The sequence below is a fragment of the Anopheles merus genome, chromosome X (assembly GCF_017562075.2).
Source record: "Anopheles merus strain MAF chromosome X, AmerM5.1, whole genome shotgun sequence".
NCBI classification, from domain to species: domain Eukaryota; kingdom Metazoa; phylum Arthropoda; class Insecta; order Diptera; family Culicidae; genus Anopheles; species Anopheles merus.
The window spans coordinates 12,129,624-12,241,983 of NC_054081.1; the positions used below are offsets into that span (position 1 = coordinate 12,129,624).

General features: G+C 43.3%; 2 protein-coding genes across 3 annotated transcripts; both read left to right on the forward strand.

Moving 5' to 3' along the window:
- The first annotated feature begins 23,824 nt into the window (after positions 1 to 23,824).
- Positions 23,825 to 106,992, forward strand: LOC121591644 (carbonic anhydrase-related protein 10). 2 transcript variants are annotated; one of them, XM_041912385.1, is made up of 8 exons: positions 23,825 to 24,399; positions 57,343 to 57,821; positions 88,211 to 88,261; positions 98,922 to 99,058; positions 99,142 to 99,354; positions 99,422 to 99,739; positions 99,841 to 100,024; positions 102,185 to 106,992. In XM_041912385.1, the coding sequence occupies exons 2-8, from the start codon at positions 57,764 to 57,766 to the stop codon at positions 102,205 to 102,207; spliced, it is 984 nt and encodes a 327-aa protein (XP_041768319.1). In that variant the 5' UTR covers positions 23,825 to 24,399; positions 57,343 to 57,763; the 3' UTR covers positions 102,208 to 106,992. The 2 variants fall into 2 exon arrangements, with proteins under 2 accessions (XP_041768319.1, XP_041768327.1); XM_041912393.1 differs by lacking the exon at positions 23,825 to 24,399 and adding an exon at positions 24,431 to 24,537.
- Positions 30,976 to 32,472, forward strand: LOC121589920. Its single transcript, XM_041909182.1, has 2 exons — positions 30,976 to 31,417; positions 31,494 to 32,472. Exons 1-2 carry the CDS (start codon positions 31,377 to 31,379, stop codon positions 32,470 to 32,472), a joined length of 1,020 nt encoding a protein of 339 aa, XP_041765116.1. The 5' UTR covers positions 30,976 to 31,376.
- Positions 106,993 to 112,360: the final 5,368 nt, after the last annotated feature.

Consider the following 112,360-nt stretch of genomic DNA (forward strand, 5'->3'; position numbering starts at 1 on the left):
GATGAAGTCCGGAAGCCTGACACTGTGCAAAACGTAACAGTGCAAATCCCAAGAAACATTTTAAATCTTATCATAGTTTTAACGATGTTGCTACGGTTATTTCATTAAGCCTTCCTTTTTCGTTTGAATGTCGTGTACAGTCTCTCCCCGAATTACACGACACTCGAGCTACGCAAATTTTTTATTTTTGACGGTGCATATGTTGAATCCGTACAATTTTCTCCAACAATTGTCAAATGGAAAATAAATTGCAATTTGTCGAAAAATTTTAAAAAGAACTAAAAAGACAGAAATAACCGAATTTTCTTCCCAAATTGAATGAAATAAGTATTTAAGTCTATAAAAGCGCTAATTTAAATAAAAAATCATCATTAAACAAGAGTATTTTGGCTGCAAAACGTGATATTCGGTTAAAATTCGGTTCGATATTATAGAAGAACAATTTGATGGAAATAAATTAAAATAACTGCCTAAAGGTATGCAATCCGGGTTACAGAATGTCGAGGGTTACAGAATAAGCGAATGTCTCTAGGACGCAGTATTCGGGTAACTCGAGGAAAGACTGTATGACCTAATAAGATTAAAATAAAACTCACTTAAACTTGAAAGGGCCCATTTACCGAACTTTGTTAAGACTAGTAGTTCAAACCATTTCTAGATCTTTAAGACGTGAGGAGCAAAAAACTATCAAAATTACATCATATTGCTATGGATATGTTCTTGAGAGGGAAATGAAGCATTAAATATTTATTTATTTATTTCTTGATAAAGTATCTGGCCGCCGTGGCCTACATACATTACTTAAATACTAAGGGACCTACTACTAAGCGTTCCTAAGATCTTGTGCTCTATGTTCTTTTAAGCGTTGCAAACATTTGGTAACATCAAAGGACAAGTCAATTACACTTGAGTAGTCATTAAACGTTTTGAACATCAAAAGTAATGGTTCCCTTTACAAGCGAGAACGATGGTCAATGTGAAAAAATTGTCTATTTCTTAAATTTCTACTTGGGACGTACAATGTGACAAGAGACAATAATTGAGGTGCATCTATGTGAGCAGTCAGTACTTTAAAAACAAACATGCACTGAACCACTAGTCTTCGGTTCTCAAATGTTTCCAAACCTAAAAGCTGACAGCGAATATGGAGTCATAATAATGGTTGAGATTTTTTTGAGAATTTGTATGTTGAATTGATATTTTTTCTGATGATCTCGCTCGCATATGAGCAGAAATCCATGCCAAGAAAATTTCACTGTCGCAATAAATTACAATAATTAATTGTTGTTGAGACACAGGTACGGAAGCCCTGTCATCTAATCGTGTTTAACGAAACACGAAGATCGTTTCGTTGAGCATTGAGCTTTCGGCTCGGGCGATTAGTTTATAAGTATAAGTGTAGTTCTAGAAATAAACCACTCTTCTAATTTTGCAACTGAACAAGCCACAACCGCCGGTAAATATCGAACGATAGAAAGTTACACCGAAACACGAAAGAAAAGATTATCCGAAATCGTAAAATTGAACAATTGTAAATATAAAACTATTATTATAAATATAATAATATAAAAAAAATCAATTCCATGAATCTTTTAAGCTAAAAAGTATTTTTTTTTAAATATAGATTCGTTTTAAACACCCTCAATTTGCACTAAAAGCTGTGTCATATAAAAAATTAGGTGAGGTGCGTTTTGGAAATTGCTGTTTTTCTATTTGTCTTGTAAACTATCATGTTTATCAAAATATTAACATTACTGACACATATAGCACACACAAATGCCCAATCATATTGATAATAATGGATTCCATTGGCTTAAGATTAGAAGGACTTTACCGATCACAAGTTCAGTTGATTTGAAGTGCAATATGTGTGGCTAGGATCTTGTTAAACAGCGCATAGCTTCAGGAGGCGCTTGTGTAAACTAATAAGTTTTACGACTCGCTGCGAATAGGCAGTGTCAGAGAGACGCAGAACCTGGTATACGCATATTTACATAATCGCGGTTTTCTCAGATTTATGCCGTGCATAGAATATTAGAATTAGACAGACAGCTAATTTTTTTGCAGGGGATAAAATCACCCACTGCAAGCAAAAGGAAAAATAAATTAAATATATTTTGGCTAAAAACAGCAAAATACAACTTATGCAGAAGTAAGAAATACTCAGCTTATCCAGGTTTTGCGTTAATTGCGTATTTTAGGTCTATTCCAAGTTTCTTTCGTCCAAGACTTAATATGCATTTCATAAGACCAATTGATATTGATGCCTTAGTCTCAAATAACAAGTCTTCAAAAGACATGTTAAAACTATGTGGCTCAGTACACTCATAGTAAAAAATGCCTTGAGACATGTTCAAGTGTAAAAGGTATGGGAAATGTTTCTTGAGAATGCAAGAGCAAGAGTATTTTCTGGAAGATTTTTGAATTTTTAAATTAAAAGTTTTTTATTCAATCGTAATATCATAGCCAAGACGTCTAATAATTATTTTTCTAATTGGTATATTCCTCGTATAAATACAATGTCCCTTTGAAAAAGCTATTCTGTAACGGGAATTGCATACCTTTAGGCGGTTATTTTAATTTATTTCCATCAAATTGTACTTCTACCATACCGCACCGGGCGATTGGGATCGTCGCCTCGATGCGAACCACAGCGACAACACGGGCTTGCGTGCACTATCGCACCACTACTACCTACACGTTCGATACCATTTCCCGAGCAGAAGAGGAAAATAAGAAGAAGAAGAAAAAAACACCCCAGCTAGGCGGCAATGACGTTTGCGCGCGCGACGTACGTGTACCAACATTCCCCCACCCGCTCTTAAGTATGCGTAGTAGTAGGGATCATAATATTGTACGTGCGGCTGGCTGGGCCGTACCTGGGCCGAATTTTGGGGCCGACTATGTACGCGTTTGTGCGTCTGTTTTGTCATATGTAGCAGCTCGTGTAGCACGCCGGCAGCAACGCACGGACACTGTTCGGGCTTTGCCCCGGTGGGGACCTGGGGCCCACGCTTGCAGAAGTGCAAATTGAAAGCGTAAAAACGTGCAGAGCCGGCGCGAATAGAAGTGCACATTATTTGCATTCCAGACATTGCTCATGCAATATATAATCCGGGGGCGAGCCTGCGTGTCCCTCCCTTTGCCATCCGGGCCACAGCCAACCGGCCGAACGCGTCCATCCTGGTAGGCTGAGGGGTTCTTTTTTTTGTTGGCGGTCCGACCCGAGGTGGTCCGGTGGCAAGGATAAAGCAGTTAAAAGTACAGACCGGGGCCAAACCTTTTGCCAAGTTCAACGATCGAACTAAATTCATCGCAATACGCACTTAATACGCCGTGGCCCGTACGCCGGCATCCACGCAACACATGCAAAAGTCATCAGTCCCAGTGCTTCGCACCGCAGAAACCCCCGTCTGCCCGGGCTCCCATTGCCGAAACCCTAGTTGCCGCGTCGCATTAGGGCGCTGGTGTCGGTGATGTTTCTGCTGCTGCTGCTGCACTGCCAATCGATCCTTGCCAATCGAATTCGAAGTACGCACAAGAAAATTATTGTTTGCGTTGAGTACGGCCGGACATCACCCGAACAGTAGCAGCACCAGCGAGACAGAGTGGGGTAGAGAGAGAGAGAGAGCAGGGCACGCGGGGGTGCCTACCGAACAGGGTGGAGAACGTGTCTGAGCACTGTGTTAGACTCCTCCACTGCATCCGGCCTCCCCGCTCGGATGAGCTTCGTTTGAGGGGCAGGCATTTGCTGGTGCTGGTAAAACAGCATGCGTTTCATTGACCATTTGTCAATTTCGCTCCTGATAAACTCTAATTTGCTACATTAAATGAAAATTGACGCGTCATTTTGATTAGTCCCTCGGGCGTTAATAATTTATTTACCGTTAGACGGAAATGCTATACCCCAGCCGGCCGACAAGCCGACCGTTTTTTTTTTCGTTTGTTTTCGTTGTTGTTGTTGTTGCTGCTGTTTCGCAGTGAAGGCTGGAGTGTACACAAATAGCAAATAAGCATACATAGGATGAATTGATCGGTTTTTGGGATGGGGGGGGGGAGGAATGGGGGGATGGATGTTGTTTTGGATTTTAATCTGTACTGACCGGGGCACTGACACCGTAACCGACCGGACCTTTGTTTATTTGGGAGAGAAGCAGAAACATTTGAAACGAGGCAATTTTGTTTGGGCGTGGAGATTGCATAATTTTGGGCGTTTACGGGGGGAAGAAGAGAATTGCGGTTCAGCTTCGTCCGATGTGCGCCGTAAAGTAGGCAAACTGTTGTGCGAATTAACTTTTAGTGGCAAAAGTAAATCTTAATACTTGCCGGCGTGGCAGAACGCCTGAAAGTATGCAACATGTCAATTGAGTGCAAATTCCTTATTTTGAGTGTGTTTTAAATAAAAAGTTTGAAAGTTTTACGAATCAAGGTAGTAGAAAAAAAATAAACAAAAAACACAACCGGCAAGGGTTTTAACTTTATTTTCCCAACATATTTCCTCTTTTTAAGATGAGCTTTTCAAGCTTGTTTTATTCCCTGAACAAGAGCACTGTTAAGGTGGGCAATGTGTGGTGAATATGATCGTGTTCCTGCTGCTTGCCCTGTCGCCCCCGACCGCGTTACGCTTGTACACTTGTATCGAATAATTGAGCTGTTTGTCGCATTGCCTACATTTAGGCGCACGGAAACAACACTACCGATGCAGTTTGTTTTAGATCTAGGGGAAAGCGGGGCAAAATGAGGCATGCTAAGCAGTTGAATGATAATTCCCATTGGATTTTTTCACAGAACCCAATTATCCTTTCATTGCTCTATCCCTCCGCCATTTATCTATTGATTAAAATTGCAACATAACTGAAACATAACATAACATGCCTGAACATAACGTAAACAAATGAAAAAAAGTGTAAAATAAATGTTTCACTTGGTGCTATTTTGATACGTGGGGCAAAATGGGGTTATGTAAACAAAACGTGTAACGTCAAAACACTGGAACATTATGGGTCACAACAACAGCAATAAGTTATTGGCTAAAGATGCTGCTCATGTTTGGTAAAATGTATTCTCTGCCTAGTTTTGGTTTTGTTGTTCAGGGAAGCTATAAAATTTTTCCGAAAATAAATTATTAAAATTAAAACACTTTTTACACGTTTTAATTGATGAGGTCGAATCTTTTGAAGCAGTGCCTATTAGCATCATTGTGTAGACAAATAAAACGCCATAGCCTCCCGATTCCGGAGCCGATTCTGGAGTTGGAGCCTATTCCGAAGTCGATTCCGAATCCGGACTCGAATCTGGAATCGGAATCGGTTCCGAAATCGGAATCGACCTGGGAATCACAATTTGCTCTGGTAACGAAATCATAATTGATTACAGAATTGGAATTATCTTCGGAATGGGATGATTCCATGATTCCGTTCTTGAATTGAAACAATCTTCTAAAACAAGAAGTAAGAAGCAAAATCGATCTGACAATCTTCATGAGAATCGATCGTTTACAAGGAAATTTAGTGTCTTTGCGAGTATCAATTCGTATTATCATTGGACACATTAGATTCTTATAGCGATGCCAAAACTGGTTCAGATTTTGAAGCTGATTCTGATTTCGGAGCCAATTCCGATTCCAGAGCCGATCTCAATTCCGGACCCGATTCCGAAACTGACTTTAATTCACGAGTCAATACCGAAGTCAATTCTGTACTCGATTGCGGAATAAATTCAGGAAACTGATTCCGGACCTGTTCCGTGGAATTGATTTCAGAAAACTTTGGACCTTGCCGGAATCGATATCGATGAAAACTTCATTTTTCCCATCACAAATAGAAGTACCATATCTTATAATATATACCATGGAAAACATTCATGGATCTCTGTGACATTGCTTGAACCTTATTTTCGAGGTGTGTAATATTGCATAAATATGCTACAAAATGATATATTGTATTTTTCTTAGTTATTTTATTATTGCAGGTAATAAAACTAAACTGGTGCTCATAGAACAATCCAACGAACACTTTTTGAGTCTTGGAATTTATACTTGCTGATAAATAATTCTAAAATTAAGGATGCTCATTTTGCCCCGTTTACCCCTACATGTACAACTATACAACTCTACACGTGTAGTAAACGGAACTTAGATATTTTGCACAGGGTTAAAAAACACACACGCCCACACGCTACGCATGGCTATTCATGTGAAAGAGGAATCGCTAAGAACGGATGACATCTATTGGGCTCCAAATTAGCAAGCAGCTAGCCTAATCGAAGCAGCGGTAATCGGTCCCGGTCGGCAAATGGTGGTGCGGCAAAAATGTTGAAGCGTGTCTAAAAATAGTTGCGGAAAAGGTTAGGGTGCAGGCAAAGTCACCCCCAGCGGACAGGGATCGGGCAGACTCGGCAGAGACAGAGGCGCGCAGCGCGGGGTATGTTATTCGAAATTGGGTTCGGGAACGGTACGGCAATCGGAACCCGGAACCCCGAGCGCCTCATAATCGGCGGCAACCGATTGGCACCTTTTGCATGGCCGTCTGTGCGCTGTGTGGCAAAAGTACGCACGACAGCCGTAGATAAGGTCGTTTGATGTGCGACGTGTGCTGCTACGCACATTTGCCGATCATGGTTCGGCGTACCGCCACCGGCGCTGGAGGTGTTTGACATGCCGGCCGGGAAGGGGTAAGCGTGGCAGCGTGGTTTTTGGGAACAAGAAAACAACCACTATCCATCTTATCCCGGGGAGGTGGGCCGGTTAGCGTGCTGCTTGACATATTCCCCGCTCGTGCACACTAATTCACTCCAGCAAAGCGGGCTGCCAAAGGGCTCGGGCGTGTCCTTGCCCTTAAGCGAGCATGGGGCTGCTTCCAGCTGTCGCTCGTACACCTCGGCCAACCCCCTTTTTGCGAAACTTCAACCACACACACACACACAAACACGGCCTCAACATCGGGGGAAGAGCAAAGCCCACACTCAATCAAGGCTAATTCGGGAAGGCGGATAACTGGTAGCGCGTGCTGCCAGTACAGCATGTTTGTGTGTGTGTGTCTGTCTGTGTGTGTGCTTCTCGGAGAGCATGGGGATTGTAGGGATTGCAGGGAGTTTATAATTACATTACAAGCAACATACTGGCAAATGGCAAGCGATTAAATGCCATCATGTCGACAGTGCAAGATTGTGAGAGGATCGCACTCCGACTACGGGTACCCACAGTCACACGCAGATATACACCCACAAACATGACAGCTTGAAGTGGGTGTCCTTGGTGGTGGGAGGAACGGTGCCGAAGCCAAAAGGGACGCCAATTATTATCAGCATCCCTGGTGTGCCGGCGTGAGTGTGTGACAAAAGTCACTGATAGTATCAAATTAGAATTATACACACCACACAGCAGACCGCACGGTCTGGACAGGGTAAGGATGTCAAGTAGGTCGACTTTGTAGCGACTCTGTCGACTATGTCGACTAAATGGAGAGCAAGCCTGCTCGATAATATTGCGCATATTGGCACGGTTACACCTGAAACACGTTCCTTAAGCGTTGTTGTGTTTGCCCAGAGCACGCTGTCTCTATCGAGGAAGGTGAAAGATAAGTGTCTGAGCTGTAAACCCATCTCAGCGTGGACCCCTTCCACCAGGAAACCCATTACGAACAGGTGACGATATTGTAAACATGCCTGCCGAAGAAACTGCCCGATCCTTCCCTTAGCCGACCTAGCACGCATTTACATAGTAATAGACACAGATCTTCCACGCGGCGGTTCGGCGACCGGACGCTCGGAAGACCAGAGGGAAAGAGTGGATTGAAGCGGACTTTAATGAGGGTTAGCGTGGAATTACAGACTAATTAGCGGCCCCGAACTGTGTAGCCACATAATCTGAGCGAGCTGTGTGTGTGGGTGTGTGTGTGTGCTGAGGTGGAATCGGAAGTCAAGCAGCGATGGCACTCAGGCGAATTTAAGGTGAGCTGAACAGGCACAGGAACAAACTACTTTGAAGGAAGATTTGGGAGAAGAGTTGGTTAGCGTACTTGTGGGTTCACATTTTGTGCACAAAATAAACCGTCTCCCGGATTATTTTTCTACACAAAATTGTTGTTTCGTAGTGAATTTAAACATGTACTAAACTGTTGGGGCTTCATCGAAATGATGTTTCTAATTCCCGATGGTTTCGTGAGCGTGTAGTAGCGTGCGGCGAGCCTTTACCAGCTGACCGGTTGCGGAATCGCAAAGGTCAAAATCCAACAAGTACATCCAGTACGCCCTCATTCGCCACCCACCTTCCGAGTCCGGGGTCCAGTGTCGATTATCTGGAATGTTTAACGCACCTTAAATTGTGCCACTCCTTACGCGCAAACAGAAGAAAGGGAAAAAACCCTGAAGAAGGCAACATTAGAGTTAGCACAAAGTTAAAGCGCACGTTCTTTAAGCTGCCACGGTCGGTTCAGTGCCGTCGGACGGGTTTGGGTCGACCAGGGTTCAGTCGGGAATGAATTCCGTGTTCGCACGGCTTCTAGCCCCGGTTCGGAAGGCGGCTTTGGAACGCAAACATTCTCTCCGTTTGCTGCCGGCGGATCCAATCGAGCTGCCGCTTCCCCCTTTTCGCTTGTGCGCCGGGCCAGCCTGAAGTGGCCATTTTCTGGCCAGCTCCCGGTCCATCGCGAAGGACCATCGACGGGCTTGCACAAACGTTGAATTTGCTCGTTTTCTCGAGCTTTCTCGTTTAGTTTTGCCACGCCATTATTTCTCGCTTCCCTCCCCCCGAACGGACCGCCCTTCCGTCCTTCTGCCTTCAGGCGGAGCGACTATCGACACAGCGTTGAGTCAGCGGCGCGGCCGAGGAATGCTACTTGTCGGTATTTGTTTTTCAACAGGATACACGCTTCACGAAATTCGCTGCATCGCCGGTTCGTTACAGCTCGCTCGCTGGCGCTCGCTCCCGGCTGAGGCGTGGATGGTGGTGTGGCGGTATGTGTGCGCTAGTGTGCGCTAGCATTAAATGCGATTCGGACATTCTTCCTCACCACTTCGGGGGCACGATTCGAACGAGCGGTTCGAGCAACTGCTTTTTGAGGTTGATGAAACTGTGGATCTTATCACGTTTGTGACTGTGTTCTTTTTGTTGTTTTTTTCGGAGATGGTTCGTTAGGAGTGCCACACGACCCACTTTCTAGGACCCATCTTTCCGCATACGATCGTGGGAAGCACAAAGGGTGAGGCGAATTTATGAGATCAAAATAAACGGTTGGTGGTGATGCTTTATATTGCATTTAGTACTTGAAGAGTTTTTTTTTCTCACGCTGAATTTGAGCCTCTACGCCTAAATGTATGCAAGGATCGTTGTGGGCAAGTCTTTTAGTATATCTATGTTTACATCAGCGATGTCAAACTCATGCAGCTATGCGGGCCAAAACACTACTTCAAATAGTAATAGTGCTTTCATTTCATATTGGAATATCATTGGAATAATAATAACTTTAATGTACAATAAATCACTGTAAATATCCTGCTAAAATTCATACACTATTTCCTACGCAAATTCTTACGTTGTACAAGTACTTCACGGTATGGTTTGTCGACGAGCAGAATCAGTTATTCTCATCGGGATTGGAATTGTATCGGTTCTAGTCCTTGACCGGAACTGGTCCAGATACAGATACAGGTAAAGAGTAAAATTGGGAACTATTTCAAGACTAGCAGGAACTCAGCATCAGTTCTAGGACAGACATGAGGTCATGATCAGTTTCTGTACCAGTGTGGGTAATGAAGCGGTTTCAGGACCAGTATAGATTTGGTTGTGGTTGTAGTGTCTTAAAAGGTCGTCATTAATTCCATATTTAAAATGGGTCTCGATACTCATCGGCGGTGTACACTTCAGCATAGAGGGGATCCTTGAAATATCGTTGCAGACCCCGGTAACATTGCCAAATTAACTAGTTTGATCAAATCCAAAGTATTACTAAAGGACAATTGTAGCAGATGACCTTCAATCGGTAATAGGGTTTTAATATTTTCAAAATTTGCATAGTTTTGTTCAAACTAGTTTATGTTGATATCGGCATCGACTTTTTTATGTTGATATCGGCGACTTTTTGATTATCAAAACGTTTGTGCTGGTGTTGATTGTCAACAGCATTAGCGTTCATTAGAAACAGTGAGTCATTCTTTTCTGACGCTGTCAAAGGTCCATGGATTATTACAGGGAGGTTCGTCCAGTATACTTAGGCAAATCTTCATGTGGAAGTCGTAGAGTGCAGGGTGTCATACAAAGCCTTAGTAACCGATACTCCCTTTTAGCCTATCTCTGTGGAAATCTCCATTCATTGTGGCGACTAGAATCAGGGCCATAAGCCCATCTGTAGGCGATCTAGTAATGCTGGTACGCCTCATAGAAATATTGAAATCTTGTTTGTAACACCCTTAATAGTAGCACGTGTTTGTGTTGACATCTGGTTTTAGCTGATTTCTAAACGATTATGCAGAAGTACGATGTTCTACGCAGCAACACATACCTCAAGAGGAGTTTGACCTGATACTTTTCCAAAACAGTATGCCAAAAAAAGTGTCAGAGAGAAGATAGAGCGAAACTCCAATTAGATTTTGTGACGGTGGCTAGTCTGACAATTAATTGTAAAACCTCAACACATTTCAGATATACGGAATTTTGGCTCCAGAGGACGCAGGGCACACTGAAAGGCCGCTAGTTTGACATCTATGGTTTACATCATTGGTAAGTAAAACGTTTCACAGCTTCAACTATTAAACCCCATATGCACGGCATCTCCAAGATCTGCCTGAATCACATTTAAAGGACACGATGAGTGATGCCCAATCCTCTTTAATTTGTGCACCCTGTTAAAGCTTAAGCATCTCTTTCGCAATCAACGACATTATTGAAGCTGGTAAACACTACAGTGCTTTACACTGCATTCACCTGCCTGGCCAGGTGTAGACAATGTGACGCCGTAAATAATACTGCAGCGCAAAAAAAAAAACTGAAACGATTCCTATCTCCACTAACAGACACGTGCAGGAGAAGGTTTTCCTCGCTTTAAATGCTCCTCCAGATAGGTAGCTTTTAGCGGCGACAAAACGAGGCAAATAAAGCCGTGTAACGAAGCGATTTATTTCGGCGAAAGTATATGTCTCCCATCGGAATACGCGAGCGCGATCAGCGCCAGTGTCGCCCCTTCTTTCTTGCAAGCCAAAACGTGGTTCTTCGGGCTGCGGGCTCTATCTGACGGGCGGTTGGGGCGACAGCAAGCTCGTGTTAGCGAGGAAGCGTTCTAGCGTGTGCCTGGGTAAGACGATTTGTTTCTGCGACGGTGTCTCGGAAACGGCAAAGGTACGAAACAAGCTGTAGCACAACAAAAGTCGGCTTTTCGGAGCGCCATCTCCCCCCTGAAGCAGTATGCAATGCAATGGGTTGCTCACGTGTACACGACGGTATAGTGTAGCTTACTGTGCACCTTTTTTTGTGCTGCCTTTTTATCTTCCTTGGCGTGCACACATCACAGGGCACACATTTTAATGTCTCGGCACATATCATCGCACACTGGCAGCGGCAGCGTCAGGGTTGGATTTAAGCCTGAAGTAAAGCTTTGCATTAAAGACAGCTGTTCAGCTGACTTGCATACGGCGTGTGTTTGTGTGTGCTCGCACTTAATTATGAATGGACATGGCTGACGCCAGCCAGAAAGACGGCAGCAGCGAAGGTGTTAACTAAGTGAAAAGCAGCGCATAATCTTATTTCGACTTCTAATTACAACCATTCACTGGAACGCGAGAGTTAAAGATGCGATACACGATCGAATCGTCTGTATATGTGTGTGTGCGCCATGCTGTGTCTTAGTGTGTCTTTGGCACAACACTCAAACCGACCGAGAAACCGCTCAGATCTGGTAGCGCGTGCGAGCGGTGCTGCGGCATGGCAAAAAGGGGGAAGAGTGTAATATTTCACGCAGCCCATACACATCAGTCTCCTGTTTCCAGCGGTCGAGGGGGTGTGGGGGTGGTTCGAAGCGTCACAAACGGGGCGCTGCACACACCGGCGCATATAAACCAAATAAGAGCGCCGAGCGGTGAGGAAAACAAATTTCCACCCATAAAGATTGGCCGGATTTTATTCAATTCCGGGCCGGGTGCCGGAACTCCTTGGCAAGCCCTGCACCGGGAGCTCTTAATCTTCGTCTGCCGTCACCTCCCTTGCGCTAGCGGGGGGAGAACGGGCTAAAGCCCTCCCCAAACGGGGCGGATGGGCAGCAAGGGGACAGGGAAAAGTTTGCTCCCAACCCGCCCAGCACGGTGCGGCCCCTCGTTGCGCTCCGTTCCGGCTCGGTGGTTTTCGGGGACGCGCGTACGAGACCATATGAGAGGGAGAATCTTCGTGTCTTCGGGGCCGGGGAAAGTCTCCTCGCGGGGGAATAACACACAGGCAGGCAGTGAATAACTTTGCCTCGAGCTTAGGGCGAGAAGGATCGCTTTGTTGCGGTTGGACGGCGAAAAGGAATCAAACTATCATCCGACCCGGGCGCAGCGGCATTGAGGGCTGGGCGGGGGAAAAGACAAAAACAAATCATCGAGAGCTCGAGTGAGTGGCTCCCCAAACCAGCACGTGCCTGTGCCGGTTTCGTGCTTGAAGATGAGTAAATAAATATATAAAAATAAGGCACGTTAAAAGGAAGTGCTGCTAGGAGGACAGCCGGGACAGAGCTGGACAGGATGTTTCCTCAATTCCTTACGGCCGGCAATGGTCAACATCAGCTTAATTGTGTGACAGTTCCAGCGAGCAGAGGATACGACGATCGTGCAACGGTAAAGATGGTAATATCGAATTAGGATAAAGTGATAGCGGTAAGCGTACTTACCGGGGTGGTAGTCCAATAGTGATTCTAGTGCAGTGAAGTGCGTTCCATACATGCAATGGATGAATATTTTAGAAGTAGCTGACTCATTTATGCTTGTATGAAATGATCTCTGGTATTTTACAAAGAAATTAAAAGTTGAAAAGTGCAATTTAGTATCGTTGCGGCCGAAATATATCTGCCATTGCAGCTAAATTTGTGGAACGTATAAATCTGATTGTAATAAGAAAATTCTAACTGGATACACCGTATTGCTTTGAACTACTGACACTTAAGGCATCTTTGGCATTCAATGTGTTGTAATTAATTCCATTTTAATCAGTCATACCTCTTTATGACTCCCTTTATTAAAGCGAACCTTCTACATGTGCGGAAAAAAAGATTTTTAATAATTTGTCTAGAAATATTGCAAAAAAAGACAAAATTACAACAACATATCCTGGCATTTATATCCCGCCAGGTATGATTGCAAATAACTTATTGATAAATAGCCTTAGCGATAGTATTGATGCGGTTCAACAGCGCCTAAAAAGAAATGATTCAATGTTTTTGTTAGGTGATTTCAATATGCCTTCTGTTGTTTGGACGCCCATTGAAAACTATTATGTTTCAAGTAATGCACACTCATCAAGCAACGCTCAACATAATGTATTTTGCGACATAATAACAGAGTGTAGTCTCCGCCAAATCTCAGGAATCAAAAATAGTCTGGGCCGTCAATTAGATCTAATTTTTGTTAATGAGAGCGCAGTTGATATAAACTCTCAGGTGCTATCGGCTGTAGCACCTTTACTTAGAGCAGATGATTATCATCCAGCTTTAGAATTCTCTCTCTCTGAAAATATTCAAAAGGCTCCGCGCTCAGTATCGTCAAATACACGTAGATATAACTTCAAAAAAATGGATTACTCTAAACTATCAGCTTTGCTTTCTAATATTAACTGGTCGTTCTTAGATACAGATATTTCAATTAACGATGCGGTTACTACTTTTAATGCTAATATTGTCTCGGCTTTCCCCTCCTGCTGTCCCACCTATAAACCTAACAACTCCCCTCCCTGGTCTGACTCTACTCTCCGCTCCCTCAAAAGAGATCGCAATCGCACACTACGTAATTATCAAGACATGCGAGATCCTCATCATAAGCGCATATTCAAATACGCCTCTAATGCATATCGCATATATAACAGGGCCTGCTTTAGATCTTACGTCCACCGAGTGCAAGCACAATTTAAAACACACCCTAAAGCCTTTTGGGGATATGCTGATAAACGTCGTAAATCTAATGATATCCCTTCTCATCTAACTCTTGGCAATCTCTCTGCATCCGGTACTGACGGCTGCTGCAACCTTCTAGCTGAACATTTTTCAAGTGTGTATGCCGAATCAAGCAAAATCAAAGCATCAATCTCCAATAGCACTCATAACACGCCCACCGATATAATCAACGACAGTAATCTAAACTTACACCTTAGCACAGTTTTACAAGCAATAAAAAATCTTAAACAGTCATATAATCCCGGTCCAGATGGCATTCCAGCAGCAGTATACAAGAAATGCAATAATGTACTTGGTTCTCTCCTATTAAAACTGTACCGTATATCCATTAACTCATGTTCATTTCCGGACACATGGAAATTAGCTCATATTACTCCTATCCCTAAGAAAGGTAATCGTGAAAATGCTACCAATTATCGTGGAATCAGCATCCTCTGTGCAAGCTCCAAAATATTTGAATCTATAGTTCACTCACATATCCTCTTTATTGCAAGAAACTGCATTATACCTCAGCAACACGGTTTCTTTCCTAAACGTTCTACCTTGACAAACCTTATTTCCTTGACTTCCGTTATCACTTCTAGTTTAGACAGCGGTTCTCAGGTTGATATCGTTTATACTGACTTTAAAGCAGCCTTTGACCGTATTCCTCACCCTATCCTTCTTGCGAAACTATCCAAAATGGGTTTCATTGACTCACACATTCGTTGGCTTGATTCGTTTCTCAGCAATCGCTCTTTTCGTGTTAAACTAAAGTCCTGCTTTTCCAAATCCTTTTCATCCAAATCGGGAGTGCCTCAAGGTAGCGTGTTGAGTCCTTTATTGTTCGTTTTATTTATAAATGATGTTATCTCTGCCATTCCACACGATTGTTTTCTTTGTTATGCAGATGACTTAAAGATTTTTAAATCTATATCGTCTGTTGATGACTGCGCATCGCTCCAAAACACCCTCAACCGATTTGCATCATGGTGCTCATCGAACCAGCTAGTTCTATGCCCCGAAAAATGTCATGTCATGTCCTTCAGTCGTTCACGTTGTCCCGTTACGTTTGCTTATAACTTCGAGGGTATAGCAATAAATCGTGTACTCTCGATAAAAGATCTTGGTGTAACTTTCGATAGCAGGTTATCATTCCTCGATCACATTGATGTTACCGTTAAAAAGGCTCGTAAAACAATCGGTATGATAAAACGTTTTTCAATCCGCATAACCGACCCTCTGTGTTTAAAAGCGTTATATTGTTCATTAGTAAGACCGATTTTGGAATACTGTGTTGTTGTTTGGTGCCCCAGCTCATTTACATCGATTGACCGCATAGAAAGAGTGCAGAGATCATTTACTCGGTATATGGTGAGCAAAATGCCCGGCTACACGTCAGACACCCTACCGGACTATGAGCAAAGATGCCATCTGTTGGGTCTGGACTCATTAGCAAAACGCCGTCACATTTCCCAAATAATGTTTGTTGTTTCGCTCATATCTAATGCTGTGGATTCACAAATCATTCTTTCATCCCTGCATTTCTATGTTCCAACTCGTTTCTTACGCCCTCGTGCTCCTTTATTTATTCCAAATCGACGCACTTCAGTTGGTTTAAATGATCCTTTATTACGTGCTGTGAGATTGTTTAATTCCTGCGCACACCTGTTTGACCATCACCTCTCCTTACCATCCTTCCGATCCATCCTCCGAGCAAATATTTAATAAGTTTAGTTAATAGGTTTGTTGTTAAGAATTAATTTCAGACAGCAGTTATGTAAATAAATAAATAAATAAATAAACATTTTGATTCATATTCCGGACAGTTTCGAGCTCATGTTTCAAATTACGGACATTTTAGCTCAAATTCCGGACAGCCTCAAATTTCATCTACAGTCAGTCCAAAAAGTATTTGTCTAATTGAATATTCTATTAAAAAAAAGGCGAATTATTGCCGCAATAGGCATGGAGCGGTAAAATTAATGATGAGGTTTGATAAAGGGACTATCAATGCGCATGTAATGCTAACAACTAAGCATTACTATAGTGCAATAACAACTAAATTAATTTAAAAACTAAAAAAGTCATTTGATTGGCGCGCAAAAAGAAGCCGTCTTTAAGGTTTTTGGCGTAATATGTGTTAGACAACAAAGGTTATGGAATCAAAAAATGTCTTTATATTGTTTTTTACTACATTTATGACTATTAGTGACTACTTGACCATTGCCATAACTCATTTTAACCTCAAAAAGAGCGCATTTTTGACCCATTCATCTTACAAGACTTGTTTCAAATAATTTCTGGGAGAAATATTGCATTTCCGGAATCACGTGACCTAGTTTCATTGAAAAATTGGCTATTGATATCATATTGAGAGTCTACCAAATCGGTTTCATCAATTTTGTTTCAGCAGGTTTGGGGTTTTGGCCACTCGACTGACCTTGAAACATGAGGTACTTTTTAAGTAAAATTTCTCAGAGCTGGGACTCAAAGCACTTCAACACTGCAAGAATATGTTTCCAAATGTCTTTTCCCATAAATTTAAATATTTTTTTAGCTCACCTTTGCTCACTGAGCCCTAGTATCATGACACCATGGTGCTACCGTTGCACGAGATTTTGATGCTGCATCTTAGTAGACATATTCGTTTTACTATAAGGCGGTCGTATGCCTTTTTTTGTCTGTTAGTAGACCCTATTTTGAAATGATTTTTTGAATTACTTGATGCTGCTAACCAAAATTGTGCCACTTTCTGCGAGCGGGATTATTCAAACAAAACAAAAAATTGTTACAATTGACTCATTAAAATGAGTGATATGACCAACTACAATGAAACGAAGCATGGCCCATCAACCAAATTTGATCCATATCTTTTCCTGATCTTATTGGCCATCAGAAAATGCACTGACTCCTAGGTTGTATTTGATTTATTCGAATTTTCCGCTCGAAGTGCCATTGAAACAACAGAAATGCATTAATTTAGATAAAAATTATTAACAGATTGATAGTTATTACATTAATTCATGTCTGCGTAGTGTTTGGCCAACGTAAATGAATAAAAAGCTAAAACGACGAATACTTTTTGCACACCCTTCAAACGATTTTTTAAAAGTTATGGTTGGTTGCTGTTGCACTATTTTAATGCTCATTTTTTTAGCAATACGTGTGTATTGATGGTCTCTTTATCAACTCTCATCATTACTTTTACCGCCCCATGCCTATTGCGGCCATAATTCGCCTTTTCCTACAAAATATTCAGCAGGACGAATACTTTTTGGATAGACTGCATGATCTTCAAATTCACTCTCACACTACACGTTTTAGTTTTTAACTTGTTTAAAGTTCTAAAGATGCAATGCTGAGTGAAAGAGTCTTTCTATACCAACAGAAAGACGGTCCTAAAAACAACGAGGTTTGGGCGCTGTTTTGCTCTTACACTCGTAGATGCATATAACTGAAGAACTGCTACGCGAATTGACGAGCATTCTCGTCACATACATTCTAATATCGATGTTTTCTTGTTATTATACAATTGACCACAAATTAATTTGGCTGTCCGGAATTTAAAATAAAATAAAAAAATCTTGATTTAAGAGCTCCCGGTGCAGGGTTTGCCAAGGAGTTCCGGCACCCGGCCCGGAATTGATTCCGGACAGAATTAAATACGTTATTCAATGAAATTCAGAGCACAATAGCATAAAACACTATTTTCACGTTGATAACTACTTTCACAATGGATCCTGATGCATTTCAATGCACTTCGATGCGATTAATAGGAATTATCGAAGAAATAAAGCTGACGTTGGTTTAAAACGTAGAAAATTTTAAAATGGTATGGCCTTGTTATAAAAACGAGATTTAAAGTTCATTCATCAGATAAAGGTAACGTCAAATGGCCCTCAACACAGTTATTTTCGAAGCAATGTGGCCTGTGAGCTGAAAAGTTCGTAGATCTCTGCTATAAAGCATCAACTGTGTATGAATCTTTACCTTTGACGCACAAACAATCTGCAAGGCTACACGTTTTTACGCTAGTAGAACACAAAATTTGAATTTGAATTTGAAATCAATAGCTAATATTTGTTTTTGTGTGCAATATAACTGATTAAATTTAAAACATATTTAAAGAATTTCTTATATCTGTAACTTCATACTTGATTTTTTTTGCTTTAGTATTGCTTTCAACATTGGTATAGCAATCGTAATGTGTTTAATTCTATCGATTGAATTATTATGTTAACTAATTATATAACACACAGATTCAGTTTGCGCGCACAGTTCTTATTAAGTTTGTAAAAAGAGTTTGATTTACAGTTCCAGTTACAGTACATGATGGATTAGAGCCAATATTTGGACGGTAATAATTGGAAGCTTTTTGCGAGCCCTTTTTATGCCAATTTAGCGACAACGACTGTATTCTAAATTTCTTACAATTCCTTAAGTAAATCTAAGTTAACTAGATAACTGAGATCAGAAAAGATAACTGAAGAACTAAGAGGAATTTACGTTTTATTCAAAACAATTATGAAATGGTAATTGGTCTACTCAAATTCATTGCAATTTCCTATTTTATATCCTCACAATTTTAGGTAATTTTTGCCATAATACGATTATAAATAAAAAAAAAGTCATGATCAAATTAGTAAAAAAAACTTCCAAATAAAAGAAACCAACGAAAATAGATTTTATTGGAAATAGTTTGCAAATTTAAATCTAGAATATGCATATGATGACAAATCGATTATAAATCAAGCACATCCTTTCAAGTCTGCGTCCACTACAGTTGTTATAAAAGGATACATTCAAGACATTAATACATTAATAATGGAGAATTAATAAAGAATTACGTAAAGTTGCGGTAATAAAACAGCATTTTACTATATTTTAAATCAGACAAGCGTCCTAGCTTAGTTCCATTCCAATTCAATACAGTTCGCAGCAAATGTATAATGTGGAACATCTGAAAACAGTATTGTAATGTAAATAAAATAGTTTTTGGAAAACCTTCCGAGAGGGAACCTCGAAAAGTCTTGTGAATACATTAATCTGTACCTCTACACATAGCACTAATATAGATACATTTACTCTACTGCAGCTGCCGAGGTATCGTTTCGCGTGAAAAGCTGGGAAGATGATATCAATTTTAAGCTATTCCACATTTCCTCTCGCAAGTTGTGTATCACTTCAATGGCAATCAATGAAAAGGACACGTACCTACAAAAAAGTTCTTAGTAAGATCCCTGCAAACCGTGTCGCCATTGATAGTCACTTAGTACTTTACATCGGTAAAGACACATGTCAAAGCTGTCTCTGGTTGACGGTTACACCGAACCAACTGTTGTATTCGTATTCATTACGTATGGCTTGTAATCATCGTTTGATTGAAGATGCCATCCCGCGAACCCGAAACAGAAGAGAGAAGCAACAACAACAACGAAAAAAAAAACTTGTACACCGCAAAGCTACTGACTTTCGGCGCCTTCCGAAATTGGGCAACATCTTGCCCGTATCCTCCCGCAGAACAACGACCAACCGCGGCCACTCTGCTGAGCAGCACTCCGGCTGTACGGGCTACGTATCGAACCATCCGTGCTGTGGGCCCTCGGTACTTGTGTGGCTTGGTGCCTCCGAAAAAAACAGGGAGAAAAAAGATGGAACGGAAGAAAAGCACGAAAACACACGAAAAACCCCCTCCGCCCCTTCTGGCAGCACCACCACGGTGCCGGTGGTGCCGAATAAGCATTTAAATTTTATGTCACGTCTTGTTTGGAGTGTCGGATTTGAGCGAACGGGCGCTTCCGATTTTATTTTGATTCTTTCAACTCTCCCCCGTTGCCCCTTCCACACCCACACACGTACAGCGCACATGGTGGAAACAGCTTGTACGTCACCGTACGGCACACGGGCGGTTTGGTTTCTTTTTTTTTGGTTGTTGCGGAGCCAGGGCGCTCTAGTTGGAATTTTAAAATCGGTACAAACAATCGAGTTCTCGGTCGCTGTGTCAGCGGTTCCGTGCAGGAGATGTTGGAAAAATTTTGCCCGCACACTCACACACACACACAGTGATACACCCACAAACAAAGAGCGAAGAGGCTGGAGGATCCGATTGAACCGATGCTCTTGATCCTCGTCCTCAAGCTGGGTGTAGCACGCGCCAGTGGACAATGCAGAGCAGAGACGAGGGAGCAACTCATCTCGAAAGCCGTACGCCACTTGACAGGTTAGGCAAGCAGGAAGTACTGCGGCGCAAGATAGCCAACTTGAGGAGATTGTATCGCTTGGTCCCGCGGGCGGCTGTGGGCCGACATGGGAATGGGCCGTGGGGCAGGGTATTGTTCGAGTGGTCTGACAGGGCCTACCGCACCGGCCCCGTTCTAGCGCGTGTACGTGACGCGCGTCGGAAAAAACGCTTGTGTTTTTATCGCCAGGTCGATGGACGATGGCGGCGTCGGAGTTCCCCAGGGAAGATGACACCGTTTCGAAAGCAAAAAAAAAGACACCAACAACCGCACCACCCAGCCAAAGCACGCCTCGCGGTCTGACCTTCGCGCACCGAAGACTGGCCCGAGGCGTGATGCTCCGACGCGCACCGTAAGGTGGCATGTAAATGAACTTGGTACTGTTTATCGGTTCGCCAAGTCGAACGGCACCCATTCCCGGGCGAAGATGCCTGCGGATATGATTGACAGATTTGTTTATGGAAGCCGGTGCTGGATGCTATACGGCAGCCGACTGCTGGCTTTCTGCTAAATGTAAAACGAATTCCAATTCCCGATAAAGACGACTCGAAGATACGGCAATAGTGCAGCGCATCTCAACCACAATAGTGCGAGCGTCAATTACCTTTCTTTAAGGCAAGTGCTAACCGCGGGACCTGCGTTCGAAGCGACGAAGACAACGAGAGGCAACAAAAAAGAAGAAGATAGAAAGAACGGCAGCATCACAACCGTTTGCCAAGCAGCTCGAATTACCATATTGATGGAAAAAATATCAACTTGATGACGAGTTTTTGTTGTTGTGTTGCTTTGCTGGAGGATTTTTTTTGAAGTACGCTTCTTATGCGATTGCAGTTCTTGCAGGTCCATCTTACCGCACTTAGAACCTCGTATGGAACCTTCAGCAAAGCTGAAAAAGGATTCCAAACAAGAAGCGGGTTTGCGGGTCTACGATCAAATGTCTTCGCATGCGGTTTAGCTGTGCGAGAAGTTAAGAGCAATCAGCAAACCAAACCAATCATTGAGATTGGTTGCAGAAGCCACCACGATTGTCCTGCACTATTCGTCCGTCAAGAAGCAGACAAGGGCAAGCTGGTGACAATCAATCTTGGCTTGGTAAGCTCACAAAAGAACCAACAAAACCGACCCAATTATAGTGCGGGTGAGAAGGCTAATTCTACCTAGGGCCTCACAAAGCTCGCAAGTTTCCAAATGTTCAATCAGCCGTTCTGGTCGAGATCGATATAACTTTAGCGCTTACTTAAGCACAGATGAGTTTTGCCGTGTCCCTCCGGCGACGACTGTTATTTCTCCCTGGAATTGGTCCCCGTGTTTTGCGCCGCTGTAAGGTAAGTATCTCCAATGCCCATGGCGAGCCATTTATCTTCTCCTTGTGCGGGGGGGAGGGCGCGGGTGGCCAACAATAATTGGAACAATGCTACCTGTGCAGTTACTACCTGTACAAACAAACTCCAATGTTTTGGGACATGTTTGGGAGCTCCTGGTGGGCTCGCTAGGCAATTTGTGATGACCTCTGGCCCCAAACTTTCCCAACTGGGAGATCTTACAGCAACAAAAGCAGCAAAAGACATAGCAAATGGACGGAGCTTTGTCTTCCATGGTTGGCATTTGCTTCCCGTGCGTACCCCGAATAGGGTGGAACCGTTTTGTACCGCAGTTGCCTCAAATCGAACCCGCCTGCCCGTCCTCGCACCGTGGACACTCGCTCACTGATGCATGTGTCACTTGCCGGGAAATGAACGCAACGAAGTTAGCGAACAATGTTTGTCCCCTCGGTGAGACCTTTAGTGTTTTTTTCCTCCCGGCACGTTTGCTAAAAACCGTGAAATAACACAATGAAACTAAACAAATAGAGCAGTCACATTCGCTCTTTCTCTCTCTCTCTCTCTCTCTCTCTCTCTCTCTCTCTCTCTCTCTCTCTCTTTCACACAAACACATACATGCCAATCGCACAGGGAAGCGGAAAAAAGTAGTAAAAGTTTTCCCTTTTCTCAAACAAGCACACTCACACACACACACACACACACACACACACTCGTAGCCATACAAAACCGTATAGTTTGATGACCGACAATTATCCTTACGCCGGAACACCAGCGCACACGTTCGTTTGGGGCGAAAACCGCGAATTCCGGATCCTAGGGGCTTGGCTTCCGGCACTGCTTGTACCGGACATGGGAGGGAGGGAGGGAGGGGGGAAGGGAGGAGTGAGATTTGCTGGTGGACGCGCGTAGATGCGATTTAATCTACGCGAAATGGGTTCACTTCGAAAATAGAGAAAGTTTTTTCCACGATGGCCACGACCATTAAGGACACCCCACTATTCCTTCGGGCTTCGGGGAAAGCGGCTGGGGCGGGGCGCGGTGGGTACAGAGGGCGGGAAGTGAATGAGGTAGCGTGAGTTTTGGGCTGAGCGGTGGGTCAGAGATCCCGGTCCGGTCATCATCGGTCCGCAGCGGTGGCACAGCAATCCAATCAAAATTTGCTGCACGGTGACCAAACGCCAAGAGTTCCATATTGCCATGAGACATAATGGTGGTGAGGGGAAGAAAAAGAAGACAACGGTAAAAAAATGATGTTTTCCCCCTCAAGATCTGGATTCGTTGTATGAGTGTCGTGTGGAGTGTTGCTTAATGTTTCGGTCTGGTAGCGGCTACAAACTTTAGCTGTTTAGAGTTTAATGGCAAAAGATCATTTTGGTCCTTCGAACACGATCACGATCACTTGCATACAAACTTGCGTTGAGTTTCAGATGTGTGGGGCATTCGCTTACGCGTGTACAAATTCATCCAGAAATAAGCGAATTTAAGCAATTACTCCAGTTTTGAATTAAATCTACTGAGCCAAGCTTTAAACGTTTACGCAACAAATAATACTCATTTCACACAACACAATCGGCCCCGAAAGCGTTACCACCCCGTTATTTGCGCTCCCTCCCAAGATCCATCGTAAGAACGCCCTCCATTTTTCGGTTGTGCAACACCGCCGCTCGAAAGGAGTGCGAAAAAATGGAGACTGATTTGGGACCTTAGGGAGCGAACCTGCTTTCGAGCTGCGTCTTGTATGGCCACGGCAATCGGCAAAGGCAGTGTGTGTGTCGGCTGTCATTTTCGCGCTGGGCGGAGGATCTTGGATCTTTGAAGTTTCTCGTTTCCCCTCCCCGGTCCTATCGCCCGACGCACGACCGACACTGCAGCCGAACACTGGCTGCCAGCGACCGTGGCCGAAGCGGCGGACGGCGTGCCGGATAGGCTCTCGGGCTTCGGCATTTCGCCCGAATCGGCGGTCGCGCACGGCGCCGACTCGTGCCCGCCTGCCGATGCTGGGGTAAGGACGCGTGTCGGGCGCGTGCCGTTTGGCTGGAACAGCTGGAACGGCCGAGCCGGACACGAGCACGAGCCCGAGCGGCCGTGCTGCAGCCGTGCTGTTAGAATGCTCTGCCGGCCTGTACCTGTATGCACACTTGCTGGCGGTAAACACACGGTCCGGTTTGAGGAGTCAGTTGTCGTTTGACTCCTGCTGTGGCTTCATGCAAGGCCCACCTGGTAGTGAGGGAGTGCGTTTGTTCCGACCGAGCCGTTAGCGTAGCTGCGATGCAGTGCTGAAAGCTAGCGGGATCTAGCATGTTGCTGCAACCGATGCTGAGCCGCACCGAAGGACAGATCACGGTAACGAGCGCATAGCCGGCTGTGAAACGCGATTGTGACACCGCGATCAAAGCCTGATCGAGAACGCTCAACGGTGCCACCCAAGCAGTGCTGAATTGGTCGATCGCTAGTGAACGGTGCGTGAGTGTGGAACCGAAAATGAGGAACGCTATCAGTCAACCCAGCAAGCCTTCGCTCTCGCTCGTGCTAATGATATGAGCGTGATCTTGCTGTCAAGTCCTTTCTAAAAACCAACAGAAAAAGGTGATTTTTTAGTGAATACCGCACAAAGTGCTCGCTACCAAGACATATCCGAAACTCGAACGATAACAGCAATCAAACATACCAAGAAAGAGGTGATGTGGTGGTGATCTTTCTACGCCGTTTGTCCTAGCATCACAGCAGGTAGGCAACTGAGGCAGAGATGTGTGAAGAGTGCTGACCGGTACGATCGTAGACGGTTCTGTGTATTTAAAGTGACAAGTGGCAAGTTTGATTTAAAAGAGTTAAGCATTTTGGCATCGCGTAATACCTGTATGACCCGTACGTATGCCAGCGGTTGTAGGTCAATCTATTCAAAGCTTTTTTGTTAAGTCTTTGCGCTCCGGTTGCACAATTTTAGCCGAGTCATCCCGCACGTGAGCTGCCGCCTGTCGTTTTGCACGCTGCTGGCAGCATGATTAATGTTTATGTTTCAATTAAAGTAAGCAAGATGCTGCCGTTTGCCGGTGGTCCGCATGCAGCCAACGGCAAACGTCGTTAGCAGGTTGATCTCACGGGCAGGTGTCAGCTATCTGTCATTACCCTAAGCAATTAGGGTTGATTTTGCCAAACATGATGGGTTTTTTTTTGTGGTACAATATGCTGAGATTAAAAACGTTGGAAGTATGTTACATATCCATGGAAGGTTTTTTGGGAATGCAGTTTGTTAAAAAAATTAATGATTTTAATTTCTTCTTATTTCGAAGTTAATTGAAGCGTGTCGTGGATTATAATTTGATTTCTTTTTTAATTTTTAATAGATCTTCACTTGACGAGCGCTAGGCAGCTTATTCATATTGTGGAGTGCCCAAAGTTACTCAACATTTTTTTTACATAATTGTTACTATGGTGATGCAACCGAACGGTTTCTATTGATTTGGGAAAGTTAAATATGTTATTGTTTGATAATTGTTCAAAAAGTTTTTTTTTTAAACATGAAGATAGTATTTCAAATATCTTGTCTGAGCTTCTGAGGTGGTGCTTTGTGTATTTTAGTGTATTATTCAATTAAGTGAAAGTACTAAAACTAGCGATCAGCACAAGTTCACTGCGATTGTGAAAAATGTAAAAAATGAGTAGTACGTTTCTTAAGAGTTATTGCCTCTTAAGTTCTTAAGAGTTATTATAACTCATTCGAAATAATTTGTTGAGTTGGTTTCAGTTTGTTTTATTTCCTTAAATACAGGGTTTTCCACGATTTATTGGTTGGTTTCCATCAATTTTTGGCTGGTTCCCATATTTTTTTGGTGCGTTCCCACGATTTTTTGGACGTTTCCCAGATTTTTTGGTTTATTTGTATTGATATCCAATTGGACGATACCAATAATTTATGGGAACGGACCAAAAATGTATGGGGTACGATCAAAAAATCGTGCGAACGCACCAAAACATCAAAGGAACTGACCAATAAATCGTGGGAAACCCTGTAAAAGCTGTTTTAATAATCCACTTTATTTGTATTGCTGTACAGGAGATAATTGCTGCTCAGTTTTGTTCCTGTTGCATTTTTCAAATTTTGTTACAATTCCTATAGCTTGGCGTTAAAAATATAATAGGAATTTTGAATTCAAAAGGATTCCAGCGGGCATTGAAGACATTGTTGTACCGGATTGTTTGTTTTCTTTTCTACAATTTGAAAAACTTTTACAATTTTTTGATGTTTTTTTTTTTTTTGGATGCAAACAATTATTCCTAGTACATTGGAATTATTTTTTTGAAAGGGACCTCTATTATATTTACAATGATAAACCAAACTCCAGCAGTGCTACAGGAACAAAATAAGGCAACAAATATCTCCTGTACAGCAATAAAATTAAAGTGCTTTATTTATATCTGCTTGTATTCATGTTGTTCATGCTTAAATTAATGTAATCGCAAGATCCACAATCAGTTAAAGCCAAACCTACTTCTACTACTTAACTGTTTGTGCAAAACATGCATAGATGTATTAGTTTTCAACAGTGAAGATTAAAAATGAAGAGATTAATTGGAGTTTTAAGGTACTATAACCTATTAGAACCAGCTAATTTAAATTCTGTTTATGAAGTTTATCAACAGAAGGGCAAAAGATGAAAACATATTCGAAAAGTTGTTTTTCTAGCATCAATTCCACTAGTAAGGGGTAGATTGAAACACCCAACAATCTTGATTCGCTATACATTACTCTTTATAAACTGTCAACTGCCAAAAACTTTTAACAAAACAATAATGATACAAAATATGCCTTATAAAGCATCATTGTCTCATTAAATCTCTCCCCAATCGCCGGGTAAAACAGTAAAAAAAAGCATATCCTGTGCAACAATTGCAAGCGGGGAAGAAATTTCACAGATCACCGAATGCTGTTGCCCAACGCTGCCTGCATTGCCTCAGTTATGTAATTATGTGGAGCAACTGTATGCAACCGTATGTCTTATTTTGGTCACTACTCACCAGGGATTGGACTCTGTTAGAGGAGGATGAATCGGAAATACAAAGCAAAAAAAAAACAACGAAAACAAAGCAAAACTACGAAACGTACAAGTAAAACAAAAAAAAGCGACAACAAAATACAAAATGAAAACACACACTAAAAGCCCGTTTTGCTAACCGAAAACACGGGAATACGAGAGAGAGAGAGAGAGGGAGAAAAAACAAAAAAAGAGGAATGTGCATGCATCGGTTGCCAAGGTATACATGTATGAAAGCATAAATTCCTCGTCCATGTGCAGCTCGTGGCAAATGGTGCACGCGGGTGCATCATTTCAAGCGATACCAGGCTCGAGGTTTGCCTTATTTTTCTGCCCCTTTTCGCTGTCCCCCCCAACGCTCTCTTGTTCACCCCGTTCCTACCAATGCTTCAGATCGCTTCAGATAAAGGCACCGCAGGAGAATGAGCGGAGCGCAACAAGGAATGTACTAGGAATCCCACATAATCGATCCCAATCTCCCGTCCCCAGTCCCCATAAAGCACCCCTCAATTCACCACCCCAAGCAACAACAAAAAAAAGGAAAAAAAGAAAATTTCGTACATCCAAAATCGGAATTCGCTAGCGTGAGGCGACCTCCCGTTCCCGGTGCAAGTGTGCAGCCAAGGGTTTAAAAGTGTTTTTCCGCAGACCATTGGTTTCCAATTCCCAAACCTCGGGAGCTGGGATGGGGAATGGGGCCGTTCACCGAAACGAATTAAACCGCAGGGCTAAGGTGTGGGTGTGTGTGTGTGTGTGTGTGTGAATGTGTGTTTCCGTGTGTATGTGTGTGGGGGTGGTTTGAGTTGAGGGTGAAGCTGGTGAGAACCCCTCCGCCGTACGGTGGTGCAGTGAGGTGGGCACCATCCAGAAGTTGTGCTAAAGTTCGTGATTGTGCAAATATGAAGGAATGGAGCGAAGCCGAGTGAAAGGGCCAGAGCAGGGCAAATTTTCTCTCCCGTGGGGGACTGCCAAACTGCATCGATAGGGTTCAGGGAGGGGTGGGGGTTTCAAGGGAGAGGGAATCGGATATTCGGTAGAAACGGTGGCCCTGTACCGTAGTGACCGGGACGGAAATTAAAGGATATTTTTCGTAGCAGTTGGTTCCATCGCTTTTATGGTTAACCGTAATCCCTGCAAGCGCATTATGTTGATCTCTTCCCGACGATCGTCTTGTGCTGCTTTGGGCAAGCAGTCGAGCTCGTTCGCAACGTTTGATTGGCCGCCGCCGTCTGGGTTTCTGTTTTCCAACAAACCTAGCTACGGGATAACGCTAATAACTCAGTGAGCAACGTTCCAAAGCATAAATATTGCTTAACTTAAGCAGTTTAGCTTTTTCAAGACCAACAATTTGCATGTCAGCTAGTGATGCTAGCTGGCACAAAACCTTGATTTAGAATTAAGCAAAAATTAGAAAAATTGAAATACTTTGTCCCCTATTTCCTCTACAAAGTAAGCAAGTTGCTCACAACTACTGAAAAAAAGATCTACTTCAGACATTGTCATACATGCGAAGCCTTTCAATCCGGCTCGCGAAGAACTCTGTAGCATGTGTTGTAGTAGTTGATTAGTGACGGCACTCTGAAATCAAACTCCTCATATTTGCACCCATTTTGCTGACTTTGAGACATTCTGCAGAGTTCAGAAACCACGTGTCAAAATACCACTTTCTTCAATTTATCAATCAGGATACTCTTTAGCTTCTGCAACAAATTAGACAGATACATTTAAAAATCTTGAAAATCCTAGTACAGTGGAACCTCGCATAACTTGTCATGCCTTCTTCCATAAAGAGCCTTCTTTTCCATAAAATCGGTGTAAAAAGTGAAATAATTGGTTGCAGGACCGCCATTGTGCTGGAAAAAATTACACATATGCCCCTGAATATCTGAATCAAGTTTTCGTGAAACTAATAATTGGGATGTATTTTTATTTCACTATTTCTTCATCATTATTCTTGCTCCATTATTGATTGTTTCTTCTTCTTATTCTTTTTGAAAACACGTTTTTGAACGATGATTTATTGGTTTGTGTCGGTACCAGCATGACTTTGTTTTCCAAAAATACGAAAATTTCGTCTCAATTGAAAAAAAGAGTATTTAGGTAAAATTCTGCAGTGCGAATAAGGATATGAAAGATTTTCATACATGTGTTGGCATCAAATCTGCAACACCACCAAAAGGCGTGCAAGAAACACTCGTCAACGTATTCATATGACACACTCTGTATGTTAAATGAAGCTTAAGTCTCGAATCTCTAACTTCCCCGAGTGAAACTACAAAACTAAAGCAAATCCTCAATGCTAACCGATCGTGATCTTTCGCATTGGCACCGTAAAAATGTACCCGGAACGCAAATGATACTGCTCGTTATGCCAGATTTTACTCGAAAAGTATTGGTTGAGCATTTATTAGATTTGCTCATTGTGGGTTCCACTGCGCTTAACAGTCGTTTCCGCTAAATTTTGACTCTAACTCACCTTTTTTATCTCAAAGCTACCAATTTTTTACAGTGAGTCACAATTTTTTGCCTCAAAGACATCAATTTTTGACAGTGCGGATCAATTTTTGACTGTGAGTCACTCGCTATCTTCACAAAAATAACGTAATTTATGACACTGTGTGTTCTGGAATTATCAAAATTATGTTAAGTAGTGAATAATTTCATTGATATCATTTGAAATGTCTAAGTTGTTATGTCAGTTTTCAATTATGTAATGGAGTGAAACGAAATTGGCCTGTATTTTTAGAGTAAAAGTTGATGCGTTCTTTGAAATTATGATCTCTTAGAGCCTAAATTAGGTAAATAAAGGTGCAATTTATATGAGGTCGAGTCTGAACAGAAAGTTGGACAGTCTCTTTTGCTTTAATAAATGGCCACAAATTGGCTGAAATAGTGTGAAAATCATGCGTTATCGTTATTAGTCATTAGCGTCGTTGAAAGGCTGTACTTGTTCCTCGCGTGTTTATTGAAGCACCTAAGCTTAGAGTACAAGTTCCGAAAATTGATAGATTTGATATGCTTGGTTTTCCATGAGTGTGTTTAGATACTGCCCTGATGTTCTTTACTCGCATAGCCTAAGAGAATCCTCATCTATGTGTGAAGACGACATACATACGATGAGTTTACAGAATTGTTCAGAAATTCTCAAATTTTGCGCATATCTGGAGTAATCCATTCCGAGTTAGGTCTGATTTAGGTCGACCGCAGCTGAATGTGCGAGTTAATATCATTTAACTGCTTTGCTTAGTGTAATTTTATTTCCATGTATTTCCAACGACTGTATGTGGAAATAAGAACTATTGCCACCTAACTTTGGCTCTAAGGCATCAATTTTTGCCTCTAAGGCATCAATTTTTCACAATGCGCATCATTTTTTTGACTCTAACGCGCCTATTGTTGTCTGTAAGTCATCAATATTTGACTCTTGTAGGAATCATGACAATTTTACAAGTTATTTAAGCAGATTTTAAAAGTTTTTTTTCAACAGCTCATTAAAAATATAAAAACTGTGCAAATTGATTGTTTCTTGAGAAAAAATGATGAAATTTGGGAAATTCTAGAGCTTTTGTTTACAGCTGAAAATAAATGCCAATTTTTTTCACTCCATTAAAAATGCCAAAATAGGCAAAACAATTGTTTTATTTTAAATTCTATCAATAAAATTATTCATTACTTAACTTAATGTCAATCCTTTCAGAACACACAGTTTCAGAAATTACGTAAAATGTTGTCTTTGAGGCAAAAATTGATGCGCACTGTCAAACATTTATGCCTTCGAAACAAAAATCGTGACATGCTGTCAAAAATCCCTGCCTTCGAGACAAAAATAGGCGAGTTAGAGTCAGAATCTAGCGGCAACAACTGTAATCAAAGATACATAGTGAATCATTTAACATGAAAAGATTTGTTGGAAGCGACGAAAAAATTTACATTTGATAAAATTGACCTAAAAGGTCCAAGAATATGTCTTTAATATTTTTAGCCAATCGATTTAACCATGCAGTGGAGTAAATTAGTGCAAAAATTGACCAAAATGCACGCGACCCCAAAACAAGTGCTACATCACTGATCTACACTATCCTTAGAGGAAAACCACAAACACAGCAGCGTGTGTCAGGAGATTGGCTTGGAAAATGCTCCGATAGTTTGCTTGCTCATCCTTCCTTGTTGGTGTCATTATGAGCATCGCTGCTGCTGCCCATGCCGGCCCTTGACAGATTTAGGTTACACCGGAGGGAAAAGCAGAGATTGACTTAGAGAGAGATTGACTGTCAAACTGAGTGGATGTGCCTTCCTCGTGCTCCTGATTTTTTATGCTGTTTTGCCGTGCTATTTTCTGGAATTTCAACATTTGCAACAGTGGTGCTGCTGAGTTGTTCGTGCTGGCTAGTGTGTGCCTTCGATTAATATAAAGTTGCACTGGAGTTCTTCTGTTAATTCAACATTTTTGCCGAGAAAGTGTTTGGCTTCGTTTCTGCTCCTGTCACTCATCAGTTTGTGCTGAGTCATCGTTATGCAGTGCTCAACCTGCAATGCACCCACCGATAGTGCTAATTCGGTGTCCTGTGCCGGTGTTTGTGGTTCCAAGCATCACACCCATTGCACGGGGTTGTCTCGTGATTCTACTCGTGAGCTTGGGCGTAATAATCAGTTATTGTGGTTGTGCAAAACATGTCACGAGTTTCGCAATGGCACAAATTCACTTCTCACAAGTGAGATAGCAGCCCTACTCGAATTGGTGAAAGCAGATATTCTCACCACAATTGACTCATCTCTCTCTTCTCTTAGATCGGCTATCAAGAGCGATTTGCTTCCTGAGATCCTCGCTCTCGTTGATAAGCGAGCGCTAGCACCCATATTAGCTAAGCCGTCTGTTAGCAACGCATCGCTTACGCACACATCCACTAATGTATCGTCGCTCAATGCCACAAATACATCCAGAACGACTAAAACAGCTTCCGCTCGCCGTACATTTACTAACTCAACGGAGCTCACTGCTGATATCCAAGCTGCGAACGATACCAACACTGTAGAAGATTCTGACAACTGTAACCACTACAATCATCGTACTAAGCCGACTAGTGATGTTAGTGCTGGAAACTACCGAACAAATACACAAGCATCTTCTGATCCTGTTTTGAACCAAAACACCACCAACAGGGGCATAGCCGAGAAAGTATGGTTATACTTCACGAACATCAAATCGCATGTCTCCGCTGATGATATGCGTGTGTGGCTTAAAGCTGTGCTACCAACGGACGATATTAATGTTTACCGTCTCACGAAAAAGGGTGTGAACCTGGACTCGATGTCCTTCATATCGTTCAAAGTGAGTGTTCCTAAATCTCTTAAGGAGCTTGCGCTGCAGTCTACTATTTGGCCAGTTTCACTTACTGTTCGGGAGTTTGTTGCTCGTGGCCTACCAAAGCAACGTGTACATGAAAGGGCTCGATTTGACCCTTCTGAGCTTATTTCGCATCGTACAAATAGTGAAAATTGCTCTTCAGCTGTGCCAAAAACTACCGCTCATCCGGATCATTTTTTGGAACATCGATCGCCACCCCCACAGCGCGGGATTCTATCACCATCCCAGTTGACCGAGATCCTAGAGGCTATTCAACTGGAGTTTCCTCCCACACCGCCTCAGTTATCACCGGGGTGGGGCTTCAATCACAATTCAATCTCAGCAACAGAACAGCTCACAATTAATAGACCCATTCGTGATATATTACCAAAATGTTCGAGGCCTTCGCACCAAATACAATGAATTGCGCCTTTCTGCGAATGAATCAGGGTTTGAAATGCTTGCCCTTACTGAAACCTGGTTAAATGAATCGATTCCATCCAACATGGTCCTTGATAGTGATGCCTACAACATATACCGCTGCGATCGAAGCAGGTTAAACAATGAACGTTTGCGTGGGGGTGGTGTGCTACTTGCATGTTCCGTTCGATATCCTTCTGTGGCACTTAACATTAATCAACCCACGCTTGAAGCTTTATGTATACGTGTTTCTTTTTCTAAGTTTCGTCTTTATGTGGGGATTGTTTATGTGCCACCGTATTTGAGCAGCGACCGCAACTATTTGGAATCCCTTTCTGCTTTCATCAGTGATGCATACATGCAAATGAAACCGAATGATCATCTTATCCTTCTGGGCGACTTCAACCAACCTGCGTTAGAGTGGTCGCTTTCTACCGTAGTAAGGCCAGATTCATCTTCAGCTATAAGACATTATGTGCCACATATTTCTTCGAATACATCCAGTTCCTGCTTTTTGGATATGTTAAACTTGCATGAACTCTATCAGCTGAACGGGGTGCATAACCATTTAAATCATTATTTGGACCTGGTGCTCTCCAACTCTGCTGCAGCTGCTTGTTGTTCTGTGTATCCTGCTTCGTCACTGCTCCTGCCCCAGGATGCCCATCATCCTGCCCTAGAAATTGCGTTACCGTCTTCTTTATTTAGGGCTAGTAGGGTTAGGAATGTATTACCTTCTGCTCCTAATTCATTGAGTGTTCGTTATAATTTTCGGCTCACAGACTATCGTAAACTTAATTCAATTCTATCTCGTTCCGACTGGTCTTTTTTTTATCAATGTACATCGGTCGACGAGGCTGTCCAATCGTTTAATGCTTTGTTAACCTCTGCACTCCTTTCATGTACACCTATTTTTCGTTCCCCTCCTAATCCTCCCTGGTCCAATCGTACTCTTCGCAACCTGAAAAAGGATAGAATGAAATATCTTAGCAGGTATCGTCTGAACCGATCTGCATTCAACTTTCGTTTATTTAAGTACGCTGCCTCTGCGCATCGACTATACAACAGGGCTCGTTTTGAGGCCTATTCGAGTAGACTGCAATCGCGTTTCCGTTCTGATCCAGCATCCTTCTGGCAATTTGTTAGAATACGAAGAGGGTGCAATACGTTACCTAATGAAATGGTACTTGATTCTCGAACTGCCTCTACGCCTGTTGAGATCTGTGAGCTATTCTCTGCACATTTTTCCCAAATGTTTGAGCCACCGGTTAGTGACCCTAACCTTATTGAGGCTGGGCTTCTCTACACGCCAGAGAACTTAATTAATCTCTCCGATATTTCGGTTAGTTCTGAAACAGTTGTACAGGTGTTATTTGGGTTGAAACGTTCTTTTACTCCTGGTCCAGATGGCATTCCTGCCTCTGTTTTAATAAACTGTAAGGACGTGCTTGCTCCACACCTTGCTAAAATTTTCAACCTTTCACTTTCTCTTGGGGTTTTTCCTGCTCTTTGGAAATCCTGTTGGCTTTTTCCGGTATACAAAAAGGGCTGCCGTAGCATTGTTTCTAATTATCGTGGGATAACCCAAACATGCGCCACAGCCAAAACTTTTGAGCTATGTATCCTTCCAACCATACTTCATAGTTGTAGTTCAGCTATTAGCGCTAAACAGCATGGGTTTATGCCTGGTAGGTCTACTTCAACTAATCTCATGTCTTTTGTTTCCAATATTTTTAGATCTTTTGAGGCCGGTACCCAACTTGATGCAATATACACCGACTTTCATGCTGCTTTTGATAGTTTACCTCACTCTTTATTATTAGCTAAATTGTCTAAACTTGGTTTTGGTGATGGCATTATTAGCTGGCTGTCCTCATATTTAAATAATCGATCATGCAGGGTTAAAACCGGGTCGTACTTATCTGAGGAGTTTTTTTGTACGTCAGGTGTCCCTCAGGGTTGTGTGCTTAGTCCACTTCTGTTTTCTTTGTTCATCAATGATGTTTGTAATGTTTTACCTCCTGATGGTCATCTTCTTTATGCGGATGATATCAAAATCTTTTTACCTGTGTCTTCTTCTTCTGATTGTCTGAGACTTCAGCATTACCTCAATGCATTTGTTCATTGGTGTTCATCCAATTTACTTCGCCTGTGTCCCGAAAAATGTTCTGTTATTTCTTTCTCTCACTCTCTTTCTCCTGTTTTATTTAACTATACTCTCTCTAGCGCTTCCCTCTCTCGTGTTATGTCCATCCGTGACCTTGGTATTATACTTGACTGTCGTCTTAACTTTAAACTGCAGCTTGATGAGGTGCTACTAAAAGCAAACCGAACCCTTGGGTTTATCTTACGTTTTACCTCTATTTTTAGAGATCAAAGCATCCTAAGAATCCTTTATTGTGCTTTGGTAAGGCCTATTCTTGAATACGCTAGTATCATCTGGAATCCTCCCACTATTGATGGCTGTTCGAGAATTGAAAGCATTCAGCGCCTCTTTACCAGGATTGCTTTTCGTCGTTTGTTCGGTGCTGCCTCACTACCTCCCTATGAAACGCGATTGCAGTTATTCAATCTTCACTCTTTAAGCTTCCGCCGCCAAGTGTTTCAGGCTTGTTTTATTGGTGGCTTATTACTTTCTGCTACTGATGCTCCTGATTTACTCTCGTCCATCTCGCTGTATGTTCCCTCTCGTTCTCTTCGTCCACGTGATCCTCTGTCAATTGAAACACGTCATACTCTTTATACTTTCAATGACCCTCTTCTGTCCTGTTTCAGATTGTTTAACCACTTTTACTATCTCTTTGATTTCGACTCCTCTCTTAACTCTTTCCGTAACCGTATTTTTTCTTCTAATTCCCTTTAATTATTCTCCTTAGTTTTCTTTTACTCTCTTTTTTTTTGTTAAGTTTATTAAGTTAAGTTTAAGTGTTAGTCTCTACGCTCTACCCTTGTTTTTTCTTTTCTTTTTTGCTAGGTCAAGACTAGGTTAGTTAGGCTTAGTTTTTCATGAATCATTTTGTTTTTTTGTTAGTATTTAATTAGTTTTAAGTCCATTATATTTAGCCTTGATGGCAGATATTGTATTAAATAAATGAAATGAAATGAAATGAAATGAAATGAAAAGCAGCCTCTGCAAAACTGTCACTTTCAAAAGACAGCTCCACCGTGCTGAAATTTGAATGAACTCCACCGCCAGGCCAGGCAAACGACGAACCCACCCAGCATGCCCCCATAATCGATATATCGATACGGAATGTTTTGTTGTTTGATTAAAAAACTAGAAAGAAAGAAAAAAAATATCTTCTCTGCTCATTTCCATCGATCAGATTGCACGAAGGATGTCATCCCGTCTCGCTGCAGGTCGTTTTCTTTCATCTGCACGGTCGGTTCTTCGTCGCTCTGCGCTCGCCTTCGCACTAGCATTTGATTTCGAACCACGAACGGCGCCGACACAGCAGTGCCGCGCGGGTACAGCTCGAACGCGAGAATGTATAACGACGAATAATCATAAATACATTCGTTATTTGCATTGCATTAGAGATTCAGCCATTTCACAGTCGTTATCACAGATGCCCCTGTGCAGCTGTGTTGCAATTTTTGTGCCGGAGCATCCAGGAGTGCCTGTTTCCCACTGCCTGCGAACCGGGTAAGACGATTGTTGCAGCGATTCGATTTTTCGATTAAACTATCGTTTGCTTTGCGAGCGACCGGCGGGTCCGGGGGCCGCCGGTTTGATGGATGCCTTTGACGGATCGATAGTGACGCTTGCCCGGTCACGTTTACACTCATCGTACATTGGGGAAGAGAGGCGCCCAGGAAAGGCGAAGATTAGGGTAACGTTTCTTGAAAACATTTCGTTTTCTCGTTGCTCACCCCGCGAAACGAAACGGCGCCTCAAACAAGCTCCCGGGTGAAAGCTAATGAAGCAACAATGATAACTCAACCAACATCGGGAACTGTTTTATCTTCCAATGGAGGAGGGAGAAAAAAAAACAACTCCCGCACTACTCTGAAACAGATGCACCGGTAAAGATTTTCCATCCACCAGCAAAACTGTGCTCCACTGCCCAGCATTCGGTACCGGGACGGGCGAACTGTAATTGAGCGAAAAGAGGAGAAGAAAAGTGAAAAATAAAAAAAAGGCAACAAACACTGCTCCTCCTGCTAGCACATCGGGAAGCTGCAGGAACAGGTGTGCATCTGCTTGTCCCTATTTATGTTACTACCGCCACATCCCGTCGCGGGTTTCCGGGCGGAGATGGTCGGATCCTTTCAACGCTCACCTCGGCCGGGACGGGCAAGATTTTTCTCATTTTCATATTATTATAGAACAAATAATAAATTTCATTCCATTTCTCTTTCGCTCGTGCCCGACTCTTTCACCGTTTGTGGGTGGGTAGGCGAAGGCGGGCGGCCCTACTTCTTGTCCGTGGTGTCACTTTTCTCTTATTTTCTCTATCCTTCTACTACATGGTAAAGCCCAGCTGAAGAGATAGGGCGAGAGGGGGGAAATTAAAACGATTTTTTGTGTGTGTGCGCTCGCTCTCACTCTCTGTTTCGTGATGATGGTTTTGGATTTTTCCGAACAAGTTTTCCCCTAACCACCGCCATGCCACGAGGTATTTGCGTCAAACTCGTGATCCACCAGAGAAGGACAGACATAAAAAAAACCAACAAACAAACACCGGAAGCTTAGCACCGAACGTCCGGTTCGTTTCGTTTGTTTATGTTTGAGCCGGACCCATTTAACACAGCTGAAATAAAAAACAAAACAAATATATCTACAAAAAAAAGAAGCCAACTCTGTCTGTCTGGCTTTTGCACGTCTGGCCTACCGGGGCGTACCATTGGGTGTCCCTGTATCCATTCGGTGGCGACCAATTGCCTTGCCGGACGCCCGACGCCGCATGCACCGAAACAGTTGACATTTGTATGAACGCCGGTGTTTCGATTGCATACATCCCGGGCTGCGTCGTCCTGATGCTGATGGGCTTGCAACATTATGCGAATTGTTTTCGGGCCGAGCTCGAACTCATTTAAGTTGGTCGTTTTGAATAGATAGAGCTTTTAGGATAGAGCCGTTCGACGTACGAGCGATTTTGATTATAGCGCCTGCAGGGCTGGCAATTCGTTACGACAGGTACGTTGATGAGGTTTGCTACGCGTACAGCTCATATGCTTAGTGACTCATATTGCTGCAAGATCTGGCAGCAATCGTTTAGGTGCACTAAAACTCAAACTTTCTTACAAATTTCGGTTTTGTTTTGTGAAACACTCAAACTACGTGCATAAATAATTACGGCATAAGTGACGCCTGAAAATTAGGCAATACTCGTAACATGCCGTTCCTATCACTAGCCAATTACATGCTTGTTGCCACTTTTAGATTGTATTACCGAGCTGCGAAAAGGTACTTCTGTACTCGCATCATCCTGCAAGACCAAAAAAGCTGTTTGCATCTTTTTTCTTCTGTTTTTTTACCTCAAGCACAATGTAAACGAGATGAAAACTAAATATTTATCTTTCACACTCTCCCGTTTTTTTTTTGGTGCGGTACGGTAACAACACTATCAACACACAATGAGCCGGTGCAGTTGAGGCACACTCGTATCGGCGGGGGCCAGCTGTCGGTTGGGAAGACAAATAGATCAACATTAAAATTCTACCTTAGCTAGCACGATTTCCACGATTGTGATGAAAAGCAGAATAATCTAAATGTTCAAGAGCTGGAGAGAAAGAAATAGAGAGAGAGATAGAATGAGCGAGAGAGAGAAAGAGGGAGATAATCAAAGCAAAAAAAGCGTACCTAGAAGTCCATCGTTCTACGATTTATTTTTCTATTTTTTGTCGTAGTTGGTCTGCATCCGGTAACCAACAGGCACAGCACAGTTCGGTAGCTCTTAAGCAAACTGCTATCATTTTCGTGCCCCTTCCCACGGCTAGTTAAGTCAAAACCCTGGTGTATGTGTGTATGTGTGTGTGTGCAGTTAGGACGTTCCCGGTTCCCGGGGTCGGGATGCTGTTTTCAACATTGGCAACAACCCGCAAGGTATGTTTGCTCACCCGGAATAAACGGGTCATACGAGGGAAAAACATACAACTTTCCTTCCTGGCGAAACGCGAAGGCAGGAAAGGGCGTGTGACAGAGAAACAACATCAGCTCGATGAGCGGTAGTGTATGAACTTTCATCCCTGCTCCCAACAAAAACAAAAAAAGGAAAATAAAAAAAAGCGTAAGCGCCATCTGTCGGGGAGTCATAGGGTGAGGGGGTAAGAAAATAAACTAGAGCGAAAACTTTCAATTCATTAGCTGGGTGCATTTTAACCTTCGCTCGCCCTGCGAAGGTGTGGAAACATACCGCTCTGCCGGGATGGGAAGGGACGCATCGGAGCTGGTTCGCTTTCGGTGCTTCAGTTTGTTGCCAAAACTGGGGGGCTGGCGGGGTTCACTGAACCTGCATTCAACAAATTATTTCCTCCTGCTGCACCGCACGCTGATGGTACGGAGTTTGTATTTGTGTTTGCGATCACTGACAGATTGTTTCTGGGGGGGGGGGGGGGGGGGCGATTTTCGGTACCGGGGGGGGGGGGGGGAGAGCTAAATGTCACGATGAAACGAACGCTTGGGCCTTGCCTTGCACACTGTCGCGCCGGGACCTAACGCCGTGGCCACGGATAGTGGGAAGCGTCCGCTCTAATCCGGGAATGAGCCTAAACTTATTTGTGCAACATTTTCTGCAAATGAACCGTATCATCAATATTGGTCGTTCCACACCTCCCCTCTTGTGTGGGTGTTTTTGTCTTCTCTTCCTCTCCTTGCTAACGCTAAACTCCGGGCAAGTAGGAAATTCAAAATTGTCACAAAAGTATTTCTCAAGCAAAACTACTGCTGCTGAAGGGGCTGTTCGTAAAACAGGCCCGACAGCCTTAGCCACGGTGGCCCGGTGCTAATCCGCTTAACTTTTGCTTCCACCCAGCTTCACAATGCCTACCCTTATACCTGGACCGCAGCATCCCGCGACTGGAGCTCCGGTAGCGTTTAGAGTTTCGATGCGACGGCCAGAGCCAAAAAAATCTCCGAAATAAAAAAATGGAAAACAGGAAGGCAAAAAATTCGGCACCATTTTAAAACTATTGCGTTCCGTATGAAGCAGGCAGCAGCGGGAGTGTGCCTGAGCCACACCAAACAACTGCGCACAACTGGGACACGGCTGCGATACGTTAATTTCCAAGGCGCTGGCATACCTTGGCTCGATCCGGTGGCTCTGGGAGTGGTGAGCGGAGGTTGCCATATTGTTTTTTGTTTGCAAGGGGGGGGGGGGGGGAAGAAAACATTTGCGCGGGTCAACCGGAAAAGCAATCACTAGCACGTGAAGCTGGCACCATGAGCGGAACTAAAACAAAAAAACACGCACACTAGCATGAGCGCTCCTGGACGGAGCAATGGGGCGAAAACACAGCGCTTGTGACATTTTTCACAATTTTTGTTTTACTTTTTCCATCCCGGTCGCTCTGCCAAATTTCGTTGATTAGGCGTAAGTTGCAATGTGTGCCCTGTTCCGACCGAATATACCTTTTCGTGCGACTCGGAACTACTTGCGAGTGTTTCGTGTGCCAAGGAGCAAAACAAAGCAGGGACAGGAAAAAAAGGTTGAGGCTATAGTTTAATTCAATCATCTGTATGTATACGACGAGCAGGTTTCCGCAAGAAACAGGCTCGCGCTTCAGAATGTCGCCTGAGCGTTTCAGCGCCTGGCCGCCGTGAGTGGCTCAGATTTTTATGTAATTCGATTACACCCGGCAACGATGTAGCGGGACATCTTACCATCAGCTGGCAAAGCAACTGCTTGGATCGATAGTTTACTTCCAGCCGTGTCACAGCCGTAGTTCTCGGGAAATAATATTCAAACTTTTGCGCGACATTGCCAGGCAACGCTCCAAAATACTCCCCTGGTAATAGGACGGGATGGATAAAGACAAACGGGAAAGATGAACATTTTTCAGAATTTAAGTATAGCTGAAATTTTGAAAAAATTTTATAATCAAGCATCCTATCCTAATGTTTTCGCATGATATACGTCACATTGGACAAATTTGAGAGCAGTGCATATTTTGAATGAAGGGTCACGCTTGTGGGTCTTCTTCAACTGTTACGGATATTGGGCTCTACAATTGCATTATTTCTATTTTCAGCTGCATTTCTATGTGAATGAGTTGTCACCAGGTCAGGTCTTGTATTCTGGTAGTTTCTGCATCCTAAAAGTGAGAAAGACGAACACTCTAACATCTATTAAATAAATAAGAGCAACTTATGACAGTCAGAGATCACTCTTTAACAGTAGAAAGCATTGAAATTTGTGAGGAACTGACGCCACCGTGCCTTGCACGACGCAAATGAGTCACCTCACGACTCACGAGATATCTTTCCACAACTTGGACTACTTCATTTTGTGTTCAATCAGGAAGAGGAACAGATAAGACACTTGTCAGAAATAGATCAGAGATTCTAAGGGATTTCAGATGTCGATTCTTGAAAGTAGGAATTTAGTTTGGATAAAAAAATTGCAAGAACTTTGGAATTGGACAGTTGAGCAATATCCTAAAGTGAAACTGCAAAATGTCCTTGGGTAAGCTTGGATCAGCCTCTCCGCTGCTGAGGCATGAAATGTGAATAACGGTTTTGGTTCTGGGGAAGATGAATCAGGTTGTCAAATAAGGCCTGCACAAGTTTCATGTTCACTGTATTTATGTATCTCTATTTTCTACAAACATTCTCCAAAGTTAGTCTTGAGGACTTGACCTGCCTTCCCTTACAAGTGTGAAGTATGAAGTTTGAATCGTAGTAAGAAGTGCAAGCATTCATACACTGCTGCTATTGGTTTCTCGACTGAAACCTTTCAATCCATTAAACAACCTTTCAGAAGTGACTTCACTGAAACAAAATCTTTGAATAAAACTGTATGTAGATTCGATGGAACGTAAAACACTTAACCTTCCATAAATAGACCAAATTCCACCGGCTAGACGTGAGATCTTCAAACAATCCGCTCTAACCCGCTCTCCCCTACGTGCATTCCTCGCCGGCGCATGCGATTAAGCATTTGTGTCCTTCCTTCACTCTATCATACCTTACATGCTACATATGCACTGGCCCAACTCTACATCCTCTGCTGCGATGGGTCGTCTGCCGCTTAAATCCCACGTCCGTTCCCCCCCCCCCTCTCGGAGGTCCCAGCGTCCGATGCACCTCCCCGGAACATTGGATAATGCGGATGTTGAAGTTGTCTTCGGTGGATCGACCCCAGCAGCACTTCGATTGCGATTTGCCAGTGCAAGTCCGAAATATTATTGCACCCCGCCTCTCCTCTAACCTCGCTCTCTTGCGAGCGGAAAGGGGAAGAAAAAATCGATTGCGATTTCCATCATCACCTTGCGCCCGTTCCGGATCCCAACACCTGCTCACTCAGGGGAAAACGCAGCACGCAGCTCGATGGTGCAGTGTTAGATGGTAAGCGGATTAGGCGAACTAGAAATGCGTCTCATCGATTGCATCGAACACACAAACACGAACATACTCGGGACATGGGAAGAGTTTTGCACATCCGGCCAGCAGGGGGAAAAAAACGCAAACGGACAGTCCACGAGCGCATTGGGTGTGTTCTTCCAGCAATTCTTGTTTTTCTGATTCACTCAGGAAGAACTTCCGGCAGAATCCCAAAATGCTTACCCGCGCAGCTCCAAACAGTTGAGTTGATGGATTGGTTGTTTGTATGTTTTTTTTTTGTTCACTTCACTCCCTACTGCTGTGGAAATGGCCACCGCACCGGGTGCATCAGCATGTAGTAGGCAGCTTAGCATCACGGGGCGAACCCTGGTGAGGCATCGCAAAAACTAAGCGCCATTCAGTGCTGGGCCCCGGCATGTAAAATTGATGCAGCTTCGACGTTGTACGCGTGTAGTTTTCGGACAACCCTTCTTTCGAAGGTCCTGGTCCGGTCGCGAGTGCACCGTGCATCGTTGTAGGGAGCACAGTAACATAATTTTGTTGCTGTACTTACCTATGCTTGATATATTTGCTAAACGAGGCAACGCTTAGTGTGGCTTTCGGCGGACCAGCATGCGTTTCGTTTTGTGGGAAGCTCCAAACGGCCGCTTTTGTTTATCCGAAGAAGTCCTTGGGTTGGAGTGTAGCTGCTAAAAGCTGCCATCTTAGTGCCCGTGGCACTAATCGCACACATTTGCAAATGGATAAATTGCGGCACAGCTCGCACCAGCAGCGGCACGCACTGAGTTCCCAGCAGGTGAGTTCCCAGTGCCGTCTCCGTGTGCGCGTGGCCGCAAGGGGTAGACAATTTGCTTTAAAAGGTAATAAACTGTCACTTAACCCCAAAACGGGGGCAACGCGATGGATGGCAGCGCAGTGTAGGACAGATGCAGCGATAATTGGCTGGATCGAGTGCTGATTGGCTTACGGCGGGGCGCGAGGCGTATGATATCAATCATCGTGAATATTCGGGGAGGGCATCGCCCACCGACGGAACCGCACGACCTCAGACCTCAGCAGACGCACCGGCCGCCGGTGTGATATCATTGTCATTGCCAGGCATGACGCGCTGTTGCCTGTTGGTCGTTCTACCGGCCCGAGCCACGCCAAACCGGGCAATGTGGCGACATCGTGAGTTTTACATAAAATGCACATCAACATCCTGGCTCCTAGCCGTCAGTGGCAGTGTCCCTCGACCAGGCAACCGGGCGCGAAACGGACCGGTGTGTGTGTGTGTGTGTGTGTGTTCTGCATTTCCGGTCGCCCGTTGGCTGAGGCCGTAGCAAAATTTTCATGCCGCATTGTTGCTGTGCCCTATCCTGTTTCGCAATGGAGAGACACATCTTAGGCACCAAACACAACAAAAGGTGTGTTTATTGTTGTTGTTGCTTTACAAGCATTCCCAGACACACACACACACACACACACACACACACACCAGAATCAGGCACGATATCGAGCGCAGATAGTAACGGGGAGTACACTATTATTAGCACTAATGGGTGGTATTGCACGTGTATTGCGCTGGAAAAGCTTCAGAATAGAACGTGCAGAAAGGCGAGCTTCCAACTTGAAGTACCTGCGCGTGAATGTGTTTGTGTGTGTGTGTGTCGGGACACGTCGGACGAGCACACTTGAAACCGACGGGAACAGCGGCGAGCTGCGTGTAAAAGACTGAAGTGTTTCGATAGTATCCAGCGCCATCGATACCGGCCAGAATACACCTTCCCGAGTGCACATAGCAAAAGGCCGCCTGCCTACAGCAGAAGCGCTAGAGTGCCGACGGGAAAGCTTAGGCGAAAAAAAAAAACAAGAAACTCTTTACCACAACTCTGTGTGCGTGTGTGCCTGTACCCCCCGTTCTCTCGGGCGCCCCATATCGATGGCAAACTAATCAGCGATGGAAAACAGCACACACAAAATAGTACTATTTCATTTGTAATTGAACTCGAGATAATCGTATTAAATTATCTCTCCGAGAGTCCTCTCCGACTTCTTTTTTTCTTTACTAGCCCCCCTCCCCCTCGAACTGCAACTGGTGCAACTCTTGGTGCATGGAGCGTTCAGCGGGCGCTCCCGCGGGACGGTATGCGAAGCGGAGGCAGCAGTGCACAAAACTTCATCGTTCAACTTTTGCTACTTTTCGAGTCGAGCGGCAGCAGACGGAACCTGCCACCCGGTCGCCGGGCGCCCGGGCGATGGTGTGCGGCGTTCCGTTCTGGCTTGTTCGATTCCGGGCAAAGGCAAACACGCCAAGCGGTACCGTTTTTTTCCGATTGCCGCTCGGAAACGGTCTATACACGCGCTAGCATTAGAATGATGCAGCAAGCCGTAACGGTATGTGGCGTTCGGGGCGGCCGGGAGTGATAGAAACTTATCCCGAGCGCGCCACATCCCGCGCTCATCAGCTAACGAGATGCAACGGAGGATGTGGGAGACCGGGAAGCGGGAGTTAAGTGAGAATTCGCACACACACAAACACATACATACACACACACCGACACATATACATTGATAAAAGAATAAGTAGCCGGAACGAATGTTTTATAATTGTCATTCATGCGGTTCGCAACTGTCAAATGAAACTGACAGACGTTTATTCGTGGTTTGGTGTCTGTTTGTGGGCTATGAAGGAGAAAGCGAATGTGTACTAGGTTGTTTTTTTTTTGCTGCTTTGTCTTATTCTTCTTTGGTTTACTCGGGGCCTGTTAGATTCTGATGGACGTAAGGCGTCATACCTGATAGAGGGATTTGAGATTCGAACCATTTACGGTCTGATTTATAAAGAAGGGAAGAATTTGTGCTATACAACTAACTGACCATCTTTAAAGTTGAACTTTCATACCGTCGAACGCTTCCAATTTTGCTTATAGCCATATTGATTGTCGAACCAATCATTAAGAGCAATAAAGTGTATTATGGTCAGGGATGCACCATATTGGGTATTTTTACCAAATCCCACCTCATATCCCAACACATGTTTGAGAAGGACGAAAGTATCTATAAGATAATTTTACACTACTACGGTTTATGACAAAAAATATGAGCTAGTGGTGACATAGGTAAACTCTCAGAAAACCCGTGCGAGTCATACACATACCCAAGACGACCAACATAGTTTCATCAAAGAAAAACGGGTCCTACTTCATTGAATACAATGAAATTCTGGCGCACTACTTATCAGAACATGACTGCGACATGCATATGGCCAGTTCCACTGGTACCAATAGGCCATCCGAAGCAGGTCAACTAATGTATCTGGAATTGGTCAATTACAATCATCATGTGAATCCTGTTGTCACCTCCCAGACCGTGTACAAACTAGTGATGGGTAGAGTAGGCAAAAATCCGGAGTCGATTTCCATCCGATTCCGACAATTTCGAAACCGACTATGTAAGGTAGGTCCGCCCAGCATTGCCAGAGTCGTCTAGAATCGCCCGGAGTCGCCTGGAATCATCCGGAGACGCCTGGAGTCACCTGGAGTCATACGGAGTCATCCGGAGTCGTCCGGAATCAGTTTGAGTCGGAGCTGGCCTTCGAAACATAGGCCTGTGTATGAAGTGCACGCGCAAAATGAAAGACAAAACACACAACGAAATGAAATGCTTAATGACAAGCACATTGCACTGGACGGCTTCTGTTGATTCCGTTCGACTCTGGACGACTCCTACTCCAAACTACTTTGGGTGACTCCAGACGACTTCGAACGACTCTTGACGACCTCGGATGACGCCGGACAACTCCAGTCGTCTCCTACTCCAGCTGGAACTAGTGATTCTCATTTTGCCAGAGTCGGAATCGTACTAACAATAGCTGGAGTCGGATCGGAGACGTGGATGCGCTCCAAAGAGCACATCACTGGTACAAACCGTAAATTTCTCCAAATAGAATTATAATGTCTACTTGAACGCACTCGTGCCTTAAACCTATGTATAACCCAACAAGTTTCTCACATTCTTGATTTCTCCGGTTAATATGTTGTACCGTGCTTGATATCTCCAACCAGTGTTGCGAACGGCAATAGTCATCGACATACAGTTTTACAATATGATACTTTTTGAAGCATTGCATTCTAGATGCACGCTTACATTCGACAATCACGGAAAAAATGTCATTTGACACGATGATATTTTTTTGGTACATTCATTTGACTTTTTGATATTTCTATGAACTAGAACTAGATCTTCATCGAAAATTAGTCATTTTTTCGTGTTTTCGTGTGAATTCCTAAACTCCTGCAAGTGGACACCATTTTTCTGATTGACTGAGTGAAAATATCAAGTGGTTTAAAAGCTAAGTACCGGTAAATGCACGATTAAGCAGGCGTCGCATGAAACATTTCAAATGACATTCATTCTACTTTTTTTTGCAATCATGTCATCACAAAAGCACTATTTGTTATTGTACAAGCGATTGTCCTTCTTCGAAAGTCGTGCCATGGTAACCATGAATATCATGATCGAAAAATGGTTTTGACAGCCGCTTACTGCGAATATCATAAAACAATGTAGACAATCAACAACACTATCTCCAACTGAATATAGGACGACTCACACGGCCCTGACCCAAAATCAGAGCAACGGAATGTGTTTTACTTTACGATTTTACTGCTAATATAGTTGATTTGTACCACAATAATGGCGAGTAATTGTCTTCAAAAAGGATTGTCGAGCTGAAGGTTAACTTTCTCGTGTGTAACATCAACATTGTTTCTACACGACAATGACAATTTTTGTTCAATAGAATCAATTATTAATCTGGTGTAAAATATTTTTGTTGTATTGTTGAATAGTTTAGAGATGGCACACAGGCTTGTACGGCCTGTGTGCCATCTCCAAACTATTCAACAATACAACAAAAATATTTTTCAATAATTTAGCGGCATGCAAGGAGGCGCTATCGTGTGAAAGGCGACCAAGAAGCGACATTGCTCTTGCTTTGTTATTTGAAGTGATCGTACTTTACCGCATTCTGTTCCCAATATTTTATTGGTTTATATTTCCAATTAGTTTTAATAATAGGAATCATTAATTTTAAACCTTTTTTGACTGATTGAAAATGATTTTGTTTATTTTTTTATTCAGCAGGAATGATCTAAAGCAGTATACTTCATTCTGCTGGTCCGCGGCTCTCGATTATGTACTAAATTTGGTCCTTTATCTCAAAAGCTTGCAGACCGCTGATTTACAGTCATTTTGCTAAGCAGTGCACTAACTACTTGTCCATTCCACAATTAGTGTAAAAAGCCGTACCCAACATGCAGCAAACACATTTCGTAGGAGCACAGAAACATAGAGGCACACATTGACACAATGTCACAGGGAAAAAGGAAAGAAATTTCCGGCCCCCGGGGTAGTAGGCCTGCCCGGTGCTGGCAACACTCCCAAATCAACAAACCCTGGCACCTCCCAGGCTGTCCCAAGCCGTCATTATCGGTGTCCTTGGTTTGCCCTATTGCCCAAAATGATAACACACGGGCAACATCTACATCTTCCCTGGCGCCGTTGCGAGACTGCCATTTGACACCAGTTCATCGCCAGCTCGTCGAGCTCTCGAGCAGGAAATCAATTATCCACGATATTGATCGGCAACCCGACTCTGGACGACTCCTACTCCAAACTACTTTGGGTGACTCCAGACGACTTCGAACGACTCTTGACGACCTCGGATGACGCCGGACAACTCCAGTCGTCTCCTACTCCAGCTGGAACTAGTGATTCTCATTTTGCCAGAGTCGGAATCGTACTAACAATAGCTGGAGTCGGATCGGAGACGTGGATGCGCTCCAAAGAGCACATCACTGGTACAAACCGTAAATTTCTCCAAATAGAATTATAATGTCTACTTGAACGCACTCGTGCCTTAAACCTATGTATAACCCAACAAGTTTCTCACATTCTTGATTTCTCCGGTTAATATGTTGTACCGTGCTTGATATCTCCAACCAGTGTTGCGAACGGCAATAGTCATCGACATACAGTTTTACAATATGATACTTTTTGAAGCATTGCATTCTAGATGCACGCTTACATTCGACAATCACGGAAAAAATGTCATTTGACACGATGATATTTTTTTGGTACATTCATTTGACTTTTTGATATTTCTATGAACTAGAACTAGATCTTCATCGAAAATTAGTCATTTTTTCGTGTTTTCGTGTGAATTCCTAAACTCCTGCAAGTGGACACCATTTTTCTGATTGACTGAGTGAAAATATCAAGTGGTTTAAAAGCTAAGTACCGGTAAATGCACGATTAAGCAGGCGTCGCATGAAACATTTCAAATGACATTCATTCTACTTTTTTTTGCAATCATGTCATCACAAAAGCACTATTTGTTATTGTACAAGCGATTGTCCTTCTTCGAAAGTCGTGCCATGGTAACCATGAATATCATGATCGAAAAATGGTTTTGACAGCCGCTTACTGCGAATATCATAAAACAATGTAGACAATCAACAACACTATCTCCAACTGAATATAGGACGACTCACACGGCCCTGACCCAAAATCAGAGCAACGGAATGTGTTTTACTTTACGATTTTACTGCTAATATAGTTGATTTGTACCACAATAATGGCGAGTAATTGTCTTCAAAAAGGATTGTCGAGCTGAAGGTTAACTTTCTCGTGTGTAACATCAACATTGTTTCTACACGACAATGACAATTTTTGTTCAATAGAATCAATTATTAATCTGGTGTAAAATATTTTTGTTGTATTGTTGAATAGTTTAGAGATGGCACACAGGCTTGTACGGCCTGTGTGCCATCTCCAAACTATTCAACAATACAACAAAAATATTTTTCAATAATTTAGCGGCATGCAAGGAGGCGCTATCGTGTGAAAGGCGACCAAGAAGCGACATTGCTCTTGCTTTGTTATTGAAGTGATCGTACTTTACCGCATTCTGTTCCCAATATTTTATTGGTTTATATTTCCAATTAGTTTTAATAATAGGAATCATTAATTTTAAACCTTTTTTGACTGATTGAAAATGATTTTGTTTATTTTTTTATTCAGCAGGAATGATCTAAAGCAGTATACTTCATTCTGCTGGTCCGCGGCTCTCGATTATGTACTAAATTTGGTCCTTTATCTCAAAAGCTTGCAGACCGCTGATTTACAGTCATTTTGCTAAGCAGTGCACTAACTACTTGTCCATTCCACAATTAGTGTAAAAAGCCGTACCCAACATGCAGCAAACACATTTCGTAGGAGCACAGAAACATAGAGGCACACATTGACACAATGTCACAGGGAAAAAGGAAAGAAATTTCCGGCCCCGGGGTAGTAGGCCTGCCCGGTGCTGGCAACACTCCCAAATCAACAAACCCTGGCACCTCCCAGGCTGTCCCAAGCCGTCATTATCGGTGTCCTTGGTTTGCCCTATTGCCCAAAATGATAACACACGGGCAACATCTACATCTTCCCTGGCGCCGTTGCGAGACTGCCATTTGACACCAGTTCATCGCCAGCTCGTCGAGCTCTCGAGCAGGAAATCAATTATCCACGATATTGATCGGCAACCCGGGTATATCCGGTAGACAGATCCGGTGCACTGAGGCTCGGGCAGACAGTTTACTGGGCTGCGGAGTACGCCATTGAGGTTTTGGCGGGTTGCGAAGAGTTTCATGATGAGCAAGCACCACTCAGCTGGTGGGGGCGGGAAGAACTGGCGGTTTTGGTGGCGAAGGGTGGGAGTGTTCGATGCTTGTCAGATCGGTGCGGTGAACCGGTGAATGTTTTGCAACTTTCATTCCATTTTTGTCTTGCTCTCTTTTTCTCTCTCGCTCTCTCTCCCTTTCTCTGTCTATTCGCGTCTGGACGCGATCGTTCGAAAGTTCGCCGCTCGACGGTAGAGCTGGCTGTCAGTTAGCTTGACACTGTCAAAAACCGCCGGTGACAGCTCGGCGGAACTCCAAGAAGCGCTGTGCCGGTTCGGCCAGCGTCGGGCAAAGTTTGAAGTTGGAGCAAATAATTAAGATGGTTTGCGAGGTTGCCGAGCCAGGTTTACATCTGTCTAATGTACGACCACTTTATTGACGGATGCCTGATTAACCTGGAATTGTCATTAAGTTTCTCTGGACCCGGGCTGCCCGAGCAATGGTGTTGATTCTTCTTGCCACACGAAAAAAAAAACTCCTACCATCGTGTCAAAATGTCAAAACAATTGTCTCGGACTGGCCTGGGTCCTTGCATCGGGCTGCATTTTCATGAACTCTCGAACTCAGCGAGAGGGAACGGAGTCCCGGGGTTTTTCATTTCCTTTTGGCACGAAAGATTGATTTCTGGTCCTGGGCAACGTGAAGGGCAAGATTTATGCAAAAGGCCCTCACGACGGTCTGCAACAGTCGTCAACCGTGCACCCACCGGGGAGTTTTCGCTCCTCTCGCAAACGGCTCGAGAGTACAATGAACCTCCTCAGTGAAGTCCCAAGCCCTCACGGACGGCAGTAGTTTTATTTCCGGCCCCGCCAGTACAGCACCGTACGTCAAACGTCAGGTCAGGCCGGACCGCACACTGTCACTGGGGCCACCGTTGCTGGGTCGGTTGACGCTCGGACGTTGTTTCGGACAACTCGGCGCTCGGACGCAATGGCACACAAAGACATTGTAGAGCGGAGCGTATGGATTTCATATTCTAATCGACACTTAATCTGATTTGGAGCAGTGCGAGCGTAACGAACCGGAAACGAGTTCCTCCCCGTCCCCTGGCGCGCGCACGCGGGGCAACATTTAAGTGAAAATTCTACTCCCGAACTGTGCCAGGGACTGCTGCTCGTCGCTCGCAGAAATTCCCCCAGGAGAATGGGATGGAGACTGGCACTGGTACATCGATACGGTTGCAGCTCAAGATTCCGACTCCGGCTCCAAGACTCCAGAGCTGGAAAGGTCGACTCAATTATATGCTCGACATGCTCGGGGTTGGATTTTATTCATCAGCTTTCCCCGGACCGGGTGATGGCAGCAACAAACAGCTCTTGTCAAGGGACAAGGAGCTCCGCATAATGGTGCCGTACTGTATCCTTTTAGCTCGCTTGATCAACGCTCGACATTGGCCGCACAACAAGAAACGAACTTCGGACGGTGACGAAAAGATGCACACGCGTGTTCGCTGGCTGTCCGCTCGACGGCGAAAGAGATGGTCAAAATGGATCTTGCTTCAACCCGAAAAAAAAAAACAAACTTAGCCACTGTAACATGCCGTCAGCACATCACGGTGGTCGCGTTGCACTGGCCTGTCGCGTCCCAAAAACGTTTCTCAAACGTTTGAACGCATCCTTCCCATGCCCATTGATCGCTGATGGATGCAATTCGTGCGCGCTCACATCGTTACAGGAAGTCCGCTCTTTTGTTAATTTTCGGTTTTTTTGGAGTACATGTGTGAGCGTGTTTTTTGTGGCCCAAAACTAAATGGATTTACATTTGAATTGTTCGCTTTGCTCCCTCGCTCTCTCGCGCTTCCTCTCCTTCTTGTGGAATTATAATTGGATTGATTGAAGCACAAACATTGGCAGACGCGGACAGGCGCTGGCAGTTTTGTGGGTACGGGTGCAAGAAAGGATAAAAAAGGATAGTCCCACCACATCCTCACAACACTTTCGCACTTGGTTGAAAGGAGAGAGAGAGGAGTGAAGAAGCAACACACAAAAAAACGCGCAAATGTGTACTCTGCACATTGTCAGAAGGAAGTCGACACACCCCGTCGGGGCGGGTTCATCTTGACGGGCACACAAGCTAGCTGACGTTATATTTTCACTCTTTTAACTATAGAGATGCAATATTTTACAAAATCTCGCTCACAGCTTTTTTTTTCTTTGCTGTTGCGTTGTTACGCTTGCTGCAAGGCACAAAACTGAAGCTGAAAGGGAACTGAGCCCGCTCAACGAGATGCACTCTTTACGCGTCCTCATCAATCATAACGGCCGTGGATGACTGGAGTCTTGTGCGCTCGCTGGCCCCGGGATGGCGTGGCGGCTCGCGGTGGATAGCAACCATTTTTACGCCGGGACGTAGCGTAGTTGCACACTTGAAGTTGACGAAATTTTGCCTTCAAAAGGGCGGTAAGGTACAAGGACTCGATTGCCTGAATAGTGGTCGGTGTGCCATTTTTCATTGCAACCGGATTTTCGGCGGAGATGGAAGATTTATAAAGCCTTTCGAAAAACAGTTCGTGCATCCTATAGGCTGACGTTTTTATGTTTCAGGGAAAATGTATAACGAAAATATAATATTATCACTATTTTATTTGCTCCGCAAACAAACCAACCTGAGCGTTGATTGCTCCAAATGAATTAAAGTTAGTAGATAATTTTTTTTTTTTGGACTCTATGGCACCCTATTTGAACAGGCTTCTTGGAAATTCCTATTGGATTTGTCCTACAAGGATGCTATAGAGTCCAATTCCCGTGTACATAAAGTTCATTTCTTGCAAGAAAGAGTCAATAAAGTGTCCCACAGCAATGAGAACTCCTGCAAAACCCAGCAATACAAGCGGTAGGCAATGTGCAAGCCTATGCGGTAATATTTCTCTTGAGCGGGATCAACTTCTCGAGTTGTCTCGCGGTCGTTTGGTTGAACCGCGAACGACCGTGGCTCACCTATTTGTCCCTAATTTTTCAACCAAAACTATCAGCTCAAGTATCACTTTCGCTTCGTGACGATGCATGGCATCACGCGCGAGTGCTCTCTCTCTCTCTCTCTCTCTCTCTCTCTCTCTCTCTCACACACTCTTTCTCTGTATCTATCTCTTTGTGTGTCTGCTCGCGTCGTGTGAAATCTGTGTCCGAATTATAAGGGCGCCCGGTACGAAACCAGAACCGTCCCGACTGGTGCGCTGAGCTTCTTGTGTGCCGATTTTCCACGTTTTCAGCAGGAAATAAATGAAAAAGTTTACAGCACTGCCCCGCACCTCCGTGCACGAACGGAGCACGGAAAAGAAAGGTACGCGGATAAGGTGAGCTAGCGTTTAGTGCCCCTGCCTGAGCGGAGCGGCAAGATGCACCGAAATGCAGTTTTGCTAGAGTGCTGCTAGCCCGCTGGGCAACCACGGTTGCAGGATAATTTATGTTTATTAAATTTTTCCAACTAATCTTTCGCAGCTCGGTGGAAGCTGAGAGTCAGAGAGAGAGAGAGAGAGAGAGAGAGAGAGAGAGAGAGAGAGAGAGAGAGAGAGAGAGAGGGAATAGGAAAAAGAAGTCAACGAAGAAAACCGCAACGGAAAAGGGGCAATCGTATTGCAATTTAATGCAACGGCGCTGTTTGGTGGCACTGGCTCACACATCTCGCCTGGGAAGGAAAGTTGATGATGCACATCCTTCCTTTCGCTCGCAGAAAAAAAAAAAACTCTAAGAGAGAGCAAGCTGGGTTGAAATATATCGACCGAGAAGGTGGCCTGCAAAAAGGGGAATGCAACCTGGGTTTGTTAGTTTGAATTAGTTACTGGATCATGGCCAGCTTAAGAAATCCCAACATTCTGCATCGCAATTATCCGAAAATAAATATGTATTAATTGATCTGAATCGTAAGTCGTTAGCATTCGCTGTTTCTTTGTTCTCTCTAACTCTCTCGGGAAAGCATCTTCCCGCGAGTCTAGCAGAAGTGGAAAGTGCAATCAAGTTAATTGAGTGGAATTTTACCAAGAACGGACATTTCTAACATTTCAAGAGTGTAGATGAATTTAGTTTCCCGCCAGCTTAGCATGCGAGCTCTGCAACAACTACAAAAAAAAACCCCTTCGCAGCCCGAAGGTATGCAATCTGCAATGCAAAATCACCTGTTTTAAGTTTCACTTCCTTGTACATTTCGCATGCTTTTGGTACGAAATTCTTCCGGGCAATCTTAACCATCTCCGCATTCACCGCAGCCCAGCCTAACTGCCAGCATACCAAGAACGGCCCCTCGCTCCTCCATCCTGTACCGTGCATCGGGAGGACACGGTAGGCCAAAAAGGACGTATGCAATTTCTTCCCCGGCCAACACTGGGCAACATCGAACGGAACCGGTTATTTATCGACACACACACACACACACACGCCGTGGCCTGACTTCGGGTCCGGCTTTCCGTGCCAGATAGTAATTATTTTCGCCCACCCTGCGACCGACCGACCCTGCCATCTTGGGCAGGATGCGCGCCGGTATAGAAAATGATCGATTAGATAAGGTCGGCTCGCCCGGAACACCCGGCTGTACCCTCGTTGCGTTCTGGGCGGGTACAATTTGTTCGAAAATATTGAGTTTCCCGATCGGTGTAGCTTCAGCCTATCTAGTGCGGCTTGCCATCGACCGAAGAAGGCATCGGCAGGGGCAAATGGTGTTGAAAGCTTTAATGTAATGGTGTTGCTGTTGTTTGTGTGTATTTTTCTCTTCGTTTTAGTTTTGTTCATGTTAATTGAAAATATAAAAGGCTCAAACGCCACTCGCCAACCGTTTTGAACACGGCGCTAGGCGGAGATTTAAAAAGGTAGATTACATTAAGTAGTTGCTTGCCCTGCTAGGAAGCTTGCTGCATAAGCCATTTTGCACTGAAGGAAAAGATGAATGCGGGGGAAAAAAACCCAATAAGCTGATTAGTTCATGGGGATTGCATAGTTGTAGGCGTAATAATATAATGCTTGTTGAAATTAAACAATTACTAGCACTAATTCTGAACGTCAGATTATTTTCTGATTAAAGTAGACAACTTCTAAACAATTAACGATCGCCATAATTAACTGCTCGAAAAGGCATTACATGCGCATTGCTATATTGGAACGCCTATTTATAGCCGGCTACTTGCTCGGCCAGTTAGAACCTTTAAAGCAGTGGTCGACAACCTGCCATATGAGAAAGGGACAATCAATTGACACGTTTTGCTTAAAATAAAGCATTGAAATAGTGCATTAGCAATTAAAATACTTAAAATAAACAACGAACAAGTCATTACACGGGTGCTCAAAAAGTGTTTGTGCACCTAGCCGTTGACTCATCGTACATTATTATTGTTTAATGCTATTTGAACACCTGTGATATTTGGAAAGCTGAAACGTTATTTTCCCTATTGCAATTTATTTCTTGCTGGCCATTCTTTGGCTTGAAAGAGTGAGGTGGTACGAAACTGTTTTTTTTTTTTTTAATAATACTATTCCCCGGAAGTCGCCCAATCTGGTAAGGAGCATCAAACAATTTAGGAATTAATCTCAAATAAGGTTTCATAACAGATAGAAACAAGTTTAACACGTCGAGGCATACGGTAGTCGTCTGCTTTGGTGAAAACGGGCTACTATGATGCAGCAGCAAAATCGCGTCTAACGATTAAACCATGGTGACATGACAGTAAGGCTCAGTGAGGAAAGTTGAGCAGGAAAAATAATGCCAATTAGTAGGAAAAGAGATTTAGAAATATGTTCTTGCATGTGTTAAGCACTTTGATGAGCTCCAGTTCTTCGAAATTATGCAACCGTTACCGCTAAAAACTCATCTGTTGTTGTCTCAAATGCATCAAATTTCTCACAGCGTGTTACAATTGTTGTCTCTAAGGCATCATTATTTTAAATTTAACGTTATTTCTGAAACTGTGTGTTCAGAAAATATCGAATTTAAGTAGTGAATAATTTAATTGATATTATTGAATATATAAAAATTGCTATGCCTATTATTGGAAGTTTTTATCAAGTGACAAAAAATTGGCATGTATTTTTAGGTGTAAACAATGGCTTTAGCATTTATAACTGTTCAATATTTTTCTCTAAAAAAAATCAAATTACTCGGTTTTTGTATTTTTTATGTGATTTATGTGTGATGGGGCGGTCCCGTGGTACAGTCGTCAACTCGAACGACTCAATAACATGCCCGTTCAGGGGTTCAAGCCCAGAATGGACCGTCTCCCCGTAGCAAGTATTGGCTATCCGGCTATGTGGTAATGAATTAAGTCTCGAAAGCCTGTATAGGCTGGCATGTCCACGTAGGACGTTACGCCAAATAGAAGAATGTGATTTTAAATTACAAAAGTCAGAAATCTGCTCAAATATCTTGAAAAATTATCATTAATCCTATTAGAATTAAAAATTGATGCCTTACAGACCAAAAATAGTTGTGTTAGAGCCAAAAATTGATTACCGAGTGACAAAAATTGATGCGCACAGTCAAAAATTGAGGCCTTAGAGCTAAAATTAGGTGGCAACGACTGTAAAAGTACCATTTGTTTTAAGGACAGCCGAGCGGAAGAATGAACAGAGCTTTGTCATATGCCCAAAACATAAAACCAGCTGAGATCAAACTCGTGAAAACGGCTTAGTAGACTCTCAAAATGATATCAGCGACCAAATTTCCAATGGAACTTGCCCACGTTACCTGTAAATGCAATATTTCTACGAGAGAATAATTGGTGCCTTAAAAAACCTTAGAGATGAATGAGTAAAAAAATACGCCCTATTTATGTTATCGCGTTGGTCAAGTATTCACTAATAATCGTAAATGCAGCCAGGAACCTAATCGAGATATTTTTTTTTTACTTTTACCGTCCCGTGCCTATTACGGCCATAATTCGCCGTTTTCTGTAAAATATTCTGCTTAAAGAATACTCAATTTGCTCAAGTTGCTCAATAAACAAAAAAGTGCTATTGATTGAATGATTGAATTGGAAAAGTAACTTAAACACAAATAAATGATAGACTCATATTAGTTCAGCAGTTTTATAGTTTATTTAAATGATTTTTTTTTGTTAAATAGTACTTTGAGGCAATTTGAGTGTTTTTTAGTTAATGTTACATTCTTTTCAACACTTTCGCAGTAAATTTTGGCTTTTTACCTTTTCACAAGGGGTCTATAAGTGCCGTTTATTTTAGCAATCACTTTAGCGAAATTTCACCGTCAGTGAAGCAATGAACACTGGATTGGTGTGGTTTTGACGCAAAAATAAGCGATCGAAGTTTACCTTGTTTGTGCTATGATAGTGTACTATTGCAGTGGATTTAAGCTAAAATTAAGTGGGCGTTCAGAGTAAGGGCTACTATCGGCCGTTTTACACTAATGACCCAAACGGATGAGCCAAACGTTCAACAGTCATTTCATATGTTCATAACATGAATGGGAAAGTTTAAATATTTCTCCAGTTGTCAGGGTGGGTTTGCAGCTACATGCAGGATTTGTTTTTTGTTTTGTTTTGGGTAGATTTCCATGATTTTCTTATCAATAACCATACTCGCCACAACTCCTACATTAATTTTTAATTTAATGTGTTGATCAAAAAATTCGATTTTTCTAAAAGGTCAGAAATGTTTATCTTTTTTTAACTCACTCCAAATTAATGTTCCTTTCCCTCTCTCTCTACCTTTCTTCGCGCAGCGATGCATTGTTCCCCCTTGCCGCAAAGTGCTTACTACCTAAGCACGGTCCAGCGTAAAGTGTGACTGCCCGCGACACGCACCGATCAAACAGCACCCGCATCCGCTCCAGCTCAACGATCAACACAATACCGAAGCCCACCGACCGGGTGCCCCCGGCTGGAGAACCTGCTCCTGGGCGCTCACGCATGTGCCGACCCGAGCCGGCCCGTTTTGGTGCAGTTGCAATAGAAGCGAATGCCACTCGGACGCACGGTGTGTGCCAGTGTGCCAGTGTTGTAGTGTAGTGCTGCTCCTTGCTCGGCACGAGAACATTCGCACGTACCGTGTGGCGGCCGCACGTGGTCGCCCTAGCACTGGGGCCATCGAGGGGAAGCTTCTGGCGGCATCGCATCGCATCCCGGCCAAACGAGTCCAGCATTATGGGACTGCTGATTAACGTGAAAGCGCTCACCTTGCTGCTGCTGCTCCAGATACCGGGTAAGTGTTAAATGCTGCCGACCGACACGCAAAAGGAGTCTTCCTCATCCAAGGAGATGGGGGCTGGTCCCGCCCAACATTTACGAGTGGCCGTTTGGTCGAAGCATCCTTTTTTTTTAGCATTTATGAGGCGCTTTAGCGTGTGCGTTAAAAATATGCTTCCTTCTAAACATGTCGACGGCCCATCAAAAGCGGAGGCGAGGAATGGCTGGTGGGGACCGTAAAAGTACGACAAACGGTTCCACTGTTACTGCATCGTAACGCACACTGTTACATGCCTAACGTAACACACATAAACACACGTGCTTTCCGGCAACCATTTCAGCATTTCCTAAAAAGGAACATGAACAATATAATAAACAATTTATTTAAAGCTCATTTTTTAAATGCTCTAGATATTTCGAAATAGTTTTTGACACTAACACGTAAATAAATGTTTTTTGGCTCTTCTTTTTTAAATATTCTTATTAATTTTATTGTCAAATTCCTTAGCGCGTTTAAGTTAAAAATGTCCCTAAATGTCTAGTGCGCTTAAAAACAGTGTTTACAACAATATTTTTATTGCTATTTTTTTCTTTTGTCGTCACATTATTCTGTGTAAAGGAACATTGCCAAAAAATTACAAAGTTTTTGGCAATGGAAGAGAGAGAGAGAGAGAGAGAGAGAGAGAGAGAGAAAGAGAAAGAGAGGATGCAATATTACTGTCTTGAAGCAGCGATGGCCCAGCACTATGTTTTGGTAGCAAGCATCAGAAGCGAGTTTAATTTATTTTTATAAATCTTCAACCATCAATATGAAAACCTTATACTTTTTATAAAAAATACAGATTTCCAGTAATTTTACTCGAAACATTGTAAAATATCGTAAATATGCAACGGTATTTTGAATCATATTCCGGATAGGTTTGAGCTCATGTATCAAATTACGGAAGATTTGATTCCAATTACGGACAGAATCAAAATTCCTTTTATAACCTTCAAATTTACACACACACTACACCTCATTAATTTTCAACTTGTTTCAAGGTCTGGAAATTTGATTGTGGACTCAGAGTCCTCCCAGATGGACTAAACAACGGTCTCAAATACAACGAGGGGTGGATGTTGTTTTTCTCTCGTACTCGTTGATGTATGGAACCCAAGAACTGCTACGCGAATTGACGGCCTTTCTAGAACGGCCATTAATGCATTTGTCACATACATTTTCAAATATCGTTGTTTTCTTGTTAGTACCATAGTGTAAAAGCATATCACTAGAGGCCAGACACATTTTAATTTACAGGGTTTTCCACGATTTCTTGGTCAGTTCCCATGATTTTTTGGTCGTATCCCATAGACTTTTGGTTCGTTCCCATAATTCATTGGTATTTTCCGATTGGATATCAATACAATTGGACTCAAAAATTCTGCGAACGGCCAAAAAATCGTAGGAAGGCACCAAAAAAATTGGGAACCAACAAATACATCGTGGGAAACCCTGTGTCTAGTACATCATGGCAATTATTACAAAAATAAAAAGCGGTATGATCAGGCAATGGATATCAAAATATTCAATAAAAAACATGTAAAAGGTCCAGAATTTGAAGCTGTCCGTAATTTAAAGCATAACGGTATGAATATTCAATAAGAACAATATTTAAATAATAGGAGAAGGTAGATACAGACGGACACTGCGGGTAAGATGAACACTTCTCAACGATGCGTGAAAAAAGGTAATTATCGAAAATAATTCAACAATGTCACATACAAACTGTAATACGACAACACATTTGAGAACATTTTTGGCATAATATATGCAAAATTGGTTGAATTCACGAGTAAAACTAACTTTCAATCGTGCGCACCTTGGTGAATCTAATTTGACTACTGCAGATCTTAAGCTCTGTAACTTGCATCTTCTATATTTTCGGAAGTTATACTACATGCATGAGTTGTTGTTCGTGATTATTTAGCAAAAACTGGAGGAAAAAACGAGAATGAAAGCAATACATCATATTGATTTTTGGTGGTTTATGAATCCTGGCACCAAAGCGGGAAAGACTTCAGACTCTGTCGTAGGGAAAGATAGACACCGAATTTGTTGATTCTTTTTACTTCTCATTTCAATTGGTGTGAATATATATTAAACTAAACACCCTAAATAGGCGATAAATTTAACACCGGTCAACATAGCAGTGCGTGATACCAGTGCGTGATTACTCGCTCGACGCGGGTGAGACTCTTCACGAAATCCAATGTCTTGCCACGACTTGAACAACTTTAATCAACAAAAAGAGGAACCACTAATATGCAATCGTTCAGGAATAGATGAGAGAATCTATGGAATTACAAATATTAAAAATATTTTCAACCATCAATGGAAACAATGGCTTCACCTGTTAACAAGTCCCTCAAACAAGGTGTGGTCGCGGACTTGCCGCGGACTAAATTCCTAAAGTTTTAGACTATTGTTCTGTAAGCTAGAGCATATCACCCGATATTTCAACAATGCTTTAGATTCTGCATTCTGCGAGGTGTTAGAAGTGGCGCTTACAATTCCTACATTAACGGCTGAATGAACCGTCGTTGCAATTGGCCAGGAATTGTTTTATGTACGTACCAGGACGTGGGAATCAATGGGATATGCGAAATATATTAAACCTCTTTAATTTCCAACGGTTCTACAGGTGTTCATCTGACCCTTCATGGTGTCCATCTTTCCCATATCAAGTGTCTGTCTTACACGAACATTTTAAAACTTTTAATACAATACATATTTTATTTCATGTTTTTCATAAATGCATGTTTTTATTTCATGAAAAAAAAAATCAACATCGATAGAAACTTAAAAGACTCAAAACATTTTCTGATAAAACATGAGTTTAAGATAATGAGGCCCTTTCTGACCAACGATCGTTGATGATCGATAGTTTACGATGAACTTGATGAACAACAAATGAACTTCAGTTATATGTATAACATAATTTTAAATCTGTGTTATAACGACGGTTACAAAAATATTCCATACTTTGTATTTTATTTTCTAAAAACCGATTGAAAAAAGGGACATTGCATTTTGGAAACATTATTGTTAGACTTAATGAAGCATTCATTAGTTTATTTGCACGCCGGGTTCCTCTAACAACCTGAAGACGAGTTTTATTTACGGAAGTCGAAGGTGTATTAAAAAGAATGATTTTATTGCTTCTGCCTGGAGCCATTGTGGGAGCAGCGTGGGTAGAACACTTCACTTTGATACAATTTCAACCTTAACAGTGTATAAACACTGAATGAATATCTAGTACGATTCAGCAAACGAAAATTTCATCAAATGAAGAAAAAAAATTAACTAAAATGAATTTCAACGGTCCCCCAGTGGACTAATTTTGGCTAAAAATGTACCAAAAACCTGTTCATCGGTGAATCATTGCACAGAATGAACTATCGATCATCTTCGATCAGTCATTGGAAACCGCCTCAATCAGGCGTATTCTATTCTTATAATCAATTCGTCTTGATGTCGAGTTCATGAATTTTGTGTGTTCATTTGTATGGAAACGTTCATATTGGAGTTCATTTTCTCGATTTGAATCCAATCGAGTTCAGAATCGAATAAGCCTGAATGTATGCACATTTTCATGGTGGTTGTATTTATATATTCCCAGTTTTTTTTAAACATTTTCCTTAAGGTGTCCGTCTTTACCTACCTTCCCCTACTAAAATTGCCTTTCTTTGCAAAACAACATACAACTTGAAAAAACAAAAAAACAAATATGTTTCCAAGCCAAAAGTCGCCCCCAAAAAGCAAACATCACTTGCATCTTCCGCCAGACACTTTCGGGCAGGGAAAACGATTGATGGACGCATAAAAACGCCGAGCGGTCATGAAAACTCCCCCAGGCCGGCACACGGTAAAGCGTGCGAGTGGCCACTTTTATGTGGCCCCACCCGCCATTCCCGCCATTACCCGGCGCTCGTGTGCGCTTAAAAACACATGCACAATCGAGCACTTACGAGCGCCACTGGGTGACACAAAAAGGAGGGGGAGCGCAAAAATTAGTCCGTCCCTTTGCACTCATTCCATTAGCCGGCGACCACACACGTCCCGTACCCTCTCCTCCCCCTCATGGAAAGGCTCGCTATAGACGACGTTTGATGGCCCGATACGTAAAGCGGTCAGCTTCTTACACGCTCGTTAGGACGGTGTCGGATGCTGGAATTGGTTAATTGCACGACAGCAAAACGTACCCGTAAGCTGCCCGTCAGCAACCGCCTTCCTTACGTACGTGAAATCACACCCCCTCTCTCCCTCCTGACCAAAAAAACCCTTCCCTTTGCATGGCTTTGGTTTTTACAGCACGCCATCACATAAAAATAAACAACTCATCATCCGTTACCTCGGTACATCCGAAAACACCTTCAGCCCCGGAGGAGGACCGAGGACTGACACACGGGGTGCACACACACCCACACACACACACACACACACACACACACACACACACACACACACACACACACACACACACACACACACACACACGGGCCAGTAAACCTAATAAAGCGCTCATAGTTTATGTCACCAAAGGAAATCCTTTTACGGGACTTTGTTTCGTCCTTTCCGGTTGCTTCGCCCTGCGTCCCTGTGTGCCCGTTTCTCTGTACCCTGTTTTGTCCTCCCCCTCCCTCCCTCCCCCCTCCACCCCTTTTGTAGCCCAGCAGCACGGAAGCATAGCGTTCGTGGCCTCTTTTTCAAACTCTCTGAGTGCCTTAGTGAAAGATTTCATAAACACCTGTGCATACACACCGAGCGCACAAAGGAGCACCCTGCAGGTGTTTTAACACGGCGGCGGCCCCATTCTTTACAACAGCATCACCTCACACGAGAAACACACACACAAACATGGAAATGCCATGGTGCAAATGTACGAGTGAAATTGGAAAAGTAAAAGCACGGGCTCTAGTGTATGATGATCCTTCTTCGCTTGCTACGGTACACGGCATACCTGCACTCTTTGCCACATCTCCCCCCGCCAAAAACCCTTGGCATTGGCCAAAAGGGAAAGAAAAAGTGTCGTACGGCGCAAAACAAAAAAAAACAAAAAAACACACTGTGTCCTTTAGCCCCCTCCTCAAACCTTTGCGTTTCGTCAAACCGCTGCTGCTTGGCCAAACCGAAATGTGCTGCCGGGAAAATCGTTTGGTTGGCAAGACACCTCGGGTTTCCAGTGGCACAATCCACCCAACTGTTGGGAGCGAACTCAGTGGCTCCCTGAACTCCCCCACCCCTCACACACACACCCTCCCACATCCGCACGGGGCTTTGCAATTGCATCACACGATTATGCAAATCGGTCACTGATGTTGCTCAACCGAGTGTTCTTTCTCACTCTCACACCCAGCCACAGGCCCTATCTTTTAGCCGACGTTCATTTTACGGCAAAGTATGACAAAACTTGGGTGGAGAAAAAACGGAGAGAGAGAGAAAAAAAGCCCCAAAACGCATGCACACATCGTTTGCTTGTGGCAGTTGTTAGGTTTTATTTATTTTTTCTTTCCTTGCGTTTACTTCAATCAACAGACTGCCACTTTATTGAGGTTAGAATGTTTGGTGGGATGTAAGTTGATGATGCTCTTAGAATAATTTGTTGCACGACGGTATGCGCCGTCTGTTGGGCTGCAGTAAATTGCCTTTCGATCGTTTGATGTGTGTGTACAAATGGTAACTTACCTCAAAGCACATTCATTAGTTTGATTATTAGTATCATTTCATTTTTATATGTGTTAATAATTCACACAACGAATAGCTCTCCTGTAATCACTAGTAATAAGTAAAGCAAAACAACCTGACCATTCCATTCCCGGACAGCTGCTGGGATGAAAATCTGTTATGAAAAATATTTATTAAAAAATACTCTTCTTCTTCTTCTTTTGGCTCAACAACCGATGCTGGTTAAGGCCTGCCAACCCACTTGTGGGATTGGCTTTCAGTGACTTATTGATTTCCCCCCATAGCAGGATAGTCAGTCCTACGTATGGCGGCACGGTCTATTTGGGCTTGAACCCATGACGGGCATGTTGTTAAGTCGTACGAGTTGACGACTGTACCATGAGACCGGCTCAAAAAAATACTCATATTTCTTTAAGCCGAGTAAAACAGTGAATCAAACTAAGAAACATCAAGAAGTTCCAGTATCCCACTCGGATTAGCTAAAAAGATGTTGTTGTTTGTACAGTTTTGAGAGGCTTTGGCACCAACGGAGTTCTTTCGCCTCTATTAGTTATGAAGATACAGATTATTAAAGTATAAGGTCGTATAATTTTAAGTATAAGGTATAAGAAAATCAACATACTAGCGTTTGCTATGTTAGTTACTTTGCACCATTGTATCTTCCACAATTTATTTATTTATTTATTTATTTAGTAAAATATTTGCATGACCTTCACAGTGGCCTGAGCAACTTAAACCAACAATATTAACATCATGTGCTACTTAACGATTATTATTATAGTCAAAGTGTGGATAAGATGAGTTAATACAGCGAGACATATACCACAAAGGTTCGTTATAGCTATAAAGTCACCTTCTACGGTCTATACTTAAATGTTCATAGTGTCTAAGAATCCTGGCTGGAGTATTTATACTTAAGCGTGCTAACAGATCTGGAGCGTCGATGTTGTGTGTTAGCATTTTTGCTACGAATACACTCTGGGCAACCATACGGTGATATTTGAGAGATTGAATCCCTAGTATTAAGCACCGTGTGCGGTAAGGAACGTCGTACAAGTACAGTGACTTAAGGCAATGTATATCCTTTATAGTCTTCCAGTGGCGATTAACAAAGCCTAACATTTTGTGCGCTTTACTAACAATAGTCTGGTAATGGACGTGGAAATCAAGTTTAGTGTCAAGCATAACTCCTAGATCACGGATGACAAAAGATCGTTCCAGGTGAGCACCTAGTAGCTTATAATCATAATGGATGGGGGTTTTTAAGCGATTAAAGGAAATCACGCTACATTTGTTCACGGAGATAGAACTCATTTGACCACGCGACCAAATCGTTAGCAGTTCCTTTCATGTCATATTGGGAAATAAATTTTAATAAATCTAAGAATCGTATTATAGAAAGATATTGGTAGCAGATTATTACCATTGGCCACAGGCCTCTGATGTTTTCCATAGTTTTGTAAATACTAACAAGATATAGTACGCAAAATTAATGGCAATAACTGGCTATGACTAGTTTGGTGCCATTTTTATAATCAAAATCATTGTGTTTCTATTGAATGGAAACAGCATTTATGCACATTAGAAACAGTGAATTTTTATTTTCTCATGCAGTCTAAGGTCCATGGATTACTACAGATCTGGTTCGTGTCCAGGAGGTCCAGTGTACCTACACAAATCTTCATTTGTTAATCGGATCCTCAGTAACTGTTACTCTCTTTCTGCTGATCTCCATAGAAAATCATATTCTCCAAAATCGGAACGATGAGCCCATCTGTAGTCCATCTAGTCACGTTGGTGTCACCTCATAGCAATGTTTAAATCGTTTGTAACATCCTGTCAAATGTAGCGCGTATTTGTGCTGACATGATTTATATACGGTTATCCAGAAGTATAATATTCTAAGCTGCAAAATATGCCTAAAGAGGGGTTTGACCGGATATTTTCCCAACACAATATACCAAAAAAGTATCAGAGGTTGCGTATTTGATTCTAGTTGGATTTTAGCGAGTCTTTTTCCTACAGAAATCCATCCTTAGGTCATTAAATCCTCTGATAGATTGCTTAAAAATTAAACAAAAGTAAAGTATCAAAACCATGTACAGTAACTAACGCGGGAGTTAAATATTTTATTCCGGACCATAACGATTTTAGTAGGTTAGAAGCTAAAATGCCTGAAGTTTTTTTAAGAAAAGGTTCAACGAATATTTTTTCTTATAACTTTATTCATCAGAAAATGTTTATAAAAAAGCCAAGTGTTCGGAATTGCTCGTTTTTAGCAAAATACACGTATTGGGTTTTACTTTTAGGCGTCTGAAATATGAAGAGACAGTACCGATGTACCAAGGTGTACTGTTGAAATGTACTGTAGAAGCAGAAATACAAAACAAATTTTGGATCAAGTGTTGTGCATAAGAAATCAAACATCAAATGAAAATAACGTTTATCCCAGTGTTTGTTCTAAAGTGTTCACTGTGCAACCCCTTCTGACCAAACAAATTAAATAAACAATAAATATTTGTCTCTTACAATTGCAACCGACACGCTTTATACTGTAGCGCAACAGTGGCAGTAGTAACCGTTGTTTGTCGGGCTGATGATTATTGAGCCTCTTACACTTAATTAAATTACAATAAAACAATTAGATCTCACTGACATTAACCCCCCCACACACACACAGTACTGTGCCTTTATAATCGCTGTTAACACTAAGTACACCTTTAACCTTATCCGGAGCAGGTGTGGGGAGTAAGGGAGCCTTTGCCCTTTACTTCTGCAAACAAGCGCCCAAACAAACATCGCCAACTTGCCGCCCGAAACCTCTCTTTTATGGTGCAATTTTCTCGCTTGCTCCCACTCCACTCCTTGAATACATCACTGTGCAATGTTTCGCCCTTTACTCTTGCGAATCCACCCCCCCCCCCCCCCCCTGCCCCCCCCCCCCCCCCCAAACTCCAAGCAGTCAGGTCAAGTGGCAAGCGTTGTTTCGGGCCTGTGCCTCGGAAAATCCCGCTTGGCCGTCTAATTACAGTCATTTGATACAGGTTGCTGCAGGCAACTTCTCCTTCCGGGTGCAGCGCTTCTGGACCGCCATTGCAGTTTTTGCTACAGCGGTGTGGCCCGGCGGGTGTGTATGTTGGTGAGAAGAAAATGTGATGCGAAAGCAGCATTTCACACCCCGCTGGGAGTCGTTAGTCGCCCCGACGAGTTGCTGTTGCCTGTCTGGGCCGAGTGCGCTGGGAGTGTGAGGATGTGCTGTGGGAGAGTTACAGCTTGCCCGGCTGGGCTGCTGCCGACTGCAATATTAGTTGGTCTGTCAGTGGCGAAATTAAGGGGCAGGTTAGACAGAGCTAAGGAACCAACTGGAACCGGAGACCGACCGGACCTTAAGGGATGTCGTGTAGTGGTGAACACGGCTGGAGAATTGTTCGAACCATGGCAGCAGTACAAGTCCCTATCCTCCGGTGTATTGCCAGCAAACTTGTTCCAGCTAGCGTATCGTTTTACTCGACCGGAAGGACACGTGGAGCATCTTTGCTCATTTAGCTCATTAAACTTTCTTTTTTTTGTTGTTGTTTCTAGCAAATGTTGTTTTAATTTCCTGACTTTCCCGACGATGCGATCGTGTCTTTTGTTCTCTGCTTCACGATTATTTATAATGATTTCCCATCAAAGAAATCACCTGCCCGGGGGGAGAGGAGCAAAGAATTGCATGTTGTTTGGAGGTTGTACACACTCCAACTCGTAACGAACGAAAAATACGCAAACGCTCGTAGTGCCACACAATAATTCATTTGAAATGACAAAAATAGTACACAAACACTCTCCCCGCCAAACGAGACACTCCTTTGTTTGCCCAAGCGACTAGCCCTCGAGCAAGCGGGAAGAAAATATGCGCAAGGTTGGACGCAACATGATCGTAACCGCGAAATACTGCGTGCGGGCGCGGGAACTGTTGGCAAACCATGCCCGGTGGACGGACCGTCGACGGGGTAGAGGTTAAATTTTATTTCATCCACTCAAGCTCACTCCGCCCGCAAAATGCTTCGCACCCAGCGCAAATATTTTCGTCCCAGGTCCGGCTACCAACCACTACTTTTGGTGGCAAAAGAAGTTGAACCACGAAAAGAAAGCATGGCAAAGCATAAGGCCACTCCTTGCGGGCACCGCGGGTTAGAATTTATGCTGACCGGAAGCGACATCGTTCGCGCGCACTGCACCCCTTTTTTATCGATGAGTTTGATGCGCACCGGATACCGGTCCAACCGTCTCTGTTCCTTTTGATGGAGCGTAGCAACACCTTGCAAGTAGGCTACGTTCGCGGCTGCCGATTTACACTAGTCAGGCTGGAAATGTTGCTGTTGCTTCGTGTTTAATAGGTGTTTGTGTATTACCGTTCGATTGTATAAGTGAGGTTAAACGTTTTTCATTTAGTCGTATTTTCTAATCGGTTTACTACATCGTGCGTTTAAAGAACTGATCGACTTAGGATGGTTTGCATACCTTCAGGCGGTGCACATCGCTTTTAAAATCAAAAACCGTTTTTATTACACCTTTTCGCTTACTTTTGGCTATAAAAATGTAATGCTCGTCACCAACTCTCTCAAATGCACCTTTCGCTCTAGATTGCGCTCTCTCTTGTTTCTATTCGTTGCTAAAGGTTGCTTTAGACGTTGCGTGAAAAAAAAGTTTTTCGCTATATTTCATTAAATAATCGATATAATAACAATTACAATTACAGGCGTACACCGACACAAATTAAATTAAAATTCACAATTATTGAAACTTTAAAACATGCTTAAATAGTGAATACAATGCATTTTTGTATCATTCCCTGCTACTCATTATTTTTTACCATGAACAAGTCGGGAAACTCTGAGTGGAGCGAAATGCATGTCAGATTGTTTCGATCGAGTGAAATTTTTGAAATTTTCTGTTTCACTTTCCGAATGTTTTGTCTGTTCGGAAATATATTTCACTGTGAAAAAATTCAACGGCTACAATCCTTAGGATTCAACCAGAGCTTTCTTAAATTATTTTCAAGTGAATCGATATAAACTGAATAATGAGATAAGTTACTTCAGTATTTAATATAAATATTGAACATATTATCCATTATAATTAATTTCATAATATAATAAATTGATTTTTTTATCAACTGTTATACTGCTTAAATAATTTAATACATTTTAGAATAATGGCAACAATAATTAAATGGATGCGAATTTAAATGATCATATAAGCATTTTTGGTACTACGCACGACATTAAAAAGGTCATGGATTTTGGCTCATTGACAACGTTGTTGGTAATAGTGGTGTTAAAAACGGGTCCTTTTGAAGATCAGCGCAGTTCCGGTTCATTCATAAAGATGATGCGGATCATTTGATCGGATCAATCATTCAATCGTTTGACCTCTGCTAAACCTGTCCCTTAATGCCAAATCTGCATTCAAAGAGAAATTAGAACCTCTCAGGACTCTATCAAGGTTTATTGGTTATTCTTCAAAATTTTTTGGATGGTTTTCATAGTTTTTTAGCTCGTTCCCATAATTTAATGAGCGCTACTCATTTATTTTAATTGGATTATATTGATGCCCAATAGGACGATACCAAAATTATGAGGAAACTAAAATATATGTGAAAAACATTACAGGAATCACGAGGCGAAGAGATGCAGTACGTGTTAACGAGCGAACGAGTTAGTTATATTTCCATCATCATTGTCGAGTAGAATAAACATATCGCTAGCTGCATCTACACGATTAGCGGAAAAGAGTGAAGGCGTCAAATTCTACATGGAATTGACACCTCGCACGCAGAATTTCCAAACGATTGCACATTGTGTTCAAATATGCTATTCGTGTATACACGCCATAGCCGGTCTCATAGTACAGTCGTCAACTCGTACGACTTAAGATCATGCCCGTCATGGGTTCAAGGCCCAAATGAACCGTGCCGCCATACGTAGGACTGACTGTAATAAGTCGCTGAAAGGCCAAGCCCACAAATAGTGGTACAGAGGCAGGCCTTGACCGACAACGGTTGTTGAGCCAAACGAATTATACACGCCTTAAAAGACATGGGTGGTCGAATTCAGAGCATGAGTGTCGGATCGGAGCGGTGTCACCAGGCTTTCTCGTTTTGGTATAAAGAATCATATCAATGTAAGATATGTCTGATCTCTGCTATCTGACGAGATGAATGGTGATCCGAAAATGATACCAGCTCACTTGCTCATTTGGCGCATTCGAGCAATCGCCTTTGCTTCTCTCAGGGAAGCGATGATCCGGATGTTTCGAAAACTGATGCATGTTTCATTCGCTCAATTTACTGATCCGGATCATTTGAACGAATCCGGTTCTGCTCTTACATTACTAGTTGGTCTATTTATGTTCGTGAAATTACGTAACAAGAACAGCGGCTGTGGACGATCATTTCTAAGTCACTTTCTATTGACAGCTCAACACATGATTATTTGATGATTTTCTCGAAAAATACAGATAATAAATTTTAAGTTCTTTTCCTTATTCAGTCGGTCTAGACCAGCATTTATCACAAACGGAGATAGCCATCAGTCAGTCCTACGTCTTAGTTGTTGCTTCTAAGGGATCTTGTTTGATTTCCTTTATTGTTTGCTTTATATTGAGTTTTAATTTTTCGCCGACAGAATGACTGTATTTTGCTAGTTTTTAATATAAAAAATAAACTGTCAACATTTCACCCGGCAATTTCACGTTCACGATGAATGAAATATCAAACGTAGTTCGACAAAAAATGCTAACAAAAAAATAAAAATACGTTTTCTAATGCACTTGAACCAAAATAAAATTGCCTTCAAAACCTGTTTAAATTTTTGAATAATTTTTTTATTATTTTCACTCCGAAAGTGCGGTCGTATTGGCAAATCCAACCCAAGCTTTATCCAACAGAGCAGGGACAATTAGTTAAAGTTATTTGCAAAACAAAAGTAAAAACGTGGTAATTTGACCTCTCGTGCGGCAAACGGCTCACATTTGCGCTCGTTAGTGTTGGCGGCGTTAACCCACCACCGCAGTATCGAAGCAGTAAGATAACTATAGCCAACGGGTTCCTGCTCTGCCCCGCAAAACCCCACTCCCCTCCCTTGCCATCATTAATTGCGTCGCGCTAATGGGAAAATCATTAAATCTTTCACACCCATTTCCCAGCCTCGAGTCTGCGAGGGCTCGGGCAGGTTTTCTGGTGCAGTGCTGAAGCTAATTGGCTTCCTGTATTTTTTTTTTTTGCTTGCTTGCTTGCTTGCCTGCTTGCTGTTTCTACCGGGCTCGTCGCCGTCTTGTCCGGGCGAATATCTTTGCTTAATTTTTATTGCAACTAAAGAGGTGGGGCAGCGTTTAGAAAACTGGGCAAGGAAAGCAAGAAGCGCACGAAAAACACACCTAAGTAGTAATTGGATAACTAGCACGATAGCATACCGATCGACCCTTCCGTGTGGGTGGGTTCGCAATATGACGCTGAAGTAAGTTTCGATTTATTAGCGCAAGGAACGATCAATCGAGGGGGTCTTCAGGTTCTTTACATCGATTTTCGAAGCGTCTGCGTCGAAGTGCTGCGAAAAGAGTACGCACTACTCCACTGAAACCGAAACTCCGGCAACGTGGGGTTCGTCACCTTAACGGCCGTCTTTGCTGAACTCGTGACTCGAGCGAGCCGTGTGCCATACAGAAGGTTTAGAGCGCGATAAAGCGAACTGACTGTGCCCGGAAGTCGCTATCAGATGTTTTTTTTTTTTTTTTGTCTGAGCCGGGAAGTCTTCGGGCCACTTTTCCACAAATTTCACTCCCTACACACATACACACGGACACGAACACACAAAATGTTTCCCAAAGTAACTGCAACCGGAGACCACGCGCGGACCGGCAACCGGAAGAGCGTACTTTGCATAAACGCCAGGTGTTGAACGAAAGTGTTATTTCTCGCTTCTTGCTTCCTCGAGACGTTTTCCACCGCTTAAGTGTGTGTGTGTGTGTGTGTGTGTGTGTGTGTGTGTGTTTTTTTCCCCCTCCTCCGCTTTCCCCGCAGGAAGCTTTGGCAGGCCGCCGTTTGCGTTTCGCAGCTCAGACACGATCGCTGAAAGGGAACCAACACTGCTCCCTGAGCCCTGACGAAATGCACCGCGTCTGTCCGGCCACAGCAAAGCATCCTGTTTGCGAAAGCTTAACCGTTGTTGCGGAAAGCAGCACAAACGCTCTGCAACATCCCAACCGGCACAGCTCCTATCGGTTGAGGTGACGAATTAGGGACCCGGAATCGACTGCTCTCTCGCTCTCTCGCTCCATAACCGTATGGTCGTCCGGTAGTAGAGCGAGCGAGCGGTCCGGCTGACGCTAAAAGTGTAACTAATAACACAACTTCTTCTACCTGGGGCGGGAAGCTCTACTTTACGATGTCCAGCGCGGAACAGCTCCCTGGATCCAGCTATGCTTCCGTGCGCCCCGAAGCTGCAACGTGGCGCGGGTGGTGAGCAAACCTGGGGAAGGAAATCAGGTGCGGCCCGAGGTGAAGCAACGTCCCCGCCTGGGAACACGGTGAGCTCGGATGGACGGCCGAGACAGGCGGATGCCGGGCTGGAGATTTATGGCGGCGCTGCATCCGTGCTACCAAGCAGCCCGAGCTGCCGAGTGGAATGAGCGTGAAAATATGGGCTTAGATCGATATTGTACAAGTAGCAAGAGTAATGGTTACGTTTTTTTACCACCCCCTCCCACCCTCCTGTGCGCGTATTAATTCTGGGTGCAATTTTTCAATACCGTCCGAATGCCGGCTGTGTGTTCGGATGATTATGGGTCGTCATGATGAATAGTTCTAGTGCAAGATACACTTAAAATTAGAACATTTTTGCATTTGTGCTGGTAGCAATCTCGTAAGACCGATACTGACTCTCGGCAAACTCTTCGTTTCGTTGCCACGCGGTTAGCTGATACAATTGTTTGCCACGATCAACACAGGTAGGGGAACATGGGGCTCAGCGGCCATCATTAAAACAAAATAAGCAAAATATATACCACACTATTAAAATTTGCTTAAAAAATATACCTTTTTCGGTTGGTTGTACAAATAAAACTAAAATAGATAATTAATTTCCATGATCATCCTTTAAAAGGTAAATATTTAAAAATTTCTATCAAAGGGGCCCTTTCCATTTTAAGTACGTAGGCTGAAATTTCAGCATTGTTTGCATTGCAAAGTAGTTTTCGAGCAGATATCAAAAAATAGGTGGGCTTATCCCAAGGTGTATGTATTTAGAAGGCTGATTATTATTACCTCTGTTTCCGAATGAAGATTTTAAGAGTGTTTTGTGTATTTGTCTAGCCTCAAGAAAGCTTGTTTAAGCTAAAGCTTTCATCCTTTCTGTCAAAAAGTGATGTTTGAAATTGGTTATAAAAAAATGCTATGAAACCACCTGGTTTACATACACTTTGATTCTAGATTTCATCTTACTTATCCGGCGCTACAACCGCTTTGCGGTCTTGGCCTGCCTCACGGTCTTCGCCTGCCAGTCCGTTATCCCGGCCTTAATGGCGGACGCCTTCACACCATCTTGCCACCCCAATTTGGGCCTACCACGCCTCCTCTGTCCTTGTGGACGGCCTAAAAAGACTTTACGGGCTGGGTCGTCCGTTTCCATGCATACAACAAGGCCAGCCCACCGGAGCCTGGCTAGATTTCATCACCTGATCTTTTTAATGCTTCTTCTTCTTTTGGCTCAACAATCGTTGTCGGTCAAGGTCTGCCTGTACCACTACTACTTGTGGGCTTGGCATTCAGTGACTTATTGATAACCCCATAGAATTGGGGCTTGAACCCATGGTGGGCATGTAGTTAAGTGGTACGAGTTGACGGCTGTACTATGAGACCGTCTCTTTAATGCACCTTGGGGTAAACACCACCTTGTTTTGCCATTTTTCGAGCAGGTACTCGAATCTAATTCTAGCTTTAGGCTAGAATAATTTAGACTGAAAATTGCAGGCTAGTTTTATGTGTGGTTTTGTATGGAGTATTTACATGATTTCAGCCTCCAACTGTAAAACTCCATACAAAAAGCTGACTAGAATCGTGAAGGGCCCCAAACATAGATTTACGACCTTGTAAGATGGCATGCATGTAAGCATGATTTTAAGACCTAAATTGATTTTTATCAGCTTCTCCACATTTTCGGCGAAAAAATTGTTAGAGTAGAGCTTTTGCATCATGTTGGTTCTTAAATTCTCGATTTAAGACGCAGCTGGGGGATTTTGGACCGGTTCGCCCGCTAGGGTGTAATATCGCAAATCCGCCGAAATTCGTCTAAAATGATTGCATTGAGTGTTGGCGTCATTGCCTGCCGCGACGAAGCCAGTGGACGCGATGTCTGCCCTCTGACATGTTTGTTAATGTTTCCCAGGAACTATTTAGCTATCTTTTTCTCCAAACCAAGCAAACCGATATAGCGATTGTTACCTCGGTCTCGATTTTCTAGCATCATTTGAAGCTTGTTGTCGCTCAGGGTCGGAATTGGGTTATCTTTGGGACTGGAATGCTCTGATAGTTGTCTAACAGTTCCAAGATGTTGCAGATGTCGTAACAGGCTTATATGACGTCCACAAACTGCCGCACGGAGTCCGGTTTTAGACGCTACGGAGTGCCGTTGTTTGATCGCGCACGCTCTTGAACGAAGTTGCTTCACTTTTTTACCATCACGATTCGAGTTTGACTGATAGAGGTATCAAACTCATGAAAAATCTACAATTTTTGACCGTTTTTTTTTATTGAGGTGAACGTTATGTGTTGACTGTTTATGTTTAATTTAAAATTAGCATACGAATTAATATGCTAGAACCATCTCCAAAACACAGAGACTGAAGATGAATCCAGGTATATCTGAAGCAATATTTTAAGAAATAAGATTTACTGGTGAGCGAATAATATCAGCAACTCCTCTTCGCCTAAATAATTCTGAAATAGCATCGAAGGAACAAGTAACATATCTTCCGCCTCTGATATAGAACAACATCAGTACAAAGAGTTTGAAGCACAGGCACTGTAGAAAAATTTATTAGTAAATTAAATCATAATTTAATCTGCTCTCTTAGTTCAACATCAATCAATCGTGATATTCTGAGCAGATCAGAATGATGATCTACACAAGCTAGGATAGATTTAGGACAAATAATTAAGCCTAGCATTTATGTATTTTTCGTTAGAGTTAGCTATGTAGTTTTAGTTTGAAAAAACATTTTCCTTCTCCAGTTTTGAAATGGTCAATATCGTGAAGAATTTAAATCAACGTATTTCAGTTGAACGTTACTTTTTTACTTACGATTGAATACTGTTTAAATTCAGCATGTCTACGTTTATTGGGCCTCTAAAAAGGAATATTATTTGTTGAAACCGTAGCCAAGTACATAACATTTTTAATTAAAAAAAAAAACACTTTTGAAACCCAGTACAGCTAAACTTCAAATTATTGATGTTTTGTTTACATGAATAAATGAAGAAAAAAAGTTATTTTAACCAATTCCTTTCAATAAAAACCTCACAATGCCTGTCAGTCTGTAATGATGCTAAAACTAGTCTCCATGCACTCCTTTACGTTGCTCACGGATTGTGATGCCTATTTTACAATTTTTTTTTTCTTTCAAATTGTCTTTTGGTGTATGTCAATTTAGCCCCAACCGATAGCTATGGTTGCCAATGTAATAATCTTACATGATATTTTAACGACTATTGTAATGTAAGAATCCAATTAGGGCTATTTTGTTTTTAATTTCTCAGATTTTAATTGTAAGCGGACATTATTTGTTTTAGAGTCGGCTGTTAGTTGTATGTCGTACATAAACAGGAAAGGCATCAATTTTAGTCTAATCAAGAGCTTAAAATTCCCTTGATATATTCCTAGCTTTTAATTTACTAATATGAAAAATAGTGCATTGTTTACAATAATCATCCATTTTAAAATTCAAACTCCTTTTCAATGCCATTGTTTTGCCAGTGAAACAGTGCTTATATCAAAGGTGCCCATTTTGCTCCCTTACACGCAATTCAACACTCAATCAAAATGTGCTAGTCAGTTGTTTCAAACTCCAACAACTACCAGTGCGAAAGTGATGTTTATGTCAGCTACCACACCTTCAAACTCCCAAGACATCAACAGCTTAAAAGAGCGACTTGTCCTTCGTTCTACTACCGCTCACTGGCATCGCACGCATTGCCTAGCGAGGGGAAAGCCTTAAACCAATCGAAAACAGCAAAATGTACCGGCAAACCTTCACCGCGGTCATGAGATGTCTTACTGCCTCTGCCCGTCAGCGTGTGAAGAGTCAAATGCAGCGGTCAGCGGAAGCACTGACAGGCGCGTCTTCATTGTTGTGTGTGTATGTTCTTGTTCCCTTCCCTGTTGCTTCCCTTCCTACATCCCCCACCCCCTCGGTACACTAAAAACAACAATCAATGTAAATACTGGCTGCAGGGAGCTTACCGCTTATCGATTTTCGATCCCGGAACCGACTGCTGACAGCTCATCCCCCATCGCGATTGCTCATCCAGCCCGCACATCAAAGCGGGCGAACACTGCGGCGGACAGGTTGGCTCGGGCTGGCGAGAAGGAAAAGCGTCACGGAGCAACACGGATGATAGGTTGCCCCGCTTTGTTTACTGCTTTGTCAAAGGGAGTGGCTTTGGGGCCCGGCGCCCATCGAGTGAATGATTTTTTGGAGTTGTTTCACTGCCCCCCCCCCCCCCCGTTGCTTCCGCCCGCGGGGTTGCTTTCTAAATTTTCGCCCATCGCACGCCGGCACGGCCCGCAGCGCAACTTAGGGAGCGTCTTGGCGAGGACGTTTTACGACCCTGCTACTACTCCGCACCCTGCCGGCAGCGTCTCGCGTTCCCCCGGGGACCGCTGATCGCCGGCTGGGTGAGCAGCGTTTGATTGTGCCGTTGCCCGCCCGCTCCTGATGCAATATTCCGAGCACGGGCACTGGGCTGACTTCGGTTTCTTTTTTTTTTTTTTCTTGCTCCTTTTTCTTGTGAAGCTAAGGGATTTGGCTCCCTCCAATTGGAAAATGGAAACAGTTTAAGTGATTTTTGGGGCAGAGCAGGGAAAACAAAATCAAACGTACATACGTGCCGGTGGTGTAGAGCATTTTCTTTCCTGTTTCTTGGTTGCTGATGTGTTTGTTTTCTTTTTTTATTCTGGCAAAAGAAGCTCCAACCGTTCCGGGCCGAAGCGTGTGTGTGTGTGTGTATGTTTTGAAGCACACGCACGCACACCAATCGACTGCAAAGTGAACGCGCCGCTGATCCATTTCGAGCGGTAATTACAAGCTTTTAACCCACGCTATTATAGGTTTTATAACCCGCAAGCAACACGGCTCCGGATGAATGTTTATGTTTTATGTTTTTTGGCAACCCACATCATCCAGCGATAATGGTCCCTAAAATTGCAAAGAACATGTTATGTTAAAAAAAAAAAAACAAAAAAAAAAACTATTTCGCACGGGAAAGCCTCTGCAAAAGCGCATTGCACACAATTGCAAACGCCTCCGGGGTTGACAATTTCGAAACGTGTCCGGGGAAAAGCCAAAGAAAAGGCAGGACGGGGGGAGAACATTTTTCGATTCGATTGGGCCCCGCCGCACGACAGATCAAGCACGCGGGCACGCAATCATTAAACGCTAACGAACAAATCCTGGGCACACATCCTTTTCGGCGTGCGTGAAATATTTGTGCGCGTGCAATTTACGCCTCGATTCATTCCACCTACGTGATGGGATTAAATTGACGCTTCTTCTTGTCCGGCGGGCGGCTGGGGCTGTCTCCTCCTGCTTGGCTGACCTAGGGAGCTCCAGTAACCGTGTGTTAGCAGGTTCGGGGCTGGAAGTGGCAGTGGCCGTGGGCCTCTTTGTGCTCCGTACAAAAAAAACCCCTTGCCGAACCCATAATTGCGCTCATTATCATAATTTTAAGCACCCGTCTCCCCCTGCAGTCCTGCTTGCTCCCCTCTTCTCCCCCACATCGACCCGGAACAGCGAAACAAAGCAAAAAATCAACACCCGCCGCTTTAATTTGTTTCTTTTCAATCACGCCTCATCTCGTTTCGTGATCGCGATTATCGCCAAAGGGGTGGCTGGGGAAGCCCGCAACCGCACCAGGAGGGGACAGTTCGAACGGCGGGGAGAATGACTGTTTTTGTATATGAACTTCCTGTGCATGACTGCGTGATTTTATACAAATTTCCCATTCGTTTGGCGCGATGAGTGCATTGTTCCTCGGCAAAGCGGTTCCGGCTTCCGGGAGAGCGTTTTGTGCGAAGATTTCGTGCGATTGTGTGTGTTTTCCCCCCTTTCCCCCTCCCTAAAGCCCCATGCCGGGAGTTTCGGGATCGGTGTGTGGAGAAAAAAGAAGGAAGAAAAAAAAAACATCACGTCACATTGTTTGACATCGGCAATTGGTAGCCGATTTTCCGACTGGATGTACGGCGACGGGGCAGGGGTAGAGTTGGCGGGGCAGTCGCATTTTGGCATTGGTGGAGGCGCAGGGTGAATGCAGCGGCACCAGCACTGTCGCGACATGACAAAAGAATGTTTAAATGAAGCCACTGCTACATGCTGTTCGGGGGAGGGGACACACACACACGCGCACACCCAAAACGGAACGGATCGTGCATTTGTTTGTTTTCTTCTTCTTTCTTTTCTTCTTTTTCCTCGATTTGGGCGCCTCCATTGCGAGAGTTTTGATTTTGCGCCCGCCCAAAACCAGTTAATTGGCTCGGCAAATCCGGTCCAGCTGTCACCCGGTTTCCGTGGCGATCAACACTGATTGGCAAGGTGATCGATGGAACGGCAGTTGCTTGATGACTTGGCATTAGTAGCAGCAGCTGCAGCTACACCTTTTTACGTGTTCATTTGCGCCTATATTAAGGTATATTTTCACACAATTGGTACAATGGAATGGCACGATTGCACATGGCTATTTTTTTAAAATAAAAATACTTTTTACTTGATGCTTCCAATTACTAACATTTTCGATACTTGAATGAGCCAATTGGCGTTAAAATCTAACATTCTTCTTAGAAAGCCATTTGTGGCTTGCAGTTACCTTATACCTCGGTAGTCTCGGTTTACTTAAAGTTATCCGTTGATTTTATTGTCTATTTCGCTAGTGATTTAGAGTTGGGAGATTCAGGATTCGGAAGATTGGAAGATTCAATCCCTAGAAAGATTCGATCGGATCGGATCCAGTTTGTAAGATTTGTTTGGGATTGGGATTCGTTTGCGATTCGAATGGGATTCGGATTGGGATTAGAATTGCGATTGGGATTTGTATTGCGATTGGGAATGCAGTTGGGATTGGGATTGCGTCAAATTCAAGGTGTATGAACATGACAAGGTGAAGTTGTTCAGCAAGGAGCATTAAGAAGATCAGGTGGTGGAATCTAGAAAATTTTGAAATTTCGTGTTTTTTCCGTGAAGTTTCTTTTTTACGTGTCTTTTTCCGTGACTGAGCAAACCCTTCGAATGTGTGAAATCTGTGACCGTTACCCAGAGACAGATCCGTGTTGTAGTATATACCAAGTTACCTTTGGAGGCGCCAAAATTAAGAAATCGTCATAATACAATCGCGCGGTAAAACATCATTCAGGGAACCTCTGGCCTCTCTTTTAAATGATTTTCTTAATTAATTAATTGTTCCCAAAGGATGTTTCGTTTGTTTCCCAATTTCGTTTTGGATTTGTCCCTCAAGTTTTTAAGCGTGTGTGTTGTTTCAAAAATGTTGGAATGATAAAAACTAATCCTGTTGTTTAGTAAATTTTTTGTTGTAAATTCGGTGGTTTATTGACTGTTCCATTTCTTTTTAATCTATGTTGAAACCCTACACAGCAAATTTTCTAAAAACACATTAAGTCAAGTTATCTAAAACGGTTTATTGACAGAACATTTTACAATATTTAGATTTACAGCACTTTCGTATGATTTTCGGTAAAATGATTTACTGAATGCATTTCCGTAATAAACATAATTTAGGAAGGTATCAAAATCAATTACCAATTAGTCGTTTGAATAAATATCCGTAAAACTAGATATCGGTAAGTGCAAAACGTTGATTTGGCAGGCGCTTACAGACAACCTAAAATGGTTTCTGATAAATATTTAGCCTTACAGAATTAATTAATTAAGTATTGGCAGCCGTATTGGTTTGTTAAATTAGTGGATTAGTGGATTACAATCCACTGTGCTAGATAAAATTTCGTTTTGTCTGATAGCGCTTAATTTAACTATCAAACTTCTTACGACAAAATGCAGTATTAACACTGTATCAAACAATATGAAACATGGACGAACACATGCTGAGGTACTGGGAATAACTGCACATCAATAAACAAGCTCAATTGGAAACAAATATTTCGTGCCTTTTTAATCGCCACCAATAATTGAACAATCAGTAATGTCAGAATGGCTTTACTACGATTTCAGTAAACAAGCAGTCATTTTGGTGAGCAGCTAACGTTGCTGAATGATTCTTATCACTGATAGGATTACTGGAATTTCAGATTTAAACAAATTTAGCTACATTTTTCTGTACTGCAGTAAAATGCATTTCTGTGTAGCATCTGTTGCATGGAACGCATACATAACAATGTTACGGTGTAAAAGAAGATTAAAGGCAAACGTTTTAGATTTAAGAATGTATTGAAGTGAAGTGAGAACTGGAATAATATTGTAAGAATCAACAGAAGTAATCAAGCACTGTAATGTAGAAAACACGCAATATAGGATATTAAAATGCATGCAGGAAGACTAAGATATTGGTTATTTAAATTTGACAAAAATTGCACATGTGCTCAAATGTGCTTTTTGTGGTAGCCTGTGAAAGAGTGAAGATACGATGCAAAATCAGTTAAAAAGATACTTATGGAATCACAGAGGTGAAAAAATCACAGAGGTGGGGACTATATTCCGTGATATAGTCGTCAATTTGTGCGGCTTAATAATATGGCCGTCATGAGTTCAATCCTGGAATAGACCGTCTTCCCGTATCAAAGACTAATTATCCAACTGCGTGAGGCTCAATAGGTCCCCAAATCCTGTATAGGATATATATTTTTGTCGAGGGTGTCAGGATGTCGCGCTACGTTTTTACCCAGAGGCAGTTCCTTGTTTAAAAGTCAACAAAATATCTAAATATCTAAATAACAAAAAACTAGTTCACTGTTTGCATTTTTTACAAATATTTTATTTTTTACGAGTACTGAATAAAGTATTAATTTTCTTCTATTATTTCATATAAAAAGTTTTATATTATTTTAAAGTCTTGGTGTAATCAGGATTACATATTTTGCATATTTTTAGATTGTCCATCAACGGTGTTTCCGGTAGTGCCAAAACTATTATCAATTACTGGCCAGTGGTTGGTTTAATATTTTTTTTTATATTCGCCATAAAAGTCATTCAAAACAAATACGAATTTGATCGTCTTTCTATGCAAAAAGTCTTTTGTACTTGTAAAGAAGAATTTTCTATTCATTTGTTTGCTCAATCATGAAGAAAGCCAAAACAAAACAAAAATGCCTGAATTCCAAGTGTCCAATAATAATTATTCTGTATATGCGTATTTGTAGACTTGTCGTCCTGGCCATCAAGCCCAACTTCGAATGCATGACGAGTTTGTGTAGGCCTTCAAATATTGTCTTCAAAGTTCGTAGCAATCATTGATTGCTTAAAACGCTATCACCACATTCCAAACACTTACTTTTAAGAATGTAATACTTTGAGATGGATTCAGTTATCGGTTCATATGTGCATTAATAAAGAAAATCAACCTCTTTTAAAAGCAAACTAAAATGTGGAGGTTTAGCTAGGGGCCCTCTTTAGGGCGGCATCCTCCACGGCCGCTCAGTCCGCTTAGAAGGAAAATCCACCGCTACCATTTCCCAAACGACGCGAGCGGTTATGTAACCGCGATGCCCAATCGCCTCAACCCCCTCCCCAAACACCTGAGCAGTCGACGGACACCTATGCCGATGCAACAACACGCAGCATCGCAACGATGCTACACATTCCAGCAGCTACATTTTATAGGTTTGCCAAAATATTCGGGCCCGGGAGAGCGCGCACCGTTCATCTATGCAATCCGTTGCGCATTCCCATCCATGCCGATGGCCCGTGATACCCTTTTCCGTGTTTCCGTGGGGAATTCGAAACAAAAACCACTCCGATACTGTTCCTGATGCGGAGTAGGGCAGACAGGGTAAGCCTGAATGGGGGATAAACAGAGAGAACTAGATTGAAATAGTGTGCGGGAGAGAGTGGGAGTTTAGGTGCGCCACCGCTGCCGCCGCAGCAGCAGCAGCAGCAGCAGCTGGCCACTGGGTGAATGAAATTATTCGGATCATGCGAAAAATGCCCCGTTACCGACGATGGGGAAGATTACACGCCCGTAATACGGGAGAAAATGGAAGCTCCCAGGATCGTCGGTTTGTCGGGCAAATATAATTGAAAAGCATCTCCCTACACTCGTTGCTCACCGTGCCAGCAGCATCCTTGAGCATCCTTGGCCCCTTACTGTCGGCAGTTTCCAATCAGTCCCTGGGCAGGGCACAGGGCAATGCCGGAACTTGAACGGTACCGGTGGGGACGGCGGTTTGTAATTGAATCTAAGCTTCTCTAGCCTATCCTCCGCCCGGCTGGTGGATCGTTTTTCGGGAGTTTTGTGGTTGCACCGTCGAATGCCTTCCCACCTGCTCCTCCCCTTTCTATCTCTCTCTCTCTCTCGGGGGTTTACTTTTCAACGCGTCTTCAAGAGTTTGGCCTCTTGATATCTTATGCTCGACAAAACAGTGCCAGTGGGTTTCCGGAGCGGATCTGTTGAGTGGCTGGGATGGGTTGTATCTTGTTTTGCTCACCTTCGCCGCCGCCCCGGAAAAAGATTGCTGGTGGAAAGTGCGCGCATGCATACCCCTTCACCTCCTATCGCTCAAGAGCCCTGTCAGCTAGCAGTAGGTACGAGGGACCGAACAGGGCAGAGGGTTGAACCTATTTTATGCCTTTGCAGAAACAGGCAGGAGGTAAACCATTGACGCCATTCGGGTCACCATTCGATCGGGTTCCTTTTTTTGTTCTTTTCCGCCTTGATAAGAAGTTGGGGCATGATTCGGACAAGGCAAATAAGAATCTAGACTGTTCCAAAGCAGGGAGCAAGTAAAACAACACGTTTCTCACAGCTATGGTGGAATCACATCTGCCAAGTCTCTAGTGGATCACAAGATGTTGAGTGTTTGAAAGACACTCACCTCCGGATTTAGTGATGCGCGTTCCGGAATACATCTAGTAGACCCGTTCGGTTCCTCAATCGGAACGACCTAGCAACTAGGTTCAACATTTTGAACTCTATAGGTACAGGTGTGATCTAGGAACTGGTCTTCAAATTTTGAACGTGAGAGATATAGCCTGAATGGCAGGAACGATCCAAACGGTTGGAAGGATATGTACCTTGTACCGACCAGGTTCAAAATCTTGAAGCACGTGTATTCTGTAGAAACAATTCGAGTGGTCGAAACGGTCGGAACAAGGTAAAATGCTGAACGAAGTAGGTTTGGACATATCAACCAGGGATCAAGGTTTAACATTTTGAATTAAATAGGTTTGGGCGGGAACGATCTAGGAACTAGGGTTGAAATAGGCTCAATCGAAATGATCGTAACGATCGTAAAATTGTGGAAGGATATGTACGGTCAGTACGGCTGGAACTAGGTTCAACATTTTGTACTCTGTAGATTCTGTACCCAAGGAACATTTTAAATCTTATTATAATTTTAACGATGTTCCTACGGTTATTTTATTAAGCCTTCCCTTTTTCATTGGAAAGTCGTGTATGATCTAATAAGACTAAAATAAAACTCATTTAATACTGAAAGAGCCCATCTACAGATCTCTGTTAAGACTAGTACAGTAGAACGTCGATTATCCGGGCAGCTCGGGACCGGACGGTTGCCGGTTAACCGATTTGCACGGATAATCGGCCAAGAAATGTCAAATTCATATAAAAATTATAAAATTCTCTAGTTTTATAATTAATTCACGATGAATCAATCGATTAATCGTTATTAGAATATTATTTTAATCAATAGGTTTAACAACTGTTCATGAACAAAAATTTATTTCGAAAATACCACTAGACACTACAGAGCTGCACAAAAAATTGGTTGCCTACTTGACTATCGCTGCATGTCCCGCATGTGCCGCATGAACAACTATCACATTTATACGCACGGTAAAGCCGCCCGACGGTTAATCCGCCCCCGGATAATCGACGTTCTACTGTAGTTTAAATCTTTTCTAGACCTTGTAGACGTGTGTCGCAAAAAATTATTAAAATTACAGCATATTGCTATGGATATGGTCTTGAGACGAAACATGGCTGACACATATAGCACACACAAATGAACAAACATATTAATAAAAATGGATTCCATTGGCTTAAGATCAGAAGAATTTTCCTGCTCACAAGTTCAGTTGATGTTAAGTGCTATATTTGTGGCTAAGATGGTTTTAAACAGCAAATAGCTTTAGGAGGCGCTTGTGCAGACTAATCTTTGCAGAGGATAAAATCACCCATTGCAAGCAAAAGGAAAACAAATAAATATATCATGGCTGAAAACTGCAAAATACAACTTATGTAGAAGTTAAAAATACTCGTATTATCCACGTTTTGCGTTAATAGTGTATTTTGGGAACAACCTCCAAGTTTCCTTCGTCCAAGACTTAATATGCATTTAATAAGACCAATTGATATTGATGCCTTAGTCACAAATAACAAGTCTTTAGATGTCCTTAAGAATACATTTACAGGTTGATTGAAGTCAACCATCAAAACTCAAATTTTAGTTTTAACAGACAGTCTTATAAGCGTCTTCAGAACGTTTTAAACGTTTAACAACTGTAAAGACTGGTAAGCATCTTCAAAAGACATGTTAAGACTATGTGGCTCATAGTCGGCTCATGACTTAAGAACACTCATAATAAAAAAAATGCTTTAAGACATGTTAAAGTGTGAAAGGTATTGGAAATGTTTCTTGTGTAGAAACGATCCGAGTGACAGGAACGGTCAGAGCTAAGTTCATAATATTGAAATAAGTAGGTTCGGACATATCAACCTAAGAACAAGGTTCAAAATCGGAACAATCGAAACAGTTGGAACTAGGTTCAAAATTTTAAAACCTTTTAGTTGAAACGGTTGGACCGATCATTACAGCTGGAACTAGTAAGAGTAGTCGGAACTATCGGAACGGTCAAAACAATCCTTGTTCCGTCTTGTTCCTAAAATTTAAACATTGTCCCAACACTAAACACTGGACCCACTTGAAAAGAAATCGACACCGTCTTGTCCGAGAAAACTGGCCTCCATGCATTTGTCCCTCACCCACACACACACCACTCATACACGCGGTGTAAAAAAACAGTCTGACTATTTCGATAATAGGATTTTCCACCCTTTTGCTCGAACTGGATTCGTTCTAATCAGGACACACACACGCACACCCTGAACGTCGAAACAGAGCCCGAGCCTTCTGCCGAGATGCACTCCACACCGGCGCTGGCACCCTGAACTCAACCGACCCAAAGCACACGCTGCTGTAGGATTTTCCCTGTCAGAACCGTTTTTCCCTAAGTGAAACTCCCTGTGATTATGTACTATTATCGTTTTGGGCTTTGCCAGGTCCAGGCCAGGGCTGCCGGATGCTTGTGAGACTCCCGAGTTTGTAAAAGCCGACACCGAATAGAGATGGGGAGGAAACCGATGGGAAGAAAAAGAGACCAAGCTCTCGTTGTTTGCGTTTGGCTATGTACACATATATGTATGAGTGTTGGTGTGTGTATGTGTGTGTGTGTGCTTTATTACTGGACACAACAGTTGCACCGGCTACAGACAGCGCTTTGTGATGGCGCCGCGAGCGAAGGTGTGCCTGCAAATCCTGCAAGGGAGCAGGTTTAAAATGTGTAATCCGTTAACAGTAATGCTAGAACCGGCATACCTAAGGGCAAATGTTTCGTGTTCACTACTCCCCTACACTGCGCGTGTGTGTATGTGTGTACGTCCGCACAATGGATGCTACTGGAAAGGTGCAAACTGTACAAACGTGCGTTAAAGGCACGAAGAAATCAAGCCAAAGATTCTGGCCGACGGAAAATATCCTCCAACTACGTGTCGGGCTAGCCTTCCTGCAGACTGGCAGACCCTGACCTCGTCTGCCCACCGACGGCCTGCGCTGCCCCCGGGGTGTCAAGAAAGATCTCAGGTTAATTACCGGCACGATCTCAACACGGGACCGAGCCCCCTTCCAGTACCGCAACCAGCACATCTCGACACATCCATCATCCGACCGGCTGGCGGCAGAGCAAATCGGAGCCCGACCAACCAAACTTTTGCACAAAACGGCCGTTTCCTTCCGGGCCCCCTGTGACCCCCGTGTGAGCCACCCGAGACGTCCGCTTAAAGCCCAATTTCGCCGAACTGCCGGCCGACAAATTGGCGAGAATAAATTGACCGGATTTATAATCAAACCGACAACGGCCGCGTCCGCGTAGAGCGAGAAGTTTTTGCCATTTGTGCAAACTTTGGGCGTGAGTGGGGTGGCTTGACTGACTGATTGACTCGGTTTGGATGTGTGTTTATAGTGTGTGTGGGTGTGCGCAGGCTGGCTGTCGCGCGTAACCCAACTCTCCATCCTCCGCCATGATCGTACCTGTACGCGCGCTATCGAGCGGTGAAGCACTTTACATCACTTACCGTTTAATTTTGCTACTTTTCCGGAAATTATGTTCGAGCAACTTGTCGAGCAACTTACATGTGTGTATTTGTGGCTATGTATTGCACACAAACTGTACTACGCGTCGGGGCATTGCTGTCGATGCTGGGATTTTTTTGGGGAGTTGCAGGCAAATCAAAACGTCATCCATCCATCGAACCCCGGGTATCGATGCCGGCGCGGCAAATGTCAAGGGGATGCAGGGAGTGAAAAGTATCGTGTTCTGATGCTTCTAAATTCGTTGCAACAATTTGGCTCGGCTGTGGCTCAAGTTTCGAGAAACATGCCCCGAGGCTTGACAGAACGATTTGATTGTATTTTTAAACTCGCGCATACTTGGTGCAACCGAGCGGGGACGGAAAATGTTTACAATTGGGATTTTTCACCGTTGAACAAACCTAATTAGGCCCAGTTGCAAAGTTTGTATAGTTGCATGTGTTCTGAACTCAGTAGCGCAAATAATCAAGGAAATGGAAATTCGGCATACTGATATACAAGTTAGCACCATTTGATGGTTTTTTTTCCAAAAAGTATGAAATTTGGTGCTTGTCAGTATTCATTCTCCGAATTATATTTTCATACTCTTTCGATAGTTGCAAGCCAATAAAAATTGATTTAAGGAATTGTTTGAATGCAATAGAAAAATTCAATAAATCGAGAGATCCCTCAAATCAGTTGTGGAATGCAAGCAGTAAAGCATTGAGACGATAAAAAATCCGTGAAGCGTGTAAGAATCCTGGGTCAATAGATAATGAGAATCCATCTCTCTCTCTCTCTCTCTCTCTCTCTCTCTCTCTCTCTCTCTCTCTCTCTCTCTTCATCCTTCTCCTCGATGCTCCATGCTCGAACACTCCGCCAAAGATGATACATCGCTCAAACACGCCCAGAGCGTTTGCATCCTCCGCTTGAATTGTCCTTGACTCGTGTCCATAAAGGACCACCGGGCGAATGTATCCCACATTTCGTGCGGTCTCAAAGTATTCTGGATCTCAGCAGTCGCTGAAGCCGCTGAAGTTCCCTTGTACAGTGTCCCCAAGATAGCAGAACTCCTTTACTACCTCGAGATTTTCGCACAGCTTCCCAAATGATCTGAGCCTCCGGCAAGTAGGTACTTCGTTTTCGTCACATTGATCCTCAATCCAATTCCTTCGCTGTTGTTCTGTCGATGATGTCGATGTCATCCCCGAATCCAAGAACTTGTAGAGAGCGGAAGAGGATCGTGATGTCACGGATGTCTCTACACTATTGCACTACACCCTGTTCATGGTGACTTCTAATAGTCGGATCAACTTCCCAGGGAAGTTATACCGCTGCATGATGTTCCATAGCTCATTCCAGGCTATGGTGTCGTAGACCGCCCTGAAGTCGATGAACAGGTGGTATGTAGGGATCTGGCGCTCTCCACACTTCTGAAGGATCTGCCGTAGAGTTAAAATTTTGGCCGTAGAGTGATTTGCCTCCAACAAACCCAGCTTAGTAGCTGCCGACGAAATTTGTAGCAAGGGGCGCAAGTCTGCAGAACCGTGGAATCCGTGTTGAATGTTTATTTAACTATAAAATTTTATTTCTAGCTATTGTTAACGCTATTTCGTTATAAATATGTCATAAGGACAGTATGCGTTTTTATCAAATCTTCCTTTTGTTATGTTTACATATACTAGAATCTTTCTCTCTCTCTCTTTCTCTCTGACTCCCACTTTTCTGTCTCGTGCTAGACATGAACGTTGACCATTTCATTCGATACTGAAACCGCTGCCAAATTATTCGTTCCGCTTGCTTTAGGTTAAACTAATTCCTACACCGTTCACTATCACGATCTCACTCTCGCCTTCCCACTCCTTTTTCTTTCTATTTCAGCAATATCTGCGGTCAGTTGGGAGGAATGGTGGACGTACGATGGCATTTCGGGTAAGTGTGTTTCGTTTGCTTATTATTCACAACAAAACTTACCTTTGCTCCGTTTTCACACGAAACCGAAAACTCCGCTTGCTCCGTTGTTGACAGCCGTTTGCGTTCTCAGTGTGTGTGTTCCAGGCAAGGTTTTCTATCCTTGACGCTGCGGCGGAAGAAGCAGTCTGCCGGAACCGTTCAAATGTTCGGCATGTGATTGTTTTCTCACAATTAATTTTAATAATGAATAGGATAAGCTCATCGCTGCTGAACGGTTTGTGGGCGGTGACGGTGGGCAAGGGTAAGCCAAGCCTGCTCACAGCCCCGCCAGGGCTGGTTGGTTGCCATTTATCCATTAAATCCAGCACAGCAGGCAGCTCGTTTCGCTGTTTCCGTACCCCGAAGATAGCGGCTCGAATGGTAGCTTTGGCTAGTTATTCAATAAGCAGCTATCGGTGTGCTTTTAAGGCAGGGTTTAAGATGCCATGCCAACATTCAGTGCAATATTGTGCTTAGCAGAATCTGCACCAGAGGAGCACCGGTTGAATTGTGTAAAGTAAACAAAATTGATGGCATACAATTGTCCTTCTCCAATGGTCGGTAAAGTCCGGCCAGCGAGCTAAATCTATCGGGCTTGAATGATCATTTAATTGGGATGTGGCTAGATACAAAACAGGATAAGTTGTGAGAAACAAAATACAGAGCTTTCTGAACATAAATGATTCAACGAAACTGTTATACGGGCATTTCCCACATTTTGTTTTAATTTGTATATTTGATTTCAACGCGAACTGACTGTATTTTGCATTTGCGTTACTTTGATTTTTGAATCCATAGATTAATTGTTGCAGTTTTGACCTAATAATTTTAAAATGTCTGCACTTGGTACAGAGTGATTTCTCTCTTGTTACCCAAAAATGCTGTTATTGACAAAATTGAGATATATATTTGATATATTACATATAGTATATTTGGCTAGATATGGCTAGACCATATTTCAGCTCTTAAGAAGATCAAGAGGATTGATTGATGGTTTTTAAACGTATCACTGAACATGTTGTCATAAGTAGTTATGGTTCATTTGACAATCTAAAAAAAATCTCTAGCAGGAATACAGTTCTAAGCTAATTTTGTGCTTCATATTTTGGTTCTACACATTGAAAACTATCGTTTTTTATGGAATATTTTGTCACTTATTCAACGGTTGTCTTGGGAATATACTTTAAACATTTTTTTATGATGAACAGATTTCAAATGTAAAAAATGCGGAAATCGTAAAAACAATTCCACATGTAAAATCTTCTAACTCGCAACAACAACAAAAATAATATTTTCATTTTTGTTCGCTTGGAATGCTTTTACGATAAACATGTACCAAGTTTTTAAATATTCTAGGCTTCTAGGTTAACAACTAGGGTAAATGTACCTCAAGTAGTGCAATATATATTGATACTGATATGTGATATGCTCACAACAAATTTATGAAAAAAAAAATCATTATATTTCTGAGCGTTCTGTTGTGCCGATAATGGTGGTATTGCTGTTACAGTTGTCGTACTGTGTTCCTATTGAGGTGGTAATGAAATAAATCTAAAACATTTTATATAACCTAAGTGGATTTGAATAATAGCGAGGATTAGGATTAGTAGTAATTTCGATTTTTGGCGTTATTCAATCGTCGGAAATATATTATTTTCACTGGTGAAAATAATGAAGTACTTTATAACGACTGAAAAGGAAGGGTGAGCTCGATTTAAGGTCAATTCACTTTTCTAGTTAAGCGAATTTGCTTTTGTTTGAACAATTATTAACGTAATATTTATTTTCACAGCTTATTTTTGTACAGGAGCTTTTATCACTAGCCCAAGCACCGCAGTACTTTGTGAAAGTGGACAACTACCTCTCGATCATGTTTTAGTCCTTAAATTAGTATACCTATCTGGCAGAAGTTAAAACAACTGGTAACAAACAACAAATATATTTTTTTAAATAAAATGTATACTGATGGCATGGTCTACAATAGTTCTGCTGATTGTAGTATAACATCGTCAAATGCTCGCTGTAGTATTAAGCTTCCGGAGAATACATCAATATTCTCAGCAGAGGCTATTGCTATTATGATAGCAACTGAAGAAGCCACCGTAAATGACAGACCTAACGTTATTTGCACAGATAGCGCTAGTGTTCTGAAAGCATTTAAGATAGAATCCATACGAAACCCTTACATACAATCTATCGACTCATTATCAAAAGACAGCTCATTCGAATTCTGCTGGATACCAGGACATAAAGGCATCGCAGGAAATGACGTAGCTGACCGTCTTGCGAATGAAGGTAGAATGATCAAAGATCATGTAGATGGAACTATCTCCAGAGGTGATGCATCCTTGTGGTAGAAAGGATTAATAAATCAGAGCAGGCAAAACACATGGAACAAATCACCCATAACCAACCTTAAAAAATAAGATCACAGCGATCAAAGAGTAGTAATAAGACTGAGAACTGGACACACCCGACTTACGCATACCTACAGACTAAAAAAGGAATCACCTTTGATCTGCCTGCTTTGTGGATGTGATACTACGGTAGATCACATTATAATAGATTGTTTTGAATATTCCGTCGAAAGGAAAAAAACAAAAACTTGGAGAGCATTTGGACATTGTACTTTCAATCTCTACAAACAAGTTTAGAAAATATATAATTTATAATGGGTATATTTACAAAAACATAATTTAAAAGAAAAAGCACCAGAATTAGCTAACATTTTCACCTTTCACCATCATGGTAATAAGATCTCTTGTATTTTTTTCTTAAACTTTTTCTTCAATTTTTATCTCAAATATTATTGACCTTATTAGTAGTTTCTTAACCATGAATTACGAGAGGCGATCTTATTTTTGTGCAAACATTACGAGAAATCAAAAATATCCTGATTTTTTTTTTATCCAAAATTATAGCTTTTTCTGATTTTATGATTAAAACCACTACTGGAATATTCCTATGTTTTGTTCCTAGACTTGGCAGCGTTCTAAAAAAATACAAAAAATAAGCAAAAAAGGTCCGAAATACAATGAAGTTGAGTATATCGTTCCCAATACATAGTTGGATGACAAAAGATCTACAATTTCGTAGTTTTGGAATCATATATAGCGTCAACAATACTATTGGAAACATATTGACCCAAGTAACAAATTAGTCGTGACTTTTCGACTTCTTTTGACATCAACAACTTCTATTTCTCAAAAGTACTTCTAAAACTCGATTTATGCAATTTTATGCATTTTTTGATAGAATGAATCGCTGTCAAACTCCTCAAAAATGATATACACACTACTTACACATCGGGGAAGAATTGCGTCTCATTTAAATTCTGTTGCTCATAAACCATTTTCTAAAGGCTCTTATCGATCAGCTCGCCTTTGATCCAGCGCTGAGCCAACAATGCTGCTCGGGCACTTTGCATCCATCGGCACGTTGAGATACTGCCCGCCTTACAGATCACATCAAACGACTTCTTAATAGACCCGGCTGCAATCCAACGCAATTATCGCAGCCGATCGCAATCGGAAAGAATGATTATTTTCCACTTCCATTCCCCGTTTGGTTCAGCGCCTTCCCGCGACAGGTGTATGCGCCCGCCAGAAGAATGCGCAAAGGTTGCTCATTTTAATGACAAAATTCTTTTCATTGCAACCACCTCTCCCTCTCTGCCTCGCACGGACGTCCCGAGGCTGGCGCGGTCCGACGCGGTCCGTGACTTTTCGGCACATCGGCACACCCAACTTTTTGTCAGGGAATCAATTTCATCCGGCCGGGAAACGATCGGAGCAATAAATGGCGCTGCCCCTCGTTCGGGCGCGCGGCCGTGCCGTTTAAGGCGACGTTCTGCCACTCGTCTTAATCACTGAGCGTGTGGCACTGGAACACACCCTCACACAGCACGGTGAAGCATCCGAACAGTGGCGATGACCAGGAGTCTGGGGGCATTATTTTTTATGAAAACGTGCTGCGAGCGCGATACGGCGGGAGGCTAACCGCACCTCTCACCATGCTTTCACCTTTTTCCGGAAAGGTGGATAATAAAACAGGTAGTTTCTTGAGCACAGCGTTGCCTCACAAGGGGTAGGAAGTGTGTATGTGTGTGTGTGTGTGTGTGTGTGTGTGTGTGTGTGTGTGTGTGTGCGCCGATAAAAGCCCTCGGAACAGCCGGACGAAAACAATCTACTTCCTTTTTTTATTCTTTGCTTTTCCGCGTTGTTGTTGACTACCTTTTTTTCGTTTTCTGGCCCACTTTCGGCTTCGACATGAGATGAAATTCTTCCTTTATGAGCTTCAATTCCGCGGACCGTTCATTTGCGCTTTTTCCCCATCGTCGGTGGTGAGGGTGGTGGGCAGAGCAGTAAAATTTGCATTTCAATCATTTCGAATCATCTCGCCTGCTCGAATCGATGGGTATCGGCTTCGTTTTTTTTTTTTGTGTAGCTGAGTTTTCATCAAACCTCGCAAACTTATATTGGGTCGCCTGGGTGCGCTCGAGAATACTGCTTTCACCTTTTTCCAAAGCGCTCGCTGATGCCAGCTGCGATAGGTGCCGGCCGATGCTTGCGGCACAGCGTTTTTTTTATAACCCGCCAGCCCCGAAACAGCGCCGGAATGAAAAGTACTGCGTAAAATAAAATGTAGATTCTAATCAAATTAATTCTTAACCCGTACCGCGCTCAGCGTGATTAGGGGTTTCCATAAGGAGAACGTTGTTCGTTGTTCATTGGGACACGAAGACGCCGAGGTGGCCCGCACCAAGCCTAAGAAGGTAGCAATCCATCAGCCTTTTCAGAACACAACAAAACAGCACGATTGAAAAACAATCCGGACCGAAGGACCGAAAGCTTCGGAACGGGTAATGGGTGAACCTTTTATCCAAACAGCGCGCGCAGGCGGGCGAGCGAAGCGAATGAATTGTTTCTTTTCTGTGCGGATTCGGGATTCTTACAGCGTCGAGATCAACGGTAATGATGTGTTCCATTAGATTGCCTGCGCGAATAGTGCTGACTAATTGCAATCAATAACAGGACGGTTGCAATAATTCCAACGGTTGAGATTAATGGCACACAGCGCCGTTTGTTTGGTGAAGTTTACCGGCGGAACAATGTAAAAGAAACAAAACGCTGGCGCGGTCCCAGTAGCAGGAGCAGATAATGTAAAATTAAAGTAAACGTTGCAATCACATGCTGGTGTTGTTAGGTAAAGTTTACTACAAGATACCAGAACAAAAAGCGATAACAAAGGAAACAGAAGATTTCATTGCAAAATGCATGTTGGTTGGATGGGTTTTTTTCATTAAAACAACACAGTTCAGCTTAAAACTATGTCTCTTAAGTAATCTAGATCTACCGTTTGTAGCACTGTTGTTTTTTGATTGCTCTTTAATTTTGTTAAAACGTTCATTTTGGTTTCCATAAAAGTTGCTTTTTGCATTATTCAAAGGTTTTTTTTTTTTCAAATTTTGATATGAAGCACTGCATTCCTTGAAAAATCAACTATTTTTCCACTGAAGGAAAGACTGACTTTAAGATTTAGCTATCTTTATCCACCAGTCTATCCATGTATGATAATGTCGTCCAGTTCATCCATTCCATCTCTAAATTAATTGTTTACTACTTCATTTACAATATTTTTTTTCTAAATGCGCACAGATTTTGTCTTGTGTCAGTTGCACAATGTCGTTTGGAATTCCGAGTCTGATTGCGTAAGCTTTATGGTCACTGAAAGAGACACTAATAGTGCCTGCACTTCACACGTTGTTTTTGAGGTTTTTTTTTATGTGTAATATTCTATCTATGCGTGAGGCTAAATTATGAGTATATTAAGTAATAGTGATGGGAACTCCGGATTGAATTCGTGAATCCACTCCAACTTTCTTAATCCGGATCCGGAATAAATATGACTTCGAATCCGGGCGCTCCGAACGAATACAGATTAAATTGGCTCCGGTTTAATCCGGATTACTCCGATCGAATCCAAATGACTCCTTTTGAATCCATTTCACTACCGTGTTTAATTTGTTGTGCAAAATACTTGCACTACACACGTAAGCTTGCAAGCAACCCTAGCTCCTAGCTAACATTGCTGTCTTCAAAGCCGCACATATGAGCAAAAATTTGATCGTCTATGTGCGTGCCGGCAAAATCCCGTATGCTGGGTGTTCCATAGTTTTCTAGTAGTTTCCAGATTTTTGTTTTGATAAATTACGTGATTCATCGTTTGCTTCTTTAATACGTTTGGATTCTTTCAAAGATTTCAAAGAGTAATAGTTTCAAGCATATGATTTACCCGTCCAATTAGTTGGCATTATCTAAATATTTTTCAGGCAAATAATTTAGAACAACGTTCAATAACTTGTTGAACAGTTCTAATACGCTAATTGAATCCAAATTGTGTATGGAAGCTATCAATAAATCGTGTGTGTCTGATAGATAAATCGGAGAGTTCACAAGAAACTTATAGCTTGTGGCTTAGTGGATATACAAAGTGTAGTGGCAAATTAGGCAGTGTAGTTATGAGGCAATTGTTATGCATAATTGGCTAAATAATGTATAATTTACCCAACAACTTAAAAAAGGCTCATTATTCCATCACAAACAGAACTCCCCTACCCCCCCCCCCCCCCCCCCGCCACTAACTCCAGAGTTGATCCGGATACAAATCCGAAATCAGTCGGATTCGGATCAATCTAAATTCGTCTGCAGACCCATTTTGCCCATCACTACTAGATATACTCTGTTGTGATTTTCAATGGATCCCAACTATCATCCATTTTCAGATGCTGGATCGTATTTTTCAGTACGGAGCTAAAATTTTAACTTCCAGTAGCGTCTTTTTTAGAAGGCGTTAGACCTTAATATTTTCGTTTGTGGATCATGATACTATTGCACCAAAGACACAAATACATAGCATAGAGCATAGAGCATAGCACTTTTTTGCTCTAGCACAAAGATCTTGGGTTTAACAGTTACCTCGTGTCGGTTTACACGCTCGCACGAAAGCTCAATGTAAATGGGGCGTTTATTTGGCGACAATGGTTGCTTATGTTGGTGTTCTATTCGTGTATCTTGAATTATCTTAAATGAATTTTCCCAGCGACAATTCACTTAAAATACTAGGGTTTTACAGATTGGAGAGTTTGATAATTAATCAGTTATAACTTCATTTGATAAAGCACCAAACAATACCGTTTTAAGCATGAATTAAGAACAAAAAACAAAAATTGCATGTCGCATTTCACACATAATATAAACCAAAGCACTGGCAGAGGTAAATGTCAAATCAAGACTTCCTCTCCTTACTTTCATTTGTCAATTTCTTAGCGATGCATCGACCTGTACCCAATATATACTGGTATTGAGCAGTCGGACTATGTTCGGAGGGATCAGGGATACGTCCAGATAGCTTGGTTTCTAGCTGGTTTCTTTATTTACATTTTGTTTCTTTAACTATCCCTAGCACTAATACTACTATCGCTAATGTGTTCATTTCCTATTGATCTAGACCATTTAATGGACTACAGAATGCATACATTTAGTCGCAAAAAGACTAGTTGATGCGTAGTCGAGTGTTCCGGATGGAACCCCGAGCATTTCCTGGCTTTATAATACGGAAGAGCTAGAGGCGTTCAATTACGTTCAAAAGTTCAATTACGTGCGTTGAGTAGGTGCTTCAAGAGTAGGTCAAACATGGAGTCGTTGTCTACTCCTGGAGAATTCAACAATATTCTCTACCCATCTTTAACCTCGTTGACCGTTGTCCTGGTTTGGGTTTGGAATGGTGTATTAGCTGTCATCAGTTCGCCAAGGATGCGAACAGTCTTCTCGTTGACTGATAGTGTTGTCACCAATTTGATGTGTGGATGAAGGATTAGGATAGATAAAAATATTATGCAGAGAAACGGCATCCTAATCGAAATAGATGTAGACCTTAACATTCGATATTCATTAAAGAGGCGAATGAGGCCAATCGGCTCAAAGTCTCTATAAAAAAAAGAAAAAAAATAGTCATTAGCTTGGACTATTCGAGCAATCATTTCTTTGGTCCATGTTTTATTCTTTCCATAATGTTAAAAAAGCAGCTTCGCTAGTCCGTCTGTAATTAGAGCACACGTCTACAAAACCCATTCCTGCCACATATTCTTTGATTGCAGGGTTGGTCGTTCGTTTGTTGCGACTACGGGGTAAAATCCTTGTCTTACATCGAACACCACGGAATGATGTGTTGCCATTTTGTTTACACTGTAAACTATTCCCAACCTATAGCAAGCCCGGATAAATAACCACCGTCGGTGCAGGAGTGCTGTGTGCAGCAAGCACCCAATAATTTCGTTATCCCAATCAACGGCTGGCCCCCGAAAGCGTTGCTGAAGTGGAGGGCGAAGCATTTCAAGCGACCGAAAAACACACAAAAGGTACTACAAGCTTTGCGCCACTCTGCGGGCGCACGTGTGTGTGTGTGTGAGCGTGGTAGATACAGGGAGCGTTTGACCACTACGGCGGCAAAATTGATGGTAGCGTTAGGTTGGTAGTGTGGTAGTATCGCGCGGCCCTGTAGACAAGTACTCGCTTTTGTTACTTTTCAACTTTGCAGCTTCGTCTGCAGCTCCAAACTGGTCACCCTGCGGTGTTGTGTTGTGTGGCCACCGCCTTCCACAATAATGGAGACAGCGGCGGGCAAACAAAACATTCACCAAAAAAAAAAAGAGGAAGAGGAAGCATCAAACCAACGTAAAGAATATATGTATATATATCAGAAAACATGGCTTGAGCCCGGGTCAGGTGATGTGGACTTTTAGGGAAGTCATCCTTCCTGCCGGGTAGCCTACGGGCACTCGTCGCTCTCGCCGGCTCTGGAAAGAAAGGTTCCAATGAATAGGGCCATCGGCTGAGTGTGCCCGCTGTGTCGCTTCCCCTGTGTTCTGAAGTTTTTCCACTTTTTTTTTTCTTGCCGACAATGGGTTTATCATGACAAATGATCGTATCGTCGAACACAGCATCAACAGTCACCGAGGAGTGTGTTTGTGTGTGCAGAAGTGGTTCTGGGAGTTTGGGGGAGGGGAAGCAGTAGGAAAATATCCTTCTGGCCCTCCCTGCCCAGTGCTAGGTGTGCCAGCTGTACTTTTCTGGTTAAATAAACGTCCAGCGCTGTACGTTTTAGGGCAAAACTCCTTGGAGATATTTGCTGGCCTTTTATCCTGCTTTCCGTTGGATAGTTTTATCATCGTTACGTGAAAGTCTGGGTTTTTTTTGCCTTTTCCTTCCCTTCCGTGTTTGGATGTGGCTTGCACAAGCCACAGTACCGAGAAATAGGGCTCGGGATCACTAACACTCTCGGGTAGAATAATGGTGCAAGCCAACCTTAAAAAAAAAACAGAAAACACTGGTGCCACTCTGCACATTGTTGTGCAAACTCTTCCGAACGCTGAACCATGACCGTTCTTTATGACATTTAATTTCTAAGACATTCCTGTTCAAGTCTTGAGGAAAATTGTGTGCCACCGGATGTGAGCTGCAATTGGTTCCACCGACCTCCCACCAGAGCCATCTCCAATGTCCATTTTTTCGGGCAGCTCCGGCGCACCGAAAGGGATAAATACATATAAAAAAAAGTATAAGATCGGCCAAGTGCACGCCTTGGAGAGGGAAAACACATCAATATATTTCATGCCTGCTCATTGCGAGCAATAACCCCGGTCATATTCGACAACCTATGGTCACGTAAGCGCCCCGACGTGAGTCAGCGCACTGTATCATTGCAGCATCACTCTTCACCCAAACGAGGCACCAAGGACCGAACGAGCGGTGAGTGATGTGGGTAACTTCTTGCTCCCCCATTCAAGGGAAAGGTAGTGCAACGGGGAAGCCGTGGAATCGGAAAAAAGTGACCCGACGGCAATGAAAGGTAAACATTGACCGAAACCATTACGCTCGGGTCAGCATTTTGTTTCTTCGCTTATCGTATGATCTATTTCGGCTTTGCGGGCTACGGTTGCGACTGCGATGGAGGCAGCGATGGGGCAGGGCAATGAGCTGGAGCCAATCTAACGGCCTTCACCTTTATGGCAGAAGCGGCCGCAGCGTGCTAAGCGTGGAGGCAGGGAAGGGGCAAAAAGTGGCAGCCACTACCGGCAGCCACCGAAGTGCACAGATAAACGATTTATCAAATATTCATGAACTAGCCCAGTCCAAGGTGCTTGAAACATTAAGAGAGGAACGGGCCGGGGAGGGAAGGGCGGAGGTGTCAGGGAGGTTGTTTGGTGCATTCTTTCCCAGCAGCGTAAAGTGCTCGTTTAACCGCACGATTACTTCATCACCTGCTGAGCCGTTTCACGGGCTGTTCCTGGTTTGAATGGTTTGTTGTGCGATGTTGTGTGGAGCAGACATCGAAGCACCAGACAGGTAGACTCTTTACATGGTCCTGCTCCCGTTGCAGGCTGTCTTTGGCGATGTACCTTAGCCCTATCAAATGGCAGTAAAACCAAGCAGCAGTTTACAGTTCGTTTTGCTGTCGGAATGGTGTTAGCTAGATTAGGGTTTCCCTATCAACCTGGGAATGGGAAGATACATAAAAGAAAGAGAGAGAGAGCTTAACTGTTTCAACTAGATCTCGTTCTGTTTTGACACACTCACAGGTCCTGCCTTTTGGGGATTAATCAACCCAGAATGGTCCCTCTGCAACAAAGGACGCCGACAGTCACCCGTCAACTTGGAGCCGCAGCGGCTACTGTTCGATCCAAATCTTCGCATTCTGCACATAGACAAACATCGGGTAGGTACCAATCGGCAGGTCGTCTATTATCGTGATCCAAGAACAGCAATAACCTCCCACCTTCCATTGCCGTCTGAACCTAGATCAGCGGAACGATCACCAACACAGGCCACAGCGTGATCTTTACCGCGGACAACGAGACGTCCTCTGCGTACGGTACGCCCCAGATACCGGTCAACCTGACCGGCGGTCCACTCTCCTACCGGTATCGATTTCACGAGATACACGTACACTACGGACTGCACGATCAGTTCGGCTCGGAGCACAGCGTCGAAGGCTACACGTTCCCGGCGGAGGCAAGACACGCTACCGTACTCTCAATAGTGCAGCAGATACCTAACACGTTTCCCCTCCATTCCACAGATACAAATCTTTGGCTACAACTCGCAGCTGTACGCCAACTTTAGCGACGCGCTGTACCGTGCGCAGGGCATCGTGGGCGTCGCCATCCTGCTGCAGCTGGGCGATCTGTCCAACCCGGAGCTGCGCATGCTGACCGATCAGCTCGAGCGGATCCGGTACGGCGGGGACGAGGCGCCGGTGCGCCGGATTTCCGTGCGCGACCTCCTGCCCGACACCGAGCACTACATGACGTACGAGGGTTCGACGACGGCACCGGCCTGCTACGAAACCGTCACCTGGATCGTGATGAACAAACCGATCTACATCACGAAGCAGCAGGTAATGACGTCACACTACCGTCGGTTGTTCTCCGCCAGTCTAACGATATCCTAAACCTTCTGCTCGCGGTTTCTGCTCGTTTTTTTTTTTTTTATTCACAGCTTCACGCACTGCGAAGGTTAATGCAGGGTGGTCCCGACCATCCGAAGGCACCGCTGGGCAACAACTTCCGGCCGCCCCAGCCACTGCTGCATCGTCCCGTGCGGACGAACATTGACTTTCGAAATAAACTGGAAAAAGGGGGAAAAATATGTGCAACTATGTACAAGGACGTTCACTATAAAGGTAGGAGGGGCTGGGTAATGTGGGGGGAAAAAAGACAATATACCATGACGCTTATATTGCGGCATGAAATTACGTTACAGGGAAATGGTAGGTAAAGACGGACGCGGATTTTCGAATAATTCAATTTTGCATCTTCATGTTCATTGCATGTATGAGCTGTCATAATTTTAAACAAAAAACTGGCGAAAGAACGAGCATTAAAGCGACTCAATGTATTGTTTTCTGGTGGTTTAAGCATTCTGACATCAAAGCAGTAAAGAAGGACACTCGAAGGAAAAGATGGACATCGAATGTGTTGATCTATATTACATCTTTTATAAATTGATGCTGAATAGATCACATCAAATACCTTAAATAAGGGTATTCCGAAGGTATAAATCATCCAGCAACTAGAACAAACATTGAAATAAGAGAGAATGCTATTACACGTTCCATGCTGATTAGGCACTTCCCGGAACCCAATATCTTCCCACGACTTGGACTACTTCAATCAACTAAAAGAAGAGACATTGATACGACCTCATTCAGCAATGGATAAGATATTCTATGAGATCACAAATATCATAAAGTTAAATTCCCATTTGGTGAAAAAAAGGCCTGAAGGACCTTTCTACAAGTCCACCTAACTTGCTGGGGTCGTGGACCTTAGCAATTTCCTAACAGGAATTCCTAAAATCTTATTTTGTAAGCTGGCGCAACGTTAACTATTAGTTCCCGACATTTCATTAATACCTTAAAGCCGGGGTAAATTGTCTGTACTTGCTAGTGTAATCTCAATTTTCCCTAGCGCATCTCGCGGCGGCTAACCGAAGCATTTTGACAAACAATTTGGAGCCGCTTCAGAAAATATGTTATTTTTCCATGTTTTGTACTTAATTCGAACGAGAAATGTTTTGTAAAAGATAGATGCACATGCATTGCATCCATTTTCATGACAAAAAACGACAAAAAAAAAAAAACTATTTAATTTTGAGATCCGGCACGACCATTCCCTCGATGACCAAAAAAAGCTTCCACCAGCCGCCGCCAGATGCGCTAGTGAAAGTTGAAATTACACTAACGAGTACGGGTAGTGTCCCCCCGGCCTTTAGATTCTGTATTCAAAGAAGCGGCGCTTACAATTCCTTAATTTACGGCTGAATGGACTGTCGTTGTAATTGGCCAAGCATTAGTTTATGTACGTTCCAGGACGTGGAAAGCAATAGGCAATGCTAGAATACATCAAATTACTTCTATTTTCAACATTTTCTATTAGTAACCACCTTACCTTTATTGTGCCCATCTTTTCCATATCAGGTGTCCGTCTTACTCGAACATTTAAAAATGCATAGAAATAAAGATACAATTCGATATAAACTTGAAAGTTTCAACACATTTTATGATAAAACATGAGTTTAAGATAAGTAATGCACATTTTCATGGTCGTTGTATGTATATATCCCAATATTTTTAACATTTTATTTAACGTGCCCGTATTCACTTCTCCATTCTCCTACCAAAAACACTGCGGTGTGAATTTTACGAGAAAAATATAGTCGTTGCCACTAAATTTTGGCTATAACTTACCTATTTTTATCTTAAAGGCACCAATATTTTACAGCATGTCACAATTTTTGCCTCTAACTCATCATATTTTGTCTCTAAGGCTGTGATTTTGGACTGTAAGTCGATCGCTTTATTTACCAAATGTAACGAAATGCTGAACCTGTGTGTTCCAAAATTATTCAATTTAAGTTACGTGCTTATCAATTGATATTGATATAAATTAAAATATAACAATTTGAATGCCAATTTTGAAATTGTAAACAATGATTTTTGAATTCATTAAATTTCAGTTTTTTTCTACAAAAAAAAACAATCCAAATTATATGGTTTTTTAAGTGTTTTTGTGACGTCAAATTACAGTTGCAAATACAATTTAAAAAGATCATGATTCCTGCAAGAGTAAAGCATTGATGACTTGGAGACAAAAAAAATGCGCTGGTTTAAAAAATCTATGCGCTCTGTCAAAAATTCATACTTTAAAGCCGAAATTTGAGCCAACAACTTTAACGCCCAAAAGTATGCAATCTGCATCTACTTTAGCCACTAGTAGCAGCGTTTTGTAGTGGTTTCAACCATTTTTTTTTCTCTCTCTCTTGTACCTCTCTTCGCACACAGCTAATAGCTGGAAACACAACTGAACGGGGGCGGCGCAACGAGGACGAAACGGACGAGCACGATGATACTAGCTTGATCGTGTTCGAACCCTGAAACCTCCTGCCCGGGTTCGGCGTGGATTGCTGCGGGGTTGCGTGTCCAGGTGTGCTGCGAGTGGATGCTGACGGTCCGCTGCCCGAACTGGTCGTCTGGACGGTGGACGATCTGCCACGGCGAAGGTTCAACATATGAAGGCGTATACGGAGCGGGCAAGACGAAACAGTGAGCCATGCGTCAAACAACCACACACACACACGCAAACATAAACAAAAACAGAAACAGAAAATATCGTTAGATATCAGTAATTAAGAGGCTTCTAGATTGGTGGACTATGTGCGAAGAAACAATTGCATGGAATACGCATATCGACGGGGACAGTGAGTGTGTAAGAAAGAGATGTAGAGAGAAAGAGATAGCGACCGAGAGAAAGACATGAAGTGCGTGAAGACGGGGATGTACTAAAGGTGTAACTGTATACTGTAACCATATCTAGCATTTGTTTAGTATTTTGATGAAATAGTTTTATGCATACGGATAATCCGTTTGCTTTGCGACAGGGCCGATGGGACGCGACAGGGACCGGGCAATAGTGGCTGAGTGTCTTGCCTTTAACAAGCCACGGGCAACTACTAGCGAAAACGACGGGGCGCGCGGAGATTGACTGAATTTCCCATCCCAAAACCCGCTCCAACACACAATCTAACGGTCGTCTGATAATGGGGGTTCCACTTCTTTCTGATAGCTAATTCCGACACGGTTCTACAACACAGAGGGCAACCAGTAGGTGCAGTATGCAAGGGGTCTGGAGATTCCCTGCAGGTTGGAGTCACCACAGTCCGTAATTACGCGACCTCATCCTTGCGTGAGTTCATTACAAGGGTCATCTCTACATGTGGTAATGGTTCCTGTGTGTCTGTGGTGCGTGTGGGAACAAGGAAGGTGGTAGCATTGCATTGTAACACGTCGACAACCGCACGGAGCTACCATCATTACCGCCAGTGCCAAAAGACTGCTCTCTGTCTCTCCATTTTCCTGAAGCCACTTTATTTGTTGCAGGTGATGCACCTCGCCAACAGTAACCGTGTACACACGCTTTTTGAGGTTCGCTTTTTTGCACAAAACTAGCCCGCAATTACCAGAAGTTTGTCACACACCGGGTACGATTCGACGTATGTGCGACGCTCTGTATGCAGATCAACCGTTCCGAAAACTTGTTTCAACATTTGATAGAGCCCTCGAAAGCACTCCCAAACACACACACAGACGGTTTCGGGAAATGTAAGATACACTGGCACTGATAAGAAACGGTACTGGTGTTGGATGCTGGAAGCACACTCTCAGGTCCAATGCTCCCCAAAACGTTACTAAAGATGCCCAAACCCCTCCATTTCCCATTTTCTCCTGGACTGGACGCATTGAGGCTAGAGTTTGGCTGGACGTAGGTCATCCACGTGACAGGCAGTTGGTGCCAGGAGTGGTGCCGGGATAGCGTAACCAACGTGAGCACAAAACTACATTTACCGTCGGTGGGGGAAAAAAAGCAGCCGGAGCAAGAAACATATACTACAAAAAAAAACAACTCCAACTTCCCAACGCCGAGTGAACAGTGTGGACGCCCCGGAGAACTGAAACTCTATTAAAAGTTTCGAATAATTTGTAAATAATATTAATACAAGCTGCACGCGGCGGAACGAAAACACACCCACACACCCTCACGACCACACCGCCATTGCGGAGAGACTTCCGCGCCGGCGGAGGCAACTGATAGCCTCGGTACCCGGTGGTAATGGTGTGCTTTCTTCGTTTTCGCTGCCTTTTTTTCCGCCCAAGCGTCCTTCGGTTTTGCTGCGACCACTTCCTTTTTGCCCGCTGTCGTGGTATAAGGTGTGTGTGTGTTTGTCTGTGTGTGCCTCGCAACAGGCGACACAGCAAGGTCTCGGGGTTGTTTCGCTACCGGCACCACTAAATTTAAAGCTGCCAAGAGTTGACTATAAACATTAAATATAAATTAAAATCGGAAAAGGAATTGCTGGCACTATCGGACTGGTAGAGCGAGTGCGGCAAGTCATGTGAAACGGTTTGGCCACGGTATACAGAGGTAAACGGGGCGGTGGGTAGCGAGACGAGACGAGGGAAAGAGAAAAAAAAGATGGCTTAATAAATTCTATAAAAAAGGAGAAGAAGAAGAAGAAACTAGCAACAAATAGATGGAACGCCCCTTCCCGGTCATAGGACGGTGCAACACTGCTGTCTAGGATGGTGATGGTGGTGATCCAACTTCAGGAAGCGGAATTGTGTGGAAAACATGAGGCAAGGTCTGTATGTGTGTATGTGTGTGTTTTCTTATACTTCGATGTTTTTACTCACTCACCATCGTAAGCAAAACTCTGGCAGCAACACCTTCCGAATATGGAGCGGGAGGTAGCTAACGTGCGCGCGAGGTGCATTTTTAAAGTATTTTTTACATTTTTTTTACATGCTCCAAGCGTGAGCAAGGGCCTGGAAGATGTGCCGAAACACGCGGTCGCAGGACGCTGAAACTTGTTACGCCCGAAGTTCATCTATCGCTCGGTCGGAAGAGTTGCTGTGCCCTCCCCGTGGGCCGTTGCGCTCTGCTCGTCGGGTTAGGGCAACGATTGAGAAACAGCGTAAAAAAATATATATGTACACATAGAAATGCCGAGTGGAATAAACCTCAAATCACTGGCAATGGGATGCGCGATTATGATGATGCTTTAAAACGAGACTACAAAACTCCCTGCCCTGCGCACTTGCATGCGTTTTTTTTTTGCGCTCTCGGGTTATATTTTTGATTAATTGTGCTACCGACTGTCGTAGTGAGAGATGAATGCCCACTGTCAAAATGTCTGTCAGCGAGGCGTCTGACAGCATGTGTATTATTCGTTACTTCGTTTTACTTTCTTTAGCTTTCATGAAATATGTACTACATTTTTGTGGGTGTTAATTGATTCTACTCTGCACTGGCAGCCAACTTTCCCCGTTTTAGCCAATCAAAATCGGGCACAATCTTTTCATTCTCACACACACTGACACACACACACACGTCCATACAAGAAATCGGTTTAAAGGGAAGCCATACCATCGAAGAATGAAATGCCGGGTGGGTAAACCAACATCCATTCTTCCCTCAGCACCCATAAATCATGACCCCGTGACACGTTTGCTATTTTAGTACTCCTCCAACCTCCACCCCCGCCCTCGCCCAGCAGTACCAGCCGGGGCCCGGGACGGCACCGCTTTCTGCAGCAAGCAATGGCCCCATCGCTTCAAAGGGCCGAAGCAAACGAAAGGGATAAGGAATGGCTGGCTTCTGCAAACAGAGTTAATGAATTTCAATCATCTGACTCACCCATCGGTGGGATAGGGGGAGATTCGTTCATTCCCGAATTGTTTCACCCATTCTTTGGGACACCGTTCGCTATGCTCTTGCTATCACATTTGCTTTATTTGAGAAGAGAAGCTTTTTTTTTCTTCTTTGGCTTTGTCTGCGCGAGTGTGCTCATTTCTATCGCCGTGCTGCCGGGCTCGATGCACTCAACGATGGTGGGAAGCCGAACAATTCAGGTTATCAGTCAGGTGCATCAATCAAACGCTCCGCAGCTTTTGCGGGTGGCCTGGGGGAGACGGCAACGTTGCTAACAGCATGCCAGAGTATTCTGGAGTACAATACAGCTCGCGAATTCAACCGGCTTTTGTCCGCGAATGGACAGCGCCATGCTGAAATTATTATCAATAAAGCTATGGAAACCCCATTATCAGATAGTTGTAGCCAGGTCGATGGCGCTACCTAAGCGGTGAGGATCCAGGAAGGACTTAATCTATCAGTGCCTGGATGAACAAAACCCTTGCTGAACCGCACTAGCACGAAGATATTTTTGTCCCTTTTTAGACTAAAGACATTTAAATATTTTAAGCCATCTAGTTTGATGAAAAAGTAGCAAAAATAATTCTGCGAAAATTCAAATATCTGAGCATTCATAGACTGATGGCGACCTTTTGCTGCTACGGTTGCATACTATTAGGCGTTTTGGAATCTAATGACTGGTTGCGCTGACAAGCTCATCAAGCGCGCCCTAAAGTATGCAATCGTACAGCAGGCGTTACAGCGTCCTTCATCCAACCCGTTTACGTAGCGTTGCTCGACGGGAACCGTTTCTACAGTGTATCAAACACACAGCCGAATTACAACAACAAAAAACAACAAAAGAAATAAATCAAATGCGCTTGGTCACTGGGCGAAGGTGACTTTCGTCAATTGCTTGCCCTCGTCAATCATCTGCTTGCTGTACAATATGGAGTACACCTGAAGGTACCATGGGATGGAACACATACAAACACGCACACTCACAGCCCCAGCATACCCGATGCATGAGTGCAAATCTTATGACAGTAGAGGTGGAGAGCGAGCGTCCTGTAATGAGCGTGATGTAATATATTGAAGCGTGGCGTGGCTGTGCTGGTCTTGCTTTTGGAAGATGGTTGATGGTAAATATGGAGGTAAAGCAAACGATGCCATTAACACGGAAGGAACACCGTGTGTGTGTGTGTGTGCTTGGGTGTGTAAATGTAAATATAGAATATCGTCATATCTCTGTGCGCAGCGTGAGCGAGCGGTGACCAAAACCAAATCTGTAAGAGACTCTAGACTAGCAGTACAATAAAACTGGAACGCTCCGATGGTAGACCGGGCAGGGCATGCGATAGTAGTAGTAGTACGCCGTAATAATGAAACGCAGCATGGAAGAGAACGTTGCAGACTAGCCGTCGCACAGGATACGAGCGATTTACACAAACTCTCATACTCAATACGCTACCAGCGCAACCAGAACTATCCAGAACTATTGGCCACACTTACGCTTAGCAGCTGGGCAAACAAACGCACACGGCGGGCACTCTCCCTCCTGCATCACGCCCGATGCTGACTTCGATCCTGCGGATGGTGCGGAAGGGAGAATAAGGAAGTAACTAGGTATGGACGGTACGATATCGATACGTTTACCTCGGCCCGCAATGAGTGTGATATAAACATATAAACACATGCAGCGAGCACAAACATTAAAGGGCAAAATTCCAACAACAAAAAAAAAGCTATCTCAAAAATCCACACAAAATCCTTCCACTTCAACTAGCTGCAATCTAACCTAACTCGTCGAAGCGTGAAGGTGGCAAACCATGAGTGAGCTTTTTTCGAGCATCGAGCAATTGTGTCGTTGCCGCAGGGCGAAATAATTGACGCGCGTGGGTCAGCTTGAATCAAAACATATCCCCGACAATAGAGCCGTCAATAAATTCTGTCAATTTCCTTCCCCTCTTCGATGCGAGGCACACAGCCGTCATTCTTCTTATCAAAAAAAAAAAACAAACAAACAAATAAACGTTACGAATGCGCTGTGCGGACGGGAACACCCATACTAAAGCCTTGCCGTATTTAGGATATCAATCAATTACACGCCTAATTCTGTAAGCATTGCACGAGTAACGCTCTATGTTATTGCCCGTTGCGTTTTTTGTTTGAAGCACGGCGAAGATGTCGGCGAGCGTTGCAAGAAGTGTTGGACAGTTGTGACACGCAAATAGATGATTGTGTTTCAATGTTTGCCGGACGTATCCGGACGAGACGCTATTGCCGTTGATCTCAAGCTAGGCTAGATGAAGATCAGCGCTAAAGCCATATCCTACTGAATGCAGTAAACCCGCACAACCCAAACAGAACGGAATACATTTGGCGTAACGCATCCTAAAGTGACGGATGCTTTTGGCCGTGTGCATAATAAAATACACACATACTGAGCTGTTAATTTTTTAGGGCTTTTCATATTTTATTTCCCAAAAAAGTTGGAATATTTGTTACATAAAAAATTACTAAATTAAAATCAAAAAAAAAAAAAAACAAACCAACAAAGAAAGTATTATTGACTACTCACCGCTTACCAGCGCAAAGCCCATCTGGCATATAAGCAAATCAGGGGAGGCAACAAATAAATGACCAAAAAGGTTGAGCTTGCGGAATATGTTGCCGAATGGCACGTGGAGGGAGGGAAGCAAACCGCTTTCCTTCAACCTGCGCAAGGTTCTACGGTATCGCCAAGCAAACTAAAGAACAATCCATGATATCATTAGCAAGACAAAACTAAAAAAAGGAGATAATACACGTTAGTGGCTGTTCGCTCACAGCGTGACACCAGAACTCTTAAGCAGCAGCTCCAATATCCAGTATTTATATGAGGAGAGCGGAACGAAAACAACACACGAAAACAAAACAAAAACAAACAAACCAAAAATCAGATAAATCAAGATGTTATAAACTTAACCGTGGCAGGGGACCCGGGCAGTTGGAAGCGCTTTAGAGGGCATCGAGAACGGAACGGAAGAAGGGAAAATCATTAAACCCCGTATCGTCGTGTCGCTCTCCATCTTGACCTGATGTAATCCTTCTCCTCCTCCTCCTCCTCCTCCTCCTCCTCCTCCTCCTCCTCCTCCTCCTCCTCCTCCTCCTCCTCCTCCTCCTCCTCCTAATCCTTCTCCATTCCCGTCTACCCGCAAACGAGAAGGGACAGCTTCCTCCCACTGACCGTTCAATGAGTGCTTTGCCACAAGAGTTAAAAAAAGTATGTAAAATTAAATAAAAAAATAACAAAAACAAACAACAAATATCGAAAAAATACCGGCTGGAGAAAGAAAACTGTTTTCGTATTCGTTTTTTTTATGTTACATTTTCCTTTCTATTTACAGCAGGTTCGAAACACTCCAGGAAGATGCTCAAAATGGTAGAACACGAACTAGATACTCGTTGTCTGCGTGTCAGCTCTCCGTGTATAAACAGCGTGCCAAATTACACCTTTATGCATATTGTGGCAATATTGTTGAAGAAAGCAAAACCCAAACGAACGACACAATCCCAACCATGATAGCGATTGAACGACAAACGAAGCGAATTTCCAATGCTTTTTTCATGTATATTTTCTCTGTCTGACATCTCACTCCACTTAACCCGGACGCCCCGGCACTTACCTCAGTGATGGTGAGATAATTTAAAATTTAACCCTCCCGACGTCCAACCTACAAGAAAAGAAGAATCAATTTCCAAACAGGGGAAGTTTTTTTATTCTTTTACTGTAGTCCGTGGTAGCCAGGGATTGGGAACACTTTTTAGGAAAAGGGTTGCATTGATGGAGTCTTCAGCACGTTTTCTGAAATGTTTGATACCTGTTCGTTCTGAAAATAAACTGCAGTAAACAATACTTACGCAATCGGACAGTGTCGCTATCTACTACAAAAAATGAACCTATCCAACGTAATGCCAATGAAGCAAACGTAAATGAAAAGAGTCAGAGCGTAGCAGATCTCGCGCACCGCATGGAGTTAGCAGGACTAGACCTTGCCGAACTGTGTCTAAGTGTATTCGGTGGTAGTGGTAGTGAAAAACTGCAAAAAGTAAGTGGTTAAATAAATCATGATTATTTGTTTTTCTCTCCCTTTCGCTCTCTCCCTCTCTTTCTCTCTCTCTCTCTCTCTCTCTCTCTCTCTCTCTCTGGCTCTCTCAGCTTGAAACATTCGTTTTTAACCAAACAACACTCAAGTTAGTGCTTTACTGTTTGATTTTGGCGTAGCTTTTCATATTTTACTATCTTTTTTTTAGTACATAATCCACGACGGCTAAAGCAAGAAAGATAAAAAGAAATGAAGGACAGCTCACAATAAGGCTTACAAGAGTGAAAGCGAGGGGGGGGGGGGGGGGAAAGGCCAGGATGAAAAACCCGGGAACCAAAAATCTGTAAATGGATTCACCTTCAAAAGCAAAGTTTATCCTCCCGGCGTTTCCTCCAGCACGTCGGTGCGTTAGTAAAGGTGGGTGTGGGAGTGCAGGTATTGCTGACGTTCCCTTCCAAAATGTACCTGTTTAAATGTATACAGTGTTTCATAATAAATAAAATTACTACGTGACACGTTTGCAGAACGAGCGCACCACTCAGCGAGCGCTGGGCGAGGTATGGGTGGAGCCGTAGAAGGCGCGCCAGTAGGTTATCGCTTTATTTTACCTTCCGTTCCGCCGCACCAATTCCCGACAGCACGCTACCGGTGAGATCCACGAGAATGTGTGCGAATGTTACTTTTACGTCGTCTGCGGGATCCATACCGAGGCCCGGGGCTTCCGACGCCATTGCTACCATCAGCGCCAGCTCAACCAGTCTACCGTTTTGATGAATTGGCGTAGTGACTTACTGGGAGCCCGGGACCCGCACTCACTCTCGATGATCTCTCGTGCAGCGTTTCATCCGGTCGTTGTAATATTATTTTTTTTTTTCGTTCTTTATTTTTGGAGCAACCGTACAATCGATTGACGGAAGACGCTCTCATTAAATTGGGCACCAGGTTAAGTGAAAGCAACCTGACCGGCTGGATCGCAGCTGTGTACTCGGAGGTTATCTCATCCAGTCTAGTCACGCAATGAGTGAGCAGCTAATCGGGGCTGCGGGCAAAAAGTTTCAGCGTTACCGTTCGGCAAATCATCAAATCATAATTTAGCTCCAGCTGCCACCAGTATCTTCCCGAAATTGGCATCCATTTTCATTTGGCTCTCGGTCCCAAAAGGAGTGGAGCTTTCGCCCGACCCCGAGAGGTCAAACTACACGTACGGGCGTATGGTTGATTTTGGAAAAGAGCCTTTTGAAGCGACTCGACCGGGCAGCAGATAGAAAAGCTAAGGCGGTAAATGCATCACCACTACTTACACACACACACACACACACACACACACACACACACACACACACACACACACACACACACACACACACACACACACAACACACACACACACACACACACACACACACACACACACACACACACACACACACACACACACACACACACACACCACACACCACACACACACACACACACACACACACACACACAACACACACACACACCACACACACACACACACACACACACACACACACACACACACACACACACACACACACACACACACACACCACACACACACACACACACACACACACACACACACACACACACACACACACACACACACACCACACACACACACACACACACACACACATTTACACTCCCATACACAATCACACACATGTTCACATACGAGCGAGTCCCACCGTAAGCCCAAACAAACATTCATTCGGAGCGTCTGAAAGCTGTCACCTTAATTTAATTTATTGCCATTAAATGCTCAACCGCGTGGCTTACGGCTGCCATTTGCTCTGATCTGCGGCTGCCACTGTTTTCTTGCCCTGGGTCCTTTTCCGGGGTGTTAGCTCTGTTTCCGGCCCTGTCGTCTTCAGTGAGCACCGGGTGTTGCGGTGTCCGGCAGGGAACGTCTTTGCCCGCCGTCAGGTCAGAGAGGAATTGGTTAGTTTTTACAAATTTATTAATTTATCACCACGAATAGTGTGATCTTGCGAGCGCTCGCGCCGGAGTACGTCGAACACAAGATCTGTGCGGCGTTGTACTGTGACCGGGCGCACAGGCGGAAAGTAAACAAAATCGAGCCCCGACAGCAGCTACATGCCGGAGAGGAACCGTAAACCTCACATAAATTCATTTCATTCACCAGTGACGACCGAGAACTGCGGCCCTTTCAGCTAGTAGTTGAGGTTTTTATTCTAGCACTGCTGCCAGCGGGCACGGGGCAGTACTCCCAGGCCCGTTTAGTAGGCCGTGGGTTTGGTGAAATCCACACTAGATTTGCGGTTAATTGACATTTACGTACGCGACCGGCCCGGAAAGCCTCGGCTGCCGTTGCACGGGTTTCGGTCACGGATGGCAGCCGCTAAGCGTACCGAAACGGTATGTTTTACGTTTGTGTGACGGTGCATATGTTTCGTTAGTGTGACGAGATAAGTGCAATACGTTACCGCCCAAGCGCACGGTCGGGCGATCTTGCCGACATCGCCCGTGTTTCTTCCGAGAACGCGTTGCTGTTTCAGAGAAGTGTTTATCTTTAAGCTTGTTGTACCGAAGTTCAACCGAAATGGGCCGCAAATGTAGGCGTTATCAAGCGGCTGTAACAACAACAAAATACTAATGAAATGTTTGGAAACAAATTTCATCGGAAATCGCATCTGC

Coding starts and splice junctions, on each gene's coding strand:
- LOC121589920 (XM_041909182.1), top strand. CDS start 31,377: ATGTCACGAGTTTCGCAATGGCACAAATTCACTTCTCACAA. Junction 31,418..31,493: donor CACAAATTCACTTCTCACAA/GTGAGATAGCAG, acceptor CTCTTCTCTTAG/ATCGGCTATCAAGAGCGATT.
- LOC121591644 (XM_041912385.1), top strand. CDS start 57,764: ATGGGACTGCTGATTAACGTGAAAGCGCTCACCTTGCTGCTGCTGCTC. Junction 57,822..88,210: donor GCTGCTGCTCCAGATACCGG/GTAAGTGTTAAA, acceptor TTTCTATTTCAG/CAATATCTGCGGTCAGTTGG. Junction 99,059..99,141: donor TGCACATAGACAAACATCGG/GTAGGTACCAAT, acceptor GTCTGAACCTAG/ATCAGCGGAACGATCACCAA.